Source organism: Canis lupus, chromosome 16 (genome assembly GCF_048164855.1).
Source record: "Canis lupus baileyi chromosome 16, mCanLup2.hap1, whole genome shotgun sequence".
Lineage (NCBI taxonomy): Eukaryota > Metazoa > Chordata > Mammalia > Carnivora > Canidae > Canis > Canis lupus.
In genome coordinates this window covers 35,365,579-35,507,230 of record NC_132853.1, presented here as the reverse complement: position 1 = coordinate 35,507,230, position 141,652 = coordinate 35,365,579, and the positions used below count along the sequence as shown (strand labels likewise).

General features: G+C 45.7%; 3 protein-coding genes and 1 long non-coding RNA gene across 9 annotated transcripts; 1 reads left to right on the top strand and 3 right to left on the bottom strand.

Moving 5' to 3' along the window:
• Positions 1-29,220: 29,220 nt before the first annotated feature.
• Positions 29,221-33,529, top strand: NXPH3 (neurexophilin 3). Its single transcript, XM_072780152.1, has 2 exons — positions 29,221-29,446; positions 31,828-33,529. Exons 1-2 carry the CDS (start codon positions 29,393-29,395, stop codon positions 32,530-32,532), a joined length of 759 nt encoding a protein of 252 aa, XP_072636253.1. The 5' UTR covers positions 29,221-29,392; the 3' UTR covers positions 32,533-33,529.
• On the bottom strand, positions 30,652-34,527 carry LOC140606563 (uncharacterized). 2 transcript variants are annotated; one of them, XR_012008904.1, is made up of 3 exons: positions 34,226-34,527; positions 32,048-32,294; positions 30,652-31,131 (listed from the first exon to the last, which is right to left on the bottom strand). It is a non-coding gene; the product is annotated as an uncharacterized lncRNA (long non-coding RNA). The 2 variants fall into 2 exon arrangements; XR_012008905.1 differs by lacking the exon at positions 34,226-34,527 and adding an exon at positions 33,539-34,209.
• A 15,025-nt stretch (positions 34,528-49,552) lies between these two features.
• SPOP (speckle type BTB/POZ protein) lies at positions 49,553-117,018 on the bottom strand. Of its 5 annotated transcripts, XM_072780149.1 has the most exons (12): positions 116,828-117,018; positions 97,736-97,782; positions 82,954-83,005; positions 70,689-70,832; positions 69,911-70,032; positions 66,699-66,850; positions 66,441-66,568; positions 59,623-59,800; positions 56,792-56,847; positions 56,191-56,313; positions 52,119-52,261; positions 49,553-50,807 (listed from the first exon to the last, which is right to left on the bottom strand). In XM_072780149.1, the coding sequence occupies exons 4-12, from the start codon at positions 70,764-70,766 to the stop codon at positions 50,663-50,665; spliced, it is 1,125 nt and encodes a 374-aa protein (XP_072636250.1). In that variant the 5' UTR covers positions 70,767-70,832; positions 82,954-83,005; positions 97,736-97,782; positions 116,828-117,018; the 3' UTR covers positions 49,553-50,662. The 5 variants fall into 5 exon arrangements, with proteins under 5 accessions (XP_072636250.1, XP_072636249.1, XP_072636248.1 ...); XM_072780148.1 differs by lacking the exon at positions 97,736-97,782; XM_072780147.1 differs by lacking the exon at positions 82,954-83,005 and having other exon boundaries at positions 116,828-117,017.
• Positions 117,019-130,785: 13,767 nt separating this feature from the next.
• SLC35B1 (solute carrier family 35 member B1) lies at positions 130,786-139,738 on the bottom strand. Its single transcript, XM_072780143.1, has 9 exons — positions 139,301-139,738; positions 138,538-138,641; positions 137,846-137,976; positions 137,545-137,575; positions 136,802-136,959; positions 135,645-135,771; positions 134,784-134,890; positions 134,474-134,627; positions 130,786-133,349 (listed from the first exon to the last, which is right to left on the bottom strand). The coding sequence occupies exons 1-9, from the start codon at positions 139,516-139,518 to the stop codon at positions 133,297-133,299; spliced, it is 1,083 nt and encodes a 360-aa protein (XP_072636244.1). The 5' UTR covers positions 139,519-139,738; the 3' UTR covers positions 130,786-133,296.
• Positions 139,739-141,652: the final 1,914 nt, after the last annotated feature.

Sequence of the window (141,652 nt, the reverse complement as noted above, 5' to 3'; positions counted from 1 at the left end):
ACTGCAAACTAAGTAGCAACTACCTTGGTTCAGGTTTCCCCCCACTCCAGAGTAACCAAGAGTTTGGAAGCCATGTTCTAGGAGACCAGAAGGGTTGTTCTGATGACACTGAACCTCTCTGATCTCAGTTTCTTCATCCATAAAATGATGAGAGCTGGTTGTCACAGTTATATTGGATCATAGCACACTACCTGGCTCTGCAGTAAGTGATATTTACATGGTCAGATACTGGTATTGGTTGTTGTTTTTAAACAAATATCAACTTTTAGACAAATCACAGAGGACTTATCTATGGTTACAGCCTAGGAGGTAAATGTTAATGGCTTGATGTCAAAAGTACACCTCAGGGGCTCCTGGGTGGCTCAGTACGTTAAGCATCTGCCTTCGGTTCAGGTCATGATCCCAGTGTCCTGGGATCATGGTCCATAATCAGTGAGTACCCTGCATCTCTTCATATAACTCCCCCTGCTTGTGTACTTGTCTCTCTCTCTGTCAAATAAATAAATAAAATCTTTAAAAAAAAAAAAGTATAGCTCATAGTGGCTGGGAGGTGGAATGGAGAGAAGATAGGTGGTGACCAATGTGGAGAATCAAGCGATACCATCTATGGTGGGCTGAAAAAGCAATAGAGGTCCTGATGTGTGATGTTTGATGTTGCACAGATGAGGCATGGAGGGTCTGAGAACAGTGAAGTGTGACCACATTTGGGAGGGAAAGAGGGATAGGGAGGTTGAGAGCCAAATTTTCATCAGTCCAAAAAGGCAAGCAATCAATAATGCCTAAAGTTGACAAGTCAAAGAAGAGAAAAAAAATGTTTTAAAATAACAGTATAAAAATTAGAGATAAGAAGACAATCACTGTAGAACCTAAAAATAAAAATGATTCAAAAGTTTCCCTGGGGAGCCCAGATGGGACAGGGAGAAGTTGTTTTTTATTTTAGTCTCTTCAGCATTCTTTAATTTTTCAACCATATGCATATTTTACTTAGTTAAAATAAAGATGTTTAAATAAATTAATTAAAAATTTTGACTGAAGGATATTTTAGTTTTCCTTCAAGATTTTTGTTTGTTTATTGAGGTATAACTGACATATAAGAAGCTGCACAGATTTAAAATGTATAATTTGATAGTTTTGACATATGTATACAACTGTGAGACTCTCCCCACAATCAAGATAGGGCATATGTCCATCACTCCTAAGAATTTCCTCATGCCCTTTTTTTTTTTTTAAGATTTTATTTATTTATCCATGAGAGACACACACAGAGAGAGGCAGAGACATAGGCAGAGGGAGAAGCAGGCCCCATGTGGGGAGCCTGATGTGGGACTCGATCCCAGTACTCCAGGATCACGCCCTGAGCCGAAGGCAGGCGCTAACCACTGAGCAACCCAGGCATCCCTCCTCATGCCCTTTGTAATCCCTCCTTCTTCCATACCTTCCCTCAACCCAATGCAACTACCGATCTGCTTTCTGTCACTCAGGTTAGTTTCTATTTTTTTAAAAAAGATTTTATTTATTTATTCAAAGGAGACACACAGAAAGAGGCAGAGACATGGGCAGAGGGAGAAGCAGGTTCCCTGCAGGGAGCCTGATGCAGGACTTGGTCCCAAGGACCCTGGGATCATGACCCGAGCCAAAGGCAGATGCTCACCCCTGAGCCACCCAAGTGTCCTAGTTTCTATTTTCTATAGTTTTACATAAATTGAATCATCTTGCATCTAGCATGCAACTTTTTTGGGGGGGAGACAGATCTGGCTTCTTTCACTCAGTATAATTACTTTGAGATTCATTCATCTTGTTGCCAGAATCAATAGTTTATTCCTTTTTTTTTTTTTTTGGAGAATCATATTCCATTGCATGGATGTGCTACAGTTTGTTTATCCATTCTCTTGTTGATGAAGGGAACATTTGTGTTGTTTCTCAATTTTGGCTATTACAAGTAAAGATGCTATGAACCTTCATGTGTGGGTCTTTGTATGGACATATATGTTACTTTTCTCTTAGAAAAACACTGAGGGGGTGGAATGGCTGCTGGATTGTAAGGTAGGTATATATTTTATTTTTAAGAAACTGTTGGGGCACCTGTGTGGCTCAGTCAGTTGAACAACCGACTCTTGGTTTTAGCTCAGGTCATGATTTCATGGGTTGTGGGATGAAGCCTCCCCTCCCCTCCCAGTTGGGCTTCATGCTCAGTAGGGAGTCTGCTTGAAGATTCTCTCCCTCTGTCTCCCCCAACTCACTCACATGCTCTCGCTCTCTAAATTAAATAAATAAATCTTGAAAAAAAAAAAAAAAAGAAACTGCTTTCCAAAGTAGTTGTACCATTTTGCATTCCCACTAACAGTGAATGAGAATCTCACTTCCTCTGTGACCACATTGATACTTAGCACAATCAGTTTCATTTTTTAAAAAATGTAGCTATTAATTGGTGTGTGTGTGTAGTAGTAGTATTTCATTGTAGTTTTAATTTGCATTTCCCTAATGACTAATAGCACTGAACACTTTTCATGTACTTATTTGCCATCCATATATCATCTATATTAAAATTAACTCTTTTGCCTACTGTTTATGGGATTGTATGTTTTCTTATTGAGTTTTGAGAGCTTTTTATGTTTCTGAATATAAATCTTTTATGAGATATATGCTTTATAAATATTTTTCTTATCTTTAAAAAATAAGCCTTTTATTTTAGAACACTGTTAGATTTACCAAAAAAACAAAACAAAACAAAACAAAACTGTACACAGAGTTCCCATATATCACATACCCAGTTTTCCCTATTATTAAATCTTACACCAATATGGTACATTTGTTACAATTAATAAGTCAGTATCGATACATTAATATTAATGAAGGTCCATGCTTTATTCAGATCTCCTTCGTTTTTGCCTAATGTCCTTTTTCTTTTTTCTTTGTTTAAAGATTTTATTTGGGCGGCAGCCCGGGTGGCTCAGCGGTTTAGCGCCGCCTTCAGCCCAGGGCATGGTGATCGAGTCCCACATGGGGCTCTGCGTGGAGCCTGCTTCTCCCAACGCCTGTGTCTGTATCTCTGCCTCTCTCTCTCTCTCTCTCTCTCTCTCTCTCTGTGTGTCATGAATAAATAAATAAAATCTTTTTAAAAAAGATTTTATTTATTTATTTGAGAGAGAGTATGTGAGTGGGGGGAGGGGAAGAGGGAGAGAGAATCTCAAGGAGACTCCACATTGAGTGTGAAACCTAACTTGGGGCTTGATTTCACAACCCTGAGATCATAACCTGAGCCTATATCAAGAGTTGGATGCTTAACCAACTAAGCCACACAGGCACCCTCCTAATGTCCTTTTTCTGTTCCAAGTGCCTATACAGGATACCCCATAGTAGTCATGTTCTCCTTAGGCTGTAGCAATGTCTCGGACTTTCCTTGTGTTGATGACCTGGACTTTCTTTAGGAGTACTGGTCAAGTATTTTGTGGACTGTCCCTCCATTGGGATTTCTCCATTGTTTTTATATGATTACACTGGAGTTATGGGTTTGGGGAAAGAAGTGCCATTTTTATTGTATCATATCAAGGGTACATCTAATAACATTGCTTGTCACTGTTTCTGTTAACCTTGATCACTCGGGTGAGATAATGCTTGTCAGTTGTTTCTGCTGTAAAATTATTCCTTGTCCCAACCCCCACTTTCCATACTGGACTCTTAGGAAAGAGCTCCATTTCAAGAATGGGAAACTATGCTCCACCTAGAGTGGGGCATATATATAAATTTTTTGGACTTCTGCATGGGAGATTTGTCTCTTTTCCCCCATTTATTTACTTACTCAATAATTTATATCAATATGGACTTAAGGATATTTGTTTTATGCTTTGAGTTATAATTCAATACTACTTTACTTACTTTGTTGCTCAAATTATTTACTTATTTTGTTGCTCAATAGCCAGCTTTGGCTATTTCAAGCTTTTTCAGTTAGGTCCTATTTTCCTTTGACATACCATGATTGAGGGTTTTTTTTGTTTGTCTATTTGTTTTGCTTTGTTTTGTTTGAGCACTTTCTTATCTCTGGCACTACAAGATTCTCCAGCCTCATCTGGTGTATTTCCTGCTCAGATCTAAAATCTGCCATTTTTTTTTCCCTCCAAGAACCCCTGGTTTCTTTTGTTGGAGAATGGTATTAGAAATTAAGAGATTAGAAATTTGTAAATGTCTTATCAGACCAAGGGCTAGTATCCAAAATCTATAAAGAACTTACCAAAATCAACACCCCAAAAAACAAAAAACTCCAGTCAAGAAATGGGCAGAAGACATGAACAAACATTTCTCTAAAGAAGACATGCAAATGGCCAACAGACACATGAAAAAATATTCAACATCACGTGGCACTGGGGAAATACAAATCAAAACTACAACGAGATACCACCTCACATCAGTCAGAATGGCTCAAATTAACAGCTCAAGAAACAATAGATGTTGGTGAGGTTGTGGAGAAAGGGGAACCCTGTAATACTGTTGGTGGGATTGCAAACTTGTGCATGGAGTTTCCTCAAAAAGTTAAAAATAGAGCTACCCAGTGAGCTAGCAACGGCACTACTAGGTATTTATCCAAAGGATACAAACATAGTGATTCAAAGGGGCACATGCACCCTACTATTTATCACAGCAATGTCCACAATAGCCAAACAATGGAAAGAAGCCAGATGTTCATTGACAGATGAATGGATAAAGAAAATGTGGTGTATATATACAATGGACTATTACTCAGCCATCAAAAGGAATGAAATCATGCCATCTGCAACAATGTGGATGGAACTAGAGGGTATTAAGTCAGTTAATAAGCAAAATAAGTCAGTCAGAGAAAGACAAATACCATATGATTTCACTCATATGTGGAATTTAAGAAAAAAACATGAACATAGGGGAGTGAAGGATAAATAAAATAAGACGAGAACAGAGAGGGAGACAAACTGTGAGAGATTCCTAATTACAGGAAAGAAATTGAGGGTCCTTGGAGGGGAGGGGGGTGAGGGGTTGGGGTAACTGGATGATGGGCATTAAAGAGGGTGCGTGATGTAAAGAGCACTGGGTGTTGTATGCAACTGATGAATCACTAAATTCTACTTCTGAAACTAACAATACACTATATGTTAAGTTAAAAAAGGAAGTTAAGATCTGGGCACTAGGTATGCTTATTTCTAATTTGGTGTGGTTACTTCTACGGGCTCTCAGTTGACAGAGCACCACAATATACGAATCCTAACCCATGTAGATCTTTTCTTTTCTTAAATAATTTATTTATTTAGGGAAGCCTGGGTGGCTCAGTGGTTTAGCGCCTGCCTTCAGCCCAGGGCATGATCCTGGAGACCTGGGATTGAGTCCCATGTAGGGCTCCCTGCATGGAGCCTGCTTCTCCCTCTGCCTGTGTCTCTGCCTGAATGTATTTATTTATTCATGAGAGACACAGAGAGAGAGGCAGAGACACAGGCAGAGGGAGAAGCAGGCTCCCCGCAGGGAACCCAATGTGGGGCCTGATCCCAGGACTCCAGGATCATGCCCTGAGCTAAAGGCAGATGCTCAACTGTTGAGCCACCCAGGCGTCCCCCCTTGTAGATCTTGTAGATAGATATGACTGCAAATATTTCTACCTATAACCATATAGTAATGCTTCCAACTCTAATCCGTAAATCATTCTATCATTCTAACCCCCTTTCCTGCTTAGCTACACCACTACCCCGTGAGAAACCTGGGTCTTGCAGCCTGCCACTTATTTATCCTGCTCAATTCCAGGATACATCTAGACCAATAGCAGAATTGCTTACCGTACCTATGTGAGTGCAGTGCTAACGTACAGTTTCTGTTGACTTTAGTCTCACAGAGGCTACTCAGTTCCAAGGCGACTTAGAAGAGCACCCTTTTCTCCCCATCTCCTTGTGCGATGTTGTTTCATACATTTTTAGTAGATCGTTTTGTCACCTTCTGCATTCTTTCCTGAGGTCTCCCAACCTCTTAAATGATTTTTTAAATTTGCATACATGATTCATCATTCTTTGTAAAGTTCTATGGGTTTGACAAATGCACACTGTCATGTGTCCACTGTGACAGTGTCATACAGATTCATTTTATCACCCTAAAACAGAATGCCCTGCATTTCAACCATTCAACCCTTCCTTCTTCCCCCACAAACTGCTTGCAAACATTGATATTTTTTTCACCATCACTATAATTTTGCCTTCTCCAGATTCCTATAATTGGAATCATATGTAGCCTAAAAGACTGGTCTCTTTGACTTAGAAATATACACTTAAAATTCATCCATATCTTTTCTTTTATCACTGAATAATATTCCTCTGGATGGATATATATATATACAGTTTGTTTATCCCTTCATCCTTTGAAAACATCTTGATCATTTCCAGTTTGGGGCAATTATAAAGCTACTAAAACATGTCTGTGGACATAAAGTTTTCAAGTCAGTTGGGTAAATGCTTCAGAGTGTGATTGCTGGATCATATATTTAGCTTTGTAGGAAACTGCCAAACTGTCTTCCAAAGTGGATGTACCATTTTGCATTCCCACCAGCAGTGAATGAGAGCTCCTCTTGCTTCCCGTCCTTGCCAGCAATTGGTGTTGTCTGTTTTTAAAACTGGAGCCATTCTAATAGGTGTCTTGTTTTTGTTTTAATTTGCAATTCCCTAATGACATATGATGTTGAGTGTCTTTTCACATGTTTATTTGCCATCTGTGTATTTTCTTTGGGGGAGGTGTCCATCCAGACTTTTTGCCCATTTTTTAATTGGTTTGTTTGTTTTCTTGTTGAGTTTTAAGACTTCTTTGTATATTTTGGATACAAGTCATTTTTCAGAAATATGTTTTGCAAATATTTTTCCCAGTCTGTGGCCTGTCTTTTCATTCTCTTAACAGTGTCTTTGAAAAGAAGATTTTTATTTTGATGAAGTTCGAGTTAGCAACTTGCTTTTTTATGGATCCTGGTTTTGGGGTGATAGCTAAGAAACCTTTGCCTAACCCAAGATTATAAGATAAACAATATTTTATTAACATTAATCATTAATATTCTATTATTAAAATAAAAATACCTTTTCTTATGTTTTCTCCTAAGAGTTATATAATTTTAAGTTTTACCTTTAAGTCTGTCACATTTTGAGTTTGTTTTTGTGTAGGATGTCATATGTGGATCAGTTTTTTTGTTTTTTTGTTTTTTGCATAAGGGTATCCACTTCTTCTAGCACCATTTGTTGAAAAGACTGTCCTTTCTCCACTGAATTGCCTTGGTACTTTGTCAAGAATCAGTGGCCCTTACATGAGTAGGTTATTTCTGGAATCCATTCTGTTTCATTGGTCTATTTGTCTATCTTTATACCAGTACCACATTGCTTTGATTATTATAGTTCTATAATAAGACTTGAAATCAGGTAGTGAGCTCTCCAACTTTATTCTTTTTTCTTTTTATAAAGTTTTTATTTACTTATTTAAGTAATCCCTACCCCTAACATAGGGCTCAATCTCACGACCCCAAGATACAGAATCGCACCCTTCACCGACTGAGCCAGCCAGACGACCCCATTCTTCTTGTCAAAAGCAGGTCCATGGGGCGCCTGGGTGGCTCAGTGGCTGAGCATCTGCCTTCATTTCAGGTCATGATCCTGGGGTCCTGGGATCGAGTCCCACATCAGGCTCCCCAAGGGAGCCTGCTTCTTCCTCTGCCTATATCTCTTATGAATAAATAAATAAAATCTTTTTTTTTTTTTTTAAGGAGGTCCAGAGCAGTACTTAGTCTAGGGCTAATTTCTCCCCATTCCTGAGTAGTCTACCCAATACTACATGGGTTGTGAGCTTTTCTAGTCCAGCTGGTGGGAACAGACACTATTCCCAGATGGACACTGTTCTCTCCTCCTTTCAGAGAAGAGATCATCTTTCCAAGCCTTGGATAGTTTCCTCATCCATGTGTTCTGATCAGTACTCAGCCTGACACTCAAGGAGTCCCCTCTGAAGATCTGGGGGTGCTGTCTGTGCAGACCTCTCCTCCTGGGTACTCTCTCCAACCAACTGTAGACACTGTGTGCCTTGGTCTCCCCCTGGCACTCACTCCTACCCCTCCTCTCTGGGAGGCCCCTAGCCCCCTGCCTGGGCCCTGCTTCAGTGTCTCTCCCTGGGCCACAACCTGGAAACCTCAGAGCAGGAAGCTGGGGGATCTGAGAGCCCAGCTTGCCGTTTCCTGGTTCTCTATCCCTCGGGGATTACTGTCCTTCATCGCCTGACCTTGTTTCACATATCCTGTCTGGTTGTTCGGGTTGGTTTGAGAGGGAGGGCAAACACAATCCGTTCACTCCGTCCGGGGCAGAGCGAAGGGATTGCGAGGTCTCTTCCAGCTTGAAATCTCGCAGTTAATTAAGACTCCTGGCTGAGCCCCCTGTGCCACGCAGGTCTCCTTACTGAGTCTAAGATGACCCTGCCAGGGCGCAGGAGGGGGAGATGGGTGAAGTGTGCATGGCGTGGGGGTGCTGGGGCGGGGCCAGGGGCGGGGCTACGGGCCAGATTCAAATAGGAAGCAGGAGAGAAGAGAACTCAGGGGAGGGAAAGTTAGGTACCTGACGGGAGAAAAGAGCAGACCAAGAGCAGTGGGACCCCAGGAGGCCCAGGGAGTCACCCTGGGGTACTAGCTGGGGCAGGCCCAACCTGCCTTTGTCTGACCCGGGAGCTCCAACTCTGAGCTGCTTGCAACCCTGTCTGCTCTGAGACCCTGGTGAGAAAGATCGAGGAGGAAGGGGCTTGCGTGGACCTGGCCTGAGGCTTGCAGCCCCCCGGAGGAGCAGAAAGGGAGGGCAGACCCAGGTTTTCCTGGGCCCGGGGGTGCTGCTTCCCTCCGGGAGGCTGAGGGGAGTCTGTGCTGTGCCAGAGGCTCTGGCCTGGAGATCTCACAGGAGTCCAGAGCTCCCATCCAGTGCCCCGCGGGGGTGTCGAGGACTGGGCTCAGGGGCAGCTCGTGGCGGATGCTTTATTGCACCCCTGAAGATTGTGAGGGTGGGGAGTAGTGTGGCCCTATCTTGTCAGCCTGGCAACTTGTTGAACATGCACCCCATGGGGATTTGGGTTCAGTGGGGCGGGGTCTCTGAGCTCCAGGTGATTCTGCTGCAGCACGTGGTCTGGGGTTCCATCTGGAGAAGCACCATTCCACACAGTGGGCATCTGTCACCCGCAAAGTTGCTAGGAAGGTGGCCTCAGTGCTCTAGGGATGTCCCAGCCAGGAGTCCCATGGAGATTGAGGTCTGGGGAGAGAAGTGGCCTAGATGGAGGGAAGGAGCCCAGGCAGGCAGAGGGAAGCCTGCAGGAGAGGCTGCTGACACCCCCTTAAAGTCTCCTGTGTCCTGGGCTCCCTCCCATCCCAGATCTTATCTCTGGGTGCCTGTCCCTGGAGGGAGCTTTCTTCGGGGCACCTCAGAATCCCTGGGGCAGGAGAAAGGAGCAGATCAAAGGGCAGGCGCCCTGACAAGGGAATCTGAGATGCCTTCTTTGTCTGCATCCTGGAGAGGCCCTGCCTGAGACAGGATGGATGGGAGCCCTGGGCCAGGGGCTGGGGAGGGGGTGTGAGTTGGAGAAACCCAATCCTGGGGTATTCACTGTGGACAAAAGGAGGGCCTTAGCGAGGGGGTGAGGCTCTTCTCACCAGCTGCTCTGGCTGGAGGCTTCCGGCAAGGTCTTGGGACATCCAGGTCAGGTTCTCTTTGGGGGCAGAGAAGACCCAAAAGGGGGTGGCGTTTACACCCCTCTTGGTCAGGGACCTGGGTTACTCATACCCAGGAGGAGGCCTAGGAGCAGAGCTGGGGTGATGCAGTAGGAATAGACCCCTCCCAGAGTGTCCTATCCCAGACACCCCTGACCTCCCTGCCCCTCCTGGGAGGGCAGATCAGCCACTTGGGTGTAACACTATCTCTAGGCTCTGGGTTCCCCCACATCTGGAGCCCCAGCTGCCAACCCACCATGGAGGCTGTGAACTCTTCCCCTGAAGCCGGGCCTGGTCTCAACAACAGGAGAAGAGCCGAGGGGAGTAGCAGCTGTCTGTGCGGGGCTGTCTGGGCCGTGGGCAGGCGCCGAGGCCCAGGAGGGGGGTCGGAAGGGGGAGAATCCATGTTTCACTGCCTCTATGGTAATTTGGGACCTTACAGTTGGTGTTAGGATTGGGGTATGTGTTTGGGATACAGTTAACCTTATCCCGACTTTGGTCTGAATTCAAGGAAACTCGGAGATGAGGGCCCCCAAACAATGTACCCCTCAAATCCCCCACTGAGACCTATTGGACTTCATACAGGCTCGCTGAACCACACTCTGATACTGCCAGGCCATGTCTGGAGGTGGAGCTGAGTGGGAGCTGGGGCAGGTATGGGGTTTCCTCCTACCCCATGACCCCCCACCCCTACCCCTACATCATTCCCTGGGGTCTGTGGTTCTCAAGCCCCCTGGATGAGTTCCTGAGTAACAAATTATCACAAATTTAGCAGCTTACAAAAACAACACACGTTTATGGTGTCCATGGATCCATGGATCAGAGTCTGGGTCCAGCTTCATTTCAGGGTCTCACAAGACTGCGGTCAGGGTGCTGGCCAGGCTGCACTCCTTTCTAAGTTCCGGATCCTCTTCCGAGCTCTCTCTTTTCTTGGAAGAATTCAGTCCTGAGGCTAAGGATCGGCTTCCCCCCAGAGGCTGCCTTCAGCTCCTTGTCATGGGGTCCTCTCACTAAGGACAGGTGACCTCCTCAAGGCTGACAAGAGGATCTCTCTGACTCTTGTTTTAAGAGCTTTCACCTGATTAAGTCAGACCCACCCAGAACCAGCTCCCTTTTGATAACTCCAAACCAACTGATTCAGAACCTTACATCTGCAAAAGCCCTCACCTTTGTCATATTTCATCAGCTAGACACGAGTCACAGTTCTGTCCACGCTCAAAGGGAAGGGATTATCTGAAGGCACGATTCACTGGGCATCACCTTCGCCTTGCCTCTACCACACCCATCCATGGGGGGCCCCTGTAACATAACCATGTCCCCCTCCTCAGACTTCTGCCATCTCTGGGCTGTGTGACAGTGAGCATGCCCTTAGCCTGAGGAAGGGGGCCAGGTGTGGACCTTTCTTTTTTTTTGACTTCCATTCAACAAAGGGCAGTTGAACATGCATAAGGCATGCAGGTTGGTGAGGCCATGACCCTGGCCACTGAGATCCCCATCCTTGAGGGGGAGGCCAACTCCACATAAAGAAGTCACTTTATACCTTTAGGGGAGTCCAGGAAAGCTTTAGGGAAGTCCAGGAAAGCTTCTGAAAGGAGGGATGCTCTGAGTTGGCTCCAGTGGCATTTTGAAGGTAGCCAAGGTTGGGGGTGGGCAGGGGAAGGGCTGTTCTGGCAAAGGGACAGCTTGAGGGAAGTGAATTTGGGGAACAATGTGGCTGCTGACCACAGGGCTTCAGATTGAAAGATCAGACTAGAAAGCCGAGAGCGAGGGCTGAGAACGGACCAGCTGGGGAGGCGGCAGGGAGCCACGAACATGAACTTCTGTGAGCGGGGAAGGACATGATGATATCTTGTCACGGACACCTCCTGAGAGTCCTGTCTCCCTCTCTCCGTGGAGCCCCCGCTACAGACAGACACTGGGGTTGGCGCTGTAAACACGATATTGAATCAGCAGAGAGGGGACCTCAGGGATCTCAGACGAGTCGGGGCACACACAGTAACCAAATCATCGATCACATCTGGAGTATGCGCTGGGAGTGTGAGCGGGCCATCGGGCTATGGGAAGAGCAAGGATCTGGCCCCTGACCGAGTCTGCTGAGCCGCTGAGGCTGGGGGTGGGTGAGGGTGGCCCATGTGTCACACCCCGGCAGAGAAAAGAACGTGGGGGTGTGCCTGGCCTGCTCGCCCACACGCGGGTTCCGTCTGAAAGCAGACTGTCCCTAACAATCCTCCTCTCTCAGCAAAGGCCGCCAGTGCTGCTGCGCGCCCAGCCCCGGGCCAGCGGCCCGCTCCCTCCGCCTTCGCAGCTGTGCAGGGAAAGCCCCTGTGCCGAGCCCCTGCACCACACAGACCACGCCAGCCGAAGGAGCTCGGCGGTGTGTCCCCAGGCCCTGGGAGCCCCTCTGTGCCACCGTGACACACCAGGGGCCTTGCCCCACTGCCTCCCCGCTCTGCACACCCAGCCCCAGATGTTCTCACGCCCCTCGTCCCAGACACGGTCTCAGACAGCTGCACAGCTGGCCGGCTGGCCTGTGGGACAGCGGGCCTGCCAATAGCCCTGGGAAGGAGGGCAAAGAGGGGACACCTCAGGCAGACAGAGCCAAAGCACACACCGGTCAGAAGCCTGAGCAAGCAGGCTGATGGGTGTGGGGTGTTTAACCCCTTCTTTCTCAGCACGGCCCCAAGAAGTCCCCCACCAAGGCTTCTCTGCCATTCCCTGCTTCCAGCCAGATGTCCCCACTCCTTAACCGTCCCAGCAGACTCCTTTGGCTGGACAAGGAGAGTCCTTCCTTGCTCTCTAATGAACAAGTTCACTCATTTTTACAAAAACAAAAACACAGTTCTTGTCCCCAAGGAGTCAGGGTCTGGAAGTTTTTTCTGTTGTCTGCCCTTGCTCCCACTCTGACTTGGTCACAGCTGTCCCTCTGCCATGGTAGCTGCCGACCACCCCTCCTCTCATCTCTAATTCTCCTCAACCTCCAAGCAGAGAGCCAGGAAATGGGCCCAGGAGCAGTAGGAGCAGAAGCGGCGGTGGCAGGGTCTGGAGGAGGGTGTTGCCTTGCTCTGGAGGCAGCACAGCATAGTGGGTGAAGCCTGGGCTCCCACTGGAGCCCCTGGCCCACCGGCAGCACGTCCCTGGCCAAGCTGCTATTGTGTTTGTAAGGGGACATCTGTGCGGAGCCCCCAGCCCGATGTTGGCACATCGTAACCGCTCAGCCAGTGTCTTCAACCATCATTCGGGCCATAGCAGTGCCCAGCTCTAGGCAGACAGACATAAAATCAGAACCGTCTTGAATTCATGCTTTAGTGGTGAGACAGACACTGACCATGTAAGCAACCAGCAAACAGGATCATCTCAGACTGTGGCAGGTGATAGGAAGGAACTCAGAAGGTGGTGAGCAGAGCTCTGGGTGGGTGGGTGGGTGGGTGGGTGGGAAGCAGTGTGGGGAGGGCTGGGTGTTTACCGGGGGGCCGTTGGCCTATCTCTCCAACTTCCTCATCCTGGTGTTCGGACAGAGGTTTGCAGGTGAGCAGGCCAAGATTTCCAGGTCCTGAGAGATGCTCAGAGAGACAGATTACAGGAGCACAGAGCCGGCAGGGGGAGGTGAGGCTTGGGGCTTTGAGGCTAGGATGCGGGAAGGAAGTCCTGTGAGGCTGGGTGTGAAAGGCTCTGGGTGCCAGGCAAGGAGTCGGGTTGCTCCTGGGGCAGTGGGGAGCCATGGAAGGTTGGAGGCCTGGAAGTGGCTGTTCAGGTGCGGGTTTTGGCTGCAGTGAGATTGGAAGGGCTGCCCCTACCCAGGGGGGCGGGTAGGGGGAGCCAGGGAACCCAAGCTGGGGCCATGTCTGTGTTTAGGAGGAGAATCAGTAGCTCCTGGAGAGCATCCGGACCTCCCCCCACCCCCAATCCCACCCCACCGCCCCGGCCCGCCGCCCCAGAAGTCAGCAGACTGGGACTCCGCACACACTGTTCAATTCAACACCTCTCTTTGAGCATCTGCGGGAGGCCAGGTGTTGTGCTGGTGCAAGACACAGCCGTGAACAAATCCAATGAGGATCTTGCTGAGATCCCAGCCGGTGGGGGGAGACAGACATTAAACAAACCGCACTGGGAAGGATGACTTGTGAATTATTAAAGGAAAGTGGGACGGGCTGTCTGCTCTAGACCTGGGCTCCCTGAGGGCAGGGGCTGTATTTCCCCTTCATACCAGAGATGCCTGAGGTCAGGGCAGTGTTTGCTCCGGAAGAGAGGGTCTGCTTCCTGCCAGTGCTGGGGCTGCTCCAGGACCCACTCCTCCCAAGGGGCCAAAAGCAGGGGGGATCGGGTTGTATCATCCTGAAACACCCGCAGGCTGCCTGCCATTTCCTGAGCCGGTCCACTGCAGCTGGGGTTGCAGGGCCCCCACCGCCACCTACCTCAGGCACATCTCTGGGGTGTGGCCAGGCCTGGGGACAGTCACCTGCCCAGGGAGTCTCCCCTGGGTCTCAGCCCTGCTGCCTGCTGCCCTCCCCGCCACTGTAAGCTCACTCAGCTGCTGACCCCAGGGGTGGGTGCTAATGGGAGCACTGGGCTGAGACCGCAGGTCCCAGCTCACCATCAGAAGGGGCCTGAGGGCAGTACTGGAGTTGGAAGAAGACCCGGGAGAGGTTACTAGAACAAGGAGGGCCTGAGAACAAGCTCTGGGAGGCACGACTCCCAGCCTCTGCCCTCAATTCCTGCAGGCCTTGGGCAATCCCTTTTTACTGGTCCGTTTTCGTATGACACGATGGGCTTAGGCTGGTCACTGAAGTCCCTTCTGGCCTTCAGTTTTTCCCCTTTTTACTACAAAAGGGACAAGACATTGTGGAAAACTTCAAGGTCAGAGACCTCGTCCAAAAGCTCCATGAAGCCAAATGTGAGGAAGTGCTCCAGCACGAGAGATTTAAGGCTGATACTAAGAAGGACTTCCTAGAAGAAAGGGGTACAGGTCTCTGGACAGGGCCTGTGTCACTGCTTCCCTGGGCCCGACCTGGCTGAATAGCAGGAGGGACCTGTGGCCAAGGTAGCATCGGGAAGGAGGTGAGGATACCTCTTGGCAGGATTTTGGCTGGGTCAGGCTGGATTTCCCTTCCTGGCACTCTGAGGCTTTACCTTTGACTCACCACCCCCAGGGAGCTCTCACCTGATGGGCCATATGCATCTTCTGCCTTCAGGACCCCCAGGGGAAGGGAAGAGTCATAGCCCCTGCCTCAGGGAAGAGAATTTTCCCAGGGAGAAATGGCCTAAGAGCCAGACAAACACCAAAGCTCCCCTTCTGGAGGCAGCTGGACCCCCCAACTGTGTGTGAACCTGAAACTAGATCAGAGAGAGAGATGGCAACATGCCCAGCAGTGAGTACAACACATTGGGGGGCTTATGGGGGCCAGGAAACCATGCACCCCTCTGCCCACCGCCCCCCCCCCACCCCGCCTGTCTGGAGACATGTGCAGAGGTGTAGGGGAAGAGGGGTGGGTGAAGGCCCTGCTGGACATCCATGGACCGATGTCTGGGCACCTGTGCTCAGGCCTGGGGGATGGGAGTGCCCAGGTAAATGGTTCCAGGTGCGGTAACAGGCTCGACGCAGAGACTGCAGAGCGTTTGTGGTGCAGTTGTGTGCACTGCACAGGTAGCGCATGCGCATGTGTCGGGATGTGGACCCCTGGTGAAGTGGGAAGCCTGGGCCATTGGACCCCATGAAGTCACACTGGGTGGTCTCTGTGTGGTGTCCCTGGGTCCCGGGTCCCCTGCACACAGAAAGGCGGTCAGAGGGTCGCATGAGGCTTCCCCAGCCTCATCTATCTGTGCTCTGAGCTTCAGAGAAAGCCCCACCGGAAACCCCAGGGGCCCAGTTGCCCACCTCCAAGGCTTCTGTCTGCCCTTGATCCTGTCCTGGCGCCCAGCAACTGCGTCTGACCATCGAATGCAGGCTGGGCCAGCTGTCACTGTGACATCCATTCTCCTCGGAGGTCTGGGAGCGCCCACCCAGCTCCCAGCCACCCCCCTCCCACCTTTCTCCCTTCTCACTGCACTCCCACAGCTGGGAAGCAGTCTGAGGGCACCTGGCGCCAGCTCCCATAGCCACAGAGCCTCATGGGGTTCAGAGCCTTCATCCGTGACCTGGGAGAGACCTAGGGGACAAAGAGCTCTGCTCCCATCACCCACGGAGCCTCAATTTCTACTGCCCCTGCCCCTGAGGACTCTCCGGCCTCAGCCCCGGCCAGGAAGGAAGAAATCTGCTTATTTGCACATAACTTGCATCTGATTTACATGTGCCTCCAGGTTAGTCATTTCTAAGGGACTCCAGAATTCTGATCTCTGGGGTGCTGAGCTTTCTCTAGAGGCTTGCTTCTCTCTACCGCCTCCCCCCATCAGATGCATACTAAGGGAGAGTCACACACATAAACACACACACACACACACACACACACACACACAAAGAGACCAAGTGCACCCTACACGTGTGAATTGGTGCATGGTACACACGACTCAGCCTTCCCTAGGGCCTCAGGCCCTGTGCTGGGTCCCCCTGCCGCGGCCGGCTGCCAGTAAGTGCTTTAAACAGCGGACTCCCAAATGGGCAAGAACTGGCAGGGGTCCTGCACAGGAGACTATTTTTAGTAGCTCTCCCCACAGTGGGTCCCCAGGACACTGCAGTCAAAGCTACAGTCCTACAGTTGGAACCTTGTTGCCCCTGCAAGACGCTCCAGCCACATTCTCTGTCTTAACTCTGCTGCTCCCCCTCCCAGACCTTGCCCTATGAATCCTCAACACGGTTCCCTTGGGGGGCTTTGCCTTCGGACTTCATTCACCCTGCTCTCCACCAAGAACACCTCCCTGACCCTCCTCCATGATAAATACACCTCTTTGCCTTTGCTCATGCTTTCCTTCTTCTTGGATGGGCTTCCCTCCGGAGGGCGCACTCCTATACATCCTTCAAATCCCACCTCCAACGTCACCTCCAGGGTAAATCCTCTACTATTACCACTCACTCCGCAAATCCAGAGGCAGAGCAGCGGGCTGAAAAGACAGGACTGGCTCCAGTTATCTGTCTAGGGGCTGGAGAGGGCTTTGGGGCCTGCAATCCTCCATTTGTAAGAAGGGGCTAGCCAATTACACGGAGCGCACTTTGGTCTAAATTATATTTTGTTTATTTTAGGAGGAGAGCTTGTGTGCCAGAATCAGACAATGCTGTTTCCACCCTTTCTGCTGTGAACCTTTGGGCAAGTGTCACAGACTCGCGGGGCCCTGGTTTGCTTGTCTGTAACGTGGGCTCACCGCAGAGGATTATGAGGACCAAACAAGAGTCTGAACATTTATGGTCTGAATTCTCATTTCATCAAATAGGATAGACTCATTTGGCTCTAAGGATTTCTTTATTTTAAGATTTTATTTATTTATTTGAGAGAGAGGATGGGAGTGTAAGCATGAGCAAGGGGGAGGGGTTAGAGAGACAAACAGACTCCCTGCTGATGCGGGGCTCAATGCCAAGACCCCATGACCTGAGCCAAAGGCAGACGCTTAACTGAGCCACCCAGGCACCCCTACTGTTCACTTTTTACAACAACCTTGTGTTGCTGAAGATATGTTTTCCCTACTATACAGGTGGGGAAAGTGAGTCTGTGTTTAGGGCTTGTCCTTGCCCAGATTTGAACCTGGATTTGGCAGAGTCTTAAGCATGGTGCCCTCCTGCGCACCACCCCACCCCCATCATGGTGACAGTTCCCAGCAAACCGATCAAGTGTCCAGCCCACGCCTTCCTGATATAGCTTATTCACACGTGGTCACCTCCTTCACTGTGTCTCTAAAGTACATAGATGTGAGCTCCATCTGGACTCAGGAACCAATGACAGTGTGGGACACCCTGAAAAGGAGCTGCCCATTGGTCCGATTCCCAGAGCCAATCAAGGTTCATCAGCATCCTGAGAAGAGGACTCCGCATGGGGAAGGGGAGACAGGGGATGGACTTGGGGTGTGGGGTCTTTGTCCACACTGGTCCAGGGTGCTGATTGTTCACTTCCTCCCCACACATTCATTCAGCCTCCCCGCCCTGAGAACCTGGCGGGAAAGACACTGTCCACTCTGCATGTCAGGTGGTGAGGGCCAGGGCTCCTCCTGTGAAGCTTGACCTGGAGTGCATTGTCCTGAAGCCCCACCAACCCACTACTGACCCTGGATCAACAGCTTCATGGGGGCCCTTGGTCCTGCTGAGGGTCATCCCGGGGACCACAAATGGCCAGGGAGGCATGGCCAACATAGGTTTCCCCTTTGGCAGCTGGGCAACAACCAAGCCAGAGAGTGATTCCTCTACCTCCCACAGCAAGTCTGGGCCTGCCCAGCTCCTGGAATTGGTGGGAGCCCCCTTTCTCTGGCTTTGCTGGGGGCTTGGCCCACAGGCAACCGGAGTCCTCTGTGTTCTGCTGAGGACCTGGTCCATCTGCGGACCCAGGCAGCTCCAGGGAGAGTAGCCCGGATAGCCAGAAACCCAGGAGGGTCAAATGAGGCATCGGAGAGGCAGCAGCGCTTCCTCTGATGCCAGGACAACCCACACCTAAGAGCCTGCTGGGTCTGGAATGGCAGAGCCAATGAGGCATGAAATCGGGAAGGAGAAACTTTCTTGGGATGAGATGAAGCAAGACTCCGGAGTGAGAGGCCTGCAGCTCAGGGCTGATCCTGCCCACAGATGTGGGGCCTGGGGGCCCAGCCAGCTCTGGATTTGGGCAGGCCTGGTGGGGTTGGGCGCGGGGGGTGGGGGGTGGGGGGGAGGTCACACGGGGACACTCCAGGGAGGGAGGAGGAGAGGTGGGGGCATGGAAGGAATGACTCTCTGAGCCCTTCAGCCTCCAGATCCAGCCTGCTCCCCTCAGCCCAGGCCCAGAGAACCGGACACCCGAGTCCTGCGGACACTGGCGCGACCAGGGGAGCAGAGAGAAGGATCCGTGGATGGGGAGGCAGTAGACTCAGGGGCACCCCCAGGCCCTCAGCCCGCAAGTGGCTCTGAATCGCGCGGAACCCGCCAGGCCCGGCGGCGCCGCAGCGCCCTCTGTTGGCCGGAGGCGGAGGCGGCCCGTTCAGGGCTCCGGGCGGGCGGGGCAGGGGGGAACCGGGCTGCGCAGGCTCCGGCCCCGACGCTGGTTCCCCGGCCCCGGGAGTCAGCGCCCACTGATGCGGCCATCCAAGCCGGGAGAACCTATTGTTGGAAAAACTGAAGCCAGGAGAGGGGAGATGAGTAATCCCCACGGGGGCTTGAGCCAGAGACTGGATCCTGGGACTGGCTATGTCCCAGGGGTGCCTCCAAGGGATGGCCAGGATTCCCAAGTTACCCCACCAACCGCCCCAAATCAATGCTAGACAGGCTTCCTATTCCACCTCTGCCTCCCACCCTTTCTACCCAGACCCTTCCTTTTTTTTTTTTTTAAGATTTTATTTATTCATGAAAGACACACACAGAGAGAGAGGCAGAGACACAGGCAGAGGGAGGAGCAGGCTCCATGCAGGGAGCCCCATGTGGGACTCGATCCTGGGTCTCCAGCCCTCTGAGCCACCCAGGCTGCCCTACCCAGACCCTTCCTATAACAATTCTGGAATCTCTCTGTCTCCCCCCAACCTCTCTTCTGCCACCATACCCTCGATCCTCTTCAGCTCACCCCAATCCCCAGCCTCAGGAGACTCTCTGTGCTCCCGGCCAAACAATTTCCCACACGAAGCCTTCCGCTTTTTTCTGATTTTTCTCCAGGAAATGAAAACTTTAATTTATTTCCTTTCTTTTTTTTATTAACTTTATTGGATTTTCTTTTTAATTATAAGCCATAGTACTACTTGTTCCTTGTAACAGCTTAAACAAACCAGAGGGATCTAGAGAAAACTTTGATAATCTCCTCTCTCCCTTTCCAGCCCCACACCTTTGAGGTCACTGACATGGTTGAAAGAGTGGTGGCTTTCTTTGTGTCTCTGAAGCCGTTTGCTCGACAAATTGGAGGCAGTGAGACCTGCCACATGTCTGCTGCCTGCCCTGCATGAACCTGGACTTCCTGGGGAAAATCAGACAGCAGCCTTGATGCCCACTGCCCTTAGGGGGCTTACATTCCAATGAAGGAGGGGAGACAATAGGGAGGAAATGAGGACATTTCTCTTTTTTTAATTTAAGATTTTATTTATTCATGAGACACACAGAGAGAGGCAGAGACACAGGCAGAGGGAGAAGTAGGAGCCCTGTAGAGAGCCTGATGGGGGACTCGATCCCAGGACTCTGGGATCATGACCTGAGCTGAAGGCAGATGCTCAACCACTGAGCCACCCAGGTTCCCTGAAATGAGGATATTTCAAATGGTGATGAACTTTCTGGGAGTGATGGTAGGTGATGGGCTGGGACTGATGGGTTCCCCAGACAGGCATCCCCGCAGAAGGGCTCCAGGAGGAGGGAGATTATAAATTGAGCCCCGCTGGAGGGCGCTGTAGGCCACTGGGATGGGTTTGAATGTTCGAAGGGCACGAGAAAGCCGCTGTTAGGAGGACAGCGTTGTGCAAGGATTAGAAAATGTCGTCCCTGTCTTCTGGGGAGTGAAGGGGGAAATAACAAAGTGCAACAGGTGCAACAGTGCAGTGCGGTGGGGACAGGTGACATGGGGGAACAGTGTTGGGAGACATGGCCACTGCATTTCAGGAAAGCTTCAAGAAGGAAATGCTAAAATAAATAAATAAATAAATAAATAAATAAATAAATAAATAAATAAATAAATAAACAAATAAGAAGGAAATGCTGTCTGAGCTGGGGAAGCCGCCACAGGTGAGCAGGGGTTTGCCCGGCAGCCAAGGGCCAGAGGTCCAGCGGAGCAGGCAGGGTGCACAAAGGCACCAGGGCCAGACAAAGCCTCGTTTTGTGTGTCTGGGGAGCTACAGGGGGTGCCAAGGCCCCAGCCAGGGGGGTGAGGGTGGGGAAGGAACGGGAGAGGGCCACGGGCCAGGTAAGCAGGGCCAGGGCACTCGCAAGCCTGCTGAACAGACTGCCCTCCTCTGCTCAGCGTGCTTCTGCAAGGACACCTGCACCTTTTCCACTTCCACATTCCACCTGTGCTAGCGGATACTTAGTACTTGTCTTTCAATTAGCTACTTTTTCCCCTCTAAAATTCATTTTCAAGGGACATTTTATATGCCTTCTGTAAATGAGGAAACAGTATCCCTTGCTATATGTAAAGGAAAATAGAAGAAAAGCCATAAAAAGAAACATTTCTATGAAAATTAACGTTGTTCATCTGTGCTATTAAAAAAGGACCACCTCCACAAATACCTCACTTCAGGACACCCTGGTGCGGTGGGTGAAAGTATGGGCATTGGAAGCCAGACCACCTGGGTTCCAATCCCAGCTCTGGAGAGTATTCCCCATGGATCCTTGGGATCATCTTGTCTGCTGAAGCTTGTTTTCTCTTCTGTAAAATGTGGCAGTGACAGAAACTACCTCATTGGGTTGTGCAAATAAATGAGAGAATTTGGGTAACATTTCAGCAGTGCTCTCAGCCTGGCTTGGCTAGTTTGGGGCTATAGCAAAACTTCCAAGGATCTGAAGCAGGAGACGGACCTGGAGGGTGGGGCCCTTCGTGGAGTGGGGAGCACAGGAGGCCACACGTCTGCGGGTCAGCCTGTGCGGAGTATGATTTTTGCTTGCCCCGAGTTGACAGTTTGTGAAATCCTGGAGGTGGCTGACTTCAGGCAGGGCATTCAGGAGTGAGTAGGTCATGCCTTCGGGCTGAGGTCAGGCCCCACGAGCCTGCCTGCGAGGGCCAGGAGTAGGCTGGTGCTGAGCTGGCAGGAAGTGGGTGTGGGCAGCCACACTCCCCTGGTGGTCCAGGACAGAACAGGGCTCAGCAAAGCATTTCCAGGTGGCATCCTTCCCGCTGCCCCTCCAAGTCTGCTGCTGGTCTCTAGGCCTCTGTGCCTGCAGACTGAGGCCCCTTGCTGGCTGTGACCATTCTTAGGCTCACTCTCCACCCCACCCCCTGGCACTGCCCTGCACCACTCCCATTGAAATCTTGGGGGCACTGGAGCACCAGAATAATGATGACCCCAAATGGGGTGGAGGAAGAAAACTAGGGAAGTCTTCCTCTGAAGTCCCCACTCCCCCTCTCCGCCGCCCCATCTCTGATCTGGCTTGGATGGAAGGCCTCAGATTCCATCTCCCTAACAAGGATGCTGCCCTGGGAAGCTCTTCTACCCCCTGGATCCCTCTGATAGTGCCTGCCCCCCACCCACCCTCCCACGTCCACCCCCACCCCCACCCCCACCCCCCAACTCCTACCTAGCCCTAACCTCGCCCAGCACCGCCCCTGAGAAGAGCTTCTCAGCAGGGATTCCTTGCTGGGTGGAGGTCGCGGTTGTCCCTCCCTCTGCCGCCAGGCGTCACCACCGGCCTGGAAATGGAAGGCGCAGCCCAGGGCCTCTGGACGCCCCGGCGACTGTCGGCGGGTGAGGGGCAGAAGCGTCCGGCAGCCCTTTGCCCGGTGCGGGGGTGGCGGGGGGCAGAGACGGCTCCCGACCTCCTCCGGCGGTGGCGGCCACTTGGCGCTCCGACCCCAGTGTCTAGGGCGGGGGTGTCCAGAGGGCCGCGCACCCGTATATTCGGGCCGGTGTGGCCAGAACTCAGGAGGCAAACCCGAGGACCAGGGGTGCGGGAGACCGTGCGGATCCTGGGGTGCCCTGCCTCTCCGCCCACCCGTGAAAAGGAGGCGGGAACTTCTCACTACAGATGTTATATTGACCCGTTGCAGAAATAAAAACCCTGAGGTGCTCATTTCTGGGCACCAAGTCATAGGAAGCCCCTGTCCCCCTGGCAGCTGAGGCTACTTCCACCATGGAGCTGCCCCCCCCCCCCCCCCCCCGCCGCGCCGCACCCCAGCTCCCGGGATTTGAAAATCCGTGGTTGAACAGTAACTGAATGGGAATGTAACAACAGCCAGCATTTATTGAGCACTTACTATGTGCCCGACGCTGTTCTCAACCACCTCGTACCTGGATACTGTTATCGTCCCCACGAGGGAACTGGAGCGCGGACAGGTGAAGTCGTTTCCCAGCTATAGCGGTCCCCGGGCCATCTGGCTGCGGAACTGGGGCGCGCAACGACGCCTCTGGGGGGGCACACGCTTGTTTTAAAGGGTCTTTCGGAAGCGCCTGCCCGCGGGGCGCGGGACGAGAGGGGAGGGGGGAGGTCGGCGCTCCGGCGGGCGAGGGGGGCCCGGGGGCGCTGCGGGCGCAGGTCTTCGCCTTCCCGAGGCTCCCCAAGTGCCCACCAGGTGGCGCGCTGACCCCACTCGCCTCCGACACGACACGCCCGCGCAATCTCTCCATCGCCCCCTGCGGGGAGTCGGTGTTGACCACAGCGACCCGGGTCCAGCCGACAGGTGGCGGACAGGTGACCCGGTGCCAGGTGTCGGCTCCTTGCCAGGTGTCCTGCAGTTCAGCAGCGCAGCTCCGGCCTTGTTTTCTCCCCTTTGCTCCTCACCTTTGAAGATACAGAGATGCAGCAGCAGGGAGCCTGGCCAGACTCCTTTTGTTCAGTGCTTCTCTGTTTACAAAGCATTCTCCACTAGCTCAATTCCCACGCCGGGGGTGGAGGGGGGGGGGGGTGTTCTCTGTTCCCAGGGGAGAGCCAGATACTCTCACACTCATCAGTCCTCACCTCATGAAATGGGCACTAGGATTCCCCTAATCCGGGAGGCTGAGGCCTGAAGAGGAGGAGAGGTTCACCCGAGATCACCCAGACAGCAGATCTCAGAGATGCCCCCTGGTCCGGGCCTGCTGGACCACATGTGCTCACCTTCTCCACTCGAGGAGAGGGCATACGCGAACCCTGACACCCAAGGTCCTTCTTGGCTGGTGCAATCCTGCCAGAGGCAGGGGCAGAGACCACATGACCTCTCAAAACCTCAGCCTCGCAGGCTTGAGATGTGAGGCGGGCAGCTTTCCTCGGGGTCCTCAGGGCCACGTGTCTCCCACCTGCTTCTTCTGCTCCCTTGCCCCTCCCCTGTCCTGGTGCCCCTTCTCTTTCCTCACTCCTGCCTCCACGACTGGCCGTGGCAGCCCCATTTTGCACCCCTGCTATGCTCTGTTCTGTGCAAGCTCCTTACAACCTCATCTCTGAAGATCCTCCAAGCTCCCACAGCTCCCAGTCTCATCCCTCTAGTGGGCCCTGCACTCGGCCCCCAGCTGTTCACTGCACCTGAGCACCCTGTAGCACTTGATACTCCACCTGTCGAGGGCAGGCGCTGCATCTCCCTGAGCAAACCTGCTCTTAGCCTTGTTCTCTGGACCAGAAAGCCAGGGGTTATCTTTGACTCCTCAGCCTCATGTCCTTGAGTCGATCTCCTCTCTGTTGCATCCCTTAAACATCTTTCTTTCTTTCTTTCTTTCTTTCTTTCTTTCTTTCTTTCTTTCTTTCTTCTTTCTTTCTTTCTGTTTTTTAGATTTTATTTATTTATTCATGAAAGACACAGAGAGAGAGAGGCAGAGACACAGGCAGAAGGAGAAGCAGGCTCCATGCAGGGAGCCAGATGTGGGCCCAACCCCAGGACTCCAGGATCACGCCCTGGGACCAAGGCAGGCACCAAACCACTGAACCACCCAGGGACTCCCCCTTAAACATCTTTCAAGGCCATTCCATCCTTCCCATCCCCTTGTCTGCCACAAATCAGCCCATCCTCACCTCCCAGCTTCATTTTACCCTCTCTCAAATCAACCCTCCACATGACTGTCAGAGTGGTCTTTCTAGTGATTGTTCTGAGTGCAGATTTGACCCATGTTTAAAACTTGTAATAAACCCAAACCACCTGAATCCCAGGATGAAACCCGAAACCTTTAACTGGACCCACGAAGCACCAGGCCATCCAGCCCCGCCTGCTAGCCTGGCTCCCAGTCTCATTCTCCCCTCCTGGGCCACACTTCAAAGTGCTGGACTCTTCCGAGTCCCGGGGTCCTCACAGGTACTGTTCCCTCCGCGTGGAAGACCCGCCCCCCCCCCCCAGGCTGTGCGGTGGCCCAGGCCTCCTGGCCATTAGGTCTCAACTGCAATGTCACATCTCACAGAGTTTTCCCTGGTCCTCTTTAGCTTCGCTCTCACTCAGAACTTGCTGTCCTGCCCTCACACCGCTTGCCACCATCTTCTAGAGCTCGTGTGTTCGTGGGCTTGGCTGGTTCATCTCTGTCACTGTCAGAGCTTGTGCATAAGGACTGCCGATCACAGCTGTACCCCTACACCCAGCCCAGGGCCCGACATAAAAGTCGAGGCCCAATGACTATTTGTGGAACAAATCATCCTTTCATCTAAGCTTCTCAGAACCCCAATCCCATTGCTCTCATCTCTGGCCTTTGCAGTTGCTTCCCCTTCCGGGAAGGTTCCTTCCTTCCCCTCCCACCTGGGCTGATCCTCTTATCACAGGACCGATTTCTTTGCTGAGTCCTCAGCCTCCTCATTTGAATTAGGATTTCTCTCTGGGCTCCCCTGTCCCCTGTACGTAGCACTCCATCATGACATTTTAAACTCGCAAACTGCCAGGTAAACATGAGAGATTGTTAACAATCATGATCTGCTGCTATGTCCCCCGCCCCACCCCCAGACTTCTTGGCTCCAGCTGGCTCAGGAGCATCCATTCTCTGCCTTTCAAAGCATCAGGAACCCCATTTCCCATCCATTCGATAAGCACTGGTCAGGCACCTCCTGTGCTGTTGGCTTTCCTGCAGCACTGGGTGGGGGGACGGAGGAGGAGAAGAAGGCAGACAGGCTCCTTCCCCGGGGGAGACAGAAGCAGGTGGAAGAGGAGGTGCTAAGCAAATGCCTACTGCGGCCAGCAGCCAGCGTGCACGGGGAGGCACGGAGGAGGCTGGGGGCTGAGAGGCAGGCCTCGTGCATTGGGTTCTGCCCCTGCACTGAGCAGCTGCCCTCTGCCGGGCATGGAGGGGGGAGCCTTGGGGACGATGACGACAAGGAAAGGTTAGCCTGAATGGCAGATGTGCAGGAGTGGGGCCTATGTCCTGCAAGCTGTGCACAGAGTTCACAGTATTTGGGGTCTGTGATCTCCCTTCCCATCCTGGGAGCAGTTAGAGGCACCAAGGTGGGGTACAGTTACCGGAGGAATCTCAGCCAAAACCAGCGGTCACTTTTCTGTCTCTCCCTTGCCAGGCCGCCCTGTTCCTTTGAGCCGCTGCTGCGCATCCCCTATTTCCGGACCTCCCCACCCACCAGAGCTCATCAGAGTCCAGAGGTAACCTCCACTGGCATCACCTGAGACTGGGTCGGGGCTTATAAAAATACATGGTACTGGGCTCCCAGCTTCTGAAAGCCTCCCTGGGGTAGGATCCTAGGATCTGCAGGTGCTGCAAGAACCCTCACTCTGCTTGGCACACTCAACTGTGAGAACCCCAGCGCTGCCGCCACTTCTGAGACCAGTCGGCCTGCCTTTCTTGCCCCTGGCCGTCAGGTCCTTGCTGGGGTCCTTTAGGGGCTGTTCTTCCCTCTGCCCATCCCTTAAATGACAGGGTGCCCGAGGCTCCCATCCAAGCCTATTGTGCCTCTTGTATATCCGCCCCTCCTGCATCCCAGGTTAGACTTCATTTGGCCCTTAGGTGACCAGCAGCACCCAGACTTGAGATGACCAAAGCTGACCCCCTCACCCTTTCAGCTCACCTCAGCAAGCATCCTGCCTTCCTGCCCATGCCAGAAACTTGGGTATCATATTCGACTCCCTTTCTCCCTTCCTCTCTCGTCTCAGCAACAACCACATCCAGATTATTTTGCCTCCTAAAGATGTCCTCTGCAGTCCTCTCTGTCCTCAGACCTTTGCCTTAATCCCCTAACTGATTCCCTCCCCTTCCTTCCCTTTCTCTCCCTCTAGTCTCTCCTCTCTCTGGTGAAGAGAGAGGAGCTTTCCAAAATGCAATCTGACTATAATCACCAGCCCCCTGAAAACCCTTCCAAAGTCCTAACCCATGACCCGACACACTGAGAGCCTCCCGCTCCAGCCTCTTCTCCTCCCCTCCACACCTCAGTAACAATGCACAGCTTCTGCTTCCAACCTCCTACCTCTGACCAGTCAGTGCCCTCTGCCAGGAATGGCCCTTGCTTGGCTGACTCTTCCTCACAACCTCGGCACCACCTCCTCCAGAAGGCCACCCCTGAGCCCTCCTGGACCCTGCCCTCACCAGACTTGGTGCATCCATAATGCCTGTTACGGGGATCCGTTATTCTGCTCACCACACTGAATTATAATCATCGATTTCCATCTCGGTTGCTCGTTAGCCAGTGAGATCCTGGAGGGCAGGGACGGCGTCCCATTCATCTCTGTATCCCAGACCCTGCCTGCCACCTGGCACTGAAGCCAGGCTCAGCTAGTGCTTGACAGGTGAATGCAGAGGGGGCGCTCGAAGGAAGTGAGCGCCAGAAATGGCCGAGAGGGCAGGGAGGGCAAGCCTGGCAGGAGGCGCAGCCAGAGCAAATGTGTGGGAAGTAGAAAAGCGAGAACTTCCCTTTATTGCACTCCCACGACTGCCCGCCAGCCACTGTACCTGAGCTTTGTTTGCACATTTTGTCTCTTTTAGTTCTTGCAACAACAGATCAGGATACTGGCATCAGAGAACCAAAGCAACCTGCCCAAGGTCACACAGCCAGGCCTGGAGTGGAATCCAGGATTGTCTGGCCTGAAAACCTGTGCTCGTCCTCCCGGGTATAGGACCTTCTGGGGATGGACAGGGAGTGGGCCCGGCTCCGCCTCTGCCTAGCTGAGCACCGGAACCAGCTGCCCACGCTCAGGCCGACAGCTTCTCCCTCCCAGCCTGACCAGAGGCTCAGAGGCCAGACAAGGATTTATCTGTTCCTTCTTCCCCTGACTTTGGGGGTCTTTGAGAGACATGCACAGACCACCCCCCACCCCACCAGGGAAGGGTGCTGCCTCCTGGTGCTGCCCAGGGCGCCTGAGGAATGAAGGGGGCTCTGCGATGCTGTCTGGGTTCTGCAGAATCTGTCTCCCTCATCGCACTTGGCCCAGGCTGATATTAAGATTCATCTGCATTCCCCGCGCACCCGCCTGGCAGATGGTGGGGGAGGAGGCTGGGTGCGTGCTGGGGGCTGCAGCCAGAGACCAAGCCGGGCCTGGAGGGCCACAGAGCAGAGTGCCCACCCAGCGTGCTCCCTGGGCCTGGCCCAGGCTGGGGCTGCTCCAACTGCTGGGGTACCTCCTCACCCTCACAGCCTCCAGGGGTGCTAGGACTTGACCTTTGCTTTTTCTAAGGACTAAGAGGGTCCTGGAATTCCAGCAAGGAAACACAGATATGAGTGGGATGATGGAGGACAGGACCCCTCTCCCCCTCCCCCCTGCCCCCCGGCCTTTGGGGATTTCAGATCAGGGCCCTGCTCTTCCTCCTGGCCCTGGAGGTTTGCAGAGGTCAGAGATTACAAAGGACCCCTTGGGATAGGAGCACCGTGTCCCAGCCTGGTCAGTCCCTGGGTCCCAGGGAGGGTATGTAGTGAAAAGCACAGACACAGCTTTCAGGGAGACCTTACCTGCCTAGTCCTCAGCTTCTCACCCCAGCCCCAGAATTCAGCCTGGCCCCGAGTGACCTTTTCATCCAGGGCTCTGGCCAAAAGTTTCCCATCACAGTGATTGGACAGAGTGGTGGGGGCTGGTTATCGTAGCCCCTCCGAGTAAAGTAGAAGAGAAAGAAACTGACATTATAGCAAGGGAGCACAAGCTAGACATCTAGAAGAACTTCCCTCAGCACAAAAGCGAGTCTTGCAGAGAGAGTGACTTTCAGCTGTGGGGATAGGCTACTCGTTATTGACGTGCTTTTTTGGCTGTTGGAATGGGTTTGGAAAAAATAACCTTTCCCAAGTCCAGGTCTCCTGGGGTGCAGGGTAGGGCAGCAGGTTCCCAATGCCCGCTGCGGAGGAACAGGCGCCTTGCCAGGGGGATGCAAAGGGTAGGGTCCCTATCCCAGGGCCACCATCCTCTCGCCTCCTCGCCGACACGTCCCCCGCCCCCGCGTCCTGCCCCCTTCGTCCTAGGTCCCCCGGCTGCAGGCCGGCAGGGGAGGAGTTAACTCCGGAGGTACCGGCTGGGCTCACCGTACCTGCCGCCGCCGCCGCCGCCGGTGGGAGGGACGAGGAAGCGGAGCCGCCAGGGCGCCAGGAGCGCTCCAGTCTGGCGGGGTGCTGCGCGGGGAGCGGGCGGCGGGGCTCGGCGCGGCCAGGGGCGTCCGCCAGGGGGCGCGCCGCGACGGGGCGGGAGGGGCCGTCTGGTCTGGGGAATTAGCGCCAGGGACGGGCGCGCGCGCGGGTCCCCAGCACATCTGGGCGAGAGCAGCGCCGCTGGACCGAGGGGGGCGCCGAGCGCGGATCTGGAGCGGCAGAGGCAGCGCGCGGCTGGGGCCCTTCGAGGCGCTCGGGGCGCACATCTGGGACCTCGAGAGGGGGCCGCGCCGCGCGCAGCTGGGCCCAGGGAGGGGGGCGGCGGCTGCACAGCTGGCCCGGAGGGGGCGGGGTCGGTCCCGGGCGACCGGCGGAGGGGAGGGCCGCGAGCAGCGGGGGACCGGAGCATGGGACGGCGCGCCTGAGGCAGCAGGGGCGAGGCAGGGGCCTGGGAGCCCGGCAGGAAAAGAGGAGAGAAAGGGGCCCGACAGCGAAGGAGGAAGATGCAACTGACTCGCTGCTGCTTCGTGTTCCTAGTGCAGGGCAGCCTCTATCTGGTGAGTGGCCCGCGGGGAGCTGCGCCGAGGGGCGGGGGCCCGGAGGACGGGGGAGAGCCCGGAAACTTTCTCCCTGCCCCCGACATCCCGGGGATGGAGGGGAAGCCCGGAGGCTGGGGGAGAGGGCGGGTCCGAGGAGCGAGACCGGACCGCAAGGGTTAATAGGGGCGGGGAGAGGGTGCTCGGCTGGCCCACCCACTCGGCCGCCGGCGGCGGGAGGTGCGACCGGCACGAGGGAAAAGGCCAGCCGCGGGGCGCCCAGGGTTACCCGACCGGGTCCCGGAGCCCCGGGACGCGCGGAAGGGGAGTGGGTGGGTGGCGGGGCCGACCACCTGCCAGGTCTGGGGCCGCGGGCTCTTCCCCGACCGCGGGGACCCCGAGGGCCCGGGACCTGGGTCCCTCGGCGCGCGGAGCCTGTCCAGGCGGGGGGCGGCCCCGCGGCCCCCGCTCGCGCCTTCCCTCCCGCTCCCTCCCTCCCCGCCTGTTGTTTTCCTCTCCTCTCCCGGCTGCGCGCGGCCCGAGCCCCACAGGACCTGGGCAGGCGGCTCCCGCCCCGGGCGCCCGCGGCAGCTGAGCGGAGCGCCCAGAGCCCGCTCCCCGTGCGCTCGCTCGCCGCGTCCTGCCGCCCGGGACGCCCGGGACTCCCACCCCGGCCCCCCGCCGCGGGCTTCGCTCCCCTCCGACCGCCCCCGCCCCCAGTCCTGCCGTGGAGAAGCCTCGGCCCCACATCTGGACCTGCCCGTTTCCTCAAAACAATAACCACCCGCTCTGTGCCACCTCCCTTTGCCACAGTGGAAGCACCCTTCCCTTCGCCTATCCACACCTGCTGTCCCACTCCCCACCCTCCAGCCATTCAGCTGCGACCCCGTGGCCAAGTAAACAAGGGTCTGCAGCCCCAGGTCCCAGTCCCCGCGGAACCCCCCCTCCTGGCTGCCCCTCTCTACCCTACCCCTGGGCCTAGCAGGCAGGGCCACCTAGCACATCTCTAAAGGCATAGCCAGGGCCCGGGTGGGGGGCATGAAGACCCCGGGGCCCCAGAGCCCTCCAGAGCCCAGCACTCAGGCATCCCCCTATCCTCACCCCAGGGGTCACCAGCAAACCTACAGGCTGCCCAGCTGTGAGCTGGTGCCCCTGGGGCTCTAACGCAGACACCTAGGGGGGAGTACTCTCTTTAGAAGCTGAGTAAGCACACACCAGGCGGCTGCCCTCAGGAAACCTTGTCTACTCCCTGATGCCCTCCTGAGCTGTCCCGTGTCTGAGCTGGGTCACGCTGTCCTGCTGGCCCTCCCCACAGCTCCTCCAGGAGGCCTTCCCAGGTGTTGCCTGTTGCCATGGCTGATCCAGCAGATGCTGGCCAAGCCTTGGCAGTTTGGCAGAAGATTCCAGGTGGGGATGGAGCTTGGACAGAACCTCCATAAACGGACCTATGTGGTCCATGAGGCCAGAAGTGAGGGGTGAATCGGAGGGCTGACCCTCTGTGACTTAGCCTTCTAGGGATGTAACCTTTGAGTCCTGGTGGCCTCATCTGTAGAACGGGCATAATAAGAACTCCTGCCTCTTGGAGCAACGGTGTCGGGGTGTGTCATCATCGGTGATCCTCAGAGTTTTTGACCTTCCATATCTTGGCCATCCTGAGTGTGGAATTCACTCCTGAGCTCCTCTTATTCCTTCTGCCAAAACCTAAACTGCATTTGCACATGGGAGAAAATGTCACTGGGTTCTATTAATTCTCTTAACCTCGGGGGATGGAATATCCTAGGATAAGGGGGGCGATGTCTCATCCCACAGACTAGGGAGTGCCAAAAAGCAGGGGCTGCCCTTCTCCTGTCAACCGGGGCTCTCCCAGCACAGGGATGGGGCTCTCCTATTCCACTCAGGGCTCCCTGAGGGCAGTAACTATGCCTCCCCATCGCCTTGTGAATTTCTCTGAGGCAGGGAATTTCCTCTGTGAAATCGTGACCTTACAACCTCTCCTGCGTCAGCGCAGGGCTATGCTTCTGACATCAGCTGAGGGCCATTCCCAAGATCGGAAGCTGGGCCTCCCCCATCAGACTGGAGACTCCCCAGGAGCAGGGGCTGTGTTTCTCTGGTGCCATGGCCCATGGGAGAGCATTCTCGACCATCTTTCCAGACTTGGAGTAGTGGCCAGAGGCAGGACAGTGGCGGGGAGGAGATGGAGGCCACCTGAATGTCACAAGGCGAGATGGGACCATGACACAAGCCAGAGTGTACACACCCAGCCCCTAGCGTAAGTGGGTGATGTGCAGGGATCCGTCAGCCTCAGAGCGGTAGAAGGGTCAGGCTGTTGGTGGGAAACAGCGACCAGAACTCCTGGGTCCTCAGGGACAGGGCTCTCACTCTCCTCCCAACTCCCCTCACAGGTCATCTATGGCCAGGATGATGGCCCTCCCGGCTCAGAGGACCCTGAGCGCGACGACCACGAGAGCCAGCCCCGGCCCCGGATGCCTCGGAAGCGGGGCCACATCTCACCTAAGTCCCGCCCCATGGCCAACTCCACCCTCCTAGGGCTGCTGGCTCCGCCTGGGGAGGCATGGGGGGTCCTTGGGCAGCCTCCCAATCGCCCAAACCTCAGCCCCCCACCTTCGGCCAAGGTGAAGAAAATCTTTGGCTGGGGTGACTTCTACTCCAACATCAAGACGGTGGCTCTGAACCTGCTCGTCACGGGGAAGATTGTGGACCACGGCAACGGGACCTTCAGCGTCCACTTCCGACACAACGCCACAGGCCAGGGCAATATCTCCATCAGCCTCGTGCCCCCCAGTAAAGCTGTAGAGTTCCACCAGGAGCAGCAGATCTTCATCGAAGCCAAGGCCTCCAAAATCTTCAACTGCCGGATGGAGTGGGAGAAGGTGGAAAGGGGCCGCCGGACCTCGCTCTGCACCCACGACCCAGCCAAGACCTGCTCCCGAGACCACGCTCAGAGCTCGGCCACCTGGAGCTGCTCCCAGCCCTTCAAAGTCGTCTGCGTCTACATCGCCTTCTACAGTACAGACTATAGGCTGGTCCAGAAGGTGTGCCCAGATTACAACTACCACAGCGATACTCCCTACTACCCCTCCGGGTGACCCTGGGCGGGCCGCAGAGGCCAGGCTGGGGCTGGAAGGACAGGCCTGCCCAACGGAGGAGGCCATCTGGCTGGACACTGGGCAGGGAAGGGACCGGGGGGACCTCAGGCAGGGAGGGTGGGTGGAGAGGAGGAGATGCCAAGTGGGGCCAGGGCCAAGTCGCAGGTGGTGGTGGGGAAGGGGTCCTGAGTGTTGGCCCCAGCCTGAGGTGGTGGAGCGACTGGGACACATGAGCACTGGAGGAGGAGTGGGTTCTCTGGGCAGTCCCACGGGGCTTCCCCACCAAGCAACGGGAAGATGTTGGGTCCAGGAGGTCCCTGGGGAAGTCAGACCAGTGTGGCCCCAATAAAGTGATGGAGAGGAGCCTAAAGCCTTGGCTCCCTCTTTGCCATCCTGAGGAAGAACAGCAACAAAGAGAGGGGCGTTTCACCAGCGTGGACACCAAGTAGGCAACAAAGGATGGCAGAGATGGGGCTGCCTGGGCACCAGCTCTGGGTAGGGGGAGGGCCTCCCTGAGGCGGCCCCCCGTAAGCCCTTGACCTAGACTATGGACTGAGCTTGGCTTGAGGCTGAAGTGGTGACCCTTGAAGTCTTCTTGATGTCTTGACAAATAGACCATCTGTTCCCAGCCAGGCCATACCTTTCCAAGATTCCCTCTCCTGCCATTGCTGCCCACCCCCACACCCTGCTCACCCTTGTGCTGATGGGACACCCATCCTTAAGCTGAGACAGAGGGTGATTGTGGGTCTCCCAACACCAAGGCCACAGATGGAAGCCCACCCTTGCGCCGTGTCCCTCTGCTACGCCATCCCTTGCTGGCTCCTCTAGGAGTGTCCTTGTCCAGTGGGTGAGCCTTGCCTGTCCGCCTGGGGCTCACCTGGGTAGAGCCAGCAGCTCCCCTCTTGGCCCATGGGGCTGGGGGCCGCCAGATGGTCAAGGGCGTGCTGGACCTGTTCCATGGTGTCTGTCTGTGGGTGGGGGAGGGGTGGGCGGGGTGTGACATCACCTGATTGTCGACTTCTGTGTGCAGAGTCTTGTTCTGGAATCGGGAATAAAGCTTTCCCAAGGCATTGGATTCCGAATTGTCTGGGGCAGGGAAGGGCCCTGGGTGCCCCATGTCCAGCCAGCCTTGCTCAGATGGCAGCAGGACATCTCCTGGAGACCAGAGCTGTGGGGCTCCCATAGCTGCTGGAGCTGCCACTCACTGACAGCTTTGGGGCTTCCCTCTCCAGCCCCCTTTCTGGAGCCTTCGGGAAGGCTGGGCAGACATTGCTTGGCACGCTCCTGGGTGTAGGGGGGCAGCGGCTGCAAAGCAGCATGGGGAGGAAGAGCTAGTAGGTGGGATGGGCCATTGTATTCCTTGGCCTCCCTAGGCTATTATCTGGGTGGGCCCGGGGTGGGGGAACCTTGCTCTCGCCATCAGTATTTTGCTCCGTGGGCTCAGATAAGTCCATTCTCTTCTCTGGGTCTCTTTCCGCTTCTTTGTAAACTGAGGAGCTTGCCCCACCCAGAGCTTCTCCAATGTGAGTGGGCATCTGAATCACTGGGAGCATCGTTTAACACATGCATTTCTGGGCCCCAGTTTCTAATTCAGTAGGGCTGGGGTGAGGTGCAAGGATTTGCCCTTCTGACAAGGACCCAGGGTGGATACTGATGCTACTGGCCCAGGGCCCACACTCTGAGGACCACTCACATGACCTCTGTGTTCCTCTCTGGCTCTGGCTCTGGCTCCCTAAGATGAAGAGACACCTCTGAGGCTCTCTCCCCACTGTGACTTCCAGCTGCTTCTCCTGGGGAAACCTCCTGGAAGGGTCCTTTCAGAGAATCGGAGTGTTGGTTTCTCAGTCTGGTGATGTGCTAGTACGGCAACAGGCCAGGTTGGGGGGAAGTGGGGACAGAAGGAGGCCTGGGAGCAGCCATTCTCCTGCCCCAGCCTATGGGAAGGCCTTGGGAAGGATGTCTGCCCGTGGCGCCTCGCCCGGGAGTCAGCTGGGCCCTTTGAGGCTCAGTGCGCAGAACACTGAGCCCCGGGTACCAAGATCACAATGCCCTCTCTAAGGTCATCTGAGGTCTGCTCACTTGGGGGGGCAGCACTCAGGCCCCCTGGGTCCCTTTTGGCCATGCAGCCACAGCTAGGAGAGTCCTAGCATGAAGGGAAGGTGGTCCTGCCACTCCTAGCTTGTCTCCCCTGCCCACCAGCACTCAGCACAGCCCCCTTGCTCCTCTCACTGCAGATTAGAGCTGGACGAGGCCTTAGAAGCCACCTTGCTTATGAAGTGACCCAGAAAGGGCACATGACTCAAGCTCACACTCCTGTTCCAGCTTTCCCCTGCATCGTGCCTCCTGGGGCCACCTCTCCTGAGCAGAGATTTGTGACACTCCTCCCACCCGGCCATGCCACTCTCTCCTTTCCCACCTTGGGACAGGTGCTTGGAATTCAGGCAGGCCCAGGGGCTCAGGCCCCCCTGGGTGGGGGGCTCGGGGCTGCTGGAACCTGGGGAACTCTTACCTGTGGATGCCTCCCAAACACCACTGCCTCCCGCACCCTGTGGGCACCGGAGGAAGAGGAGGGCAGCGGTCCTGACCCTCCTCACCTGGCCTGGCTGAACTATTAGCAGGACCGGGGGATGCTCTGACCCACCCCCTCTGGCTCCTCTTTCATGGAGAGCCAGATGCTGTGGACAGCTGGAGGGCTGGCCTGCCTGGCACACATTCCGTCTGAGCAGGGGATGGGTTCATTTTAATAACTTCATTTCACCCTCGCGCACACTCCACTGCCTCATCCCTCCTTTTCTGCCACACTAACCTGGCTGCTCTTCTCGGCTAGGATCTTGCTAATAGATTTTCTCCTGATTTGTAAGTCTTGTGGAATAGACCTTTGGGTCCTGATATTCTTGCCACCACCAGATATTTCCTATGCCCTGTGGTCCTCACAAAGGTGAGGGGTCTACACAACTGCCTCTCGTCACGAGGGCGCCAACCTCTGCCCCCTTGGTGAGCAATGTCTGTGACATCCTCCCCAGGGAGATGGATCCCCACCAGGCACTACATAAACTGCTGCTTGATCTTGCCAAACACTGGAGAGCAGATTCCTCTGGAAGGAAAGCTCCAGAAAAGAAGCTCTAGGTCCTTCCCCTACCCAACCCTTCGGCCTCCCCCACCACTGCACTTCAGTGACAGGGCCTTTGGTCCTGTGGTCCAGCTGTGCCATCTATCTGCTCAACCTAGCTGGGGAGCTTCCCCAGGGCAGAGTCCTTGTCTCCTTCATCTGAGTGGAGCAAGCCTAGCAGATTGAATGCTCTTTGAGGTCATGGCCCAAATCACCCTATGAGACTGAGGAGCTGGGGTCTGTAACCCCACATCTGATTGAAAAGCCCGTGAGGCCAGCATCTGTGCCTCCCTCATCAGACTGGAGTTTCCTGAGGGCAAGCACTGCAATATGGACCTAGGGAGGAAAGCTTGCTCCCAGAACACGTGGAGGCTGCCTCTGACCTTTGGCTTTGGGGGCAGGTACTGTCTAGGTCTCACTGTCCCCATCTCTGATGGGGCGAATCTTCCCAGCCGTCTGTGAAGCTGACAAGAGGGAATCCATGTTAGGTCAACTGGCAGCAAAGCTGAGTCTTCCTCTGAATGAAGCTTAAGGCAAAAGCAATAGGTGTCTAGGTCCCTCTTCTCTCCTCCTTCCCCCTCATTTTTCCTCCCTAGGATGAGCAAGCGGGAACTGAGTCACCCCCTTCCCCGTCCTTGGCAGGGATGCTGGTGACCTTGCGTGTGGCAGTCTCCTGAGGCGAGGGCCCATTGCTCAGAGATGCACGAGGTGGTGGGTGGGTAGGGAAGTGGGGGAAGGGTATGCATGGGGGTGGAGGCAGCTGAAGGTCAGGGGGTGACCAGGGACCTAGATTATCAAGTTAGGTAGCTATAGGGGGTTGTGGGAGACACAGTGAACCAGTTGCTACTGTGTTGGGAAGTGATCCAATGCCATGACTGGGAGTGGGAGAGAGAAATGTTACTTCTAGAGACTCTGAGTCCCGTGGTACAGCAAGAGAATGGGGGTGGGGGGTGGGGGGAGTGGGGTGACAGGCAAAGAGAGGCCCCACCAGCCCCACCAGGGAGGAGGCAAGATTGGGCGGGGGTGGCACCTGTCAATTATGCCAAAGTCCTGGAGTGGCAGCTGCCGTCATCCTTAAGGCGTAAATGCCAGAGGAGACCTGGCAGTCAGTGGTCGGGGGCTGGGCTCTGGTTCCATGGGGGCCCATTTCCTGTCGGCCTGCCAAGCTCAAAAGCTGACCGGATGATCCAAGTGACGGATGCCTACTTCAAAGCTTTCCAGTCCATCATCTCAGGGCCACCTGGCTAGATGGTCCCAAAGGACCAGCTGGCACCTCGCAAACCACAGAGGCTGCCCCTGAACCGGCAACATATGTGCTGCAGGAATTTATATCTGTGTCCTGATCCTGGGTCTGTAGTTCATTAGCTGGGTGGCTTTGGGCAAAGGACATCGTCTGCCACACCTCCTTAGGTGAAAACCTAGGGATCTACCTACATTGAAGCATTGGGGGAAAAACTAAATGACTTACTCGACAAATATGATTTCTTCCTCCTTTGTTTTTGGATGTGGACTTATCAGCTTCAGCCTTGCTCCTGGCGTAGCTGGGTGGAAGGGCCCTGGGCTGGAGGGAGGAGACTCGGCTTCGTGGCCTGGTTCTGCCCCATAATGCATGAGGCAGAGGCCACTAATTGTCCCATAATATGCGTTTCCCCTTTTTCCATAGGAATAGAATCCTCAGTGTTTAGCTGGGCATATGGCTACCTGAGATAAATACTACATCCCTCTGCCTCTCTTGTACCTAGATGAGGTCCTGTGACTGAGATCTGGCCAGTGAGCCAAAGGGTTATTTGGCAACTTCTAGAAAGACAGTTGATAAAACAGTTGAAAGACAGTTCTCGCTGCCATCTTAGACCATGGGCATAAGAGTCACATCCTGGAAGTGACAGAGCAATGAGTGGGGGAAGGCTTGGCTGCTGAACGCCTTGTGAAATAGAAAATGTTGTGGACTAGAAACACCATGTTAGCCCTAGGCTGCCTCCCTTCAGACTTTTATGTGAGAGAAAAATCCAATTTCTACCTCATTTAAGCCACTGTGCTTTGGGTCTCCATTTCTTAGTTACATCTATCACCACCCAACCCAGTGGATGTGTTTCAGTGCTTCCCTTCTGTGGACTCGTTTCCTCATCGGAGAAATGAGCTAATGATCACGTATCTTGCCGCACATCAGAGAGGTCTTATAGGCTTGCGGGCAGGAATGAACTGGGGAGAGCTCTGGTCCTCCCCCCTCCCCGCCACCCCCAACCACTCCCTGGCATGGAGGCCCACAATCTCCATTTTTGGAGGTGGAAAGAGTGGCTACACCATGGCAGGGAGCCCCTGACGGGCTCAGAAGGATTCTCCACCCCTTCTGAAAGGCCTCCAGTCCCCAAATTCAACCCCTGCACGTCTGAGTCCCCATCCACATTCTGATGTTGGTGACACACAATCCTCGTTAAGGGCCTGACTGATCCCAGCCAGATGGGATCCTAATTTAATTAAAACCCTTTAATTACCTGCAACAACACAGCTTTGGAAGTCCAATGCAGGAGGGGCCCTGTGATGGGAGGGGAGAGGGCAGGGCAGCACAGTGGTACCTCCACCCGGTGGATACAAACTGCACGTAACAGTCAGCGTGGCCCCTGCTTCTGGCTTGGTCTGCAGCCAGGAGGGGAGCCAGGCCAACCAGGCCCTCGGCTGCAGAGTAGCAGGATCTAGAAACTGACACTGTCAGCGTTGGTTTGGTGCTTGCACTGGGACCACCAGAGGCCGCAGAAGCTCGGGTCTGAGCTGCCTGAGACCCTGGCCCTGCCCAGGACACTCAGGGTAAGAGCAGGCCCGCTATGGATTCCTCCCGAATTGGTCGGGCTTAAGAAACGGGGCTGCCTTCGCAACCACCGAAGGAAAGCCATGTCCCTGAGAATGGGGTCTTTCCTCGAGGACAGGCAACCGCGTGGGGAGGGGAACAAAAGCCAGTGGCCGAGGTGGGTTGTAGAGGGCTGCGTTGTTTCTTGGGCACCAGTAAGGCAAGGACCTGCTTGGTGCTGGGCGTCAGGTGGCTCCGACTTAGGAAGGCAGAAGGAAGGGACCCGGGCCAGGCCAGAGCCCACCAAGCCTTGGCAGGGGCAGATTCTGAAACCCAGGCTCTGTGAGCCGGGCTCTTCTTAAGCCTTGTGGACACCACATACTAACACCCATCTGTTCTCCCTTAGTGCTCATTCATTCAACAAATATTGTTTAATAAAGCCTCTGAAAGTTCCAGCAAGTCTCCATGGCACCAGGAGATCCAGAAAAGGTTTTGGTTCACACTTGAGCCATGGCCTTCAAGGAAATGTTCTATTGGAGTCAGCATGATGTCAGTGGTTGGAATTGGAGCAAGAAACTCCAAGGTGAAGGAGAAATGCAAGGGGAAATATTGGGAGCCACTGGGCCCTGCCACACCACTCCAAGGGTTCTCCTTCCAAAGCTGAGCTGGGGAGACTCCGTCCTTGGCTCTGATGGACATGCTCCCCCGGAACCTAGGCCTTTCTGCTCCCACCCTTCCCACCCTTCCCCCTCTCCCTGCCAATCCTCACTTGGCACTCTGTCTCATGTCCTCTGCTGTCCCCTGACACCCACAGCTTTCTCTGAAGATCCTGCTCCTATCTCTGACTCAGGTTGAGTCTGGAGTGCTGTGTCCCTGCCAACTTGGGGACTATAACAATAGGAAATGTGGATTTCCCCCCTAGACTAATTGAGAGACTGGACACAGGAGCTGTTGGTCCTTCAGAATGGAGATTCTGTGAAGGCGTGGGGTATGTGCCGCTGGCCAGGTGGCCTGGAGTCTCCCCAGAGGCAGAGACCCTACCTCCGAGGCCTAACTGATGAACGACTTGCACCCCCGTGTCCTGCACACCAAGCCCTTCATGCTGAGGCATGCCCACAGCTGAAAGGAAGCAATGACAGGAGGACAAGCCACTGTCCCCACCTGGCATGCCTGACCTCCTGGCTAGGAGAGAGACCTACCTCTCCACCCACCTGTCCCCAGGATTATATGTTGTTTTCTCTAGAAGGGTCTTTGGAGACCCAGGTTAGCTCAGAGGGCACAGTGAGAGGGGCAAGTTCTCGAGCTGAATCACTGAGAGTCATGGGAAAAGCCAGGGCCTTGTGGATCCTAACCCAATACCTGCTCTTTCCATTAGAGCAGGCTTCCTTGCCCCAGATCCCCTTCATGGCTTATGAGGTAAACCCACCTGGGGAAGAATGGTCTGCTCAGTCCCAGGGAGCCAGGGCACCCCTACCTTGGGGTCAAAATGAGGCCATCCCCCAGCTGTAATGTGTTTGAAGAGAGTTGGGTTTACACCGTAGTTGCCATGTGATCTTGGCCTGGTCTCAGGCTTCTCTGGGCCTTGGATGGCAGTTCTTTCCCTGCCTGCTCACATGGTTCCTGTAAGGAACAAACTGACTCTGTGAATGGTGGCACCACGTCAGGGCAGGGCTACTGTCATCTAGCACCGCCTGGTCCTCCTACCCACCTGCCAGGCCCCACGGGCATCCCAGAGCCTCACAGCAAGGGAGAGAAAGCTGGTTCCTCTTTCTTTTTGGGGTAGGCCATGTAGGGCAGTGGTCGAGAGCCTGGAATCTGAAGCCAGGCTGCCACTTCCTAATTGTAGGCCTTGGGCAGGTTACTGAACATCCGTGTGTCTCAATTTCCCCATCTGTAAAATGGGGATAATCCTTACCTGTGAGGGGCTGTTGTGAATTAGAACATGTGTAGCAGTTGGAACTGTGTTTGGCACCGAGGCAGCGACCAGGTGAGCTGCTCTGAGTAGTCCCACACTACGGCCCTCCCAAATTTTGGCCAAGCCTGTGGGGAGGGAGTGAGGGGAAGAATGGCCATGGGCGCATTCATTTCTTGCTGCAGGAAGAATGTGTGGGAGAAGCCCACGCAGGGGAGGTCAGAAGTCTGTCCTGTCTATAAAAGATGATGCATACAAAGGAATCTATTTTTGTTTTCCTTGATTCTGGTGAAGAAATTGGGCCCTTGGTTGCCTTACTACTTAGCTCCTTGGGCCCAGAAGCCCCCTTCTGCACTCCAGAAGACCCGGTGGTGCACTAAGGAGGTTCGTCTGTGTCCTCCCCTCCCGGGACCTCTGCTTGTAAACATACCACAAGGCTCAGAGAATGCAGGTGGCCACAGGGTCTTTATTTAGAAGCACAGGATTATAGAGCAGTCAGCCAAGCGTACTGAGGCAGCCTGCCCAGGGCCCCTCCTGCCTTACCTCGCCCTACCCCCTACCTTGTCTTTGTCACCTCCACTTGTCACCTCCATCTGTCACCTCCACCCCACGGATCAGTTTCTCATTACCCTGGATGGCCCATGGTCCCTTGCTGGCCCCCCTGAGAGCAGGGTATGCAAAACGTACCCACCTCAGACTTTACTCCTGAGGATGAGTCCCCCTGGGGACTGGGCCTTGAGTGACCCATTTCTTCCACACTTTGAGAAGGGCCAAGGGCCTGGGGTACACGCACAACCTCGCTACTACATCTTGACTCACAGATGACGTCCGAACTTCATTGCTCTCATGGGAGTCTTTGACAGGGAGGGAGGAGACCCGGGTCAGGAGGTGGCTAGCCCCCGCCGGGCAGCATCTACACAAGACAAGAACGATGCTGGTTTGGGGAAACAGGGGCTAGGTGGAGGATACAGGAGCATGGAAGGGTATACAAATGCCCCATTTCCCAGTCTTGGCAGCGCCGGGCCAGGGATAGGAGGGGGCTGCTTACTCAAGCTCTGCCATCTGCCTCATCTCAGCAGAGATCAGCACTGGAGGGCTCGTTGTAGGCAGGCTTTTTTATTTTTTTAATGCAGCAGGATCAGGCTCAAGATGTCACTCCAGTGAGCCGGACGGGAGACAGGGGAGGGAAATGTCTAGGAAAACAGGGGAGAAATAAATGGAAGCTTCCATGCTCCAGGAGGAGGGAAGGACGGGGAGTAGAGAAGGAGGGAAAACGAAGAGGAGCCCAAGAACAAAAATGGTGTGGAGGAGATGGGCTTGGATTAGCAGCTATGCATCACCCATCTTTCCCAGGTCCCTCAGAAGCCAGCCTAAGCCCGAGGCGCAGGGCTCCAGGGTCCCAAAGTTCCGGCCGGCCCCTCCCCAGGCCCTCTTCTCACATCTGCAAGTCCGAGGCCTTCTGCCCCGCCTCCTACCTTCCTCCCTGGAATGCCTCATGTCAAGCGCTACTCGCTTCCTTCCCGAGACTGTGACGGTGGCGACGGGGGTGATCATACATGCGCCATCCCAGGTGACTGAAAGATGTGGTGCGGGCTGACTCCTTCCTGATACTTCTGGGGACTCACCCTCCTCCACACACCACAGCAGGCAAAGGGCGTGGAGCTCACGGACGCCAGGCTGGCCGCTGGACGCAGGTCCTTTCTCCGCAGGGAATTCTCCCAAACCTGCCCATTTCAGTGTCTCATTGCAGATTTACATTCCATTCCAAGAAATCAAAAAAGGGAATGGGCCCCAAAGGCTGTATATGGCTTACACTAGAACCAACTGGAATTATGTGGTGATGACATTATCAGCAGTTTATCTTTCTGAAGCCCTGTTGAATGGCAGTCACCGTATTAAGGACTTGACATGTACTTTCTCATTAATTTCCCAAGAGAACTCTATGCCGTATGCCCATTTTACAGATGAGAAAATTAAGGCTGATGCAGACAAGTGCTTTGGCCAGGACCACGAGTGGCGGCGGGAGAGCAGAGCCAGGCTCCCAGACTCCAGATGCTGTGCCGCCAAACACCAGCCTGGGCTGGCCCCTCAGCGCTGCACTCTTACCAACTGCACCCCCCCCACCACCACCTGGTCAGACCACTCCTCCATCCCACCCCATCCCAGTCAATGGCAATTCTCAGCCATTGACCTTATTCTCTACTAAACACCGGAAAACTCACAAGTCCCCAGGGGCACACTTGCTCTGCCCGCCTTGACACAAACTGCCTGTGTCTGCAGGACTCTCCTCACACCCAGAGGTGTCCCTCCTCGGCCTTCTTAAGCTCCCCAGCCCTCTGTGTGCTCAGCACCTCAGGGCATGGACCATCCCCTCTCTACTGGAGACTTGCCACCAGCTTCAAATAGGTTTTGTCCTATGGGAAAGCCCACCACCTTCTACTCATTTCCCCCTCCAGGCACCCCCGGAACTTCTTCCCTTCACAGCCATACCTGAAGCCGGAGCCTGTCCTCCCTCTCCCGGCTCATGCGTCACCTCCCACCCCCTCCTCACTTCCCCCCACCCGGGCCCTTCCCTGAGTGGCCCTGGCTAAGGTCACCAAGGACTTCCATGTTACTAGCTCCAATGGACATTTTTAAATCCTTGCTCTCATTCGACAGCATTTGACACGTTTAACTCTTTCATATTGGTCCTCTTCACTTCGATTTCTGTCTATTTCTGGCCACTTCTCCTTTGGGACTTCTCTTCCTCTACCGGCCTTCAAGGCTAAGGATTCCTTAAGGTTTAATCCCAGGGCCCCTTCTCTCCTCACTCTGTACTCTTCTTTGGATCCAACACACCCAGGGCTTCAGTTCCACCTATAGACCAGTATCTCCAGAACCTTCAGACTAGTCCCCGTCTTCCCTCTGAGTGCTAGGCTCATACATTGAACAGCCCACATGATGCCTCTCATGGCATCTCATGATCAACAAATAAGATGAAATCAGTGATCTAATTTCCCTCAAGCCTGTTATCTTCCCATCCGTCTCTATTCGGGTGAGTCCATCCTGGTCGCCTCCTCGTCTCTACTCATCCAATCCATCATCAAGTTCTGCCAAATCTGCCCCATAAATCTCTCTCAAAAAGATCTACTTCTTGGCTCTGCTACCTCCCGAGTGCATGTTCTGTTAGCTCTGGCCTTCCCTCTCCCCACTGCCAACATTAACTTTTCTAAACTCTAGCTAGAGATCTTATTAAAATGAAATCTTGTCACCCTCTTCCACCTAACACTCTTTAATGATTTCCCACCATTCTCAATTAAGTACCTAAATCCTACCTGTGACCTAGGGAGGTCCTCCCAGCTCTGGTGTCTAACTCGCTGCCACACTCGTCCACAGTCCAGCCACCCAGACTTCCAGGCTCTAGGGTGCTCTGAGCTCCCTCCCAACACTCAGGACTTGACATGTGCCGTTTCTTTTGTGCAGAGTGTGCCTACCCCACCTTCCCAGGCTGATGGCTCTTTGGCCTTCAGCTCTCACCTCAAAAGCTGCTTTCTTAGAGAAGTCTTCTGGCTCCCCCCAGATCAATTCCCTGCTCACAGGCTCTCAACGGTACCCCATATATTTCTTTCAGAATGCTCAGCATGGTTTGACATCACGTGTCTGTCAAATTATTAAGGACACTCTCTCATAAGATTCTAGGCTCCATGGAAGTCAGGGAGCAGTTAGTGGGATTCGCTGTTTACCCCTAGAAACCAGCACAGTCTCTGGCACATCATATATTGAATGTGGAAATGAATAATTAGTAAAGAAAATAAAGAAAATACATTCTTAAAAGCTAAACCAAGGCAAGGTTCTTAAATTTAGGTTGGTGTGGAAGACCCTGGGGATCACCCAGTGGTATGTTGACCACTCCCTTTTTTCTCTTCTGATTTTGTTCAGAGGTAGTGGGGGCAGGAAGGATACTCAGTGGAGATCACAACCCTGGAATGACTCGAAATTATACTGGATCATGTTGTCAGGGGATATGCCCATTTTTCATTAGTGGTTCAATGAAATACTTCTAATACTTTTAAGAGATAGAAGTAAAATGTTTACTTACCCAAAAAATATATATAGTAATAATAGGACTATTGGTTCATGTATGTCAAACTACTTATAGATTGCTTAATATGGGTTTGAACTGCGTGGGTCCACTCGTATACAGATCTTTTTTGATACAGTGCAGTACTGCAAATGCATTTTTCTCTTATGATTTTCCTGTTATTTTCTCAAGCTTACTTTTATTGTAAGCATACAGCATATAATACACATACAAAATACGTTCATCAATATGTTTATGTTACTGGTAAGGCTTCTAGTCAACAGGATATTAAGTTTTGCAGGGTGGGGGTCAAAAGTTATATGCAAATTTTTGACAGCACAATGGGGGCAGGGGTGCCTCTAACTGCATTGTTGTTCAAGGGTCAATCGTACTTCATTTTACCATTAAACCACAGAGTTTAAAGCATTTTCAAGTGCTGTGGCATAACAGGAAATAATGAGGGGCACAGATGTTGAGAGGACAGATTTGAAACCATACCAATGATGTGTGCTGGAGCTGGTTCACGCTGGCTCTCTAGAGCCAACTGTTAAATTTTTAGGAAGGTTGAGAGTTGGTTAAATAGCTAATTAAAAATTAAATTATATTAACGTATGATTAACAGCAAAGGTAATAAATGTTCCAAATTCATCCCTAATTTTTTCACATTTTGCCATTACCTACACTCTTGAGGTTCTATAGGTCTACTGTAACTGCATGGCAGAAATACTAAAAGCAGCAGTGAGCGGCATGCTTCCTAACTCTGCGCTTCATAAAGTTTGAACTGGGCCCCGGTGAGAGTATCTACACCATGGAAACTGGCAAAGCTACCCATTACGGGATACATTTTGGGGTACTGAATGTTATACATTTTGGTAGCTCACCACCTAACCAAACCACTGGCTCCTTAAAATATTTTAAAGGTCACTAGTAAACGTGAATCTAACTTTTACTTGGAAGATGGACAGATTGAAAAAGTATAGAAAACATAGGTCCATCTAAATTTAGGAAATCATTCTCAAAATTGTGTAAGGCTGAAGGTGGTGACTGTTTTCTTCAACTTAAACCTGTAATTATTCTATATACATTTTATTACAAATATCAGTTACTGGAGTGTAATTTTACGGAACCCGTACACCATGACTTCTACACAAAAATAAATGTGTTGACTAAATTGAGGCATAAGTCCTTAAGAGTGGGCGGGAGAGATTCCTTTTTTCTCTCCCTGCCAAACTTCTGGAAAGCGTAGCTTCTACTCATTCTATATTTGCTTACCTTCTCGTCAGTCTTGGCTTCTGCCTCCTGCCTCCACCATTTGACAAACTGCTCTAAGGTAACCAGTGACCTCCTTACTGCTAAAATTCTCTTCTCTTCAGTCCTCAATGTCATGACCTCTCTCTCTCTCTGTTTCTGAGAGCCACTCCCCCGCCTCCTCCATTAGACTGAAGTAGTAGAGAAATCCCACTCTCTCCCCCAATCCTGGCTTGGCATGATGTTTGGCACCTTCTGGGTGCTCAAGCCATTGTTTGCTGGATCACTGGCCTTTTATTTTATATTTTTTAAAAAAGAGTTCATTTATTCATGAGAGACACAGAGAAAGACAGAGACACAGGCAGAGGGAGGAGAAGGCTCCATGCAGAGAGCCCCTTGTGGGACTTGATCCCGGGACTCCAGGATCACACCCTGGGCCAAAGGCAGGCACTCCACCGCTGAGCCATCCAGGGATCCCATGGACTGAGTTTTAATCCCTGTGACCTTGAACATGTCATCTCACTTCACTGGATATCTGTTTGTGATGTCAGAAGAAGATGAACCATGGGCAGGGCGGGGGGGGGGGGTGTCTTCTTTCCCTTTGGCTTGTCAAGAGCTCACCTTAAGGGGTCTTGAGAAAGCAAGCTACAACTCCCCCCATTTCAACTGAGCCTCACGAGCAGGCATGTGTCCACTTCACTGCCAAGCACTCTGGGGAGTTTCATTTTTTCTTTGGGCCTTGGGCCTAAGCCCTAAAGCTACTCCTTTGCCTTCTGTTGCTTCTTAGCTCAGAGTCAGGTTGAGTGACCTTGAGGAAGTTATGCTATCACCTTCCCAAGCTATACGATTGGGATGAATGGGGACCATGTAAGACAAGCTGGCAAGTGTTCAGAACTCCTGCGAGATCTGTAAACTGCGGGTCCTGATGCTACATTCCTGTACTTGAGTAACGAGTATTTTATCTTCATAATGTTTTCCCCGTAGAGTTGATCCCCTTCAACTCCTTAATCATTTCTGTTGCTTGTGCTGAATTCCCTCAAGTCTAAAATTCTTTTTTCCTGGAGCTGCAGGAATCAGAACCAAACAGTATTCCAGATGCCACTTTCTATTCCAGCATTATGGGATTTACAGAGGGGGAGCGCTCATCTTTCTAATGGCTTAGCAGCATAAAGATCTCATCAGTCAACAACATTCAAGTTTCTGCTCTCATCTGGAGGTCAAAGCTTCTGGTTCTCCCAGCTCATTATCCCAAATACTGATCATCCTACATTTGCTTTCTTGCTCACTGCCTCCGTGAGGTATCCACCTATTGGGTCAAAGGCCCCAATGTGGTGCGGTCACCTCTGAAATTAAAAGGGGGAAAACATATTCACCCTGTGCATACACGTACATAAAGAGCAGCCCAACGATCCTCACCTGAATGTTAGATTAGTCAGCCAGCCATTAGAAATGAATCTAAATGATGTAGGGCAGAGTTCAGTAAAAAGTCATGAGATAAAGGAAACACATGGGGCCCAGGCTGATTAAAAAGATAATTGGTTGTGGAAAATAAGGTTGGGTGCCAGCCAAGAGTTTGTCTTTGACGAAGATAAACCGAAGGATCCAATACAGTCCTATTGGGGGATTCAGATACTGTTCTCTAGGAGTTGAGGAGCCAGAACAAAGCAACAGTCAGTTTCAAAGTACAGCTTGACTCCCCCTCTGTTTGTTGTTCTGCTCATAAACATACAAGCTGTTTCCTTTCATCTGCACAGGCTCACACAATACGGAGAACCCACAATAGGTTTAAACTAGATTTATAAAGGGATGTGCAGAATGGGGAAGCCAGAGATCTTTCGGCCTAAGAAAGGATCTTGATGTCCTTGGCTAGAATTAAAAAAGAAAAAAGATTCTCTCTAAAGATCCACAAGCCCGGCAGACTTACCAGTGATAAGAGAAAGGCCTCTCTTACCTGAATTGTTAAACCCCATAAAGGTGTTTGAGATGCCTCACAGCAACACAGAGAGGTTTCATCTCCACACAGGGAATGGGAAAATTTTCCATGGATGGCCAGATATAGGAGGGCTGACAACAGGGAGGAGGGGGGTGGGGAACAATGCCAGATACTCTGTTTGGACCTCAAACTGCAACTCCAAAGGTTCTGTGAAACTACTTGCCTGAAATATTGTTTTGATAAATAAGCTATATCCTTGTGGAATTGAAATCTCCAACTGTTCCACTGGCACGGACATCTCTGCAGTGACAGCACATGCCCCAGATTGTGGAGTTAACTTGAATTAAATTTCAGATGTGGGGGAGCTGAGGGAGGGGGTGGTGGCAGTGGGAGGTTTATGAACAGTATGCTGGGGCTCTGATGTTGTCATAACCAGATGGCTTCAACTGTATCATTTAAACAAAAACAAACATGTCCAGAAATAATATAATAATGACAGGAGAAGCATCGGGCAGGTTCACCTGTACCTGAAATCCTAACAGCTTTGTACCCACAGTAAAGCCCACACTGGAAATCCCAAAAATATTAGGAAATCCCCAGAGACCTTCATCCTTATGGAAGCCCAGTGCCAGGACTTCGACCCTCCTGAGGACTTTTCCCTGAACCCACTGGCCCCCAACCCACAGCTTTCTACGAATGAGGAGGAAAGCAAATCTGAAGCCAGGCTGGAACCCTGGCCCCTCTGAAGAACAGGACAGGAGACCTATCTTCTATAGCTTTGCTCTTGCTATTCCCATAGGAAGGAAGCTTTACCTCAGATTTTGTACCGAAACTTTTCAGAAATGGAACTACCTCCCAATACTTACATAATCTTTTCAGGGTACCACATCAGAAGAACTGTCACTCGACATTGTGTGATCTGTTGCATGTCACTTGACTTCTCTGGGTTTCCACTTCTCTTTGCTCTAGAATGGGAGGGTGCTGTCTGTCACATGGTGGTTGGGAAGTGTAAATGAATTAATGTATGTGAAGGTTTAGTGAAAACTGAGAAGAGCTGAGCAAATGAGCGAATGGCCCCAGAGTGTCCTGAGAGTGGCCCGAGGAGACTCTCTACATGCTGGATCCTGGGCCCAGTGTGCTGACCTGGAAAGTGGAAATGAGGTGGCCCAGCAGCCACAATGCAGGGCACTGGAGGTTTCCTCATGTATGGGACACGTGGGAGGAAACCAAGAAGTACGATGGAGTGGTTTCCAACAAGCACATCCTGTGTTTGACTGTATCAATGCTACACCATAGGTAGTCCATTCTAGGACCGCCAAGATAAATGAAAACTGCAAAATCTGCAAAGGCCAAAGTCACTGAAGGGAAATTGGAAGGTAGAATATGTTGAGGCTCCATCTAAGGTCAAATAGTACACATGTTGGCCAGGTGGCCAATGCGTTTTCCAGCATGTCCCACTGTCCTGTCCTGTCCAACACTGCTATGAGAAAGGCAGAGGAGCCCGGGAGAGTCCTTGTGAGCCCATTGGGAATTCAGACATTAACTTTTCTGGAAACACATCAAGTCAGTGACAGAACCAGTTAGAGATAATAATTTCCCTTTATTTAATCTCCACATTCACGTCCCTTGATCTTTTTCTAGTTAGCTAGGAGAAGGGAGATTGGGAGTTAGGTGTTAGAACCCTGTAGGGCATAGAAAAAGCCCACTCCCATTACTTGCATTGGCAAAGGCAGGAGCCTGATCCCTCATTAGGATGTGGCCTGTGAGATACTCAAGAAGGACAAGACAGTAATAGATGATGGGAGCTCATAGAGGAAGCTTGAGATGAGGGAGACGTGATAAATCCCCACAGACAGACATTTCACATATAATCTCTGGAACTGAAGAACCAAACTAGGCCTTCGAAATCCCTTAAGGAACTCAGACCCCAAAAACCAGCCAGGTAAGTGAAACAAAAGACCAGAGATACCACACAGTACAAAATAGTAATTATTTATATTTTCAAAAAGAAAAAAATTAACATTTGGAAGTTCTCCCCTGTAGGAAAGGGGTGAATTGGAAGGAACAGGACTGGCTCCTATGCAGGTGGCAAGTCAGGTACAAACAGCTGAGCAATCTGGGCTGGGATTTTTGTCACACAGCATTAATAATAAAATTTCCTTTTCTTTTCTCTTCTTTTTGTTCTGTTTTTGTGTTTTGTTTTTTTAGAAAAGGGGGGGGAGGGAAGAGAAATAAAATCAGAGAAAAATGCCAAAAAACATTTTCCACAATATCTAAAAACAGAGAACCATAGTTCTTGTCAAGACAGTATGAATTCTGGATGAATTATTTTTTCCAGTTTTCAACACCAATAAAGATTTTTTGCAAAAGCCACCACATCAGAACACGCATCTTCCAGCTCAAATAACCTCCTTCCCCTCTCGCCTTCACTTGTCATTTTTCATAAAAGGATAAAAGGATGTATTCTGTTCTTGCAAACAATAAGTGCTAACAACAAGAGAGCTCTTCTGATACTTGTATGGTGGTGAGTGGTCACAAATATCCAAGTTTTAGCACAGCTGGATGGACTAAAATTTCTCTCAACATAAATACTACTGGAATCCACAAACTGATTTTTGAGAAATTCTGCAAAAATCCTTTCTTCTTTTCTTTTCCCTTCTCTTAAAACTAAATGTCCTTTTTTTTTTTTTTTTTTTTTTTCCTTTTTGCTCCAGGCACCTGACGATTTGCTCTGCTCAGTCAGATGCAGACAGGTTTCTCCGAAGTACCACCGCTGGGATGTCCTCAGGGCCGGCGCCTAAACTGAATCCCCACAGTATCAAACTTGGCCAGGCCAAAGGGAACACAGTGACGCAGCAACAGGGTTTTCATTAGGTTGAGCAGCCCCAGGTCCCGGGCCCTTCCCTCCCCCCACTTCCCCCAAGTTTATTTAGTGCTGTTTTAAAAGTCTGGGGGCCACGATACAGTCTTTTGCCCCCACAACAGAGTAAAAGCTCCACAGATTGCGCTGTCTACCTGGTGGTCAGTGGCAGCAACAGTGGCTGCTGCTTCAGGAAAATAAACGGAGTCTTACGACAGGCAGGATCTTAGGATTGCTTCAGGCGCTTGCGTGGGGGTCCCAGAAAAGGGCACTGTGCTGAAGCCAGAGAGCGGTATGCTTCAGCCACCAAGTGGGGATGTGACACCACCATTGACTTCCACCCGGAGGTCTCCAAGACATCCGAAGCATGACTAGGAGAAATGTGGAGAGAGGGATTACCAACGGCGAGAGAAAGGGATGGAGTAAACAGTCCCTGGGCAGTCTAACTTCCCAGAGTTCACTATAAAGGGTGTCACTGCAAGAACCTCAGGCCAAACCCTTACTCTACCTGGAGTCTATCAGACAACGTGTGGACAGGTGATTAGGCTGGGGCTGCAGCAGCTCTGAAAACCTAGATTTTGAGCCCCTATACTCTCAAAAACGAAGGGTGGAATGTTGCTCAAGCTCTTCTCTACACTGTCAATGCTCTTTATATCCACCGGTGAGGCTAATACAGAGAAAGAGGAAGGGCTCTCTTGGTTGAGCAGCTCTGAGCTTGCACTTGGCTCTGCCATTATTGTAGTCCCTGACCACAGAGCAGATCACAGCCTGGGGCCTATTCGATCAAAAAGGAGGGGGGATCATAACCACACTCTACTGAATGGTTAACATCTAATAAGCAGCAGCCAAGTATCCAGCACAGAGCAAACAGTCACTAGAATGAACATTTAGGAGTCTCTTCCCACCCGCCTTTGCCGCAATTGGTAAACTCCTTTGAAACAACCTTACCAACAGCCTTACACAAGAGAAAGTTGATTCCTGTTTGGGGGAGTTTTCTGTGTTGAAGAATGTTCATCCATTCACCTGGCAACCTTTAAGTCCCGCCTCAGCTGGGAACTGATGCTATGATGGCTTTTTAAGTTCTGCTTCTCCCCTTTGGGTTTTTCCCAACTTTTGTTCTCCAAGAGGCAAGGAAGTAGAACATGCCCCACTGAGAATTACTGCAGAGTAATATGGCCAGGTCATTTGTCATCTTAGGATGAAGGAACTAGTCTACTGAGAAGAATGCTTCTTTCTCCAAATAGTATTTAACAACTTTGACTACTGGTTATCCCTTCTCTTTTCCCCATTCCACAGTCAGTTGTGAGATACATTTTACTAAAATACAAAACACACTTCTGTTCTTCCAGAGATCTACATCCTCTAAACCAGGTAATGGGAAGCAAAGGCACTGCCATTCGGGGCACACCGCTTTTCCAGGCCAGCCACTTTTATCATTTCATCATTTCCCATCACCGTGAGGAAGGAAAACACCTCTCTCACCAATCGGATTAGCCCCATGAGACAGAGCAAAATCATATTCCATCCTGTCAAGCGGAAGGGAAAGATGAAAACCCTCTACTTACTATTACAAGGGGTTAATGAAACCACTTGCCTGTTTTACTCGCTAATTCAAAGTCTTTCTCTTTTCTCTAGCTAGCCCAAACTTTCCTGAAAGAACAGCTTTGAAGATGCCAACTCACTAGTTGATGAAATCCACCGCCTGAGTTTTCAACTGATCGGCGCTGTGGAGGTCAGCCAGGATGAGAATCTCTGCAGCATTCTCCACGGAGAGGTTACTGCAGAGGGCGTCCTCACACATGACCTTCAAGCGCTCCAGGGCATACTGTAAAACACAAGCACTGCTGTGGTCAGGACAGGAGTGCCTCTGGGCTGCCTCCGCTGAAGCTGTTGCTCCTCAGCAGGACCGCCACAGAACTGGATTCCCAAGCAAAACTGCACAGAGCGTGACAAGGCTACTACTGCAATGATAAAGCACAAGCATGCCCCAAGGCTGAAAATAATGCGCATGGCTGCCATTCAAGTTCTAAAGTCTACCTACTAAGAAAAATGGCAATGAGGGCATATACCCACAACCTCAAGTTCACCCTGCCTCAAGTATGACTGAAGTTGTTTCTTGGACCACCATCATCTACCCTCCCTTACAGCATAACCCTGCTTCAAGCCAACAGGGCATTACATTTTACATTGCTGCTATCCTTTTAGTCAGAGGCAAACTAGGGTGATGCACAGTCCTTTTTACTTAAGCAATGTCACCAGCCCGGCAGGGTATCCCAACTGGCCCATCGGGCTATGAAAAGAAGCCCTGTGGTGACTTTCACCAGCATCTCTGCCACTAGCTGGTCCTGAATGAGGGTCAACCAAAGGCCTCCTTTTAAAGAGAAAGGGATAAGTGGAGTCTTCTTTACTGGGATTGAGGTCAAGATCCTCAGGGTAGAGGAACAAAGCAGCAGAGACCCTGGATCCGGTTTTGGTTTAAAAACTTCTATTTTCCAAGTAGAGTATAAATGTTCTGGAAATGAAGGTCTAGGTTAATACTGAGCACATCTGATCTAGCTGATTTGTTTTGATGTCACTATACTAAGTGCTTTTAAATATGAGATTATGAATTTACTAAGGAACTTCAGGAGTGAGGAGAAGGAAGGGATAAAAGGAGGCACAAAATAAAATGCCATTAATTGGCTTACAGGAGAACAGTTTGCTTTAAGGGTATCCAGTTTCCATATCAGTCCCACTTTAAGGACCTCAGAACTCAATGACACAATAACCCCTTCTGGCTGAATCATGGCAATCAAACCAAGACAATTTTATTTTTATGAATTCTGGGTGAGGAGGCATATCTGCTGGCACTGTGATCTCTTGCAGCAAAAAGAGTTTTATTGGTTTTGGTACAGCTTTAATTTTTTTACATTTGAGTAACTGGAAAACAGTTTCCATGGAAAACAGGAATGACACCAGACAAGCAAGAAATTAGGTTGCTGTTTTTGTTTTAGAAGGCTGGAAAAGGTTGAGTAAATGTTCAGTCTTTATACAGTGCTGCACAGAACATTCCTCTTATCCTTTCTCAATACATTTCTTTTAAAAGGACTTTTACTGTGAATAGTTCTGATCCCTACTGCATAATTAGACAAAAGTAGCCATTCTTATCCCTTGGGGGACAAAGTTTTTTTTCTTAATTATGCTTCTGAAAAACCTGCCTAATGGCTGTACTTACCCAAGAGATTGAAATTGTGTCTCCCAGGCCTGGCCGACGTGTTTTGTTTTGTTTTTGGTCTAATTACACGTGTCCCCAGGAGACTGGAAAAGCTCAGAAGAAGCTGTTTCAGCCTCTGGGGTAAATTCTAGATGTTTAGATCCTTCCATGAAAGATTTCTTATTCTATTTTCCTGACGCTTACAACAAGGTGTAAAGGCAAAATGTTTTCAAATAAGCTTGGAGCAAAGACTGTCTGATGGGAAATTCTGAATGGAATTTGAAAATGCACCCTTCACTTCTCATTCATAAATTTAAAGCACTGCTGTGATTCAACTACTTTATCTCTTAACACACTGTACTGAAAATACCATCCATAGAATGTCAGTTCAGGCTGATCCCTATACTCTGTGTACTTACAGGGGGTTCCCCAGTGGGTTCTCTGGCTGTGGAGCAGGAACGAAAACCGAGGAATGACACAGATGTCAAACCCTGGTCCTGAGAATATACACTGCTGAGCCTCAGTATTTCTGTCTGAAAAGTGAGCCTTTTGATACAATTTATCCTTATGGGGGCTAGAAGATGAGGGGGGTAAATACCTGCTGTGTCTAAACTTCACTGAAAATCAGAGGGTTGGTAAGACAGGATCACTATAAACGCATGTTTACAAAAAGCTGTGTCTTCTACTTTCCCAGAGCTCACAGTGTATATTTTCTTACTGCCTCCACTGAAAGCAAGATTCCTGTGGTCAGAAGGGAACTAGACTGGGAGGGTGGAGTATGTTCGCACTGCCTAACTGGATTCACAAAATCTTGAAACGATACAGCTACCATCCAAACCTTTTCATCAGCAGGGCTGACAGTTTATGTGCCTCATCCTCTACCAACACTCCAAAAAGCTGATCAATAAAGACAAAGCTTCCACTGTCAAAACATGCACTTTCTCTGTTCTTGAGGTGCAAAGAAAGGTGGAAGAGACTCTTCCTATGGGTAAATCCTGGGAGGGCTCTAGTGCCCTCAGGTCAGAGCCAGCTCTGCCCCCCAATGGGTGCCACAGCATGATGGCAGGAAGAGAAGCTGGCAAGTCCAGTAGGGAACGGTCTTTCTCACAGGGTCTACTGCTGGCCAGGTATAAGTACTTTTAAGACAAATTTCAGAAGGAAAAAGAGCTACCCACTCCCACCTCCTCAGCTTGTGCTTCCTCAGACCACAGGGGCCTTGGAGGACAGGTTATTGAGCTCTTTCTGACATGTCTACATAATGAAAATCAGTTTCCTAAGGTGTGTTTGGGGGACATTAATTCCTAGCAGTGGTTCTTGAGGAAAAGGATTTCAGGGCTAACTAAAGAAATGCTATCATTCTTTTAGAAAACTCACAGTGTACATTGACATACTAATAAGATTCTGAGAAATCTTGCAGTAAGATAGAAACACACGAGAACCCCAATTTGACTTGTTTAAACTCAAGTGTTTCACTCACATTTTCCCCCAAACTTCTTTTATAGGAATCAATTACTGGCTTACTGTTTTTGGTCTTTACCCTATTTCCTTGGTTCTAAGATCCATACTTTAATTTTCACACACTAACATTTCTCAAATCTTATGAAAGATGTACGCATGTACTGCAGTAGTATTTCTTTTTTCCAAAAGAGCTACTGATCATCTTGTAATTCTGAATGCGATATATTTCAATAGATACTTAGGTAAAAGTTGAAAATGCTAACCATGACCCTGGGTAAAAGATTATTCTCTTCCTGACAAAGTTTAAATCAAAACTCAAGGGGAGGTGGGTGAGGGAAAAGGTGAAAACAGGGGATGGAGATTAAGGAGTGCACTTGTCCTGTGATGAGCACAGGATATACAGGATTGTTCAATACACTGAACTATGTTGTACACATGAAACTAATATAACACTTGTATGTCAGTGTCAACTAACTGGAGTTAAAAGAAAAACTGTAAAAAAAAATAAACAAGGGATCCTTGGGTGGCACAGCAGTTTAGTGCCTGCCTTTGGCCCAGGGCGCGATCCTGGAGACCTGGGATTGAATCCCACGTCGGGCTCCCGGTGCATGGAGCCTGCTTCTCCCTCTGCCTGTGTCTCTGCCTCTCTCTCCCTGTGTGTGACTATCATAAATAAATTAAAAAAAAAAAAAAAGCTTTTAAAAAAATAAAAATAAACAAAACCCTTATTTAGAAAGAAAAAGTTTATGAACTCAAGAACTTTGCAAATTATAAAGCCAAACGTTAGTGTTATCTTAATCTTTCATATCGCTATACTTATATGGGAGATAGGGAAGAGAAGAGAGGTAGACATCAAACTTACCCTTCTTTTCTATAATTAGGGTGACCATATAAATTACTTCATTTAAAGCAGGGCACTTCAGAAAATAAAAAGGGTACTACATGAATAACTGTGTTGGCACCAAGATGTAACCCAGGACTCTCCTGGCCACACTCAGATACATCCTCAGCTTACCCACTATGTAACACAGAGGCCCAGTCATCAAACCCAAGAGGTCACAAACACTCCTCCCCTTGTGGTCCTCTGTCTAGTCTTATCTCACCTTGTCAGCAGCTGCCAACAAGTCATCAGCCATTTTGTCGAGGTTCGGAGCCTTCCCCGTGTAAATGAAGCACATCATTTCCTTAAAAACTTCAGGCTCCACATCATTGATCTCAACCCGATTCTATGCCAGAAAAACTGAAAATGAGAAACATTCCAACAGAACAAAATCCCTAAACAATTTTCATGATTTTAAGCTCTGCTGGGAGAAAAGGCTTGCACCATCTAAAACCTAACATGGATGGGAACGGAACTCTCTTTGAACAGTCTTCTCTCCCATCATATGCACCACCTTTATCTTCTCAAATACAAGAGCAAGATAACTATGTATCTTTGATTTTTTTGGTCTTTCTTTGCTTGAGTAGAAACACATGTCTAAAACCCTCACCCAAAACTGGATGATTGTGCTATCTGGGATAGAGTGAGTCTGCTTTACCTAGAATGCTTCCGGACCACCTATCCCTGCTCTCAGAAAGTGTCTGTTCAGAGAATGGTACTCCATTTTAATAACACGACTGGAAAAATAAATCTGGTGTCAAACTGGGAAATCATCTGGATCCAGTCACCTAGCTAAAAAGACGTATCTTCATTCTGTTACATACCTTTTTGCTCTCCTCCATTTCATGTTCAAACATGGCACTAAAAACTGGAGAACGAGCTACAAAGTGAAAGGGAAACAGAGATAGATAAGGTTATCACACTGAAACTCCTTGGTTCTTCTGTTATGAAGAGGAGAGCGCTTTCCTTCCTATCCCATTGCTACAGAAAAAGGCTTAGCCTCAAATTATACCAGAATAATAAAATTCCTCTCTTCGTACATTATATCAAGAAGTGAATAATAATACAGAGGGGGAAAAGGAAGTCAGTACTTTCAAAATAATTTCTCATTAGCTCCATTCCAACCAGATAATTACTCAAGTGACCTATGTTAGATGACAATGATCTCCTCAGGGCAGATCTGGGGGTTCAAACGAAGACCCTTCATGGCCTAAGCAGGGTATCCTAATACCCAGATTTTTGCCTAGAACAATGACACCAACTTTCTCCACTTCTAGGGGACCACATGGCAAGGAGACCAAGAACAGGGCAGGGCTCGACAGCATCCATTAACTAGATAAAGTGCATGCTTATTTATGGCAGGTGGTCTGTTCCCCCAAGCCACGTGTTCACAATAGAGATGATTAATATCACAAAGAGGCAAAAAAAAAAAAAAAATCTTAGGTATGATAACCATTTGTGGTCCTTCAAAGTTCAATCCTTCTTGATGAAGGCTTAATCCTTAGTATTTAATGTCTTCCACTAGGAATAATTTGATTTTTTTCCTTGGGGAGGTGGGGATAATGGAGAAAGTTGAGAAATGGAGTTCTAAGCCATGCCCACTGTGGTCTAATAAACACAGAAAAATAAGTCAACTTAATTTCAACCATGAAAGTTATAAAAGGCCTAAAAACCTCAAATTTTATCATGTTGCCCAATAAGTCAGAGATTTTGGTGAAAATGGAGACTAGCAATCTTCACCCGAGAGAGGAGGACCAGATGGAATATACAGTAGGACTCTGAGCTAAAAGGTAACCTGAATTTTGGCCTATAGTTTATGTCAGAAAAGACTAATTTTGGATCTGTCATTTTCTAACCACATTATCTTGGGCAAATCACTTAACCCTTTGAGACTCAGTTTTTTAATCTATTCCAAAGGGACATTAATCCTCACTGCTCTTATTTCAGAAGCCTTATCAACTATAAGGTACTAAGTAAATACATCACAGAAACTAAAGATTAAAAGGACTAGTGACTTTTAATAAAAAATAAAAAAGGAAGGGTCCAAAGCAGCAGTATGCTTAGAGGGTCTTCAGTGGCTAGATATGAACTGCTGCTATGAGAATAAACAAAGTCACCTGGGGGAGGGGGCAATAAGCAGAGGGAGAGAGGGAATAAGCGAGGCAAAACCTTAAGGACACCAATGTTGAAGAGGGAGGCCATGTATCAGAAGGAGCCAGAGCATCAGGAGAAAACCAAGAAAAAGAAGTCAAATAAACTATGAGCTAAGGAATCCCTCAAATTTAGGAATTAGCAGGTCATAGAACTTTGGAAAACTGCTTTCGTAGCATGGAGGTGAACTGAGGATAAGTGGGAGGAAAGAAGTAGAGACAGTAAATGTGCTAACTCAAGAAACTTAGCTCTATTTAAAGAGAGAGAAGGAGAGAGAGGGAGAGAGACAGAGAAAATGAATATGAATGAATGAATAACTAGAGAGAGAAGGCTGAGCCTGTTTCCAGGCTGAGGGTAAAGAGGCAATTGGAGAAAGAGAAATGGTGGAGATACCAGACAACAAAGGGATAGCTGGCAGAGTAAGGCTTCTGAGAAGGCGGCGTGTGATATGAAACAGAAGTAGAAGAGACAGCCTGCTTTGGACACGAGGAAGAACACCTCCTCCATGGAGAAAGCAGGGAAAATGCACGTGAGGTGAGAGGCAAGAGCCAAGGGAGAAGGGCCTCAGTTTTCTCTCAGAAAAAGTAGCAAGCAACTCTTTCAGGAGTTGGGAGATTAAAGGAGACTAGTAAACAGTATGAAGTATCTATTGTTAAGGAAAAAGAAAGAGAGCTAACTGTCTATCTGTGTAAGAGTTCGTGGCAGTGCCAAGAGCTTAGCTGAGCGTGCAGACACTACCCTAAGAGCTGGTGACTTCCTTTGGCAATAGACAGTAACCACCTAGTTGAGAGCAGGAACAGGAAGACGGTGAGACTGAGCCAGACTGAGGTTCCGCCAGGTGTATTTTTTAGAATGATAGAGTTCAGAGTCTTGGTAAGAAATCTGGTGCCTGAAAGTTCACACAATTTCCTCTTACGTCTTAGGGTCTGAACAGGAGTCTATGGCTGATTGCTATGCCTTCCTTCATGGGGAGGTAAAGTTAGTCCTGCCCCATCAGCTCCTGCTCTTTGTCAACCCTTCTGGTCTTCAGGACAAATGCCTATTATTAAAGTAAGACCTGATCCTCCACATCACTAGCAAATTCTCATTCTGCTAGTATGTCTATATTGAAAGAAGGGCTAACACTCCAGGGCTGGGGGCACTCAGCTAGATGGTGGTTAAGTACCGAGCAGGATCTTCTCCACTACAACCCAAGTTCCTGTCTCAGGGCCACTACCTGCTCTTAACCAGTGTTTTGATATCCGCCCTCTAGGTGCAAAGGCATTCAATACACATCACCATCCAGTGCCTAAGTCCCCTATAGAGAGGAAAAACCAAAATACTACTTTTATGGAGAGCAGGCTACTGGGTTATGATGACTAATGTCCCCACCCTAAAAAAATATATATTTGATTGCAGTTTTTTTGCACCAGTTCAAAAAGCTAATGTTATTCAAAAGGTGATTATGCAGCCACTGTTTTCCCGTGTTTCACCAAAACTAAAGCTCCTGTGAATAATGACCGACCTGCCAAGATAGCTTTGTGAGCCTGGAACTCCTGGCCAGCAACGCACAGACAGCAGTCCGTGAACCGAGAGTTCTCCCACAGCCCTCCCAGCTCATCAGCCAGCCGGCACTCAGGGACCTTCACCATGTTCATGGTGTTCTGGCCAGAAATGTTGACGGAATCTTGCACCACGCTCACCTGTGAAAGACAAGGAAACACAATCCGAAGGTTTTGTTACCAGGAATTTTCTTCCCAGCAGGAGGAGAGATGACTTTTACCTCAATGCTGTAGTACATTCGGATACAAATGTTAGTCATGTTCTCTTGAAACCACCTCCACAAATCAAAGCTTTATCCTGTGGATCAAGTAATTTCCAATCTGCCACAATCACAATCATACTTATTTTACACCATCTTAGGATGAGAGGCAAAAGCCCCACAAATCTCCTTCTCCTCCAAATGCTAATAAACTCTTCCTCCTCTGCCCTGAAAACCTGGGTAAAACCAGGGACACTGATCTAAACACATATTAAATATTTACTTACCTTATTCCGCCTTAAGCAAAAGGTTAAATACAAAGAACTCTTATGGAAACTACCACTTAACACCCTATAGAAGAAAAAAAATCTTTGATAAGCCTTAAAAGCAATTCCCTTATTTTAGTTAGGTCTGGAACATGAAAATAAAATACAGCTTTATTGGGCCTGGTAAATAATTAGCACTTCCTCACAGATGTTAGTCTAATGAAAGAATTGGGCTTGGAATGGATACCCTTCCTCAGTCCTTAGTGACAATGACCTACAAGATAGCTTGCCCCAGCTAGACATGCACTTATAGCTCTGGAACAGAATGACAAAAGATTTACAGAGGGATCCAATTTGCCACTATGACTTCAACAGCAGCATGCTTTAACTGGTTGAACTAACTGTTCAGCCTAGATAAAAACCAAGGTAACTTCTAGACGGGTCAGTGAAACTCAGATAAATTTGTTACGATACCAAGTACAAGGATTTATAAATCATGTAGCATTCTGAAATATATGGAAGCTACCAAACTGAAGATAAGATCTGCAGTCTCTGCAGATCAGTCTTCTAACAACCACTGCTATGCTTCACCTCCTCCATCATATGGGGTTAGAAATGGTAATATCAAAGCAGATCTCACAAACCTTGAGAATCAGCTCCTCATTCTTGTTATTGCTACCAGTTAGATGAGAAAGACAGCTTAGGAACATCCTAAATGATCCAAATTTCTCTCAACCTTCGAGATGCAAGTCATCTTTTAAATGTAGTCATAAACCCAGAGGCAAAGTGAATTCCCTGGCATCCAAATGACCTGTAATCTCTTTTGTGAAGGAGTGAGATATTTACCATCAGGTCAAGAAATGTATTCATTTGTTTCAAACTAACTGTTATGATCTCAAGCAATGAAGCAGCCAAGTTAATCAATTATGAATGTACTTAACATCAGTAGCACATTAATCAGAGCCAGATTATAACATTATTTTAATAGCTCAGGACCCAGTACAAACTACCCCACAGAGATTTACTCTTGCCCTGTGTAAGATCTCTAATTTGGTTCAGCCACTTTCTCATACTAACACCAAAAGTAGAAGTCTCCGATTTCCAGTTACAGCCTCAAAATACTGATTTAAAAAAAAAAAGGAAAAGGAAAAGGAAAAAGACCAATTAAATCCAACTTCCTCATAGGGAAAGGCAGGAATCTCTTGGGATGCCCAATGGAGGGAATGGAGAATGCTTTTGGCACTGGGTTCCTAAGCTTAAATTAAATCTGGCTGACAGGAGCTCAGAGTCATTAACACTTGATGACAATTTACTAGATGGGGTAAAATGAACTGGCAAGAACTAACCTGAATGTCAATGCTATGGTTACCAGTGGACCCTCTGCTGGTCAGATGCATGCTTGGTAATGAGTGGGGCCCAAAGACTGTGACTTGTCTCACTAGGGCAATTCCTCTCTCCAGACACAGACAGGAACACAGCAGGAAGGAGAATGTACCTTTACTGTCTGAGCCAGACTTGTTCTGTAGATATATGGATGCCTGGAGTCTCCAGAGCGCTGAATGTCTGGCACCTCTTACCAACATTAAATACGTTTAATTAAAAATAAATTTTAAATGGCATTCACAAATGAGTCTTCAGAGCCCAAACTTTTAACTTAGGAAGGGATTGTTTTCCTCTGCAAATGATGATGCTAAAATGAGACCATTTTGAGAAAAACGAAAGATTTTTTTTAATGCCTATAAAGTTGACTATGGAGACTCATTCAGAATTGCAGCTGTGAAGATGACGTGACTGTGACATTTATGTCGTCTTATAAATGACTACATGAAAATGTCTCAGGAAGGCTGTATAACCCTCTACATTTCAAGTCATAAACGGGCCTCACTTTTAAAGTCAATTCCTTTTCTTAAAAAAGAAAATTTCGTAAAAGATTACAGACTGTGCCAATTCTTGTACATTTTATCTAAACATAAAAAAGTCAAAGTAAGACCAATGGAAATATATTTTTTAACTTCTATATAATCAAAACAATCAAGGAAAAAATAGACTGCATATAGAAGGTTTATAGCAGCAGCATGACTTCTAATCAAAAGACTGGTCACAATCTAAATGTCCATCAAAGAGAATGAGTAGACAAACTGTTGTATATTCACACAACACACTATCACATAGCACTAAAAATGAAAGAACTATAGTTACACCCACCATATAAATACATTTTAGATGTATAATGTGAAAAAAAGCAACATTACCGACATGACCTACATACATTCTGATACCTTTTATAAAGCACAAAAGCAAGCAAACCTAAAAAAGTACATTGTTCAGGCATACAAATAATAAATAAGGGAATGATATCCTACAACCTCCAACAGCTATTTATTATTATCCTCTGAGTGTAGGGACAATATGTCTAAGGGATAGCAAAGAAGCATATACAGGTTAGTACCAAGTTACTGGTGATGCTGTTGGGTCAGGTGCTAGGTTTACTACCGTATGTTTATAACCTAAATAATGTTACATATTAAAATCACCTTTTTTGTAAGTCAAGAACAATCAAATATTGGTGTTATCATACAGTTCAACTAATATATCCAAATAATCCATTAACAAAATGATAAAAAGAAAAAAGACCCACATATTTAAAATCTGATAAACATACATATTCCCAAGCTAGGAAAGGATAGTTTAGGAAGGAAAGGGATATTTAAAGAGACAACTAGGCAGCCCCGGTGGCGCAGCGGTTTGGCGCTGCCTGCAGCCTGGGGTGTGATCCTGGAGACCCGGGATCGAGTCCCACATCAGGCTCCCTGTGTGGAGCCTGCTTCTCCCTCTGTGTCTCTGCCTCTCTCTCTCTGTGTCTATGACTAAATAAATAAAACCTTAAAAAAAATAAAGAGACAACTAGTGTCTACATGAAATATTTCATATTTCAACTTTAACTACAACATTACAAAGAGACCCTGGAATCTTCTACCTGTCAAAGGTATGTACAGTGAAGGTGGAATATCTGCATCTTTAATGTTAGTAGCTATTTGTTTTTAATATAAACAGAGGGAAGGATCAATAGAAGCAAAAACGTTTCATGCATATTTTCTGTGAACCAAACTATTAAAGAGAAAATTTAAAGTGTAAAGTATTCCTGATTCTTTCATTACCAAAGTAAATACTCTTGCTAGGAAAATCTGGTAGCGTTGGTGTTTCCTTAGGTGAATGGCTTTAGGTCCACTTAGTGCCACATAGCAGACCAGAAGTGGAAAATGCAGAGTTGCCGTGGAATGACACTAATTTGCTGTACAACGGTAGGAAAAATTACCTGACCTCCCTAGGCATCGCCTCTCTCCCCTGTAACATGAAATGAAGATAACAGGACTAATCCAGCTCAAAGGACTGTGATAAGAGACAATTCAGGGAATGCTTTGAAAATGTTTCCAAATAAATTAAGTACGACACATCAACTTGGAAGAATCGTCATGTTTCTTAACAGACAAAAACATCACTGAAAACTGGAGGTGAATCCAGTATGGCACCATTATAAACAAGACCACCCATTCAGCATTTGGAGAGTATGCAGTCTAATTTCATTTAAACGTTCATTAACAGTAATACCACTGAAATAAAGCCCAAACACAAACATGTGATTCTCAGCCTTTCACCTTAGGGTTCCTTCCTGTGGCCTTTAGGAACAGCCAGAAGAATCCACAGAACAGGGACACCTGGGTGGTTCAGTGGTTGAGTGTCTGCTTTGGCTCAGGTCATGATCCCGGGGTCCTGGGATCAAGTTCTGCATCAGGCTCCCAGAGGGAGCCTGCTTCTCCCTCTGCCTATGTCTCTGCCTCTCTCTGTGTCTCTCATGAATAAATAAATCTTAAAAAAAAAAAAAAATCCACAGAACTGTACTTTTGTATCAAGATGCAATACATTTGTTTTTAAATAATCCATCAGCAGATAGGATGAAAGTGCCAGGGCCAAAGCCTGAATGAAGAATGGAGCAGTGGTGAACTCAAGACCTAAATTTGTATGTGGCTGTCGACTTCATAAAAGCCTCTGAATAATAATAATAATAATAATAATAATAGCAGCTAAATCAATAACATATAAAACATAAACACAAACTAAAATACTTGTTTATAAATAATCCACTGACCGAAGGGAGCAACAGGTCAAAAGGACAGAGTGTATAGCAAAGAATGATCCAGCTTTGAAAAGCACGAAGAACTCAGATGAGCTGCAGACATTTTTAAAACCCACACATCCAACACACACCCCCACGCAACCGTCTTGCAATGCTGAATGCTACTAAGTCCACAGAGAGCCTTGGAACAGAAACGAGTCTCACTAGGCACGAGCCCAAGTATGAGAAGCAACACTCAGCACCTGTGGCCAACGGAGAAGTGTGAGTGGAACAGATGGCACACCTGGTTCGCTGGTAAGAAACCGATGGCATCAGCAGAACTCAGCAGACGCTTCCCTGTTCAACAGCTCCTCATTTCCAAAGTGTCATCTCACTTCCTTCTAAGTCAGTAAGACAAAGCTAAACTTAACCACAGGATTTCTCCTCAGAGAATTTCAAATGGGGAAGTGAAGCCTTGGACTTAGCCACAGGATGAGAGACTGCCAAGTGAGGGTAGTCCAAGAGGTTCCCAAATCGAGACTGTCAGTACAGGGGTTGGAGTGGCTGGAAACCATCTGGGGGGATGGGGTGGCAGGGGGAGCAAGAGAGAAAAGGCTGGACTATGGACTGGAAAATGCAGCAATAAAGGTTAATGCTTTGCCTAAAACACCACAGGCAATATTTAGAGGAGATTTCTCTTTCTTCAGAGAACAGTTCAAAGACTGGCTTTCATTTCCAACAGGAATTAGAATTTTCCATTAGTTTTAAATCTTCCTGAAATATAGATCTCTAAGGTAGATGAAGATTGAATGGATGGTCTTAAGTTTTCATATTGTCGAACCTCACACAAAATCACCTATTGTTCTCATTTTTTCACTTGTGCAACTGAGTATGATCTGTAACTAGTAGGACTTCTTTGGAACTCCAAATTCAAATTCACAGACAAAACCAACCACAACATTCTAACATATTTATAGAGATGCCATCACTCTAGCATATACTTCTTTTACTTTGCAACAAAAAAGGAGAGGAGGTAACTATTATGCAACTACTAGTATTCAGTGTAGTACTTTAATAAACTCTGCATCCAACCGGCAGCAAATATTCTGCAGAAATACTCAATGAACTGTGACTGGGGAGTGAAGCTGGTTACTGCTGGCCAGGCCTCTGCTGTGAAAGGGCAAGAGTGAAAGGGCAAGATCCTTAAGGGACACCATTCCCTGCTGCACAGGTGGCGGTAAGCCTTTGGAACTCTCATTAAACTCACAGTGTGAGCCTATTATATGGCAGAACACGCTGGTAGTTGGGGAACTTGTTTGCACCCTCGCCTTGAAAACACAGTGGTCACTCTCAAGTGGTGCTGCTCAAGAAGTGGTTCTTGACCATACAGAGTACAGGGAATACAAAGATCCCAACAGACTGGAGGTTTTATTCACTTACTATGCTATGAGCTTATGAGTATTTGTAAATGTACTGAGAACAGCAGGAAGTAACTGGTTAGTATATACTCATTAAAGAAACCACTTTCCAACTCACTTTCACTTTGGGAATATTACTTCAAGGTTTCTCCCATAAACCCAGACAGGCTATTAGGTCTCTGGTGAGAGAAAGACTCTCCTGGCTGACAACAGATAACTCTCCTAGATGACCACGACTTAGAGAGCTTTATCTACCCTTCACTCTAGAAAAAATGGTTCTTGCCATCCTGTTTCACAACTATTCCAGCAACACAAACTGGATATACTCAACTCCTGATAAGAGTCATCTAGTAGTGCAGAAAAGGAAAGTGATCTGTGGTCAAACACAAGTGGACTTCGTATTTCAGAAGTCAGAAAGTTTAAGGGACAAATACACATATCGAGCTGCTGGTCATTCTCCCCACTTAGAGCACCAGTTCCTTCCACATACTACCTAAAAACACCCCCAGTGAAAAAGCCAGAACCCTAATCTAAGCAGTCAAAAATCACTCATGCCAAGATAGTGCACAATCTTTGTTTTTAAGAACAGTAACAAGAGGAAAGCTGAAGTGCCCAACAAGCCTAAAATCGTGACACAGTTTCAATCACAGAAATAACATTTATGCAGCACCACTCCACTCTGAGATTTTTCTCACTCTCCATCCCTGACACAGTGTAATTAAGTCTACCCATACCCATCAGGTCTGGGAATTGCTACTCTCACCTTGGAGTAAAAGGACTCACCTCACAGAAGAGGGTAAGCTTGTCATCAGGGAGAAGCCCGTTAGCCTCATCCAAGAGAAAATCTCTACGGATGAATTTTTTGAATCCCCAGTCTTTGCCTTGCACAAACCTATATGCCCGTTGACTCTCTGAAGTGGAAAAAAAAAGCCATATTTAGGTTTAGTAAAAAAATAAAAGACAGATCAAATCCATAACTTGTCTGCTTACAAAGTTGTTTGATGTGAAAATAAAGAGTCAAATGAAGATAAGAACATTTACCCATAGCTTTGGTTTCTTCTCCCTTAGCATTCAGAATGGAGAATTTGAATTTTGCCCGAACTTCACTCTTTGGACAGCTGACCAGTAACAGGTAAAGTGACAGGTAATCTTTGCTTTCTTCATCTAGCCCTTTTGGATTTACTCGCAAACACCTGCCCAAAACAGATAGGAAAAAAAATATATGTCGGAAGCATACATGTTTATAGGCTTTGTTAAGTGACAGGAGAAACACAACATCTATTTCTCAAGAGAGGAAGATGTTAAGGAAAACCAACTCAGGGGTGCCTGGGTGGCTCAGCTGGTTGGGATTCCAATTCTTGGTTTCAGCTCAGATCCTGCACTCACCGGTCAGAGGACTCAGCCCCACGTCAAGCTCTTCACTCAGCACAAGTTGGCTTGGATATTCCCTCCCTCTGCCCCTTCCCCCACTTGTGCTCCCTCTCTCTCAAATAAATAATTTAAAAACAACAATAAGAAAACAAACAAAAAAACAAATCCAGGCCCCTTAGTAGGAGATTCTGATTCAGCAGAATGGCTACTTGGGAACCACTTTTTGAGAGCAACCTGAGTCACCTGTTAAAGAGTGAACAACAAAAGTAAAGGGGCATCCTACAAACTGACAGTACATCTTTCACATCTCTGCCTCTTTCCTAACCTCCCAAATCACCCTTTTCTCCCCCTAAAATATTTTAAAATTGAGCCTATTTCCATTCTGTTCTAATCCTCAATCTCAGGAAAGGAAGCCTCTTCTTTTCTCAGGACTAGAGTGAAATCATGAAAAACAAAATGTTGGGGGCATCTGAGTGGCTCAGTTAAGTATCTGCCTCTTGGTTTCAGCTCAGGTCATGATCTTAGGGTTGTGAGATCCAGTTCTGCATCGGGCTTTGCACTGGGTGTAGAACCTGCTTAAAATTCTCTCTCTCTCCCTCTGTCCCTACCCGCTCTCCCTAAAAAATGTTGTTGAGCTCTTTACTATCACCTTATGAGAGAAAAAATATTCCACAGAAATATGTGAATAGTACCTCATCTTTTACAGATATTTTATCAATCTGGTAATAATATCCTAAGATTAAAATAAAGAAGACAGTATGTAAGAAGCAGAGACAAAAGTAAACTCTCATTACACAGGGTAGAGTTCCAAGCGAGGCTTCCAAATAGAGTTAGAGATGACAATCTGTTGCCAATGAATCAAAACAAATTTCAGGCAGATTTAATAGGTTCAATTGAGTTAAGTTCTAAATGTCATTAGCTGAACTGCATGTGGTTCACACTGCTTCTACCACATATAATACTTAGGCCATATGTAACCTTAGGCCTTGCCAGTGTTATGGAACCTCTCTCAAACAGGTGGCCCAATCTAGTGCCTCTCTGGGGAATGCAAATGCCGTATACATTGTGCTCAGCATATGAATTTAAATACAATGCCTAAGAGGGGTGCCTGGTGGCTCAGTCAGTTAAGAGTCTGCCTGCTATCAGCTTAGGTCATGATTCCAGGATCATGAGATCACTCATGACCCCTTCCCCCTTGTGCTCACTATCTCACTCTTTCTCTCATTTATTAAATAAATACAATGCCTCAGAATAAAGCATTCTCTCAACACCTAGCAATACACTGCTTAGTACACATAGCCAACAAATATTAAATGGGAGGAGAGTGGTTTAACTCTTCATGGTTTATCAGAGATCAAAACTGGGTGGCTGACACACGCATTCTGGTCTTGGCAGTGAACATATGGTTGTATCCATAACTGCCAGCTCCTCTTCAAGGGGACACATGCTTTGGATGGGATTGACCCAACCACTCTCAGATTATATTCCCCTTGCCACAGAGATTGAGGGAACTCAAACCTAAACCAGGCAGTGCATGTATTCTTGGCCACAGAGTTAATTCAGAGAAATTTGGTGGATAGTAATGGGTTATACCCACTGCTACTGCCAATCAGCCTTTAACCACAAGGGATGCTAGATTTGAGATGGCTAACAATGTGGAGAACAGAGAGAGATGGGATCCTTAATCTCACCACTGGGATGCTGGATCAAACTACCTTCAAAACCATCCTACACCCTGGGCATTCCAGTTACATAAGCAAACAGATCTCCTTTATTGTTTAAGAGCAGACAATTTAAAAGTTGAGATTTTTATGCCAAATTCTAAGTTTCTTGCTCTTTTTAAAACATCAGCAAAAACAATAAGTCAGCCCTTATTCACACATAGCTAAAGACAGTTGGAGCTGAGCAGCTACCATCCCTTTTAGAAGGGTGTTCACTCAACACTCATATCATATATGAATATCATTTACAACACTGGCCCTCTTTATTCATTTATATTACTCTACAGCCATTTGAGTTTGCTGATCCCTGACATACTCACTGAACTAATTCAACAAATATACAGTGAGGGATGTATGGGTGGCTCAGGGTGTTAAAAGTGGCCAACTCTTGATTTCAGCTCAGGTCATGATCTCGGGTCCTAGGATTGAGTCCCGAGTCAGGCTCTGTGCTCAGTGGGGAGTCTGCTTGAGGATTCTCCCTTTTCCCAGCTCGTGCTCTCTTTTGCTCTCTCAAATAAATAAATAATCTATCCTTTAAAAAAAGATACGTGGGGAAGCCCAGGTGGCTCGGGGGTTTAGCGCTGCCTTCAGCCCAGGGCGTGATCCTGGGGTCCCAGGATCGAGTCCCACATCAGGCTTCCTGCATGGAGCCTACTCCTCCCTCTGCCTGTGTCTCCACCTCTCTCTCTGTGTCTCTCATGAATAAATAAATAAAATCTTAATATATATATATATACATACACACACACACACACACACACATGCATGTGTGTGTGTGTGTATACATACGCACACAGTAAACACCCATCATGTGCCAGGCACTGTTCTAGGCACTGGGGAATATATGAAGAACAAAACAAAATCTCTGCCTTCAAGGATCTTATGTTCTAGTGAGACTCTGTTGTAAAACCACGCAAGGGACACCTGGGTGGCTCAGTGGTTGGGCATCTGCTCAGGTTGTGATCCTGGAGTCCCAGGATTGAGTCCCACATCGGGCTCCCTGCATGGAGCCTGTTTCTCCCTCTGCCTGTGTCTGCCTCTCTCTCTCTCTCTGTGTCTCTCATGAATAAATAAAATTAAAAACAAAAACAAAATAAAAAAAAACACGCAAAACAGGTGACTTTTAGAAAAAATTTTACAGCTAGATATAGTCTTCCTCACCATTTCAGTTTATCATTGGCTCCTGATGAAAAGGTTGAACTTTTAATGACTTCACCCATTTCCTCCCGGCAAAAGCTAAAGTTATTGATGGTCCACATGTAGGAGAATTTCACTACCTTGATCTGTTGACAGAAAACCAAGAAGTGATTAAATAGGAAGTGGGCAACCTGAAAAACAGGCTGATCAAATAATCATTTCCCATCCTCCCTCCATCTGCATGATTCCCACAGGAAGATAGCCCTGTCTGGCCGGCATGGAGGCTCAGCTTTTTCTGTCCCTCACCCACATTTTAAGAAATCTCACAGTGACCAACTGCTTTCCTAACATTTCTCCACTTCTGAGAAACACTGGGTGGAAAGTGAGAAAAACACAGACAGGGGTGGGCAAGTAGATAATAAAGCCGTACCTAAAACAAGCTTCTGTTCAAAGCAGTGTTTGACAATTGAGATGCTGATGCCACTGCCTGGGGTTGCAAATGTCAAACCTGGTTTCCTGTGAGTGCCCAAAGAGGAACACATTTCCATCAAGGTGGATATAAGTGGATCTAGTCTCAAAGATGCCCCCGCTTTCAATCTCCAGTGAAAAACACTGGCCTAGGACATACAGATGCCATGTGGAAAACCGACAAGTACTTCATCTATCTGCCCTTTGACAGTTATGTCCTGAGACACTTCCGGAGAAAGCAGGAAACCGAGCGAAGAAAAGAAATCTTACTCTTTTCATTCACCAAAATCCTCCCAAGATATACAATTTACAAGGAAAAAAAGCATTAACTTACCTGTGTGTAGCACCAGCTCTCAGCTACAGGGCCACTCGACATTTCTGCCGGAGGTGGAGGACTTGGAACCCTTGACATCGCCAGTTTGAAGGTTAAACAAGATCTCCAAAGTCAGGGGACAAAGATTTCTGTTCTCTCTTCACCCTGATTGACCCAAGAAGCATGAGGATTTTATTAGATTAATGGTATACTATCCTATTTCCGTTTGACCTTGTAGACTGGAAACTGCGTCTCCTGCCTGGAATGCTCTACCTTATCATTTAAATGGCTCCTTAGCATTCAATGTTAACCTCAGAGAAGACCACCTATCTAAGGCAGCCTCCTGGTCACAATTCTATCGCCCTATTTTAATCCTCTACCTAACTCCTAATATTATCTTATCAAATGAATTTACCCAAAGGGCATATAAAGTACACCCATGAAAAGGCTGCCAAAGAGGAGACAGCATAATGACCACCACATACAACTGCCATTGGCTTCTTTCTCTGGGGGCACAAATACTCCACTCCTAAAAGAAACTGACCTTGTTACCTAACTACTGTCTCATCTTCTCCTACACTTCAGTGCAAACTTATTAAGAGCAGTCTTCTATCCAACTCATTGTTGGCTGCTCTCTTGAAAGGCAACATTAACCCCTTTCTTGGATGTGTTCCTTTCTCTGTAGCATTAGAGATCTTCTCACTGACATACTCTATCACTATCCAATTTTTCAGATTCTTTTCCTTGCTCTCTCTGCTTTCTGATAATTCCTCAATCTTGCTTATTGGATTCTCTTTCTCCAGTGTTGTTTGTTCCTATGGTTTAATTTTCAATCATTTTCTCAATCTACATTCTCTTTCATTTTATCCACCCCAAGTGTCAAAGTTTTGCCTTTATACAAATGACTCCAAAATCTATGACCTGTCTCATAACCCTCAGACCAACTTCAAATAACTGCACAGCTCAACAGGTGTTCCAGCAGCAAATCAAATCCAAATCCAAATTCTCCCCTCTAAGGCCTTTCTAAACACAAAGCCATTCAAAACACTGGTGAATTTGGTTACAATTTTTAAGTACCATAAACAAAGTCAAAAAACAAACTGGGGGGAAAAAAAAGACTTTGCAATGCATAATGAAGGGATAATTTATAAATTGATATATAAGTTTTTTATAAAATCCATAAGAAAAAGGCCAACTACCCTATAAAAAATATTGTTTATAAAAAGGGAAATAAAATAGCCCTTTAAGTTTTACACCCTCCAGACAGCAAGAAAAAAATCAACCATACCCTGTATGGGGATATGGGGACTCTCCCACACTGCTGGTGAGACTGTAAACCAGGATGTATACTTTGGATAGGAATTTCCTGTATGAGGTATATTGAATATACACGCACCCTAAGACTTAGTAATTCTACTTTAACTGTATATGCACTAGTTTAGGGGTTTCTCAAACTTCAGCGTGCAACTCAATCACCATGCTGGGCTCCATCCCCAGAATTTCTGATTCAGAGGTTGGAGGGAGGACCACAGATTTGCATTTCTAACGAGTTCCCCAGTGATCTTGATTTGCAGGTCCTGCAAATCACATTTTTAAGAACCACTGCCCTAGAGAAACTCTGCACGTGGGCAGAAGATGACACAGAGAAGGCTATTCAGGGTAGCACTGCTTATAACAGTGAAAAACTAGAAACAAACTAAAAATCCATTAAGAGGGAAATAGAAAACTAAATTGGGTTATTTTCATATAGTGGAAGGCTATATTTCAGGATTTAAAATTAATGAACTAGATCTGCAGTACCATGGAGAGGAGATCAAACACAATGCTAATGAAAAAAAGAAGTTTTGGAATGTCATATGCAGTACCTTATTTATGCAAATTTAGGATTTATACATTATTTACAGATATGATATATGCATTCAGTAGAAGTAAAAAAAAAAAAAAAAAAACACTGACAAGCTATGCATCAGATTCACAATGGGAGAGCAGGGGAGAATGAAGCTGGGAGAAGAACGAGGCTGGGACAAGGATATAAGACATCTCAAAGGGATCTATCTCTGGGTGGCTCAGCGGTTGGGCCCCTGCCTTCGGCCTGGGATGTGATCCTGGAGACCCGGGATTGAGTCCCATGTCGGGCTCCCTGCATGGAGCCTGCTTCTCCCTCTGCCTGTGTCTCTTTCTCTCTCTCTGTCTCCCATGAATTTTTATTTATTTATTTATTCGAGAGAGAGAGAGAGAGAGAGAGAGGCAGAGACACAAGGCAGAAGGAGAAGCAGGCTCCATGCAGGGAGCGTGACATGGGACTAGATCCTGGGTCTCCAGGATCACGCCCTGGGCTGAAGGCGGTGCTAAACCGCTGAGCCACCCAGGATGCCCCTCCTGTTTCTTTTCAAATGAGGATGATCTGAAGCAAATATGAAAATACATATGCCTGTTAGTTTGGGATGACAGCCACTTTAGTATATACCATTTTTCCTACTGTTCTGTTTTATTTAAAAAAATATATTGTATTGCAGAAATAGTGTTAGGGTGTATTCCATTATATCAAATACTGGTTTATAATATCTAAGGCAGAAATTTCTTTCCTGATCATCTGGTTTGTTTTCAGCTGTTCATAGACAATATGAATATAACTGATCATATCACCCTCTTTGCTTGGCTACTAGGAAGCCATGAGACAAATTTGTAAGCCATCTCTTGAAACTGTAGGATCACATGCTCATTCTATAATAGCTTTATTATTTTCTTTTTTCGATTTCTATTTATTCATTTATTTTAGAGAGATCAGGGGGAGGAGCAAAAGGAGAGGGATAAATAGGCTCCCTGAGGGCTGAGCTCAACCCAGGGCTTGATTTCATGACCCTGAGATCATGACCTGAACTGAAATCAAGAGTTGGATGCTTAACCTACTGAACTACCCAGGTGCCCTAGCTTTATTATTTTCTTAATACTGTTACTCATTTTACTATAATTCTCTCAACTATTTACTCTTTTATGTTAACACTTCTGGAAACTGCCTCAAATCCTTTGTTGAGAAAGGTATAAATGAACAACAACAACAAAATCACTCAACTCCTACACATTCACTGGCTACTTAAGTAATAAGCATGGAAAGGGATTAATAGGGTACAGTTGTATCCCCGCAGAGTAATACCAGTGGTATTACCAGAGTCCCCACTGGTTTTAAACACTATCCTACAGATATTTACAACTAAAGCATCCCATGCAATTGCAGATGGAGTTAACAGTTATATATACATGACATGCTATTTTGCTTAAGCTAGCAAACTAAGCAATACAGGGGCAACTGGGGCTCTCTGGTTTGTGCAATTCATAATTCCATGATATACTCAAGAAACCAAATGCTACACTTGGTAACTTGTGATCAAGCTAGGCTTCCATTTGATGGAAAACACATTCTCAAGAATTGCTTGTCTAGTGACAAGTAAATGCACCTTAGTTTACAAATCCCAGTTACCATTACTCCCTGTAAGAGCCAGAATGAAATTTCCAAATTCCCACTTAAAACTATCTTTTGGGCATATTGGCAATGAAGATGTGAATTTTACACATTACTTAAGAGCATAAAATTTGGCTCTGGAGGTGTGTGGTGCAGCTCTATACTGAGGGATCATAAAATACTAACAAGTTTATTTTGAAGTTTAAAAAAATACTACATATTTATCTAACAAATGATTTAAGAATTCTCTAAGCCTAAGAAAAAGACAAGTTTAAAAACCAGTTTATTTTAATGGCTTAACTGTTGTTACTAAACCATGGTCCATTATTACAATCAGAAAAAAAAATATTACTTTTGTCTTGGCTATTTTTTCCTCTCTTTTTTGCTTCTCATTTATTTTGTGGCCAAGTCTTTTTGGTCTTTCTTTTCTTTTTTTAATACTATCACCTTTATTCCAATTTTAAAGAAATGTCCAACCCAGCAGCTAGTAGAACTGGAAGATGAGCTTAGACTCTGAGGAGCTCTAACCACACAACCTGCTGAGAGGGAAATTGACTAGGATAGCACAAGTCTAATTAATTTCACTCATAGCAGGCACCATGAGCAAAGTGTTCATCAGCAAAGTAGCCTGGGGTTACATGAACTCTCTAGCACTTCATGCCAAATGCTGCAGGTGCCCAGAAGAAAAACAATTTCAGAAAAGAGGAGGTCTATTTGAGGGTCATGGTTTGAGTACCTTTGTAGGAGACAACTAGCACCAAAATATAGTGTCCCTGGTTTCCAACAAGTTAGGACAAGTCCATCCAAGTTCTCTAGTGAGAAATTTCTTTTCCAAAGCTTAGCAAATTTCCCAGTATGCTGACAACTCTGAGGCTGAACATATCTATTATATGCCACCATTTATTTTCCTGTTTACTCTATTAAATCCTGACCCATGAGGTGACATGTCTTCTGAGTCACACTAAAAAATATACTTTAAAATATCTGTCAACTGTAATACTGCTCAACTTCCAACGAAGGTAGTAACAAGTTAGCAACCAATAGCAATCACTAACAGAACGCATCTCAGCAGGTATTAGGAGACCATAAAGTTGTTAATTATTTTTGCCAAGAGACTCCAGTCAATCAATACAGTAGTAGTAATAATCTAATGAAAACATTAAATTCTGGAGAGCAGGGCACAGTGGCTGAGTGTCTGCCTTTGGCTCAGGTCATGATCCCAGGATCCTGGGATCGAGTTCTGCCCGCAATGGGCTCCCCATAGGGAGCCTACTTCTCCCTCTACCCATGTCCCCATGTCTCTGCCTCTCTCTGTCTCTCATGAATAAATAAAATCTTTATAAGAAAGATAAAACTCTGGAGAGTAGACAAAAAAAAAAGAAAATATATTAATGCTGTCATGATGCACATGCATGGTGCTTTCAATGGAGCCTATAGGATGCACTTCTTTTCTGCCATCTTTTACACTTATGGACACTTCTGCTGCCTTCAGTAGACTTGAAGCTCTTTAAAAGGAACTTGCCACTCTTCTTCATGTCTTCTTGTCACCTAGCACAGCCTGCCTAAAACAAGGCATTCAGCGAAAATACTCTGATGACTGAGAAACATTTATCCAGTTGCATTCTATCTAGTTCATTAACTTTTCTGCTTGTTTCTCTCACATATCTCCAAAAGAGCCCTTTGAACAGTGCTGAGTATATTAGAATTGCAATGTAATGAGAATCATTAATTTGTTCTTTTCGGTGAGTTACACATAAAGCCAAAAACTCCTTGGCACTCTCAAGTATTAGCCCCGGTAAAACTAAGGTTCTCATCCAGGACCAAGTGTATCTGCATTCTACAAGGGGGAAAGAGTCCGGATAGAATTCCCTTCATTTTGAAAACATGAATCAGGAATTTGAATTAAACTCTTATGTAATCAGGATTCTTTGAGAACAGAAGATGAATACCCTGTACAACGGAGGAAAACGTCCCAATAGCTTAACCTGCAGTATACGCAGAGCTGGGTTAGGACTCTCTGATAAGGGGATCCCTGGGTGGCTCAGCCGTTCAGCGCCTGCCTTTGGCCCGGGGCGCGATCCTGGAGTCCCAGGATCAAGTCCTGCATCGGGTTACTGGCATGGAGCCTGCTTCTTCCTCCTCCTGTGTCTCTGCCTCTCTCTCTATGTCTATCATAAATAAATAAATAAATCTTTAAAAAAAAGGGACTCTCTGATAAGTGTTACAAAGAGCTTCTACAGTTCTTTTTTAATCTTTCTTTTATTCCCTGTAAGCATTCCTCCATCTTCAATCCCATCCAGTCATCCAGAGAATTAAAAAAAGTATCAACAACCAACACAGGTATATCACACACATGATTATCTGTAAGTTAGCCATATAGATCCAGGAATTTAAAAAATTACAGTAATTAAAAAAATAAATAAAAATAATACAAGAATAAGACTGAGGAGATATGAGACTGAACCATGAAATTGTTTGGTAAGTCCAAACTAGCCAAACATTGGCAATTTCATGTGGTTCAACATAACACACAAACATGCACAAACTAATGGCTGGGAACATAGCTTCTTAAAGAATGGTTTATTAGGGACTTTTTAAACACCTATTACTTTTTCTTCTTTTAATTTAAGGCCTTGTACAGTTTCCAAGTAAGGAATAAAATCCCAATGTCATAACTATTTTAAACCTGAGAGACAGGGGATCCCTGGGTGGCTCAGTGATTTAGTGCCTGCCTTCAGCCCAGGGTGTGTCGTTGGGCTCCATGCATGGAGCCTTCTTCCTCTGCCTGTCTCTCTCTCTCTCTCTGTCTCTCATGAATAAATAAAATCTATAAACCTGAGAGACATTGCATTTTCCCAAAAAGAAGATGCAAAAAAACAACAAACTCCAAAAACAAAAACAAAAACAAAAAACCCAACCACAAAACTATGCGAAGACTTGGATATATTCATTTTCAAGAAACTGATGTGACCTCAAAGTAATGTCTGTATTTCTTCTGTTACAGTGTCCTCCATAATATACAGCCTATGAGGTAATAACCTCTTTCTCATTACCCTAAGGATAGATTATTACAGGTCATACGGACTTCCTCTGTTGCAAGGTTTGAATGACTTTTGAAAAATTTGTCATAGGTAAACTTATTGCAATTCAGTCTAACAAAATACTAAGTGTACTTTTTTTTTTAATTTATCGACACTTCTTAAACTAAAAGCAATCAAGAGACTTCAATAAACAAAGGAAAGATAGGAGTTTCTCTTATATCCTTTATTAGATTCACACTACATAAAATTTACAAGTTAAAGATAACTGTTTTTGTCTTTATAGAGACATACACACTGTATTTATTTTGTTTTAATTCTTTTTTTTAAATTTTCATTTATTTATGATAGTCACAGAGAGAGAGAGAGAGAGGCAGAGACATAGGCAGAGGGAGAAGCAGGCTCCATGCACTGGGAGCCCGATGTGGGATTCGATCCCGGGTCTCCAGGATCGCGCCCTGGGCCAAAGGCAGGCGCCAAATCGCTGCGCCACCCAGGGATCCCTGTTTTAATTCTTTAACAAAAGAATTTCATGTTATGTGAATCTAAAGATCAAGAAGAAAAGTCAACAGCCTAATGGAAAAATGGGTGAAGAATAGCCCATGGTTTGCAGAAATGTAAATACCAGTGGCTCTGGAATATATGAAAACATGTTCAACTCTCATTCATAATAAGATAAATGCAAATTAAACCACACACTGATTCACCCAGTGAATTGGCAAAGATCAAAATGTTTGATAACACTTGCTCAGGGTAAAGAGAACATTTCTGATTAGAGTATAAATTGTTACACTCTCCATGAAGGGAAATGTATATCAGAATGAATAAGAAATGCACATATCCTTTGATCCAGCAATTTCACTTCCAGAAATTTATCCTACTGATATATTTAATATGTCAAATATAAAACATTTTTTCACTGTGGCATTATTTGTAATCACAAAAGAATGGAAACAACCTAAAAGTCCATCAACAAGGGTTTGATTAAATGAATTATGATACAGATAGACAATGTAACAAAAATCTGTGGAAAAAAATGAGAAGGTCCTATTTAAAGAGGCAAAAATATTTATTTATTTTAACATATACATAATATTCTCTATAAAGCTATGTAAGACTCTAGGAATACTGGTTACTTCCAAGGGTGGGAAACTGGGGTACTTGGGTGGGAATGAGACTTTCCATTGTATTTCCTTTTTGTACTATTTGAATTTTGAGCCATGTGAATATATTACCTTTCCAAATAAAATTTAAAAAATTTTAAAGCTATTAGTAGCCTTTACAATTAATTTTTCTAAATGATGAGATGGCTTACAAATCAGACCCTTATGAGAGACAAGCTAGGAATTCTCCAGTGGTTTCCACTGCTATCTGAGTAAAATCTACCTCTGTCATGACTGCCAAGACCTCAGTGTATGTCCCTGACCTCATCTAACACTTACCCTTCAAGTCACCGTGCTTTAGTCACTCAGGTCTTTAATTCTACTTAGCACATCAGGCTTTTTCCTCAGCCTGGAAAGCTCTGTCTTCCCTCAGATCTTTTCATAGCTAGCTCCTTATCATTTAAGTGTCCTATCAATATAATCTCTTCAGAGAGGCCTTCCTTGACCCCACACTTCCAGCCTGCCCCTCTCATTACCTTACCTTTTTTTATTTTCTTCATTATCACTACCTGAAATGATCTTGTTTTCAATTTCTCACTTGTCTATTGTCTTTCCCACCAGAAGTTAAGCTCAATCAGGGAAGAGTATTCCCCATGCTTAAAATGGTATTATAACAGGCACCCAATAAATATTTGTTCAGTAAAATTGTTGAATAACTAGATTACTGTCTTTGAGAATCATATTTTTCCTTAATGAGCTCCAGTTAGAAGATTAAAGTTTGGGAGTTGCTGAGTGAATATCAGCTATAGGAATCCAGGCGCATTTTTAAAACAATAAAACATTTTCAAAAAGAAAAGTATCAGTTGATCTCATTCCAATTTCAAAGAACTCATTCAGTATGTTCCAAAACTATACTCTCCTTCAATTAAAAAAAAAAAAGTCCAAGAAAACTTGGGAGAAAAAGGTAATTAAGCCTCTAAAGCTAAATGGGGAGTTCCCAAATCCTAAGACAACAGTAACATAAGCATATTTTCCAGACTAGGCCAGTCCTGATTATAAAAAGTATCACTACAATAGCTACCAGGAATTCAAGATAGACCTTGAGGGTTCTTTCAAGTTGTAGTCTATATAATAAAATTCCAACATATCAATAAAACTGAGGCAGATCCTTAGCATCTTTACTTAGATTTGACATTAAATTTTCATATCTGATGTGAGGTTTGATTTTCTTAAAAATGAAGTACAGAGAAAAGATATTTAACATTGAATATATACACATGTAAACATGTCCCTGTATAAATATATAGAGACAGACATACCTTTGAAACATGCCTAGACATATAACTAAGTTTTCGATACCAGGCTAATTTATAGAACATATCTTCTGCCACTGCCAAATATTTATCTAATTAAGAGTTGAATTATTCTTGCAACTATTATATTCAAGGAAAACTCAGAAACAAGTATACTAATATGTATGCAGATCACTACTTTTAAGATTCTTCAGTTTACAGATACCTTAGGTGAGCATAGCTACTGAAATGATTGTACGGGTTAGATACACTTTCATAACATAAAAGGCTATTTTACCTTCTTCTCAATCTAAGTGTTGTAAGAGAGAGATTTACAGAAATAGCCTGGCTAGTGAGGCTCATCCAGACAAAGCCAAGATGAAGACGAACAAGAAGGTATATGAAAGAATCTCAAGTCATGGAAAGGAGTAGGATAACCAACAGACAGCTCCCACTGGCTCCCAAACCTTAGTGTGTGCTGGCTGTTTACAGCCTACTGCCCTTCTCTACAGGTTATAAATAACTGCAAAGTGTCCTTGTCCCCAAGGAGACCTTAGCAGCCAGCTCAAAGGTTAAAATATGGAATAATTCTCACTTTGGATGAAACTCTTCCAGTTATCAGAAAAATGAAAGAGTAAAAAAATTTATTGCCAATTTAAGTTAAGGGCTGGGGAATCATTCCCTCTCCCTAAAAACTATCAATTATATAAGGGTTGTTGATACAGACATACTAGCATAGTTCACTACCTCAAAAATATATCCAAGGAGAATGCAATGCATGCTGTTCCAAATGCAAAGGTCTGTCCTGGAAAGGGGCAGATGCCATTCAGCAGTCTTGTAGGATAGCATCTCTTGAGACCTTAAAAAAAAGACTTTTTGAATTGTTTTGCTTTTTAATTTAGGTAAAAATGACTAACTGAGCTAAATGCATCTATAGAACACGATCTTATCTCCTCTTAGATCCAGCACAAGATCAGCATAGGGGATCCAGCACAACCAATCATGGCTGCAATAAGCATAGGTCTCACAAGGTCTGGGCTAATACCATCAGGTGATGTGCTTCTGTTGTTAATTACTGAACCCCTGCTAGGAAAACAAAAACAAAAACAATTCTTCCAACTACTTAAAAAAAAAAAGGTAGATATGGTTCATCAGATTAAGCTTCTCCACAAACCACTTTCAAAATCCATCATTTGGAAGATGTCTGAAATGGAATGACATGAATTCAAATCAGTAAACAAATCTGATTATAAAGGGGCTATTTCACTTCAAAGCGGATCTCAGTTCCAAAGGAAAACACCTTCAGAAATGAAGTTAGATAGGCAGAACCAAATAATCAGCAATTTCTCTCTTTCTGCAAATTATAATACTGTGTTGATTACACTGATGACTTGGACAAAAATCTCTAGGGCCACAAAGAGCAAACTTAGGAAAGATGAATATTTTAACACATCCCACGTGTTATCAAAGATTTCTCCTCTAGGTTGAGAAAATTCATTCTAAAACAAGAGCTAGAACAGAATTTAAAAAAAGAAGGAAGAGGAGGAGGAAGAGGGAAAAAACCTTATGGCTAAGAAGATATGTTTATTATATAATTATATTCTCAAAGCTGTTTCGAGATTTGGGAGATTATAGTTTTTCACCCTCAACTACAGAGAACCTCATAAAATTCAAATAGTAAACAAATGAAAGGCTTGGCCCTAATACAATTAAGTGTGTCCAATCTGCAAGGAATTCAAAAACAGAAGACTCATTTCATGAAGCAAACAGGCAGAGATTGCATAACCCTACAGGGTCCTCTGGCTTTTCTAGAAGCCAAATCTAACATACAGTTCTCTTCAGCCATCTATACTTTAGTCATGCCATTTAAAAATATTTCTTGCCAACACAAGTTGGCTACAGAAAGACCTCAAGGAATACATATCAAAGAAGATCGTCCAAACTGGTCTTAGGGGTACTGTGTGGACTAAGTTCATTAAATTAGAAGCTGAAAAGGCCCATCTACTCCAGAAAATCTGGTATACTACAAGGGCAACCAATTCTCTCTAGCATTTTTTTTTAAAGACTTTATTTATTCAATCATGAGAGACAGAGAGAGAGAGGCAGAGATATAGGCAGAGGGAGAAGCAGATTCCCTGCGGGGAGCCGGATGCGGGGCTCGATCCCAGGACCTGGGGATCACGACCTGAGCCAAAGGCAGACGCTCCACCACTGAGCGATCCAGGTACCCTTATTCTCTTAAGTATTAACTACTACTATCTAGCAGTATAGAATGTGGTATTCTCTGAAGATGTTGTTCTTTATAAGAGATGCTTAGAACTCCCTTCAACTATGAAAGAGAGATCGAAGTATATTTTTGCTTTAATCTCCTTTAACTGTGGTCTTGCTAGAAAAAACCTGATGACTTTCACATAGATCCAGGTCCATGCTCTTTACTTAGAAACCATCTGCAGAAAATAAATTCCCTCTTATTCTAAAGTTATTAAGAATAAGCCAATTTCTGTGTTAACGTTAAGGTTCTAACTAAGCTAAATGGAACAAAGGACAAGCAGGAAGTTCTCAGTTTTAAATGTTCATTCCAAAATTCATGACACAAGGAAAAAGTAAAACCACACAGGCAGACAAAACAGGGGAAAGTTAGACAGAATGTCTGTCTTAACAGAATTTCCTGGCTCCTAACAATTTGTCAGATTTTAAAAGACCAAAATGCAATAATACCTATTTTACCCAATAAAACTCTGTAAAAACATACATAAACATTTGAAGCATTAAAAAAGTAAAATTTTTAAGATGCTGGCCCGAATGGTAGAAACAATTTTTAAGTTACCCATACAGAGATGAGCTCAACATTCATACACAAAGGCAATCTGCTCAGAATCAAATGCCTTGAACATTGTAAAATGAAGCCCCTGAGTTGCTTTATTTCTGTTTATAAACTGTAATTCTCATTTCCCTGAAGATCTTTTCTAGGGAGAAAAATCATCATACTCTAAGGTCTCTATATTACTGATTACAAATGTAAATCCAAACTTTTCTCCCTTCCACCATTAGTGTAAAGCCTTCTATTACAAGCTGTAGTCACCAGAGAAGATCTGAACAAATAGCTATGTTTACATCAAGAAAGAATATTTCGAATAAGACTTCTTTTGAAGTCACTTATGAAAAATGTTTAACACCATTTGTAATGCTCATTATTCAAAAGAAACAAAAACTTTACATGTTTACTTTATATGACTTCCAACTTTACATACCATTTGCATTGAAATGAAACAGTAGATTGTACTCCAGATGTGCATTTTTTTAAAGTCATGGTAAATATCTTCGTATATTTCATTTGCTTTTTTTCCTCATAATCTTAAACTATGTTTAAAATAAAACTATGTAAAAACTCACCAAGTTAAGTCAGTAGGAAGAACTCTAATTTGTCTTGTCTAACAGGAAATCTCTGTTGGAAATAGAGATGATGAATCAGACTTAACTAGACTCTGAATCTCATACAAGTCTTTACTTATTTTGGCTATTCTGAGAGGGAAAATTTTACAAAAGCAGGTAATACATTTGCTAGGATTTACTAGTCAAAATTACCATTCTTCTGTTTTATCAATAGTTCTGAATATTCTATTTTCTAGTCATCTCTCAAAAAGATTATATACTTAGATATATGAAAGTCTGAAAAATCCAAGCTAATTCTTCTAATCAACTGGCCTATGAGTGCAGCAAAAACGAAGTAAGTGGTTTGCTTCATGTCAACACGTACAAGCATGGGGGTGTTAGCATCACATGTGTCGGCTACCTCACAAACTGTTGAAAGAATGATTTTCTCTTTATGTAAAATGCCCTTTATAAAAAGTGCTCTGTGGGTCAATTACCCTAAGAAAGATACATTTAAACAAAGCCACTTATCCTACAGTTTTAACAACTGCTACCACAGTGAGGTTCCTGGTGAAGACTGGGGAGATGTCTTGGCTAAAACACCACCACCACCCTAATTATCTCCCAAAGTCTACAAAGTAACTCAAAACAGAAACAGAGATAAGAGTGGTTGCCAGGCTTCTAGAAGCCTAACATAGGCAGAAAATTCTAGCACTCTCTTCCCTTTTGTGGAAAAATGAAGTACTGCATACACACTTGAGTGATTCCTTAAAAATAGAATCTTTTCTTGAAAATGTAAACACTAACTTTAACTGGTACATATACAAATAAGCTTCTCTTATTTTCATAAATCAGTCAATACTAACATCATCATTAATAATGGAAGGAGCCCTTACTAAAAACTGTCCTCAACTACTGATGCTAAAACAGGTCAACCTTGATCAGAAGATTTAAGAGTATCAAGAGTCAGGCTGAATTCATTTAACAAATATTTACTCAACACCAACTGTGCAAGGCATTCTTTCAGACACAGTGGTAAAAACAATAACAACAACAAAAAACCAGACAAGGTTCCTGACCCTCTGAGAGTAGACAAATACCTCTTAAAACTCTGTTAAATACTGCTAGGCGGAAGATGCCAACCAACTCTTAAGAAATAAAAATGCTCTGAATGTTGGTGATTCTTAAAACAGAAACCAATACTTTTAGTTCCTTACTCTAATTTTTTTAAGCTTAAGGCTTTGGTCTCTCAATTAATTTGCTACAATGAACACTTTCAGTCCCAATGGATTGGCAAAATTTAAGGAGTCTGACAATACTGATGAGGACTGGGAGGAACAGAGGGACACGTCTCACACTGTAGGTAGGAACGCAAATTAATAATACAACCACTTTTGAAAAAGTTTATTATCTAATAAACTAAAAATCCAGCAATTCCACTCCCAAATATGGCCCAGAGAAATTCCATCAGGACATCCATCAGCACACATAAACAAGGTTCATAGCAGCATTGTTCTAACAGCCTAAAGCATCAACAGTAGAATGTATACATAAATTATGGTACATCCATGTACTAGGAAGCTTATATGGTAATGAAATTGAACTATGTTCTATTGAACTATTGTTCTATATAACAACATGGATGAAAGTTACAAACATATTGTTAGGTTCTGAAAGAAGGCACAGAACAACACAGATGTATTATTCTATTTATATAAAGTTCAAAAACAGACAAAAGTAAATTATAATGGTTTCCAAGAAATCCTAGGTGGTAAAATCATAGAGAAAATGATTATCAAAAATGTCAGCCTCTGCACAAGAGTATGGGTTATGATTTAGAAGGAATGCACAATACAGCAAACTTCTGGGTGCTGGCAATTTTCTAGGTCTAAGTGGTGGTTATATAGGTACTTGCTTTTTATTTTTTTATTTTTTTTATTTTTTATTTTTATAAGGTACTTGCTTTTTATAATTCATCTTTATACAGTCATGTTTAATGCATTTTTCTGTTTTATATTTCATAATAAAAATGTTCAAGACATATTAGAGTAGCTACATATGTATATGCATACATACACACATATATGTATATATCCTCCTGTATCAGTGAATACAATATCTTACACGGAATACACCCCTGATTTTTTTCCAAGACAATTCATAATAAGAAGTCAGTAATAAAGAAGGGTTATCTAGGAATGAATACTTATAGACTGTCTTTCCTATCGTACTTTCTTTCAATTTAAATGAAACACCTAAGACCTATATTTTCAGGGAAATTTATAGTATGGACACAAAAGTTTAAATCTACATATGGTTACCAGGAGCCATTAGTTAAAACCCACATTAGTATAAGAAATAATCCAAAGCTTCTGAAAGCAAAGCCAAGATACAGTATTTTTTGTTATTACCTTTATAGTTTAATCGTGGCCTCTGATGGAACCTCCAATGACTTCCCATCTCACTTGGAATAAAAGCCAAAATCCTTGTAAGGGTTGAAAAAGGCCTGGCCTGTCAATCAGACCTCATTACCTCTCTGGCCTCACCTCCAATTATGTTTTCCTAAGCTCACTATGTTCCAGTCAAACTGCCTTCTTTGCTGTTGTTCCTGAGACAGAACAGGCCCATTCCTGCCTCAGGGCTTTGTACTTTTTCTCCACCTGAGTAACTCTTCCCCTAGATATTCTCCTGGCACACTCCCTCACCATTGTTGGGTTTTTCTGTAATAGTCACTATCTCTGTGAGGCCTTCCTTGACACCCTTAAAAATACCATCCCTACCCCCAAGGCTACCATCCTGTTCTCCTTCACTACTTCATTTTTTTCGTCTAGCACATAAAATCATCTATCCTACTGTATCTGGAATGTACAAAAGAAAAATTCCTGTTTGTTTGCACCCAAACTGTGTCTAGCACAAGGGAAGCCAGAAATAAACACTTATTTAATAAATGGCTGAATTAATCTTTTTCTTTTGGATTTCCATTCATGAAAGACTAGACAATACCTCCATATATTAAAGAAAAATGTTTCCCCTCTATGTCAATTTTTTTTAGAAGATTTTATTTATTTATTCATGAGAGACACATAGAGAGAGGCAGAGACATAGGCAGAGGGAGAAGCAAGCTCCCAGGGCCTCAGGATCATGACCTGAGCTGAAGCTGATGCTCAACCACTGAGTCACCCAGGTGCTCCTCTATGTCAAATTTATTAAAGTTTGTTTCACAAACAAGTTGCAGGTTTCTTAGTATTAATAACAGGTAAGGTAAGACTTACAAAAAGTTGATACAAACTAAGTTGCATTTTCCCCTAACAAATGTGCAGTACCTCTTCTAGTAATAACAATGCTGGGAAACCTCAGAAAGACAAGAGCTCCCTTATACTGTGCTGGTGAGCTGTATACCGGTGGACCTGCTACAGGAACTTCTTGACAAGCAGCAGCACAAAGACAGACTGCCTCCTTTACTCTTTTTAAGTTGTTTTGTTTTAAATGAGCATGTTTTAATAGAAGGGGAAAAAGATGTTTTTAAAAAATTATGTAAACAAAATATAATTTTGAGAAGAAAGTTCTTTATATTTCTTACTCCTACAGAAACAGAAGGCTTCTGTTATATATCCTGATGAAATATCCCAAGAAGGTGACTACAATCTATTGTAGTTTAAAAAAGTTAATTTTAATTTTTTAAAAATTATTTTTGAGTTAGGTATCAAAGATTGTTATTGCAGTTTCCAGTGAAAGGGAAAACAAAACTCCGTACTATTAGTGAATCATATAAGAACATAATCTTATTCTAAAGAAAGATTAAAAATAGGATTATTTCTCCCCAGCATATATAAATTGTGGGATTGACGTGAAAAGGAGCAGGTAAAGAACTCCCTTCAAGGGCAGCCCGGGTGGCTCAGCAGTTTAGCGCCTCCTTCAGCTCAGGGCATGACCCTGGAGACCCGGGATTGAGTCCCATGTCCCGCTCCCTGCATGGAGCCTGCTTCTCCCTCTGCCGGTGTCTCTGCCTCTCTCTCTCTCTCTCTCTGTGTCTCTCATGAATAAATAAATAAAATCTTTAAAAAAAAAAACTTAGTAATTACATTGCCTGCAGGAAATAATTCACTAAACAAAACTGCCTATTGAGTGACACAACAGATATGTCTAAGCATATAGACAGAGCTTATACTTTTGATGGAATACTTTGTTCAAGTTAAAACTGGAGTTAAGTCTAGATCCAAAAGTTACTTTCCAACCACAATACTTGTGACCTGAACCATATCCTAAGATATGAATAAATTTGCAAGAAAATATACAGGCATCTGCTATTTCATAGTTATACTTATTACCAAGGCTTCTACATTAAGGTTTTATCAATTGTCTAAAAAATACTTCATAAAGAAATTCTTATCAAATCTTTAAGATAGTACACATATTCATGAGGTTAAAATGTCATGAATATATATTCATACATGAGGTGGTGGCCCAAATTAGTTAAGAAAGGAAGTCCTACTCAAACACTCCCAGCAGGGAGAGTGTATTATTAGAGAAGAGTAACAGTTTTCATGTGTAACACTTCAGCATTCCAAAAACGCTCAAAGCTCTGAATAGCATCCACATTTAAAGGGGAAAAGACAAGGAGCATAAAAACTAAAAATATACTCAACCTTGCAATAATAAATATAGTGGATTAAAGAGTCCAAAGAAATTATAAATGAAAGTCACTGAAACATATGGTCCCTGAACAAAATTTATCAATAATAATTCTAATATAAGGTGAAGGCTTATATTTTTTAATGCTTACTTTGGCTAAGAATGCTCTAAGAAATTCTTTCATAAATATCAGCTCTGTCTAGATCACGCTGAATTTCTAAATTTATTAGTAACACAAGAATTGCCTGAACTGGCCTGGAGATCAGTGAATAGGCCTACACTTAGTGGGTAGGAAGTATTCTAGGAGTTAAAAGGAATAAAGAAGAAGGGAGAAAACAGAAGAGGTGAGGAGTTATTGATGTTTATGAAAAACAGCTACTGGATATGAGACAATAAAAACAAAATACTGAAATGCAAAAGTTGCCAAAGTTATCAGATTCCAAAGAGAATCCATAGGAAAAGAAAATTTCAGAACCTCTCACCCTAATAAAATTGGTATTCTGAGTTATGAAAGGGTATCCTCATCCCTCCTTCTCCCCCAAATGATGATGTGAATATCAAAGTGGTGGGACAAGTGGAGAATTTCAGTAAGATACTTAGGAAAAAATCAAGCCACGGAAGCAGCAAAAACTATAACAACAAGGATGACAAAACCAACAACTAACAACAAGGAAAGCACAGGGATACACATGTGGCTGCTGTTCACTGGAGTTCTGTCTGTAAATAAAAACAACTTAAAGATCCATCAAAGGGTTTGGAAAACTAAAATATTCATAGTGAAATAAAAATTAAATAGCTAAAACGAGGGACTGAGATTTATATGCATTCAGATAGACCCTGAAAAACAGTAAGAAACAAACAAAAATCACCAAATGACTGTCACAGAATTTACATATTCTCTCTCTCTCTCTCTCACACACACACACACACACACACACACACACACACACTGCACTGCAAATGCACACTAAATTCAAAATAATAGGGCAGCCCGGGTGGCTCAGTGGTTTAGCGCCGCCTTCAGCCCAGGGTGTGATCCTGGAGACCTGGGATCGAGTCCCATGGGCTCCCTCCAGGGAGCCTGCTTCTCCCTCTGCCTGTGTCTCTACCTCTCTCTGTGTCTTTCATGAATAAATAAAATTTTTTATATCTATAAAAATAAATAAAGAAATAAATTCATGATAATAGGCTGTCTCTAGGGAGTGAGGGTGGGGAAAAAGAACAGAAAAAGTAAATAGGGGACTTCAGCTAGAGAAGTTTGTCAAAATCTCTCCACTTTTTGTTTGCCTTTTAAAAAAAAAAGTTTCAAAAACCATGAATTCGGAAGGAAAAGTAAATTAGAAAAGATTTTTTAAAAACATCAGAGAAATCTCTTAGACAATAATGTAGTCTAAAAAAAAAAAAAAAAAAAAAAGGCCAGTGAATTCAGTCCAGATATTCTCAACAATGAAAAAACTAGCTCTTGTTGGTAAAAATACTTTTTCCAGTTGACCAGAATTACATAGCACTGGGCTTACTTAAGCAGAGGGAGGAAGAGGCTGACTTCATATATCTCAGCAAGAAAGCACATTTTGTTTTATTTTTATTTATTTTGGAGAGAGAAAAAGCATATGTGAGAGCGAGCATGAGGCCAGGGGGAGTTGGGGGAGAAGAGACAGAGAAGCTTAAGTGTTGGGCATGGAGCCCCACATGGGGCTCAGTCTCATGACCCTGAGGATCATGACCTGGGCTGAAATCAACAGACACCTAAACAACTGAGCCATCCAGGCACCCCAATAAAGCACATTTTACACACAACTAATACAGCAATCCAGCCTATCTTCAGAGATTGCATATCCTTATAAATCAGCCACGTTTCCACAAAGGACCTTCTCTTTCCTCTCCACCATCTTATGATCTAACCTCCTGAAGCTCTGTCTTCCAGTCTTCCCTAATTTTATTCATTCCCCTCAAAGGATTAATCCCTCCTTTTGTAATCACCTCAAATTTTTGTGCCTGAACTCAAAGACATATTTTTTTTTAAAGGAAACTTGAGACTTTTTGAAATGATTGAAGCTTTTTCTCCGCTTTTAATTACATTTTTCCTCCCTCTTCCTTTGCTTTTTGCCATCCCCAATCCTTTTTTTTCCCCTTCCATTCTCTTGCTGACCAACAGCTGCTTTCATATACTAGTAAGCCTCTGGCATATTTATACTTTTCACTTCTTAAGGAAAAGATACTCCCAAATAAACCAAACGAAATCCCATGCCAGAGCCTTAAGGTCAGCTAAAGGGGAGAAAACTTAAAGTAAAAAATACTAACCATATTTTGCTGCCTTTCATTTTGGCATGAAGGCCAGGAATACAGCAATACAGCTTCAACTACCAAATAAGACAGCAAAACCAAAATTTCTTTTATGTTTTATTATCTTTATAGTATTGAAATGTATCTGGGGCCGACTGTTTCATAAGGCATTTTGGTTAAGAATTGTAAGACCACTGAGAATAAATAGGTCCATACAGTTAGGTATGACAACCTAGTGGAAACCACAGCCTCAAGATTCACAACAGAGGGTGACCCACGGCACTACTTCCCCATCCTCTTGGTCTTTGTTAAAAGGCCTTCTGAGGTCATCCTGTGTTAAATGTGCCTATATAACCATTTCCTCACAAACATCAGTCACTGCTTCAGTCTCTAAAGTATTTAAGATCTTATTTGGGACTTTTAACAGCTCCATGAGGCATGTGGGGCAAATATTTTACAAATAAGGAAACAGAAGCTCAAAGGTCATGGTCACATGGCTATGAAGAGATCTGAGTTCAGAACTCAACTCTTGGAGTTCTCCTAATCCAAAACTTTATCATTCCTATGACTAAGTGATTCTTCCGTCAGGTATGGGTCTTTTAGTCAACATGTAGGAAATGGAAAAATATCTGATAGAAGATACATTTTTATACCCTAGTTTTCAATTCCCACTTCATTTTCAAGTGGCAACACTGTTGAAAAGTATGCTCTTTTTTTAACGAATTCTGAGCACCATTATTAAGGGAGACCAGGGCTAATCATTGATAGGCTCATGCCTGCTTTCAAGGTTGGACCCTGGGAACAAATCATATGTCCTAATACTTTAAGAATGACTTTCTATACTTTAGCATCTAACTGTCATTAATTTTTTTAAATAAAATGTCTAGTGTTCTAACATACCAGAGTAATTTTCTAGCCTGAGTTTCCAAAAAACCAGCATCTCTCCCCGAGAGCTCTCTCCATTGCCATAAGCTAACAGAATTAAAAAGCACAATTTCTACCATTCCTTAATATTTATTTGAGATGTCTACCATGACTAAAATACTAAACAGCACCCTGTTCTACCTAATTGCTCAAGCCAAAAACCCTCTTTTCCTAGGGTTCCCATTTATCAGCAAGTCCTGTCAGCATGCTTGCTTCCTAACACATTCCACATTTATCCATTTCTATGTATTTTTTAAAGATTTTATATATTTATTCATGACAGACACAGAGAGAGAGAGAGAGAGGCAGAGACACAGGCAGAGGGAGAAGCAGGTTCCATGCAGGGAGCCCAACGTGGGACTTGATCCCGGGTCCCCAGGATCCTGCCCTGGGTGAAGGTGGCGCTAAACCACTGAGCCACCTGGGCTCCACGTAGTTTTCTCTTGCCTGAAATGGTGTTAACTGGTTTCTAATTGGTCTCCATTATTAGAAAGGATACTAGAAACAGAGCAGCAAACACATCTACCATTGACATCCTCCAGTCTAGCAATCCAGTCTTACCTCATGTGGTTGTTCGAATTCAGTCAACTGTCAGACTATCCACTTCCATTGCTCAGTCTACATTAACAACAACAAAGCTAATAACATGGCTATACAGATTGGATTCCTCCCTAAGGGTGTGGGATTACATAAAATTGCCACTCTATTTGTTCTTGGCCCTCTAATGAGCCTCTTTTCCCTTTTAATTCAACCAAACCTTTACTGATTAAAACTGCACAGGGGATCCCTGGGTGGCGCAGCGGTTTGGCGCCTGCCTTTGGCCCAGGGCGCGATCCTGGAGACCCGGGATCGAATCCCACGTCGGGCTCCCTGCATGGAGCCTGCTTCTCCCTCTGCCTGTGTCTCTGCCTCTCTCTCTCTCTCTCTCTCTCTGTGACTATCATAAATAAATAAATAAATAAATAAATAAAAAATAAATAAATAAAACTGCACAGACATGATTTGACTCTGATCCTCAAGATATTTTCTTTTTTTTTAAGGTTTTAGTTGAGAAAGAGAGAGAGCACACACAAGCACAAGCAGGAAGGAGGAGCAGAGGGAGAGGGAGAAGGAGAAGCAGACTGGAGCCTGACATGGGGCTCGATCTCAGCACCCTGAGATCAGGATCTGAGCCAAAGGCAGACACTTAACTTACTGAGTCACCCAGGAATCCCCTAACAACTAATCTTAACATTAGTAAATATGTTTCTATTGCTGGAGCCCTAGAGTCAATCAACTATAAAAAATATTCATTGAATATTTCCAGTCCCATGTTGAACTACTAGCCTTAACATTACCAATTTCTTTGTTTTTTTTTTTTTTTTTAAAGATTTATTATAGAAAGAGAGAGAGTGCAAGTGCAAGTGGGGAATGGTGCAGAAGGAGAAGCAGAAGAAAGAGGGAATCTCCAGGAGATTCTCTGCTGAGTGCAGAACAACCCCCCCCCCCCCATCCCGCCCCAGGGCTTGAGATCATGACCCTGAGATATGACCTGAGCTGAAAGCTAGAATCAAGAGTCAGATGCTTAACCAACTGAGCCATCCAGGCACCTCTGCTTAGTTTGAATAAAGTAGAAAATCTTTCTGGCCTTGAAAAGCCAGGAAAAAGACTCAGAGGTTTTGTTTTGTTTTGTTTTGTTTTTAAGATTTATTTATTCATGAGAAACACAGAGAGAGGCAGAGACACAGGCAGAGGGAGAAGCAGGCTCCACGCAGGAAGCCCAACGTGGGACTCGATCCCAGGTCTCCAGGATCACGCCCTGGGCTGAAGGCAGGCGCCAAACCTTTGAGCTACTCAGGGATCCCAAGACTCAGAGTTAAAAGAAGAACTGCTCAGACTTTCAGGAACTGAGAGCTTCTCCTTAATATATAAGTTTTCTTCCTTTAAACAATTCTCCTACTATCTTTTACAGTACACTTTGCCTTTAAATAGCAAGCCCTTTTGAATCACAAAAATAATTTCTTCATCTATTCACCCCTGGATACCAGAGAGAATGAAAATTCAGTAAAACCAATTTAAAAAATCTAGAAGAAAAAAAAAATAAATAAAAATAAAAAATAAAAAATCTAGAAGAAGGATGCCTGGGTGCTCAGCAGTTGAGCATCTGCCTTCTGCCCAGGGCGTGATCCTGAGGTCCTGGGATCGAGTCCTACATCGGGTTCCCTGCACAGAACCTGCTTCTCTCTCTGCCTATGCCTCTGCCTCTCTGTGTCTCTCATGAATAAATAAATAAAATCTTTAAAAAATAAATAAAAATGAAAACTCTAGAAGAGTCAGTGAGGTATTCAAATTAAACAGGGAAGCTCTGGACAAATTAACATTCAAAGCTTACAGAACTCATATATAATTTCACTTTTAAGGGACTGGGCCTCTAAAGTTACAAAATGTGGGTAAAAGTTACCACTATCACTTTATCTTTACTGCCAGAGCTAGTTACCTTAAGAACTATCTTACTAAAGGTCAACATTTTATTGGGTCTTCCAAAATCAATTCTTCACAATGAGAAATAGACATCAGTTAGATAAATAGAATAAGAATAGAACAAGTCAATATATTCATAAGCTTCTGCTGTCCTTGGGACCCAAATTCTAGTGCAGGCTTTCTAGATGCTTTCCTAAATCTGAGTTTTCTCAGCCTTAAATTGAGGATGACTGTCCAAGGTCTCTCTCAGAGCACAAGTCTATGCCCCTCTAGAAATAAAGTTAAAATTATATCTGCCTTGGGACACCAGCATAGTCAGTTGAGTGTCTGACTCTTGATTTTGGCTCAGGTCATGATCTCATGAGTCAAGGGACAGATACCTGTGTCAGGCTCTGCCCTCAGCAGGGGGTTCCTTGAGGATTCTTTCTCTGCCCCTCCCTCCACTTGCACTCTCTCTCAAATAAATCTTTAAAAAATCTGCCAATCTTCATATATGGTTTCTGAAAACTAAAATCAATACAAATACGGTACAAATAATTCAAAAGCTATAGAAAGCTATGAATGAAAAGTAAAAGCTTCCTTCCAGACACCCAAATCCCTCTTTCTAAAGCCTAAAGACAACCACTGTTTTGTAGCTTCAGAAACAAATCCAAAAAACGTACAAAATCAAAAGGGGGCATGTACCAACAAACACACACACGCGAGCGTGCACACACATATTCATGTTTCCTAGAGGCACACATAGACCTATTCTTTCTAAAGGTTGCAAACAATTCCAGTGTACCCTGATATGTGGTTTCCAAGTGTATGCTACAGCAAACAACCTAGCAAACAAGTGTATCTGAACATATATGCAAGCAAGCCCAAGAGCCTGTACACTGTTTATTTTGATAGATAATGCCAAATTGCCCTACAAATGTTGTACACACTCCCCCAATGATTGCCAGATTCCTTGCATCTTTGAGCATCTATCCACTGGACAGATACTCATCATGGCCAAAGACAGAAAAACAAACAAAAAGAACCAGTGAGACTTAAACAAAAAAAAAAAAAAAAAAAAAAAGAGGTCAGAAATATCTTTTATGAATTAAGTAAACAACTTCAAAGAAAAATATAGCAAACATGATATGTGGTACTTTTTTGTTTGTAAGATTTAAGTGCTGGGACACCTGGGTGACTCAGTGGTTGAGCACCTGCCCCTGGCTCAGGGCGTGATCCGCAGTCTCAGGATCGAGTCCCGCATCGGGCTCCCTGCCTGGAGCCTACTTCTCCCTCTGCTTATGCCTCTGCCTTTCTTTCTCTGTGTCTTTCATGAATAAATAAATAAAATATTTTTTTCTTCTATTTATTTTTTATTGGAGTTCAATTTGCCAACATTTAGCATAGCACCCAGTGCTCATCCCAAGTGCCCCCCTCAGTGCCCATCATCCAGTCACCCCAACCCCCTGCCCAATAAATAAAATCTTAAAAAAAAAAAAAGATTTAAGTGTTGCTGTTTCCTTGAGGTGTAAGAAGATATTGATAGAAAAGTAAATTTCAGGTGGGAAGCAAAAGGAGCATAGGTGAGCAACTTGTATGTACTGCAGAGTCTATGAATCCCAAGAACATGTAGCTTTTAGATCGGGTTGTGGATTTAATGACATGTACAGCTCAATTCCTTCACATATAATCTGGCTATTTTCACCTAGAGAGGTTTATCAACACAGTGAGGTCAATTTAGTTCCTTATCTTTGTCACTGGCAAAGGATCCCTATGAATTTAACTATTTATTCTCAAATTAAATGGGATAGTATATGATTCCAAAGGTGATAAAACTGCTAATAAAGCATATAGGAAGCAACTCTTGATGTATTTTTAAAGTATTCATCCACTTTGAAAATTACCATTTTAGTTTAGTAGGAAGTATTTACAAAGGACCACCTAAATATCAAGTGACTTTTATAGTGTGTGTATATGCACATGTATGGGGGGAGCACATGTATTTCTAAAAACATAATAAATATATACAAAAGTTCTCATTTTACTTTCCTATAATTATCAGTATTACATCTTCAATTGTAGTATACGGTCACATTCTACATTCTAGAGAAAAAAACAAAAAATACTTTTGTGTTACACTGAAATATGAAAAAAAAAACCTTTTTATTTTAGAGTCAGGAAAATGCAGTATATCTAATGCAGTATACTTTGTTTTTGGCAGGAGCTCCTCCTAATTTTATAAGAACACTGGGAAAATACAATTTAGGAACACCTACTATGAGATTATTCCCAACACATTCTCTCCTCTCCTCACTCAAGTAAACCAACCATACCCAACACTAAATCTCTTAAGAAATTGCCAGTTTTTTATATTATCAGAGGATCACTAAAAAACAAAACACAAAAGAAAACCTCACAATCTTAAGCACCAATCTGAAGCACTCAGAATCAAGGCCTACATACAAAACTAACCAAGCACAGCACATCCTACACTGAGAGCCAGAAGCATTTCTTTCAAAGTGAGAGTTTAAAAAAAGAGAGTGGTTTTCTCAGCCCTTGCTCTGAATACACCACAAATGATCAATGGGGCCCAACTACAGACACTGGACTTAGAGCAGATAGTTCAGTATCCAATGAGGCATCAACTGGGAAAGGGAGGAGGAGTTGAACTAAATGGGATGCAGAGTCAAACACAAGGGTTACCTGGCAAGGGTCCTGCCCATGACACTAAAAAAAATCATGCGAGAGGTCCGCAAATTCTACTACTAATAAAGAAGCCCTTACCTGTAAGGCCTATGATTGGTCAGCCCTTTAAGATTGCAGCTGAAGAAAAATTAAAATCTTCTAGGTGCTGGCAAATTCTACCTAATGGAGTTCAATGTCCCATCTACCAGACTGAAGTTCATAGCTTAGTAGATAAAAATTTTAGGTTAAGAGTTTTCAAATAAAAATTATAAACCAAACAAAAACAAATATTCTAATTACATAATTGAAGAGGCAGACCTCAGACTGAGACGAAATAATTACGTCCTTCACTGCAATCTACTGTTTCCAAGATACACAAGAATCTGTTTCTTGGATTTGAGATTGGTATTAAGTGGCAATGAATCAAGGACAGAAAAACAAATGACTACTTGAAACTAATCCAAAAATCAAATCCAAAGACATTCAATTTAATACTGAGCTTGCACATACTGTCAAAAACAAACTAAAGCAGCATTTGGTTGAGTTGCTATGTTGAATGGCAGACTACTATGACCTAAGAGAAAGCAATGGCTTATGATTGGCTACAGACAGTCTGGGAATACAAGTACGTATTTATTGGTTACTGCCCATCCTTGCCACAAAAGTTTATCCAATCAGATCATGTAATACAAATAACTTCCAAAGTAAGTAGTTTGGTTTTTTTTCCCCACTGTAATCAGCTTTTAACGCACATGCACTCTAAACAAGGCACAATAGTCGAGGCAGCCTAGTGGAGAAAGGGAGGGTCTTATTTTTCTACTGTTGCATAATAAATGGTCAAAATCTGATGTCCAATGACCTTGAGACTTCCACTTAGAATTAACCCAATCACTGCAATAAATATCTCATGTCTATGAACTCTGACTTTTCATAACTGATGTTAATTTAGCTAATTCAGAATATCTTTAGAGTTGACAATAAAAATGATACTGTTATCCTAATTCTTTATTCTGGAATGAAATTATGATCTCTATTCCAATCCTTACAATACTTGAAGGAGATGGGAACTTATTCAAAAAGAAAAAATTATGGGCAGCCCCAGTGGCTCAGCGGTTTAGTGCCGCCTTCGGCCCAGGGTGTGATCCTGGAGACCCGGGATAGAGTCCCACGTCGGGTTCCCTGCATGGAGACTGCTTCTCCCTCTGCCTATGTCCCTGCCTCTCTGCCTCTCTCTCTCTCTCTCTGTCATGAATAAATAAAATCTTAAAAAAAAAAAAAAAAAGAAAAAAATTGTTTATTTTAAAAAGCACTATAGACATTTACAGTGAAATCATTCACAGTTTATAGGCGGGGGTGGGGGCGGTGGGTAGTTCGGAGACTGGAGTCAGAACTGTGCTCACTATCCAGTATGTAGATTCTTCAGCTCTTTTCTTGCCTCTCTGCTTTCCAGAAGTGATAATCAAGTAAGAGAAGAATGGATACATTTAAATCCATCCATTTTAGTATTTGTGAGCTTGGTTAAGGAACTGGAGACAAAGTTTAGAGAAATTCGTTAAGATGAGGTTTTGGCATTATAAAAAGCTCTAACCAGATCCTTTTAAAAGGATCCAAACACCCCTCCCCCCCCCCAAAAAAAAGGATCCAAACTCTGGATGCACCTTTCCTTCTCTCTTTTTTTTTTTTTTTTACAGTTTTTATATGCAGTAAAATTGAACTTTTTGTGTACACTCTGTGAATTTTGACAAAAATCACATGTAAGCACCACTGCAATCAAAATACAACACAGTTTTTGTATAAATTTTAAGATAACCACCATAGGTAAAAGAATTAAGACACTTACTTCAAAAAACAAGATTTCTACCAAGTCAAAAGCAGACAACACAGGACCTAAAAATTTAAACAAGGATTTACTGAAAACAGGAATATTGCCCCCCTCCACTTTTGCTCCTGCCTTCTAGCTAATCTACATCCCTACAAGTGCCCCCATTTCATGACTTCCCATGGCTTTAGTCACCATGTACATGCCTATCTCTTCTCCACTGCAAACCAGCTTCCTGCTGGTCAACATCACATGGCTATCTCATAGGCATCTTAAACTCAGCAGGTCCAAAATGAAAGCCCATCCTCCCCTCAAAGCCTGATCGTCTTGAATGATCCTACCATCCACCCAGTGCTCAAACCAGACGTAGTGGAGTTAGCCTTAACTCCCCAGTCTCTCTCACTACCTGTACGTCCACTTCCCACCCCCCAATTTAGTCAATCACCACGTCTTGTCAATTTTATCTCAGAAATTTTTTTCAAACCCATTTGTTTCTCTTAATCCCCACAACCAACAGCTTAATTAGTTCAGGACATTATTATACTGCAGCATTATCATAATTAATGCAACACTTTCTTGTTTCATTCCTGCAGAATAAGCTAGTGTTTGGCACAACATCTTTGCATAAAGTGTTTCCTCTACCCAAAAGGCCTTTCCTCCACCTCTGTAAACATCTACTCCAATCTCTCCAAGTAGAATTTAAATGCTTTTCCTCTTTGCTTTCAACGTGCAAATCTCTTGCTGCTCTGATTACCTGTCTTTGTCACTAGACTCAGTCCCAGGAGGGCAGCACTCAACTGTGGTACTGACCTCGGTAAGCCTGGTGTCTAGGCAATATCCAGCAAACAGTAGGTGCTTAATAAATGCTTTAAAAAGGAATGAGTGACTATATCAAGATCCAGATAAAACCGCCTCGAGGATTTTTACTTCCCTTTGCTAAGATTCTAGGCTTACCAAGTGACCTTTTGCTTAATACCACACAGTAGTTACTAGTTACATGATCTCAGGCAAGTTAATAAAAAAAAAACCTCTGTGGCTCAGACTCCTCACCAGTTAAATACTGGTAAGAATACTTCCTTTGTAAGGTTATTATGAAGATCAAATGACTTATATACACGTAAAATGCTTGAAGCAGTGCCTGCGACACAGTAAGTCCTCAGTAAACATTAGCTATTAGTTTTTGCTAATAATACCTTGACACTACAGGAAGTAGACACTACAGGACTAAACAGACAGTTTTCTAGGTCATGGAAAAGACCACCCTTCAATGAAAATTAATAAAATGGCATTCTTGGGTGCCTGGGTGGATTATTAAGTATCCCAACTCTTGATTTCAGCTCAGGTCATGATCTCAGGGTTGGGAGATCAAGCTCCACCCTGGGGATGGAGCCTGCTTAAGATTCTCTCTCTCCCAAATGAGTGGGAAAGATCAGGGAGGGTGCCAGAACATGAGAGACCCCTAACTCTGGGAAACGAACAAGGGGTGATGGAAAGGGAGGTGGGCTGGGGGTTGGGTGACTGGGTGATGGGGCACTGAGGGGGGCACCTGATGGGATGAGCACTGGGTGTTATGCTGTATGTTGGCAAATTGAACTCCAATAAAAAGAAATTAAAAAAAAAAAAAGATTCTCTCTCTCCCTCTGCCTCCCCTCCCCAAAATGAATGAATGAATGAATCAAATGGCATGCTGGTTTATTTGTCAACCCCTTGTGAGTTTGTTTAGCCACTTTTCCCTGAGACCAGTCAACTCTGGTGACACTAAAGAAACAGTTTACTTGTAAAACTTCAGAATGTATCCTGAATCTTGAAGACCCCATCACATTAAACGAATCCTGAGAGGGCTTATCAGAAGAGCTAGTTGGTCACTTTACAACATCTTACCTTGGTTCTCTCTGAAATACAACATTTTAGTCAAACACAGTACAGTTTAGTGAAAAGAATGGGATGCTAGGTGGAAGGCATCTAATAGCTGGGAACCTGATTGTGCATTTTAAGTTTTATTTTATTTTTTTTTCAAGATTTTATTTATTTATTCATGAGAGTACACAGAGAGAAAAAGAGAGGCAGAGACACAGGCAGAGGGAGAAGCAGGCTCCATGCAGGGAGCCTGATGTGGGACTCGATCCCGGGACTCCAGGATCACGCCCTGGGCGGAAGGCAGGCGGTAAACCACTGAGCCACCCAGGGATCCCTTAAGTTTTATTTTAATTCCAGTTAGCATACAGTGTTATATTAATTTCAGGTGTACAATATAGTGATTCAACACTTCTATACAATACCCTGTGATGACTGTACAGTTTAAATAGGAAGTCTCTGAGTTTAAAAAAGTACTAGTCAGTTCTCAATTATCCATACAAAAAGAGGTAAAAAGTGCTGTTATGCAATTCAAAACAAAGAGTAAAAAATAAATCCTTACCATTTTACTACTAATAAAATGTATTTACATAGCATGGCCATACATTAAAGTCATCATGGGAGTGATTTCAAAATAAAAGGAGGCCAGCATAAAATAAATTCCTATGGATAATAACAGGAAGATCATTTAAAACTATTATTATATAATAATCCCTCTCAACCTCCCAGCATCCTCTTGAGGCTCAATCTTGGCCACAAAATTCTTTTGAACAAAAATCTCTAAATGTCACTCAGAAATAAAAGGTGAGAACAACTGAATTTCCAAAGGTGAATCATTCTAGACCTGAGGAGCCAGGAGACAATCATCCAGCTGAAGATTTTTGCTCTCAAAGATGTGGGGGTACATTATTATGCCTAAGGAGCTAGGAGTGGGTATCAGCCTAACTGCAGACCAATTTATGTCATAAAATCAAGGTATTCTTTTTTTTTTTTAAACATTTATTTATTCATGAGAGACACAGAGAGAGAGAGAGGCAGAGACACAGGCAGAGGGAGAAGCAGGCTCCATGCAGGGAGCCCAACATGGGACTCGATCCCCGGACTCCAGGATCCCACCCTGGGCTGAATGCAGCGCCGAGCCATCCGAGCTGCCCAAATCAAGGTATTCTTGAATGGTTACATAGCAATCTCAGCACCAGAAAGTACTTCAGCAACCACCTTGTCTGAACTCTTTGGTTTTATAGAAGAAATGGAGATCTACAAAGTTGCAACATATCTGTGAAACTACATAATATTTAAATACTGGGAAGTTCACGTATTTATTTATGATATAATTGACATGTAAGAGTGTATTAGCTTTAGGTGCACAACATAATGATTTAATATATGTGTAATACTACAAAATGATCAATGTTAATGTCCATCATCACATAGTTAGAAAATTTTTTCTTGTGATGAGAACTTTTAAGATCTATAGAAAGTTCATTATTTAAATAATACACTTATGTAAGTAAATTTCTTCTAAACCTCTTGTAAAAAAAAGAGAGAGTTTAATTCATTCAGTTTAAATTGGGCCACATCTATGTATCTGCTCTATCTTCTAGTTCCATGCTGAACAACTTCAGATGTGCTCAGAATAAAATCAGTCCTCTGGAATATAACTTAACTCCCACACAAGCCTCTCCACTACACCACCACATGAACCCTGCTCTCTAGTTGTTGGTTAGACTATAGCCTATGTGTCAGCTCATACACACTCATGTGGCTTCCTTAAATCTGGTCACACCATTCTGAAAGCCAGGAATATTCTCCTACCTCTTATTTGAATATTATCCTTCTGGATCCAGGTCAAGTTCCATATTGCCTTGAAGTCTTTCCTGATCACCCTAATTCCCTCTGAATTCCTATCATACTTACTGACACTTTCTTGGCAGTTAACAAAGATTACTTAGAACCCTTACCTGATAATTAACATAGTATGCAGAGTACTATAATTCTTCTGTGTATGTCTTTCCCTACTCCCAAATTCTCTTTAGGTAGGTCTGGTAAGACCTAAAACTGGGTATTTAAGAAACAAAACTTATCAGATGGAAAGAGGAAAATGGCTACCAAATTAATAGATTCTTTCCTTTATTAAAATGTTCTTTAATGCTGTTTAAATATCCAACTATAAAAGTATCAGAAGAATAATTAAGACAAAATGGAACACTGCATACCCCTTAACACACAATTCCACTTCCAGAATCCATCCTAACAAATTGATCTGATCATGTATAAATATTTATGTATAAGGATGCTCATCAGAGCATAATTTATAAGCAAAAATTAGAGAAAAAGGAAGTTCATTTGTAGGGAATTGACCAAATATGAGGCATTCATACAAAAAAAAAAACTCTGGGCAGCCCTGGTGGTGCAGCGGTTTGGCGCCTCCTGCAGCCTGGGGTGTGATCCTGGAGACCCGGGATCGAGTCCCACAGCGGGCTTCCTGCATGGAGTCTGCTTCTGTCTCTGCCTGTGTCTCTGCCTTTCTCTCTCTCTGAGTAAATAAATAAATCTTTAAAAAAAAAAAAAAAACTCTATGTAGAATTCTATGTAGTTATTTTAAAAGATTATTTTTAGTGACATGCAATGTTTTTAAGTTTGGGGTTTTTTTTCTATTCCCTATTATTTTAAAATCAGAAAAAGTATCAGAAAAATATTTCTTATTATTTAAAATCAGCAAATCTTTTCATTCTGAATAAAAATACAGTATAGATTTTGCAATTACATACATCTCTTTCCAAAGGCTTGTGTGTATGGTGCATTACTCACATTTACTACTGTCACTACCACTTAAGGAGTGATGCACCAGCTCGTGAGAAGCAGTACAGTCCCTAACAATGCATCAAAATCAACATGTAACTCATTTCCCTGCTGTTTTCATGTGTTTCTTCAAGCCAGAAGTTTCTGAAATAATTTACCAGCAGTTTTCACTGAAGGAAGTTTTTCACCTACACAGAGGACATTTCCGTAAGTGGTGACAGGAGGGCAATCAGTCAGGTTATCATCAAGTCAAGTTATATTTCAAAGGACAGGGCAGCCCGGGTGGCGCAGCGGTTTGGCGCCGCCTGCAGCCTGGGGTGTGATCCTGGAGACTCGGGATCGAGTCTCATGTTGAAAGGACAACCATCTCTCCATCACTACTCCACCATCAGATCACCAACGTGAAGGGAACTACCACTGACTGAGCCTTTCTGGTCAACAGATTGGAGTCCTGCAGTACATAAGACCAGCATGGTGCTCGGTGTCTTGGTGTCAACAGAATCCCAACGGTCTATGGCTCCCACCACCATTCTACTTCAGATGCTCACCCACACTCTCTACCCAAGCCAGGATCTCTTGGAATATTCTCTACTCCCCAGATACCAACTTCCGAAATTTTTTTCCTGAACACCTATTCCCTTTACCAAGTGGAAAAGAAGAATCAAGATGAAGAGGTACAAAAGCCCTGAAGGAGGACTTAGCTGGATATATTGGAAAAATAAAAAGAAAGCCAGGGCGACTTGATCACAACAAACAAAGGAAAACAGCGTACATGAGATAGGCAGGAACCACACCACAGAGGACCTAAGAAGTTATGATAGAGACTTTGGATGTTTATTTTCATAAAGTTTGCCGCTCCCACGGTGAATCAATTTTATATAAATGAGACCTAGATCTATCTTTCAAGCCTCATCTGCTCTTCGAAAACCCAGGGCAATAGATTCAACTGTGTGCCTGCTAGGCAGCCTCTCCTAAATGTCAATACATGCAAAGCCAAACTATCTTTTTTTCCAAAGCAGCTCCTCCTGACTATTTTATATCTGCTAACAGACCGATCATTCATCCAGGCTTGGTATCTCAAAGCTGTCTTGCATTCCTGGCCTACTATCCACCTCCACCCCTTCAAGGCTCCCCAGGGTCTCAAATCTCCAACTCACTTTCTTTTCTCCCAGTTCACACTAGCACCATTCCCTGTGCAAGTTGCTGGAACAGGCTAACCAGTTTCCACACCTCTAGTTCTTTCCATCAAATCTATCCTATGTGATGTCATTTAGATACTTCTAAGACCATCGTAAGCACATGATATACAAATTTATTACCTCAAGTTCTGACTTCACTTCAAGCCCCACTCATATATCTGCCTACCTAACATATTTATACTTAGCCATGTTCACATCTCAAATTTAACATGTCTAAAATTGAACTCCTGATTTCTAATCTTCCCTCCAAAACCCACACTTGCCCCTCCCATTCTTATCTCCCACTCCCATCTCAGTAAGCGGCACCTCTACACATCCAACTGCTTGAGCCAGAAAGCTGGGAGTCAGTCTTGACACTCTTCTTCCTCAACCCCCACAACCAATCTATAATTAAATGGATTCTTTCTTTAACATACTTTTCAAATCCATCTACTCTTCTCCATTGCCTCTGCCACTGAGTCCCACCTGCAAAGGTTCTTATTTAAGTGGTATGAGGTGCAGCCCAGGCACCCAGATATTTAAGAGCTCTTCAGGTAACTCTAAGAGGCAGTTATGGGACAGAACCACTGTTCTGCAGGTTCTGGACTCCCACTAACCTCTCTGCCCTCACTTCTACTTTTTCTCTTGCTCACTTAACTCCAGCCACACTGGCCTCCGTGCTTGCTCCTTGAACACACCAGGTGCATCATTCCTCATGGCTTTTGCCTTTGCTATTCCCTCTGCCTAGAGCTCTGGCAGCTTCTACAGATAATTTACTCAAATATCACCTCTGTAGTGCTTTAGTGAGACATTTCATGGCCATTCCACTTAATACTGCAACCTCCACATCCACCCCAACATACCCTAACTCTTTCTTAGGCTTTATTTTCCTCCTTGGGACATACTGCCTTTTAACATACCACATAATTTATTTACCTTATTTACTGCCTGAATATGCACTTCATGAGAGCTGGGACTTTTGTCTGTTCTGTTCCTTATATATCCCCAGTACTTGAAAGAGTATCCAGCACAAGGGAGCTACTCAGTTAATGTTTAGCTCCCTCAGCAGGGCCTTCCCAGATTCCCTCAACTAGACCGAAGTATCCCATTATTCCCCAACAGTAATTTATTCCTTTCCTTCATTAATAATTTGTAATTACATTTGTGTTTATTTGCTGAAGTTTCTTTCCTAGATGGGAAATTCCATGAGAATAGGATTTTCTATTTGGTTCACCATTGTATATGCTGTTGTTCATGACTAACTGGCACAGAGTAACTATTTTATTTTATTTTTCAGAGTAACTATTTTAAAAAACAGTCAATGAATGAATGAATAAATGAATGAAATTGAATACATTTTCTGAAAGCACACTCTGAGCGTGTTATTTTTCAATCAAAATCTATCAAAGTCTCTCCATCACTTACCACATTAAAGCCTAAATGCCTGGCCTTGATAGAAGACCTTCCACGTTCTGGACCAATTTCTCTCCTATTTTACCTCCTATTATCTCAGGCTTCTTTTGCTTCAGTTCCACCGCACTGTTCATTATTTCCAGTACACACCATATACTAACACACACTGCATTTCCCCACCTCCACATTTTTGCTTATGATGTTCCTTCTGCCTGAATTCCCTTCCCATCCCTGCCAATCAAAATTCCAGCCTTTAAAATACCTACCCTTCAAAACCCAACTCAAAGGTAACCTTCACGAAGACAGTCCAGACTCCCACCCCAGCTTTCCCAACTGAATGATCCCTTCCTCTTATAAATACCCCAATATGTAATACTGGTTTACTTCCCCACTCATTTCACAACATATCCCTTCCCTACCTTTTACAAAACCTTTCATTTATAGTCACTCAATAGATACTTGTTGAAATAAAGTCGTTAACACCACCACTCCTGTTTCCATCATAAAATATGTTTAAATGGGGATGGGAGGTGGGGGAAGGGATATTCTCTTTAGCAAGACCTTTAATAATCAAAAAGACATAAGGCTGGAATGGCAGATTCTCACCCTTAATCCCCCCTTCTATGCCTTTTCTGCTAAGGCAAGATCTTCCCAAATTTTTGGATTTCATATTTTTTAATGTAGTCAACTTCTGGAAAAAAAAAACAACATTAAGCTGCATGTGCTACTACAAGGATATAAATCCCATAAGCTATATTAAAATGGGATGATCACATACCTGAAAGAATATCTGGTTGAAAATCTGGATACCTTAAACTCTGCTGTTTGAAAATGATCACAACTAGGAAAACATTTCTGTTCAACAAGAAATCTGAAACTTTTAAAGTATTCTATTCATTTCTGTATCATGTTAAATGATGGTAAATAATAGCAGCAACAATGCAGTAAAATTCTACCACGAACACTTATTGTATCTCAAGTAATAGGCCTTTGTTTCCCTACTCACACCCTCTCATAAGGCTGTGGTTCCTAAAATGTAGTCCACTGATCCCTGGAGGTCCCTTTCAAGGAGTTCATAAAGTTGAAACTATTTTCATACTACTAAGAAATCATTTGCCTTTTTCCACTGCGTTGACATTTGCACTAGTGATACAAAACCAACAATGGTAAAACTACTGGTGCTTTAGCATAAATCAAGGTAATGACATCAAACTGTACCAGAGTCCGGTGTCTTTCACCATCTTGTACTGGTGATTCTCCTTTTAAGTCAATATCACTTAAGAATGGTTTTGAGGGATCCCTGGGTGGCGCAGCGGTTTGGCGCCTGCCTTTGGCCCAGGGCGTGATCCTGGAGACCCGGGATCGAATCCCATGTCGGGCTCCTGGTGCATGGAGCCTGCATCTCCCTCTGCCTGTGTCTCTGCCTCTCTCTCTCTCTCTCTGTGTGACTATCATAAATAAATAAAAAAAAAAAAAAAAAAAAAAAGAATGGTTTTGATAAAGCAATAAATTTTCTTGATAAAATTTGAACTTTTAATCAAAAATTAGAATTTTGGAAATCTTGTAGCTCCTGACAGATTCCCAATACTTACAGACTTTTCTGATGAGATCGGTTATGATATTAACTAATGTGGGCTTTTTATTTGTTTTTTTAAAGCAGGCTGCATGCCCTGCATGGAGCCCAATGCAGGGCTTGCACTCACCACCCTGAGATTAAGACTTGAGCTGAGATCAAGAGTCAGTTGCTTAACTGACTAAGCCATCCAAGAGTCCCTAACATTTTTTTTTATATTGCATTATGAAATGTGTCATGTGGAAAATTTGCCTAACTCAATGAACCAATGTTTCCCAGACAACCAATGCGTGTTATCAAATCATGAACAGGTGAAAAACCCATTCAAACTGCAAGACAGACCAATGGATTTTAACTTAACAGTAACATGAATGATTTTATTTTTTTTATTTTTTATTTTTTAAAAGATTTATTTATTTATTTATTTAATTTATTTATTCAGAGAGAGAGAGAGAGAGAGAGAGGCAGAGACACAGGCAGAGAGAGAAGCAGGCTCCCTTGCAGGAAGCCCGACATGGGACTCGATCCTGGGTCTCCAGGATCACACCCCGGGCTGCAGGCGGCACTAAACCGCTGTGCCATCGGGGCTGCCTAACATCAAAGATTTTAGATTCCATACTGAAACTTAACTTTTAAGAAACTACAACTGTCAAGTTTTGGTGTAGTATCAGAGAAGAATATGCACAACTGTTTGCAAATACTTCTTCCTTTTCCAACTACATATCCCTTGTGGTTGTATTTTCCTCAAATACTTCAATCAAAACCATCAGTCATATCAGATTGAATCCACAAATAGATATGAAAATCTATCTTCTATAAGTAAGATATTTAAGAGATTTGCAAAAGTGTAAAAAAAAAAGCCACATTCTTCTAATTTTTTGAAAAGTTATTTTTCATGAAGATATTTATGTTAACATGAGATAGGTCTTTACAAGGTCATTAATTCTTTGAGAAAGGGGTTCCCTGGGTGGCTCAGCGGTTTAGTGCCTGCCTTTGGCCCAGGGCACGATCCTGGAGTCCCGGGATCGAGTCCCGCATCGGGCTCCCTGCATGGAGCCTGCTTCTCCCTCTGCCTGTGTCTCTGCCTCTCTTTCTCTATGTCTATCATGAATAAATAAACAAATAAAATCTTAGAAGAAAAAAAAAAAAAGGAATCTGAATTAAGCCTCGTGCATACTGAAAGTTTATTTACAGCAGAACACCAGAGCCCATTAAGTCTTATGGCTGAAGTCCTTGGAACTGTTTTGGTTCCAGGAATTTCTAAGGTCTTGTTCAGCTTTTCCTTGGATTCTACTACAACTGTTTCCTTTTGATAAATCTTTTATATGTTATATTAAATACGTTTCTTTTCCTTACAATCAAGAAAGCCTTGATGCCACAGAACTTCAATACTGTTAACAAGAGTGCTTTACTGGTATCCTTATCAAGGTTCTCCTCCATTTGAAGATCATATCCCCATATAAAAATGAAAATCACTCCAACAAAACTAAAATTTGAATGGAAATTACAGGCTTATTCAGAACAAGAGACAAACTTAATGGTCAGCTGCTAGGTTAAGTAAGCTTGGTTTGTTTGTTTTTCTTTTTGAGAAGGCCATTATATATTATGTCAATATATTTTAGACAGCAAATGGCTTAATTAAAATATACCAACCTGACAGGGTTTTTCAGGGATGCTGATGAACAGAAAAAGAATAAGATAGGGAGACCTGTCATACTAGATATGAACAATTATAAAGCTAATTAAGGCAGTGTAGTACCAGTATGAGACAGGCAAACAGACCAACATTACAGAAGAGGCAATGCAGAAACATTTAAGTGGCATTATAAAGTAGTAAGAGGCAGACATGACTATTCAGTACATAATCGTGGGGTACTGGGTTATCTTTACAGAAAAAAAAATTAAATTCCTACTTCAGGGTTATCCTTATGGAAAAACGTTAGATTCCTACTTCACACCAAACATCAAAATAAATTCTATGTGGATTAGAGACCTAAATGTGAAAAGCAAAACTTTAAAACCTTTAGAAGAGGGATGCCTGGGTGGCTCAGTGGTTGGGTGTCTGCATTCGGCTCAGGGTGTAATACTGGGTGCAAAGATCAAATCCCGTATTGGGCTCCCTGCAGGTAAACTGTTTCTCCCTTTGCCTATGTCTCTGCTTCTGTGTCTCTCATGAATAAATACAATCTTAAAAACAAAACAAAACAAAAAAACAGTTACAGGCTATAATTGTCAGTATAGGGGAGGATTCCTTCATTAAGACACAAAAACCACAAATGAAAATGGAAAAACATAATAAATCTCACTCTATTAAAATTTAAAACTTAATTTCAATAAAAGATAAAATAAAGTTAAAAATATTTAAACACACCCTTAGGATGGCTACTATCAAAAAACCCTCAGAAAATAATAAGAGTTGGGAGCATGCAGAGCAACTGGAACCCTTGCATACTGTTGGTAGAAATGTAAAATGGTGTAGCCTCTATATTAAACAGTATGGCAGTTCCTTAAAGAAATTAAAAATAGAAATACCATACGATTCAGCAATTCCACTTCTGGGTATATACCCAGAAGAACTGAAAACAGGATCTCAAAGAGAGAGCTGAACACCCATGTTTGCAGCATGACACACAGAAGTCAAAAGGTGTAAGTAACAACACAAGTGAACACCGATGGATAAATGAATAAACAAAATGTGGTATATGCACACCATGGAATATTATTCAACCTTAAAAAGGAAGGAAATTCTAACATGTGGTACAACAGAGATGAACCTCAAGCACATTATGCTAAGGAAATAAGCCAGATACAAAAGGACGAATACCATATATGACTCCACTCATATGAAGTATCTAAAGTAGTCAAAATGACAGAAACAGAAAGAAGCACCTATTTCTAAATACCTAAATCTCAAATTAAGGAGATGAATGATGACATACACATTTTTTTCTTACAAATAGGTATGCTAGAGAGGAGGAATTAGAGGCTTTAAGAGAACTACTGTAAGCCCTTTGTAATGTAGCTAGTGCCACAGGAGGAAGATTTGTGCCAAGAGCTTCTTAGAAAGACACAGTCAAGAATAAAGGTCTTCACAGTCAAGTAAGGGTTAGTGTCTGAATGTTTAATTTCCATTCTGAGGCCTGCATCCAGCTCTCCCCAAGCAGCATGACCAGCTTTGCCACACAGAGTGGCCAGGCAACTCCTGCCAATTCTATTAAAACGTGACTGTAGTTGTAAGAATGAAGGCCCAAGTCATTTCTCAAAGAAATTATAGTTCAGAATCTTTTTCCTATAATGAGTTTGTCAAAAACAAAAGTAAAAGAAGCTATTGGAACTTAGCGGCAAATGTGTTAGCCTTGCTTTTCATAGTGATTCACCACGCCTAAAAACAAACACAAGAAACAGGTGCACTTTCCTGAATACACAACCAGAATTTAGTATGGGGCCAGTATTGTTATGAAACCAGGTTAAGAATTACTTTACTAAGTCTGGAAGTAAATACGACAAGAGAGTTTTAAAAAAAAGAATTTCAGATAAATATTACGATACTGTTATTAGCAGGCCTTGAGTAGCTCGAAATCAGTAAGATTACTCAAAATACCACTACATGGTAAGAGTCTAATAAAACATTTTCTGCTAAGACAGGAATTAGTCTAGCCCCTAAAACCCCCTTTAGAATGGAGTTCCACTATTTCTTTTGTTTGTATTAACCTTCATTAATGTGATGGATTTTAAGAAAACACTTTGGATGTGACAACATTTCTCCTGAGTCTCAGGTCATGACAAAAATCCACAGGATTCAGCACTGTTCCAGACCCTGAGTTAAGACAGCTAGATACAGAGTTCATGGCCTATCTGAAAATTTTCCCTAATTAAGAACAATTTGTCTCATTCCTTTTTTTTACGATGAAAATCTAGTGATAATGAAAAAATTATGCTATCACAGCGTAATATTACGTAACATTCCAACCGTGTGGAGAAATGAGGAAAAGGGAGGAAAAACAAACATATACTTGTGCACGTACATGCTAAGATGCTTTTTCAGAACACTCAAACCCCACATCTCCAAGAAAGCTCATAAACACAATTTCTGTCTCTAAATTCCATTTTGTGTACCTTTCATCTCAGAAAGCAAGCAAGGTTACTCAAGAGAGAAGAAATTCCCAGACTCTTCTACAGCTAACTTTATTCTAGGGAGGTGGAGGGAGGCAGTGCTGTCTTCAAAGGTACTAGTACTACCCATCTTTCACAAAGAGTACTCAAGACAAGGAATCTGGGGATCCCTGGGTGGCGCAGCGGTTTAGCGCCTGCCTTTGGCCCAGGGCGCGATCCTGGAGACCCGGGATTGAATCCCACGTCGGGCTCCTGGTGCATGGAGCCTGCTTCTCCCTCTGCCTGTGTCTCTGCCTCTCTCTCTCTCTCTCTCTCTGTGACTATCATAAATAAATTAAAAAATTAAAAAAAAAAAAAGGAATCTGTGAGGTGCAGAATCCAGCAATGCCAGTGGCACAGAAGAAATGAGTCCAACACTAGGTGCATTATGGTAGAATAAAGGCACCTTCAGGTTTGAGATGTTGGCTCCATAAGCTCCATGATGAACAACTTAATAAAAGGGAAGATGTGGTATACGTACATATCCCACATATGGGTGTGTATACACACATGTATATGCATATATCTCTCACACACACACAGACACACACACAGAGATGAGGGTTCCACACCTAGGACAGGAAAGACACAAAAGTGAGGCAGGAACTTCTTGTACCAGAGGGCAAGGAAGCACTCATTACACCAAGCTTAAAAGGCTTCCACAAGCCAAATATGAAACATTTTGAGCTTCAAAAAAATGTCTACAATTGTTGGTAACATGTAGAAAAAATTAAAGTCCATGCATTTACAATGGTACTAAAGCAAAAAAAGTGAGAAAAAGAAACAATTAATTTACCACCATTAGTGAGGTGATTATTATATCATCTCCTTACTCAGGAAATTGTTGAAAGGAAAATTAAGAATTTTCCTAACTTTTTGATAGAAATTATTATTCTGAACTGATGAGGGAAATCTTCATAGAAGACTGAAGGCTAATCAATGTAAAAGGAATAGAATTAGAAAATTAGCATTTGGCAACAACCAAAGAAATAACTGGTTCAGACAAGGATCACTATCATTAGGTGAAAGACTGCTAGAAAAAAAAAAAAAGAAAGACTGCTAGAGAAGTGCAACAGTATAGTTCCAAAGTGTTACCATTCTACAGATTACTTACTAACTACAGAAGGAAAAAAATGTCTCCACTGGAAATCTGGTATTTATCATTTTGAACAAATGATCAATCAAATTCAACATCATTAATAATGGCATAATATTGGGATCCCTGGGTGGCGCAGCGGTTTGGCGCCTGCCTTTGGCCCAGGGCACGATCCTGGAGACCCGGGATCGAATCCCACATCAGGCTCCCGGTGCATGGAGCCTGCTTCTCCCTCTGCCTGTGTCTTTGCCTCTCTCTCTCTCTCTCTCTCTCTGTGACTATCATAAATAAATTTAAAAAATTAAAAAAAAAAAAAATAATGGCATAATATGAGATTATATTTCTCTTATTGTGACCCAATATGAAGTACAGAGCAACACCTATGAAGAATTCTTACCAAAAGTATTTAATCTGAATCTAATCAGGCCTTAGACTTAAATGCTAATTTGTGGGAAATACAGAGATAAAGGAACAAATTAAATGAAACTGTGAGGAAACAATCAGAAAATTCCAGAAGCAATATATTCTATAAGAAAATGGCCTAATCTCTTCATAAAGGCAATTTCTTGGGGTGCCTGGGTGGCTCAGTGTTTGAGTGTCTGCCTTTGGCTCAGGTCATGATCCCGGCCGGGGTCCTGGGATCCAGTTCTGCATCAGGCAGAACTCCCTCAGGGAGCCTGCATCTTCCTCTGCCTCTCTGTGTCTCTCATGAATAAATAAAATCTTTAAAATAAATAAAGGCAATTTCTTGTGGCTTCTAAATAAAATATTTAAAAAGACTAAAGATATATGTTTGGAGAAAAATCTGAACATTAACTGGATATTAGATGGTTTTAGGAAATTACTGTTAATTGCCTTAACTGTGACAATATACCATAAGAACAATGAAGCAAAACAATCTCTTTAAGAAGGTACATCTGAGGTTTTTAAAGTATGAAAGTGTTAAGATGTCATGATGTCTGCAACATAAAAATTTACATATTATACATATAAACATATTCACATATGTACATAAGGCAAATATAACAAAATGTGAATTATGAAATCTAGGGGATAATTTGTATAAAGGTGATTATTGTACTATTCTTTGAATTTTTCTGTATGGTTAAAATTACAAACAGTTGTAAAAGGGAGGGTGAGGATGGGCTCAAAATGCACTTCCTCCAGGAAGGCCTCCCAAAGGAACTCTCCTCTAAACCTTATCACTCTCTTACAAAGTCCTCTCAACATGGAACACAGTGTATTATGGTTCCCATTTGAACCGCTCTCTTACTATTTCACATATTCAGGAGATTTGGTTTTCTAACAAGACTGTGAGCTCCTTCAGGCACAGGCATTTTAAAATTATTTTCAAATTCCTCACAGCTTTACAATCAGAAGATTTTTAAAAAGTACTAGTACCAAGATTTTGTGAAAGTACTCATTAAAGCACCTTTAACTAGGTTAGCTTTTCAATTCCTCAACAGAATGGCAGTTCGCTTGTACAAACAATTTTGAGTCAAAGCTATCAAAAGGAGATCATAAAACATCACTTATGGGCTTAGAGAAACTAGCATCTAAGAGTTAAAGGAAGCATGAGTTTTACATGTCTTCTGAGCAGTGTCATGAATTTGCTGTTATCCAGGCATATGACTTTATTCTCATGACATTACTCTTCAGTCAAACAGTATCTTCCATCACCACTCCCATCTGCAAAACTGTGACGGCATTTATCCACAACTCCTGGGGGTAATGAAACTTAACAAGCCACATAAAGAACTTAAAATCTTAGATGAAAGGCTGCATAAAGATAAAAAACATGTTGATAATACAGTGTTGGTGAGGAAGGAGGCAGCGTCCTACACTGCTGGCAGGAATATAAATTCGTACAACTTCTACAGCAAGCAGTTCGGCAATATCTAACAAGATTAAAAATGCATATATCCTCTGGTCCACCACTTCTGCTAGGAATTTACCCAAAAGATACCCATGTACCTAAAAAACACATACAAGGAATTAACTGTAGCACTGGAAACAACCTAAGTCCCCAATAATCAGAGCTGGCTGAATGATGGTACATCTGTACAAGGGAGTATCTGTCATCTTTCAAAAAGCAAAAGGTATTCTATTACTGTATGGAATGATGGCCAAGATATACTAAGTGAAAAAAGCAAAGTGCAGAATAATGGCTATAGTATCTTCCCATTTGTGTAAAACAATAAACAAAGACAAAAACTTAAAAGGGTATATAAGTAGTATATACTTGTAGAAGCGCTATCTCTGGAAGGGTAAACAAGATACGAGTAACAACAGTTTCCTTTGCAGAGGTTTTAACTAGAGGGATGAAAAGAGGACAAAGAAGGAAAATTTTTATCTCTGTGTACCTTCTGAATTTTGTTTTATGTGTATGTGTTACCCATCTTGTTTTTTTAAAGATTTATTTTAGAGAAAGAGTGAGCGAGTGCATGGTGGGGGAGGGAGGGAGAGGGAGAGAGTCTTAAGCAGACTGTGAGTTAAGTGTGGGGCCCTACTCGGGGCTCGATCTCAGGGTCCTGAGACCACCATCTGAGCCAAAACCAAAATGGGATGCTTAACTGCGTACGCCACCCAGGCGCCCCATGAGTTACTGATTTTAAAGAGCCTCTGAAAACATGGCTCTACACCAATACAAATCAATGATACTCATCTCAATCCTAAAAGCAATCATGCCTTCACAGCATAAAATTTTTTTAATATGCCATTAGACCAGGTGAAATGTTTCCAGATAAAAACAAAGCATCACACACACACAAAAAAAAAAACCCAAAGCATCAGAGATGACAGAAACCTTCTGAGAAATGGATATTTATTACCTCGATAGTTTTATTTCAAGATTTTTACCAGAACCGGATGCAAGTCTGGACACAGGCATCAGTGAACATCTTTCAGTTCACTAACCACTATGAAGGGCTCAAACAGAAGTCACCAAAGTGCCATTGTACACCAACCATTCCCACCCTAAGTGTGGAGCTATCACAGTAACTTATACTTCTCACTCTTCACACAAGGAAAACAAGATGAGTCTCCAGCTCTTTCCAGGAAACAAGATGATATATGCCCCCTAAATTCCTGTCCTGCTTCCATGTCATCTCTTGGTTCCCACTGAAACCATGGCAACAGGAAACAGCACAAAAGACAGCTGAACCATGCAAAGGCCAGGGTTAAAAAGGGAAGTGAAAATATGTATGTGTGTGTGTGTGTATATATATATGTGTTTTAATACACACACACACACACACACACATACATTAAGGCTCCAAAACGTAAGGTTCTACAGTTAAGAATGGCAGGGATCCCTGGGTGGCGCAGCGGTTTGGTGCCTGCCTGCCTTTGGCCCAGGGCGCGATCCTGGAGACCCGGGATCAAATCCCACGTCGGGCTCCCGGTGCATGGAGCCTGCCTCTCCCTCTGCCTGTGTCTCTGCCTCTCTCTCTCTCTCTCTCTCTCTCTCTGTCTCTCTCTCTCTGTGACTATCATAAATAAATTAAAAAAAAAAAAAAAGAATGGCAGCCAAGAAACCTTTGCTAGAATACCAAAGAAAGGACACAAAGGAAGAAAATAGAAAATAAGGCTTACTAATACTGTCCATTCCCAGTTATCCAGATAGGAAACAGGTTTGGCAAAGATAATTGAAAAACACACAAAAGGCTGCCCCCCACCCCAACAATTCAACTATATTCATTTCAATGCTATTCAGCAAATCTTCTGCTTGTAAGAGTTTATCATTTCCTCACCCTGTTCTGATGGCAGAGGGAAGAAGCATTGAAGTATCTGAGAGCGGCAATAAAGCAGCAAATTAAGGACTATGAATAATCTGCCAACTGAAAACCTAGGTCCTAGATCACTGAAATATCACTGTACTTTAGAATTCCTTATTTTATATTGCTCTTCGTTATCTGCAAATGTGCAAGAAACATCACTCCCACTGCTTCAAGTTAAAACCTCCACAGGGTAAGTTATTTTCCACTAGTAGTTTCAGATTGCTTTTGTTTTCATGTGATGTTCACAGAACATCAATAATGTACAGCTAAAACTGAAAGTGCTAAGGAAGATCCTTTTTTTTTTTTTTTTTAAAGGAAGATCTTTTACAAAAGAAAAAAAAAGAGGCAAATAGGTCACACGAGGTCTGGAGAGAACCCTGATGTCTTGATTTACAGTTACTGCTCAAAGCCTTACACTGTGTTCTTTATCGCTACCTTATGTACTTCTAAGACTATTAAGAATTTTACTAAAAGGTAGTCCCCCTTATTTTTGTGACCCTCAGTAACTCCTTAGAAAGGCCACCAAAATCCCCTGCCAGAATTACTGAATGGGTTGGGGCACCTACTACTAAGTTTAGGAGATGTTTATATTAAAAGTACAGCATGACTAAGAGAGGAAAGAAAAGTAATGCTGGAACTAGAAGTTGCAGTGACAGTTTCAAAAGAAGGGTCAGCGTGGGGCACGTTGGCTCTGGAAGGCGTTAGTAGCCTGGGAGTCTCTAGGGCAACACCAGATGCAAACAGTGCTTTGTCGGTAAGTCTGTCAAATAATTTAAACTCTCCGTTTTGGATACGAGCAACAGGCGCACTATCTGGCAGCCCACTGTCTGGGAAGAAGGCGGGCGCGTGGTCAAGGGGCTCTTTATCCCGCAGGTCCCTGCAACACAGCGATGCGCATGCGCCCCGGGGGCAGCGAACAAGCACCCCTACCTCGTTCACACTCGCGCATGCGCAGTCACCCATCTCGCCGCAGGCGACAGCTCACTATTTGGCAAGGGGGATGGGGCTGGGAAAACGATGGGGGGGCTGAAGGCAGGGGGCGCATTTGTGTCTCCTGAATGATTGGGAGAAGGAACGGTTGATTAGGCTCTGGCATTCCCAGGCCACGTAACCCAGGGTGTGGGATATGGGACAGGGAAGAGTATGTGTGTGGCGGGGGGGGGGTTCCGGGGGGGGGGGGGAGTTGGGGTCAGTCACCTCTTAAGGGAGGCGCCCCCCCACTCCGACAGGACAGCCCTCTCCCTTGACTCTCCTCCCCCCACTCACCTGAGAACGGCGGCGACAGCTGCTGGTCCCCGTCCCCCTGCGCTCGCTTCATACTGTCCGCAACATCCGGGACCTGCGGGACCGCCGATACACAAATACACACACACTCGGAGCGCGCACACTCACACACACACACACACCGACACACACCGGCCGGGGCGTCATGGCGTCAGCACGTCGACGCAGCGAGCGCGTACCCGCCGGGCCCCACCCCGCGCGGCCTCCGCCCCTCTTCTCCCCTCCCTGGGTTCTCCTGCCCCTCCCCTCCTCCCACTTCCTCAAGACTCCGCCTACCTCCCTTAGTGCGCGTGCGTCCGGGCGGCTTCCCGGGGCCGGAGGGATTTGAGGCGGAGGAGGGGCCTGACTAGAAAGAGGCGGGAACGCGGAGGGGGTTGCACGCGGGGCGCGGCGGACTCCACGGAGGTGCGAGGCCCGAGTAGAGGCCTGGCAGGCGGGGGGGGGGGGGGGGGGGGGGGCGGCGTAGCAGTAAAGGCATTGAACAATAGCAACCTATATTTGCCAGAAATTCGTGGATTACCAACAACTTTAACTTGCATTCCCTCGCTTTTTCTAAACAGCTCTGTGTCAGTAAAATATTTTTTGGACTTTACAATAATGCTAAAGACTTGAGAGTAACTGAATGTTGGCATTTGGAAACAAAACCTCTCGGTTTTCTTGTGGGGGGGAGGACGGGCATGTGGGTGGCTTAACTGAAAGGGAGCTGATTCAATGACAGTTTGTTGTCTTGGACACCTGGGTCTCCAGTGGGCCTCGCATCCTGGCTCCCAAGGGCCATCAGGGACTCCTCAGTGGAGTAAAAGGGAAAAAAAGTCACCCCCATGTTAGAGTGATGTCAGTGATTCATGATTGCTACCATCTTTTCCTTTAGTTTAAACTTTTAAACGTTGCTCCGACTGAATCAAGCCAAATCACTGGGAGCAGATAGTGTGTCTTCTCCACACTGAGGTAGTGTCATCACACAGACACATGCACTCAAGTGCCAGAGGCATTAGACCCAAAAGAGCAACCAGAAGTACCTGCAGGTCATGAGGTGATAAAGTGTGGGCCCTCCCTTGGGAACAGCTTCCGGAAGCTTTGCTGCCATGGGACTGTCTCCAGGAGACTGTGCTCACTTGTCTCCTGCCACACGCATCCTGGCGCCAGGTGGCGGGTGAGTGTGTTCATTAGGGAAGGCCAGGAGCTCGTGAGCAAAGCCACAGGGTTTTGGAAAGAAACCCCTGATGGTGCCAGGCTGCCCTCTGCTTTCAAGGACACGAGCGCGCCCTACAATCGCACAGCTGAAAATGTCCTAGGAGTCATAGACAAAGCATTCCAAGCTCCTAGAGTTGCTCCAACTGTATTTCAGAGAGCGTGATGGAGAAATGGAGGTCCTGACTTTCACAGTGATGTAAATCCTGGGCCTACCTTGCTTTAAACAAAAAGAGCTTTCGTCACCTGGTAGGCTGATGCTTGCAACTTTCCAATTAGGTTCCACTCATCATCATCATCCTCAACAGTCATTCCTTTAGCGGAAGCCAGCAAGGTTTTTGGTCCTTGTGAAAACTCGGAGCCCCCCACAGATAACCCGGTAACCCGGTTCAAGTAGCTGACTCCTGGTGGCACTGAGCATGTTCAGTTCCTGTACTCTTTACTTGAGAGTTCACAGATCGGCAAGGAAAGAAAGAAAAAGTGTACTCCTTGGAGGGAGGAGCACAGAGTGGGGAAGGGGTTCAGGAAAAGGAAACGAGGCATGGACAACATACTTTAGCTACCTCACACTTGGGGCTAATCAATTGGTATAGTCAGCTTCTGCCTGGAAACTGGGAGGAAACTCCTCAGGGCTAGTGATTCCGTGCTAGCAGCGTGTCCAGGCTGGCCCTGAATCTCCAGAGATCTAGAAGGACATGAGTCCCATCTGTAGCCTGGTGCAATGAGGCTCCCGTTCTGCTGTGGGGACCATCCCGCCCACCTGAGATGTGATCCACCAGCCTCTGTACAAAGGGCTTTGATTTGGTGTAGATCTGATTAAACGACTGTAGATGTCCTTGGAAACACTGTGTGGAAGAATTTTAAACAGCTTCTCCTTTTTAATATGCACTTCCTCTTCGGTTTTAATTATTTTGTTCCTACATTTTCCCTTTCAATTTACTAAAATCTAGAAATGTAATTAGAGCAGAGGCTGGGCTCAGAGAAAGCTGCCAGGATTTCTACAGCATGATTAAATATACGAGGCATCCCTTTAGTGTGGGACTGAAAAATAGGATTCTCATTATTATCTTTCCCTTATCCAGGAAAGAATCAGCGCCACGTACAGATACGGATTTATTGAAAACGAAGCACTAATTAAAAACTCACCCAGCCTCTTGACGAGGTTTGGGGAGGGAAAGTGCGGTTATTTCATTATTTCCTCCATTTACTGTTTTGTTGTTGTAACCGCAGACAAGCAAGAAGCCCCCCCCCACTCCTCTCTCTTCAAAAGAAAATTCTTTTCTCCTCTTGTGGGACTTAATGAGGGTTTTATCTATGCAACAACAATCAAGCTTACAATGGCACCAATTCAATTCACTGCTCCTTGTGGTGGTCGGAAACGTGCTGAACTCAGTTTTCTTAATTCCAAAACACAGATGACAAAGTATTCCTTGGCTGTCATGAGCCAGGTCTCGGCAAGGGCTCTGTCTCAAAAGACCATAAGACATCTGGTCTTTATCCTGCCAACAAGGATCTTCAGCTCCATTTTACAGTCCAGTAAGCAAAGGCATGATTTCCCTTGAAGCTATAGAGGAGGTGGAGGCAGGCAGGACTGAACAGATGAGTACAGACTCCCATCCAGTTGCAACCACTGTAGCAAGATGCAGTCCTTCTCTCCTCTCTATACAATAATTCAGTTGGCCAATCAGTGAACCCCAGCCCATAGCCTTCCATGGTGGAACACCGCATGGACATCAGAGACATGTCCATATGTCCATGTGTCCATACCACATCTCATGTGTATGCAGGAAGGAATATCCTTAGTGCAGAGGCCTGGTCTTGTGCTCCAGAGGTTCCCAGTCTAAAGGAACAGAGACAGATGACACCCTCTGGGACACAAGTGTACAACCATATGCAAGGAAGCATGCCAACAAGAACACATTGTTGAGGTGGTGCTGAGGCCACAATAGGATTAATGGAAAATTGGCAATGGAGAAATATTGATTGATTAAATTTCACAGTGAGATAGTTATGGCTTAATGAGTTCCAGCCTCCTTGTCTGGAGACTCAAGTTCAAACCCAACACTAACACTTATTATAATATAAACTTGGACAAACCTCTGTGAGCCTCAGTTTTTCCACCCAAACAATGGAGAAAATAATGTCCACTGGATCATGTTGTTGTGAGGATTAACTGAAATAATATTTGAGCATAGCAGAGTCCCTGGCCTAGAGCAGACCCCATTTATTATGGGTGTGCTCCTGAATGTGGGTTTGGGGGTAAGTGTTTACACAGCTGCAGGTCCTCAAGCTCTGCTTTACTCTGTATACCATTCACCACCACCACTACCCCCACCCCCCCCACCCCCCCCACCCCCGTTCTCAAATTCTTTCAAGTTCTTTGGGAAGCAGGGAATCAAGGAAATACCACAGGTGTCTCAGCCAGAACATTACCACTTGCTAGCTGGGGTCCCTGAACAAGACTTGGAGTCTGTTTCCTCACAGATGGGTCAGGGTTTCTGGTTGCAAGAACTACACCAGCTCTGGCTCTATCAACCTAAACTGGAATTTCCTGAAGAGATACCTCTGGTTTCCAGAACTGACAGGAACTGAGGAATCAGATTTGGAAATCTGGCTCATGGAGGAAGAACAAGCTTCTTCAGCAGGACACTGTGGCCAGGAGGTCCCATCTCTGGGCACTGCTACAAAGTGCCACCACCAGACATATGACTTCCACTGCTGCTGTGGCAAAAGATGTCTAAACCCCTTTCATCTTTGTGCATCATGCTGCAAACCCAAAGCCCAGGCAGTAGCACCCAGGTGGCCAATCCTGGTCAACGTCCTGGGCCCTGATGCCACGGGGAGCCCGCTAGTCAAAATTACTAGTAGTTCATTTATTGACCTCTCTGTGCCATCAAATATCTCAGCTTGACCTGGGCCCTGACCACCATACTGCCATGGCGTTCATGGTGTAATGTTTAGCCCTGTTTCTCACTGATGTTATCCATAGCAGAGGACTCATCTCACACAGGAAGCAGATCAGATGCTAGATGGCCAGTTCTCCCATCTCATCTGTGAAGTGGGCACCCATCACAGGGTAATACGTGGCATCGAATGATGTAATATTTGTTCAAAATGGCTTGGCATACGAAAGCCATTATGTTACTTTACTTCCCCCTTTAATAAAACGAAAGGCTTAGAATGGCATCATTATCTGAAGATTTGACCGATATGCTTGTAGATCAATTGGAGTTCTGAGTCTTTAACCCAGAAAAAATGGCTGGCAAACATGATGGCTGAGGAGTGGGGAGCCAGGCAAAGAAGCAGCAGTGGGAAAGAGAAGAGAGGAAGTGGCAACTTTGAGTCGTAGCTTTTCTCTGATTTCTGCCTTGGACTGGCAACACAGTCATCTCATGCGTCTTTAACTTGCTCTAAAAATAACCTGAAGTCATTGCTTCAAAATAAGTTTTAGAGGGTTGATATTTGTTCTCAACAAAGAATATATTAGCAAATATAGATTATTCACCGTTATAAATTCTTTTCAGTGGGTTTTTTTGGGTCCTATTCTAAATGGGATTGACCCACCACCTGTTGGCATTTGTGCTAAAATAACATATACTTAAATGTAGATCATTAGTTTAGCAAAAACACATTTTTTCCTCTGCTTCAAGTCAAGCAGAAATTACTTTGGATTTTACAATTTTAGATCATCCTTGCCATGACTCTACTTTATCAAGGTGAATTGATTTCAATTGAAAGTTTACTCTATGATAGAATCTTATATTTTTTTAAAAAAGGATTTAATCTAAAATTCAATTATTGGAAGGTCTGTGCAAAAGTGAACAGTCAACTAGCACTTACTGAATGCTCCCTGGGTACAGAGCTCTACCAATGTAACTACAAGAGAAGTCAGAATAAATAGGAATATTTTCCTTATTCAGATAGAATTTTCAGTTTAGAATTTAAGGAAATCCCAAACTGGAAGGAACCGTAACGATTCTCCAAACCGGTGGTTTTGGAATGACACTTGCTTCTCAAGCTCTGGGCTTCTGAAGATTTGCATCAGGGGCTCCAAGGAAGGGGATGGAGGGACAAATGAGGCTGGGGCAGGTCAAGTCAAGCCAGTCTGGTTCTCTTTCCACTCATTAAGGCCAGGAATCAGGAATAATCTTTCAACTCCTTTTTTTCCCCAATACATCAGCAATTCCCAGAATCTCCAGATTCGAAGTATCCCTTGAATCCATCCACTTCTCTTCATCTTCCCAGTCCCACTCAAGTCCTTAGCCACCACCCACTTTGGCCTGAACCACAGTGAGGGGATCCTAATTAGTCTTCCTGGTGTTTGGCTTGTCTCTCCATCCATTCTTCACCCAGCCACCAGGGCAATCTAATTAAAACCTAAGTCAGATTGCACTGCACCCTTGTTCAAAACCTTTGAATGCTTCTCGTTGCACCACGAATAAAACCCAAACTTTGTACCCCTGCCTACAAGAGTCTCATACTCAACCAGGTCTCATGTCCCTTTTTCCCTGTCTTTGCATCAGCTGTCTTGGCCATGTGTCAATTCCTGGAACTGGTAAAACCCATCAAGACCTTTCTCTCCATAGACATTTTCAGTTACTGTTCCCCCTGCATGGAACACTTCCACCCTAACTTCTCACATGGCTGGTTCTTTCAGGTCTCAGTTTAATTTCACATCCACAGAGAGCCTTCTTTGACCACCCACCCTGTCCCAAATGAGGACCTTTCGTTATCCTCTATCATGGTACCACATTTACTTCCTTCACAGTACTAACAACAATTTTTAATTTTTTGAGTATTTACTTGTTTACTGTGGGTCTCCTCTAATCAGCTGTCAGCTCCGTAGCAGCCTGTTCTGCTCTCCATAACGTGCCAGCATTCGGCCCATTGCGGATGTGTGGACGGAAGGTGCTTAAGTACATGCTGAACGAACAAAGAATGAATGAATGAATGGTAGAAAACTCTGGTCTTGTCTGGAATATCAAAGAAGGCTTGAGCAGAAGTTGGAAGCCTACATGAAAGGTCAGTAGGCTAGGGATGTGGAGAAGGAAAATGAGGAAGGAAAGTGACCCAGAGACAAGGAGCTCCTAGGGCCAAGAAGAGGAGGGAGACTTTGTGAATCTCAAGAGAAATGAGTAGCTGGAGAGAGAGAACAAGTGGGAGGGGCTGCAGGAGGTGGGTCACAAGAGTTAAGCAGAGCCAGCCAGCCTCCCTCCCTAGGACCCAAACCTCAGGCCCTAGATCAGGGAGGAGTGAATTCCTAAAGAGAGTTCAGAGCACTCGTGGCAGGTGAACAAGGCCGACAACAGAAGACCATTTTTCCTGGCTTCCCTTCTGCTCCTTTGGCTGCTCCTTCTCAGTCTCCTTTGGGGGCTCTGCCTTTGGCCATCCTTTTTATATCCATTTTCTTTAGCTTCTGTTCAGTTCCTCTCCTCTTCACACTGTCCTCACTTGCCTCCAAATCGCTCATTCACTTTCATGGCTCCACTGCCACCCATCTGCTAAAGAATATTCCAAATCCATCTCGAGCCAGGTCTTTCTCTTGATTTCCCATCTTAACACACCCAGCTAGCAGATTGGTATCCTCAGGTGGATGTCCCCTAGGCACCTCATAGCCTATCTAAAACGTGCTTCTCTTCCAGGGTTCTCTATCTCACTAAGTAGCTACATCTGGGAACTGGGTCCCTGATTCCTCCAGCACACTTCAGATGCAACACCATGTTCTGACAATTCCATACTTCAGTTATAGCTCAGCTCTGCCTACTGCCTTCCATCCTCACTGACACTTCCCTAATTCTCCCCTGAATGATGGTGACCTCCTCACTGGCCTCCCAGCCCCTGGTCTCCCCCTTCCAGTTCATTATCTGCTCTGCAGCTAGAGTGAGATCTGTAAAATGCCAGTCCAATTGACTCACTTCTTTGCAGGCAACCCTTCCATGGCTCCCTGTTACCTTCAAAATAAAGTCCATACTCCTTAATAGGGCGAAAGACTCAGGGGCGCCTGGGTGGCTCAGTGGTCCAGGTTATGATCCTGGAGTCCTAGGATCGAGTTCCCCATCAGGCTCCCTGCAAGGGAGCCTGCTCCTCCTTCTACCTATGTCTCTGCCTCTCTCCGTGTCTCTCATGAATAAGTAAATAAAATCTTTAATGAAAAAAAAAAAATAGGGTGAGAGACTCTTGACCAGGGACAGTGCCTTGTCTCCAAGGCCTCTCTTACCCTCCCCATCCCACTTAGCAATACAGTTTTCTGTCACACACAGGACTACTTTTAATTCCCACCAGTAAACCAAGTTCTCTCTTTCTGCTCATGCTGTTACTTCTTACCAGAATAGTCTTCCCTACACCTTTCCCTGGCCCCACCCCCGACCTTCCCCTGGCCAATTCTCTGCTGGTTATCCAGGCTTTGATTTTACCCATCTGGTCCTCCAGGAGGCTGTGCGAGTCCCCCACCCCAGAACTGAGTTGCCCCTCCCATCTCACACACCCCCCTCACTCGGGCTTACATGGCCCCTGTCTCTATCCCTCACTTGGTGTAAACTACATGGGGACAGGATTTCCTTTTTCTTTTCCTCTGTCACGTTTTTAACACCAAACAGCCTTCCTAGCACATAGTAGGCATTCGGATAAATGCTTGTGTGATGAATGAACAGATGAATGAGTGATATAAACATTCCTCTTGAGACCTTGGTTCCTGTGGTTTCAGGCACAGAAACCTCCAGCAGCTTCCTCTTCCTGCCTCCACTGTTGGGCCACAGGCCGGTCAGCTGGCTGGTCTTCGGTATTCTCAACACTGGCTCACAGGCTCTTTGACTCATACCCTCCGCTTGGGAGCCCAGTCTTCCCTTAAAAGGCCACCTTATCGGAAAGTGCCTGTGATGGCATTTATGAGCTCTATTTTTATCTATGTTGGAAAAGTCTCAAAGTTAATTCCCAAGCCAAAGACATTAAACTCAGGAACGTGGATGAGCAAGGAAAGCATCTATGTGATGCCTTTGAGTCACAGCTTTGTTTTCTGTGGCAAAGGTCTCCAGTCCTCCCTATCACTGAGCTCTTGTTTCTAAGGACTGGCTGACTAAAAAGCTTTTGATCCTACATTCATTAAAACTAGATCCTGCAGCCCTTAATGCTCTGTAAAATGGTGTCCTCTTCCAGAAGATTCTCTTCCGGGGCCCTTGGACTGGAACGTAGAGCAGATCGCCAAATATCTCCCAGTTCATTCCAGACAGTTTTCCACCCCCATCCCCAAATGGAAATGAATTGTGGGTGATAGCATTGCCAGCAGCAGGAAGGCAGGAGTCAGGGTGGCCAGAGGAGAGGGCTCCAACCAGCCTGGCCAGAGAGATCATTGGATAAAAGCTACAGAAAGAGGAGAGTAATCCAGCAGGGCTGGCGAGCAAGTGGAGGGCCTGTGCCAGGGAAAGGATTTGCCATCAGAACCGCAGGGGGAGAGAGAGAGAGAGAGAGAGAAGGTAGGAGTATGGAGAGAGGAAAATGATAGCAAAGGACCAAGGGAGGGAGAGCAGAGAGGAGGGGAGAGGGAAGCAAAGGTGGAAGGAATCAGATAGTTCGTGGCTAAGTTCAGGAGGAGAGAGGCAGCATGAATCACCCTTTAATCCAAGTAGGGTAATCTGGAGAAGAGGATGTTGGAAAGTCAGAGAGATGGTCAGCCACCACCTCCACCCCCATGGCAGATTAGAAATGAGAGCCAGGGAACATATCAAAGGATGTTCTCATTCCCAAATGCAAAGTACTGAATTAGCCCCATCCCTGCCTCTGGGAACGTGGAAAAGATAGATTTCATAAAAGGGTGCTGGAACCCAGGGGGTCAGGCCACTCCTGAGTCCCTTTCTGCATTTCCCTTAACAAAAGCTGAAACAGTTCAGGGTCCGTGCCCCCCTTGCCCCCCATTTTGGCGGCTGGAGCACAGCCAGGAGCACAGCCCCCTATGCGCCTCTGCCTTTGCTGGCTAGTCCGGGACAAGGACCAGACCTAAAGCATGGAGTCTGGGCTGAGTCAGCACCGCCTGCAGGAGATATTGCTTCCTGGAAGTCTTGCTTCAAAGCTTCTGGCTGACCAAGCACCAGTAGGGAACAAGAGGCACCCTGCCTGGAATCTGGAGGTGGCTTTGGTTTTCAAGATACCTCTCCCCAGAAAGGGAGTCATGGGGCAAAATGTTCACAGTCCAGCTGGAAGAGTGACTCCTATGTGCTCCAGGCTGCCCCCATCCCCTCCACACTCTCTGATTCAGAATATTGCATTTTCAGACCTTACAAGAGATTTCAGGGCCAAGATGGAGGCTCTGATTCCTGAATGATCTAGTTAATTCTCCTGAAAATTAGACAAAAATATACATTCTAAGCCTCTGATGTCTATTTTCTGAAGATATGTTTTTAAGCAGAGGGGTAGGAAGAATGTATATGAGATGCCCTGTGTGGGCACGAGGAAGCATCCTCTCCTGATAAAAGAGGACAGCATATCATTAGCAGAAACCCGCAGACTGCTCCAGTGGTCAAGCTCCTGCTCTGTCTCTGAGGGGCTGCAGTGGGGGGTCCTTCTCAGCCACCCCTGTTTTTCTCTTTAACTCATATATGTTTGACTCCCCGGTGCAGGGTGAAGGGTCATTTTGATGATCTCACTCTGATCAAGCGAGCCCCCCGCAAACTGCTTGCTATGCAGTGGGCACTCGAGTGGGTAGGCGGTGGGTGGCAGCAGCTGCCAGACACCTTCCCCTGAGGATGTATCAGTTGGTGCCAAACGCCTATATAAGCTCTTTCTGATCTCTGTGCCAGCGACTACAGGTCCTGGAAGGAAGCCAGGAGGCTACCATGAACCCTGCATTCTTCTCCTCCCTCCCATCCGCCAAGAATGGGGAGGGATGGCTTGGGAGCCCAAGAGAGGAGCTGATGGTTCTTAGACACATTTTCCAGCTGTCACACCTGCTAACATGGGAACTCACTCACGCACACAGGCACGCTCAGCAACAAACTGTTTCAGGTTTCCTTGTTCCATCTGCCCCACACCCAGAGCAGTAGTAATAAGAACTTCCATCCACCGACTATTGTTCCCAGTCGTGTCCCTCTTCCCTCCCTATTTTCGGCCCTCCCACAGATTGATGTTTGGCCCCCAGCATTCACCAGTCACTGGGTTAGGGGCGAAAGACACAAGGATGGGGTCTTGGGGAAGCAAGTATCCATAAATATTAATCAGATACAAGGCAGTAATATAGTGTTGCTATATGGTAGGTGGCAAACTAGTGGCCAGAAGGCCCAACCCACCCTACAGGTGTGTTTAGTTTACCTAGTAAGAATTTTAAAAATTGAAAGAGTTCATATAAAAATCAGTATTTCCATATCTTTTTGAAATGATGGATTGATTTAGTAACAATCGGGAAGAGATGATAAGCCCTTTGGATGGGACACGAACTCTCAGTTTGTCACAGGGCACACTCCCCCACCTCTCTACCCTACCCCTTCCCTGTTAATGTCAACTGGCTATCTTCGTTCATTTGTGCTTCTGCAACAATTGTACAGGTGTTAGAATCCGGGACCCTTAAAACAAAAAGCCCTCAACTCTGCTGGAAGAAGTCAGACTGGTGAACTCCGGAACTAATTTTATGTATCCTGTTGATTTGATTACTTGTGTATTGTTTCTCCCCTCCTATGGTGAGATGCACAAGGGAGGGGCTATAGGTTGGCTGCCTTTCTGCACCTACACTGTCTCTCCTGGCGCAAGGCTGAGTGCCTGGTACCCAGTTAGCCTCAGTACCTGTTTGTGCAATGTGTTGAATGAATGGAAATGCTAGAAGCACCAGGTGGAAAAAGGGATTCCAAGCAGAGGAAACCGTAGTCACAGAGGAGAGTGTACAGGGAAACTGCAAATAGTTCCTGGTGAATGGAGATGCTGGAAGTGTGAGGTGGGTGGGATCACGTAGGGTAGAAGCAGCAGGAGTTGAAGCAGGGAAAAGAGACTCCAGTGGGATCCTGAAGCACTTTTTATGCCACGTTCTGATGGTAACCATGGACCCTTAGAAGTGATTTAAGGAGTGAAGTAACAGGATCAGAGTCTTGCTTCAGAGAGGAGTCTGGCAAGGTGTGAGGTAGGGAGAAGCTCCAGGAGGAGAAACAGGAGCAGCAAATAGAATTCAATTCAATGCCCCACGGCCTCTTTCTGAGGCCCTTGAAACACCACTGGGGATCTATTTTAAGAAAATGGTGCCCCCTGCTGACGAGGTCTAAGCTTGCAGCTCCCCTGGGCCAAAAGGGGGAATTCGACAATGCTTGGCCCTGAACAAAAGTACCTGGAATCCCTAAGCGTGGGATTGCAAGGGGTGATGTATCAGAGAGGAAAAGAAAGACCGGTGAGAACATGTGTAATAATGACTAATGCCACAGTCTTGTAAGTAAATACGCAACACTGGCTAAACTTGAATTTCAGATAAACAACACATGTCTCAAATATTGCACAAATAATTTTTAACGTAAGTATGTCCCAAGTATGACATTAGATGACACATACTTATACTAAAAAAAAAATTATGTGTTGTTTATATGGGATTCAAATGTAGCCAGGCATCCTGTGTTTTTATTTGCTAAATTGGACAGTTCCAGCTTATAAAGCGTGTGGAGGGGCCAGGAGAAAACCAGAAACGAACTTGGTTGTGTTACACTCCTGGCATATCTCTGCAACCTCAACCCCACTCCCTCCACTAAGCAGAGCTGGGATGGTGCTTTCTCATATTTTGCAGTGGTGCCCAGGTACACAACTGTATTTGGGAAATTGCTTTTCATTAAATGAGCCTCAGGATTATGGCAGATATCATGTATGAACCCCTTTGAGAATCTGAAGAGAGCTGTGGACTCATTACAGAAAAATGAACCTACCAGCTGACATATGTGTGAGCATTTGTGCCATTATGCCTGCACGCGCGCGCGTGCACACACGGAGACACTTATTTTTTCATGCACAGACACTTTTACTTAAAGTTTGAGGGAGTTCCAAGCCTTCACACAAGAGTGACACATTCCTTCTAGGGCTGTGGTCTCTAATGTGGCCATTCTAGACACTGAGTAGGAGGAAATGGTGACCAGTCAGAACCTAAACTGAAACATGGTGCTTCTGCTAGCTCTGGCCACCCACACACCAAGACAAAACGCAGAAGTGGGCGGGAAGAAACATTAGGTCCCTCCCCTCCATAAATGCTTTGAACCTCCTTCCTCTTCCACTTTTCCCAGAAAAAACAGAGAATCAGGCATATTTGGACAGAAAGCCCACCAGCGCTGTGGACCTCTACCTCAGTGGAGTGGAAGGCACTCCCTATTCCAAGACCCTCTCTGTTGCCATTCCCGCCCTTCACGTCATGGCAGGCAGGGCCTACTGGTTCTGAGTCTGAGAACTAATCTGTCAGAACTTGGCTTTAATTGGTAGGTGAAAACCTTCCAGAGCAAAATCTGGCCGCTCTGAGCTAGGTGATCAAAGCCACGGCTGGAACATTTTGGGAGTAGATCTTGGAGCAGGGTGCTCCAGATCTCTAAGTCTCCCTCCTACAGCCCTTACTGGAAAGCTCTCTGACCCCCATGGCCTGCTCTCCTTCTAACCCTATAGAGCGAACACAGAAGTGGCCCAGGTGAGGGGGATGTTGTTTACACACTCCCTCAGAATGTTCTAAATGATGTGAGACCTCATTGCAGGGTGCTTCCATCTTTGTCAGCATGTTTATGTGACATTCCAGCGTTGGTGGACCAAGTTGTATTGAGCGAGCAATCATAAGGATACAGCCTACAATGCATTATCATGGAATAACATTTTATGTTGAACATTTTCTGTAATTAAAAAATTACCTCATCTACATTGTGGTGTGATTTAAACTATAATTTCTTTGGAAGAAGGGTGCTTTATTTTGAGGTGGAGAGCTCTTCCTAAAATTTTTTGGAGTTAAAATGTTTTGTTGTAAGCCATATTGGTAATAGGTTGGTTTTTTTTTTTAATGTCCTTACTTAAAAAAAGTAATAAAAAGCCACCCCCCCCCAATTATTTGGAAATTCTACTGGACCAGGAAATCTTAATTGCTGGGAACCAGTGGCTTAGCTTGCTGACTTTCTGACATGGGGTAAGTGAAGATTCACTTCTGGGCCCTGTCTTCCCACAGCCATGGAACTTCAGCTGATCCACTTTGGTGGGTTTCAGTCTCCCTATCCCAAATGTGGGGAGACTTGTCCTGGCCTAGGCTCTCCCGCCAGGAGTGTTGTAAGGACAAATTTTCAGGAACTAAAGAGCTTTGGGAAGGGAGTTCAATAGATATGAGACTGTGGCTCCTGAAGACAGCTGGTGTGTTTTCAGTGGGAAGGGTTGAATGATCCCGCAGAGACCCAGGATAATTTCTCTGCCACGGCATCTGGAGAAAGTGACCAGCACCACCACTCATAAAATGTGCAAACTGTTCCACTGACAAGAGGGAGCAGACAGCACAGGCAGTGGGCCTCCTGAGGAGCTTTGCTTCTCCCCGCCTGAGGGCACAGTCCAAGGTGTAACTAGGACTCCAGGAACCCTGCGTTCTAGTGAATCTCTTCTGCACATACCCAAGGACCTACCGCAGGTCACTTAACCTTCCCTAACTTGTTTTTCCATTTCTGCAAGGGACAGGTGCTTGCTCCGCCCTCCTTGCGAGGGTGTTAAAGGGCATTGATTCCTCAATGTGTCACCTGAAAGATACAGGAAATGTTTTGAAAGGGATAGGAATTACAAGTAGACTCTTTCTTTCTTTTAATATTTAATTCCAGAATAGCTTTCGCCACGTTTTTACTCCAAATCACACTGGTGGGCCACTCCCCTTACACGAGGCTGCTAGGGGTCCAGGATATGGACAAACTGCTTTACCACAAGCCTGAGACCAACAGCTCAGGAGGTTGACCTGATGGTGTGACCAAAATAGGCATTAAATACAGTACACCCCTAACTAAAAACATAGTGTTTGGGGAAACTTGTGTGCCGGCTCCTTCCCTTGTACACATAGCTGAGAATTAACTACAGATGAAAAGTCCTTTGATCTTAAGAAACCGGAGGCATTGGGCCGCCCAGGGTTAGCGATCACTACTTCTGTTGGGACTTGCCTGGTATTTCACATTTATCAGCCCTTATGCCATGACAGAGCACCGCGGACAATACACCGCGGTCTAACTTGGCACACTCGGTTCCTGAGATCCTATAGGTAAGTGTGCCACGTGAGCATACCGGCAGCTCATGCCACATCTTCACCTGTCCCCCATTTGAGCTGAACAACTGCCTCAGTGCAGAGCCACTGCTCTCATTTGACCTGACTGAGGGCAAGAGCATGGTGTGTGTGTGTGGGGGGGGGGGGGGGGGGGAGCCAGGCAGTTGAAAAGCCCATTTCCCACTTGGCTCCACTTCCTCCTCCTTTCATCTTCCCACACGCTCCAGCTCAAGCCTCGCCTTGCCCAGACACTTGGTTGTTAGCTCTGCGCATCTGAGATGCAATGATTTGTTTACCTGTCTCCCTCTTAGACTATGAGCCCCCCAGAGGGGAAGTACTGGTCCTAGTTAGCTTTGAACTCCCAGCAAGTTCACAGTACAAGGCACACAGGAGGGATGGGTTAGGTGGGCAGACGGGGGTGGACAGATACACCAGTGCCAGGCTCTCAGCACACAGTAGGTAGGATATACTAGCTCTGCTATCAGGTGACAGCGATGCTGGGCTGTTGAAGATTTTGTCTTGCTCTTGGTGCCTACAATTAGGCACCTCTGAGACAGTTCCTTGGGAAGGGTGAGGTGGATGCGATCGTCCGATGGCCAGGAGAGCAGGCCTGTCTCCAGCACTGGTCACACCCTCTAACCTCCTATCCAATCCACAGAAGACAGTTTGGAAGAACTATCAGTCCAGAAGAGAAGGAGCTAATTGCTGCAAACTTTGGGATATAAAAAACAGAAAGGGGAAAGGGGTGGAGAAGGAAGGAAGTCCAGTCAGATGTACTTAAAGCCTCTTCTCTCAAGGAGGAGTTCGAAAAGAGTGGGGGCCTTGGGGGCAGAGCTGCAGCAACACCAGAGGCCCTAGAGAGCAAAACGAGTGCAAGTGAGGCTGGCTTGAAAGCCTGGGGAGGGATGGCGAGGCAGCCGCTCAGGAAGGAGGCTGGGCTCCCAGCTGGAGAGCCAAGGGGCTGGGGCTGCTGAACAGATGGAGTGCAAGTTGCAGCTGGTGGAAATGCACTTTCATGTGTAAAGTTTGGTCCATGGAGGATTGCGATTTCCAGCTCTGAAGGCGGCTGTGGGCAGGTGGCTCTGCTCCATGCTCCGCCTTTTCCCCCCCGATGCCACCCAGGAAACTTGACAGAGGCTCTGTGCCAGCACCCAGCCACCATGCCTTCCCCCAGCATCCCTTTCAACAGGCAGAAGCTGGCCTGGGGACACCTTGGCACAGCCATGACAGCAGAGGACTGCAATGCTTTAGCAGCTGAAGGGGACAAGGGAATAGGATTAATACAGCCTCCCCAGGAGGGGACTGCATGGACTGAGAACAGATGCAGGGATGGAGGGAGGGAACTGACCTTCCCAAGCTGTTCATGATATATACAACTGGGTCTCCACTCTGAGCTTGCTGGAGCTCTGGCTGAAGAGGAGGCCGTTGGGAAATGTGAAAGCACAGCAGACTTGGAGGCTCTGGGCTCATTTCCCCCAACCTCAAGGGAGGTTTCTTGAGGAAAGACTGTATCTGGAGTTTTTAAAGAAATATTTGCCCACCAGAGCTTGAAGAGATACAGTGATTTTTACATTCTCTGGCTCAGCAGCCAGCCACCTGTCCTGGCAGATTTGGACCTCCACCTGTGGGAACTGAGGCCACAAGCCCAACTGCAAATCTATTAAAGCTTCTCCCTACAATGCCTGGGCTCGTGGCGGGGGAGGTGGGGAGGGATTAGCCACCCAGCCAGGTTACCCACATCCGAGAGGGAGCTTGGGCAAAGAGTATCAAGCTCTGCCTCTTTCCTCTCTCTTCTCTGTTTGCCTTAGGCTGGGCTCCAGGTCATCTAGTACAGAAACTGGCAACTCTGTCTTGTTAAAATCCAAGCACTTTTTAAAGAATATGTGATTTTTGTTTCCTTTTCTTAAAAAACAACAACAAAAAAAACCCCACAAAAAAACAAAAACAGACTGGAACCCAGTCCTTTATCCCTATTGTGTCCATTTGCCCAAGAGATGTCCATATTTGAGACAATAACTTAAATATTCTCAAAGTGGAGGTAGTCTCTCTCTTCCTAGTGGGATGTCTTCTTGGCTCCTTTCCCAAACTTGGCATCGAGACCGAGACCTATGGAAAGGGAGAAGATGGGCTTAGGTTTATGAGGAGAAATGAAACCCACCAATGATTCTGAGGGGGAGTGGGGGAGGGAAGGTCAGCTTTGATTCTCCAAAATTGGAGCTTTAAATAAAACTAACTCCAAATACTGGTTTTATAGAACTCACTCAGAGAAAAAGTATTGCATCAAATGAAAAAAATCACCAAGATTCAGGCAATTACATATAAATAATAAAGTACAGTGAAACTAGAAGAAAAAATGTCAAAACTTTTTAGCTAGTTCTCTTAGCTCATCCACAGCAGCACAAATCTAACTATAATAGTTTTATCCTGTTCAGTGTCTGAGGAACCTAAGTCACTGGAGGAAAATCACTAAAATGAAATGCTCATTAGGAAGGGTGCATTAGAGGCAATATTTCCTTTCATTTATTTTTGAAGATTTTATTTATTTATTCATGAGAGATACAGAAAGTGAAAACAGAGACCCAGGCAGAGGGAGAAGCATGATCCCTGTAGGGAGCCCAATGTGGGACTTGATCCTGGAACTCTGAGATCACGCCCTAAGCCAAAGGCAGACACTCAACTGCTGAACCCCCTAGGTGTCCCTTCTTTTTCTCTTTTAAAAACACTTTCTCTAAAATAACTAAATCAGGCACCCAGGTGGCTCAGCGGTTTAAGCGACGCCTTTAGCCCAGGGCCTGATCCTGGAGACCCAGGATCGAGTCCCATGTCAGGCTCCCTGCATGGAGCCTGCTTCTCCCTCTGCCTGTGTCTCTGCCCAGCCTCCCCCTCCTCTCTGTGTCTCTCATGAATAAATAAATATAAACCTTAAAAATAAAATAACTAAATTAATTTCATAAATATAATCTCAGGAAAAAAGTATCATTTTAAATCAATCACAGGCTGCCTGGGGGGCTCAGTCAGTTAAGTGTCGGACTCTTGATTTTGGCTCAGGTCATGAGATCAAGCTCAGCATCGGGCTATGCGTGAAGTCGGGAGGCTGCATAGGATTCTCTTTCTCCTTCTCCTGCTCCCCACTCCCCCCCTCTCAAAAAAATTAATTAATTAGAATAAAAAGAAATAAAGCTCTGTGACTATTGCTTCACGTGCCTGGAGATGTTCTGCAGAAAACTTACCCAAGAACACAAGCACGGTGCCCACCCACTGCAAGGGGCTGATGGGATTGGCGAAGAGGATCACAGAGGCCAAAATAGTGAAGAACTTTCGAGTTGTGGTGATGATGGAGCAGGTCAGGGGGCCAAAATACACAACTGTCATGAAGATGAAGCTCTAGAGAGACCGAGAAAACAAGATCAGGCTGGCCCTGGGGATCCACCCCAAAATCTAAAGTCTGCGCTAGGACATCAGGGCTCGCCTTGCCACCCCTTCTCCCAGCCAGGTCAGTGTCTCTTGAGGAGCCAAGCCACCCCATCTCGAGGTACTCACCTGACCCAGGGCACTGGTCAGACCAAAGAGCAGAATGTTATAGATGATGTTGGGGTACCTTTCGGCAAAGCTCAAGAACTCCCAGAGCTCCCCAGTGAACAGGATTCCTGGGGAGAAATGCCAAAGATGAATGGCACACCTTGTGTGCCTGTGCCAGCACATGTGTTTGTACATAGCCCAGCAAAGTACTCTGCAGGAGAGCCAGGTGTGGGAAGTGCAGGAACTGAGTTCAAACTGCCCCACCAGGCATCCTATTCCTAGTTTCCTGATTAGAGAAAACTAACTAAAGACTCTTCTAAGAGAGGCTTGAGAGTCAATTCGTTACTTCTGCCAAAGTCACTGGAAGCAGAGAATGTCAGATGTTGGGGAGATACACACATCTCCAGCCTAAGGCAACTCCAAGCACTGGTCACCTCCAGCCATCAGCAGTCTCCTCTGTTAACCCTACTGTGCTATTCAAAAGATACTTCCCACATGTGTCCAGATTTGAAAAAAGGTTAGGAAACACCGATTTAAAAGCAAATGCACTCATATTCGAACTACATTTGTATACCAATATCTCATCTCTCTCAGAAGGGAAGTTCTCCCAAGGTCCTTCTGTGACCCACTACCACGTGTCCTCCCACGGTAGCTGGCACAGGTCTAACCATGATTGTGCCAGTCATGAGAAGCAAGCAGAACCCACCAAGAAAGGTTTCTCCAGGAAGGTTTGGCAGGGGTTTGGACAGAGGGGCATCTTAGAGCTGAAACAGGCCTTTGGCCTGGCAAAATTAGCAACCACCATCTGAGCTAGGGATCAACTGGAGGGGGGCAGTCTGCCCCCTGGTGATACACAGAAAGAATAGCAGAACCACTCCTTACCAGCTCCCAGCAATAATGTCGACCAAAGGTTGATATTCAACATCATGTGGTTGGAGCCTGTTTGGTAATGAGCCCGCATGTGGTCCTGGGAAACGCCTGTCAGTCCATCCAGCGTCAGAGATAATAACTGAAAAGAGAGAATGTACCCAGCAGTGAAGAGGCCACCAGGGCCCCTCCCTAACCCAGGACATAGGACTCACTTCTCTGAGACTCCTCACAAAGCTGCTGTCTTAAGACAGGGTCCTCAGAACAAAATGCTACCATTTGGTCATGGGTGAAGGGTCAAGAGAGATCATGATCACTGCCTCCTGCCCCACCCAGGCACTAGAACAGAAAGCTATCTGACCCACAGAGTCCTAATGTAATCAGAGTGGGATGGGAAGCCTAGCACTTCCTAACGTAGTGCCATGAAGCCTCACGTGCAGGGGCCTGAAACTCATTGTGGTGAGCCATATATTTTCCCATTATGGTAGAGAAAGGAAATGTAGTCCTGGCCTGTTAGGCTCCTGGCTTGGAGTAGTAATCCAGACTGGATTCTGTGGTCACACTACCAGGATTAGAAGCCTGGGCAAAGTTAGCCACTACCTCTGCCATTAATAGCCATGTGACCATGACAAGTGACTTAATCTCTCTGTATCTCAGTGTCTTCACAATGAAAAGGGAAATAGTACTTTAGTATCTCAGTGTCTTTACAAGGAAAATGGAGATAGTATTTTATACGTTATAAGGTTTCTCTTGTAAAAATTAACCAACGAATAGGTGAACCACTGGGAACAATACCTAATCCAAAGTAAGCAAGAGCTACTATAGTATTATTTTAAACTCCTGGCTTCCAGGTTTCTCAGAAAGCCACAATGAGAGACACGCTATTCCTTCCCTATTTGTTCTCAGGTCTCTCTGGCCTCACACTAGCATTTAACTGCAGGCCTCAGAGTCATCACTTCCCCAGGAGAGCTGAGCTGTTGTTAAATATTTCGGGCTTCCCACTATGGCCTTAGCAGAGCCAGGGGCCACGCAGCAAGAGACAAAGACCAGAAATGGGGGCAAGGAGCAACACAATCTCTCTTGACATATAACCGGCCTTTTACATGCCCAGGTGGGATGCTCCTTGGTTGTGATTACTGGAAAAGGCTGCCTTTCCCACCAGGATCACATACCAGAAGCAGCTCTCCGTAGCCAACTGTGTGTTCTTCCATCCCAACTACTTTCTTGGGTTTGTACATGAAAAGGGCCACTCCAGCCACAATTAGCAACACACACAGGTACTTGGCCATTGGGTACTTCTTCTTCAAGAGGGTAACTCCAAGGAGCATGACTACAGGGAAGAAACAGTGGAAAATTCGGGTACCCACAGGCATTGATGAGCCCAACACTGTCCTCTTAGGAGCCAAGAAGAGACTCCCGGGAGAAAACAATGTCTGAGAAGGAAGGCCTGCAGAGGCTAAGAGGAAGGCACAAGGCTGGCACCTAGATACAGACGATTGAGCAACAGGGTGAACAAAGGATATAAGGCAGGGAAAAGGCAGAGAACAAAGGTGAAAGATCTAAGAAGGAACGGGGGCAAGGGTGGGGACAGTGAACGTGTGAGAGATTGAGAGAAAGAAACTGATGATCAAAATGCAACTTAGGATGTCTAATGACAATGTAAGCACACAAGACACCAAAATGACTGGCATGTGAAACACTAGGTAAGCCTCTAGCTTCCAGCCCATGCATACCCAATACCATCGGAAGTGATATAGAAATGACAGGATGACAGGAGAAAAGGACAAAGGGACGGCACTGGAGATAGCTGGGCTGGCATAACCACTCCACAGGGATACACAGCTCTGGGAGAGGAACAGAGAGCCTACTCCAGGAAGGGTGACGATGGTAGAGGGAGAGATCATCTTCTGCTTACCTGGGATTGGCTTGCAGGATTTACCAAGGACCTGAAATGAAATTCAGCAAATAATATCTGAGACTCTGTGATGTGCCAGGCACTGTGGTAGGTGCTATGCTAAGATGAGTAATTGTGGGGCCTGCACCAGAAACCACAGCCTATTGTGGGCAACCCACCACCACTATGCTTCAGATCTGCAGTTCTTTGCTCTCTGAATTTCTCCACCACATTCTCTTTTAAGTCACAGACCTGAGCGAGGAATTCTTAGTTCTTATCAAACAACTTCTGAGCCAACCCATGTCACACCCTGAGGTTTCACCTGAGTTGGATAGTTGACAAACTGTAGTGCTGAGTTGCTAGAGACCATGGCACCCAGATAGGAGACAGAACAGGCAGCATAGAGCCAGCTCCGAGTACGATCCACCCTGGCAGTGTCAAAAAACTGGATCACTGGAAAAAGATAAAAAAACATATAAGAGAAACCTGGTGGGCCCAGGATGGGCCACTGAGCGAAAGTTGAAGCCACATGAAAGGAATATGTCAAATAAGACGAGAAGCATAAGATATTTCTGTCCTCTTAGACTGGAAAAACCTCTGAAGATTATTCAACTCTCCAGTCTCATCTACACCAAGCACAAGACCACATGCAGAGCAGAAATGGGGGCTCATTCAGTTCAAGGGACGAGTTAGCTCTGCTGTAGCTCCCAGGGAACAAAGAGAGAAGCTCAAAACATGTTTGAAGCGTGCACATAAAGGAAACTCAAAGGGAAGAAGGAAAAAAAAAATTAAGTATTCCCAGTGGGGATCTGGAACACAGAAGACCCATTCTCTGCACATTTCTGACTCAGAAGTTGGTCTAATTTAAGGAAATAGGGTTTTGCCCCATTCCAAACCCATTGGTTTTGTCGACTGAACAGAGAACGTCCTAAGGACGGTGGGAATGTTGAGAGTAAGACCTCAGAGGTGGACAGGGAGGGGGGCACACAACAGATTTACTACATAGGTACTCACAGATCTTGGCAAACACAGCATTGATCACACACTGGATGAACACCAAAGTTAAGGCAAAAGTGAATGTTTCCTGCTTGGCTCCCTCCCCATACTTTCCTCTTGTTCTAAGAATGAAATGATAAGAAAAAAAGGGAGAAGAATTAGTATATTTTCGTTCGGGGCCATCTAGTATGTCTAGTCACTGACAGCTTTAAAATGATCTTGCTTCTTCGGACGACGGGACAGTTTGGTAAGGTTCACTGGCCTCGTTCACAAAAGGGGGGCTGATTTTTATTGGATCTAGAAAGCAGACATCCCAGTCTGCTGATCTCGGAGCCTTGGGAAAGAATATCCGTAAAGGATGGAGCTAGAGGAAATGTGGAAAAACAGACGGTGGAACGAGGTACCCCCAAATAGCAGATGAAAGAATTTGGGCTACAGCAGTAAGGCCAAAGGCAAAAGAACCAAACGTCGGAACGTCCCGCTGTCTGCAAACATCGGAAGTCCCAAAGAGAAGGTGGCACAGGCACGGAAACTCGGTGGGGGTGGGGAGACTGCTCACCCTGTAAAACCCAAGCCCTTGGAACCAACAGGGAGAAAAACAAGGGAAGAAAAATAGCCAGGTCCCGAGAATCCGGAGACCAACTTTCGCATTTTGGAAATGTGAGCAGGCTCTGCCGCGGCGGCAAAGGTGTGGGGGTGCTGGGAGGGCGCGGGCAAGAGGGAACGCCCGGGCCGGGGGCGGGGGGACAGGTCTGCGCTCCGGCCCCAGGAATCCGCTCACATCTTTTCCTGCAGGATCCCATAGTAGAAATAGCAGACAAAGACGCCGAGGAAGCAGAGCGGCAGGCGCAGCCGGTCGGGCACCAGGGAGCTGCTAGCGGCCATGAGACGCCCGGACGACCCGACCGGAGACCCGCTCACAGCCGGCAGCGGCAGCGGCAGCGGCGGCGGCGGCGACAGCTCCAGCCGGACATCGCCGACCGGCGACAGGGGCCTCATAGGAGCTGCATGAGACCGCCGCGCAGTAGGCCCCAGCAGCCACCGCCAGAGCTGCCAGCTCAGGGCCTCCGCGGGGGGAGACGCCTTGGGACCCAGAAGCCGTCCCCAAGTAAAGGAGATCCGCCCTGGGACCTTAGTTTCGTCCCTGCTGACCAAGGGAGTCAGCCGCTCGGGCACCAATTCCGTACCCTCGGGTTCTTCCGATCAGGCAATTCCGAGGACAGCTGCGACCCGGAACTCGGCGGGGCGGCCTAGGAGCTACGCAGGCGAGGAATGATGACGTATGAGGATGTGGAGCTCACCCATTGGCTGCGCTTTGCGGAGACGGACAGGTGAGCGGGGAGGAGGTGCGGCCGGCTGGGCTAATCCCACGATCTCTTCCCCAGTCGGCGGTCAGGCTTCCGCTGGGTCCTAACGCCGGGAAGTCTCAGTGGAACCTCAGCGCCCCCTAGCTGCTGCCCCGCGTCAGCGTCTCACCTTCTGCCAGAGTGTTCAAGGCCTCCTTCCAAGGGCGCATCGCTAGGCTTCCAAGGGGGTCACCTACGCGTGTCGCCTACCTTCCGAGCCACAGTTTTCCCAGCCTGGAAACTAGGGATAGATAATTAGCAAAAGCCACCTTGTCGCCTCTTCACTGTTCCGAGGATCACATGAGCTGAGATTTGTGAAAGTGTTTCATAAACTGTCAAGTGTGCTGTGAGCAAGCTTAAGCTATCATTAGTCATTACACTTTCCCCAACTCTGATCTTATTTTCTCACATCCTGTAAGTGGAAATGGAAGCTTACCGAAGTGGATCTTCTCCTGGGGCCTTACACCTCACCAATGATGGAACACAACCCTCCAGTGGCCCTCCAGGTTCGAAATTTCCCATTCATCACCTCTCTTTTTACCCCTCTCTCATTCGAGGCTGGGCCTCCTCACCTGCTACCTGCTAGCACCAAGGGCTAGGGCAAGACCCCAGGACATTGCACTACAACCCCCAAGCCCCACTTAGCCAATGGACTCTGGGCTGCTATCTGGGTAGAGGCTCCTTCTCTGCTTCTGAGAGCCCCGTCCTTTGGCACAGCCTCCGCCAAAGGAAGGAAACTCGGGGCAGCACCACACCCATCACTCCAGGCCTGACTCACTGAGGCTTTGGGGGTAGGCCAAACATCTTTCAGGGGGAGGGGTAAGAAATAGCAGACAGGGTCTGTCCTCAAACCCGGGTCTCCTTTCTATCAGTGGAGGTGGGGGGCCCCTCACATTTGCTGTCTTGCCCAGTGGCTTATTCACAAGCCAGCCTGTGATTCCAGGGCCCAAACAATAGCTGGAGTGAGAGACCTGGGTTCCAGTCCCAGCTCACCGGCTTCACCCACTGGGACTTCACAAACAATTCTCTTGACCTCTGAGTCAAGTCTCCTCATCAGAAATCGGTGGGAAAATAACAAGCGGGAGAGCGCTGTAGTTAGAAGCATGGGCACCGGATTCAAATGATCTGCTTCATCTTAGCTCCCCAACTTTGCATCTGTCTTTGGAGTAAAGTTATACAATCTTTTCTGTCCTCTCATTTAGTACAGTGGGATTGATCACATTTCTCTCATTGGGTTGTGGTGGTATTTCGGTAACATTTTATGCCAAGTGCTATGACACGATCTGATGCTTACCAAGCCAAAGAATGATAGTTGGCATAGCCGCCTTTGGGAGTTTGTCTTGAGGTCTTAGGACATAGATACAATGGTAGTTATTATGACTTCCCTTGGGGTAGTCAACTTTTCACCCATACACTGGGGATAATATGTCCAGTGAAAATGTTTGTAAATCATAAAGCACCATCAGAATGTTGGGATGGTCATTCGCATCCCCCCCCCCGGCCCCCCAAAGCCTCTGAGCTTTTATCAGGTGCAGTTCTATAAAGCTGAGAGGCCAGGATCCCTGGGTGGCCCAGCAGTTTAGCGCCACCTTCAGCCCAGGGTGTGATCCTGGAGACCCAGGATCAAGTCCGGCATCAGGCTCCCTGCATGGAGCCTGCTTCTCCCTCTGCCTGTGTCTATGTCTCTGCCTTTTGCTCTCTGTGTGTCTCTCATGAATAAATAAAATCTTAAAAAAAAAAAAAAAAAAAAAAGCTGAGAGGCTGCAAACCCCTCTGTGCTATGGGTA

What these genes read in the sequence shown, in the direction of transcription:
- SLC35B1 (XM_072780143.1), bottom strand. Translation starts at nt 139,518, where the DNA reads ATGAGGCCCCTGTCGCCGGTCGGCGATGTCCGGCTGGAGCTGTCGCCG. An exon ending in ATCCTGCAAGCCAATCCCAG is followed by an intron (nt 136,960 to 137,544) that starts GTAAGCAGAAGA and finishes TCTTCCCTGTAG; the next exon opens with TCATGCTCCTTGGAGTTACC. An exon ending in GCTACGGAGAGCTGCTTCTG is followed by an intron (nt 135,772 to 136,801) that starts GTATGTGATCCT and finishes CTCTCTTTTCAG; the next exon opens with TTATTATCTCTGACGCTGGA.
- SPOP (XM_072780149.1), bottom strand. Translation starts at nt 70,766, where the DNA reads ATGTCAAGGGTTCCAAGTCCTCCACCTCCGGCAGAAATGTCGAGTGGC. An exon ending in TGTTGGCAGCTGCTGACAAG is followed by an intron (nt 52,262 to 56,190) that starts GTGAGATAAGAC and finishes TGTGTTTTACAG; the next exon opens with TATGCCCTGGAGCGCTTGAA. An exon ending in GCGGTGGATTTCATCAACTA is followed by an intron (nt 50,808 to 52,118) that starts GTGAGTTGGCAT and finishes CATTTCTCCTAG; the next exon opens with TCATGCTTCGGATGTCTTGG.
- NXPH3 (XM_072780152.1), top strand. Translation starts at nt 29,393, where the DNA reads ATGCAACTGACTCGCTGCTGCTTCGTGTTCCTAGTGCAGGGCAGCCTC. An exon ending in TGCAGGGCAGCCTCTATCTG is followed by an intron (nt 29,447 to 31,827) that starts GTGAGTGGCCCG and finishes CTCCCCTCACAG; the next exon opens with GTCATCTATGGCCAGGATGA.